Raw genomic sequence first — 144,179 nt, 5'->3', positions numbered from 1 at the left:
TACACAGCTAAACAAAATGAAACTGGAATTAAACTCTATTCTACAGAAGAAGGGCGAGTATGCACTGTTTCAGTGTAGACAGAAGTACTACAGTAGGAGCAAGGTGAAGCAGCAGGGAGGTTTCTGGCACAGAGAGTTAAACAACAATAATCACACTTTAATAACCTCTATGGGGATTGAAAAAGGGACCTTAGTGACAGAGAGAGGGTAGATTAATGAAACATTTACCAAATATTGTATTCATCACAAGGCACAATTGATCAGGAGGATATAGACAAATTCTTGTCACAGGTGAATCTACTGACCCTGTCTGAGGAAAAACAAAAAGAAATAGGGGGAGATGTAACAGTTAGTGATAGTGCAATTGAAAGGGCACAATGCCAGACAGCATGTAATCAGGCACACCCAGTGGCGGACTGGGACAGAAAATAGGCCCTGGCATTTTTGACAGAGAGAGGCTGTCAGGGACCAAACAGCAAAGACCAGAGAACTCAAGGTGTAAATGTCCAAAAAGATGTTAATTTATTAACAAACTCAATTCAAAAGAACATCAAAAGTATAATAATGAAAATACAAAAATAATCACTCTAAATGAGGGCCCTAATAACTTAAACTGAGGTCAACTTAAACAAACAGCAACTTAACTCAACATAACTGACCTAACAAATGACACACTAGGTAGGGCTTATATAGACAATGGCTAGCCGACAGACAATAGGTGGGGGGGGACAAACAACCGATCACACTCATAATACCATTAAACATTATATAAACAAAGACTACTAAGAAATAACCTAAACATACTAAATATAAACACTCAAAGAGAACATTTAGAGTTCTTAAGTATATGTTATAATTTAACTCAAATCTCAACGAAAAGACAGCCTCCCCGCTGGCACCTCCAAGTTGGCCTCTTCCAATCACTGCCCCCGCTTCCATAAGAGGCCACCTTGGATGGCGCCGCCTCCTTTCAGGTCTGGGGAGCTGCAACAGGACACACACACATGGTGAGGTGAGCGAACTCAAACAAAGAGACTGTAAATCAACAGAATGTCAATCAAAATGCGTGCACTCAAATTAATCAACACCTGCCAATAAACGTGATTGTGAAAATAACTAAATGTGTGTCATTATTTCAAAGAAAAGGCAAAACAAACTCAACTTAAAGGTGGTCACCATGTGTGGCCACCACACACTCCCCCTCCTCTGGATTCTCACTGAGGCAACGGGACAGGTAGTCTGCTGTAGCATTCATCTTGCCGGGGATGTGATGGACCTCAAACTGGTAGGGCTGCATGGCTAGGTACCAGCGTGTTATGCGGCTGTTGGCATCCTTCATCTTCTGAAGCCACTTCAGGGCCTTGTGGTCCGTCTCCAGGACAAACTCCCTCCCAAGCAGATAATATTTAAGGGAATCCAGGGCCCACTTAACTGCCAGGCATTCCTTCTCCACTGTCGAATAACGCCTTTCTATACAGGATACAGCTTCCTGCTGATGAACGCCACAGGGCGACGATCGTCTGGAAGGCCCTGAAGCAGCACTGCACCCAGCCCTCTGTCTGAAGCATCAGTCTGCAGAATAAACTGCTTTTCAAAGTCAGGGCAGTGCAGCAATGTCTCACCACCCAGTGCTTGCTGAATATCCATGAAGGCGTTCTTCGCTTCCTCAGTCCAACGCAGCTGATTTGGATGTCGTGGGCTGACCATATCTGTAAGCACAGCAGCTCGAGCAGAGTAATTAGGTATAAACCTATGGTACCAACCTGCCATGCCAATGAATGACCTCAGCTGGGTTCTGGTCTGGGGCAAGGGGCAGGATCGAATAGCCTCCACCTTCTGCACTTGGGGCTTGATGACACCACTCCCAATGACATAGCCGAGGTACTCCACCTCTGCTCTGGCCAGCATACATTTTCCTGGGTTTATGGTTAATCCTGCTTTGCTCAGACACTCAAAAACAGATTTGAGATGTTTCACATGTTCCTCCCAAGAATGACTGTAAACAACAACATCGTCCAAATAAGCAGAAGCAAAATGTGACAGGCCAAACAGTACCTTATCCATGAGCCTTTGGAAGGTCGCTGGAGCCCCATGCAATCCGAAAGGCATAACTGTGAAATGGAAGAGTCCCCATGGAGTCCGGAAAGCGGTCAGCTCACGACACTGCTGTGACAAAGGGACCTGCCAGTAGCCTTTAGAGAGGTCAATGGTGGTTAGGTATTTGGCCTTGCCCAACCTCTCTATGAGGTCATCAATGCGAGGAGTTGGATACGAGTCAAATTTAGAGATGGTGTTTAAATACCTAAAGTCCATACAAAATCTCATGGTGCCATCCTTTTTGGGTACCAGAACAATAGGGTTACACCACTCACTCTGGGAGACCTCAATAATCCCCATGGACAGCATCAGATCAATCTCTTTCTTAAGTGGATCAAGCAGGCATTCTGGGATTCGATAGCTCATACGTCTGATTGACGCACCCTCTTTAAGTGTAATATGATGCTGAATGACATCTGTGCGGCCTGGGTCGGCTTGAAAGACATCAGGTGCACACAGAGCTCTCACCTGTGATTGCTGCACTTCAGATAAATGTCCAAGGTCAGCTGACGAGGGACCCGACACTGGCAGATACTGCTCCTCCTCCTCCTCCTCATCCAATACCTCTCTGATGAGGAGCACAGTAGACGCCTCCCCCGGCCGAGGGACCCACTCCTTTAGCAGGTTGACATGCAGGGTCCGAGTAGGGCGACTGTGACCTGGGGTAGAGATTTTATAGGTGGTAGAGCCAAGTTTTTTAATTACCTCGAAGGGTCCTTGCCACTTGGCCAATAGCTTGCTCTCCTTAGTGGGTAACATCACCAACACTTTCTGGCCAGGGTCAAAACCCCTCTCTCGAGCCGTTCGGTCATACCAGGTCCTCTGTTGATGCTGTGCAGCGGCCATGTTTTCCCGGGCCAGAGCAGTCATTTTGTCCAGCTTCTCCCTCATCTGGAGAACATATGATACAACATTAACAGGTTCTTTGCTCCCTTTATCCCCCTCCCATATTTCTTTTAGCAGGGTTAAAGGGCCCCTGACCTCATGACCAAAAAGGAGTTCAAATGGTGAGAAGCCAGTCGAGGCTTGTGGCACTTCTCTATATGCAAACATGAGATAAGGGAGCCACTGGTCCCAGTCTGAGCCTGTGTCGTTCACGAACTTACGGAGCATCTGCTTCAATGTTTGATTAAACCGTTCTGTGAGTCCGTCTGTCTGTGGGTGATAGGGTGTCGTCCTCAAACCTCTGATACCCAGAAGCTGGTACACATCCTTCAGCAATCTGGACATGAAGTTGGAGCCCCGGTCGGTCAGTATCTCCTGGGGAAAACCAACCCTTGAAAAAAACTGCACCAAGCACAATGCAATTGGTTTAGCTTTGACAGTCTTTAGTGGATTAGTGGTTTATTTCTCCATAACAACCGACCAACTGTACATTATCCCGCTTATTACACGGTTTACGAGTGAAATAATTAATTTGAAACATAATGTTGATCAAAATACGACTTTCATCGATTTAAAATTGCATTTAGCGAATCTGCAAGACCGGTCACTTCCGCTGTTTTGCCGAGCCTCCTCCCGTTCGTGCATTTGAAGCCTTTGATAATCAATCAGTGGATCGATAGATTACCATACACGTGTTAAGATGTGTATTGTGTGTAGTCGTATCTGTCATAAACAAGAGATTAACTTTACTGTTTACGGGGTGCGTTTGTGTCGCGGAGTCGCGGTGCCAGCTGCACCGAGACGAGAGGAGAGCTGTGACACCGGGTCAGAGGCTCTGATGCAGGTCTGGTTTCCAGCAGCGGTGTGGAAGGAGCCTCCACTCTACTTGTAACAAGTTACCAGTCATTTATCTAACATCGCTATTAGTCCGAAGCTGTTTAATGACGGTAAAAATGAAACACAAGGTAAATATCCTGCATAGTTTCTCTTTTCTGTGCTGCGCTGATCAGAGCGGCTTCCCTAGCAACGGTCTGTTATACATGACGACGGTCCGTTATACAGAAATAACAGACCGCAGAACGCAGCGCTGGACCAATCAGAGAGCAGCATTCAATAGAGCCGTGTAATAAATATATATATATATATATATATATATATATATATATATATATATATATATATATATATATATATATATATATATATTGCTTGAAATAACAGCAATATGAATGGAAAGCATAAGGAACATCCAGATCTAGACGTTTCTTATGCTTTCCATTCATGGTATTACAAAATCAGCTGACAGAGGGAGAGCAGCCTCGTTTGGTGATAAGAAGAACAGGTTCTTTAGTGTAGGAACATGAGGAGAAAAAACATGCAGGTTTTCTGTAACATTATAACTAAGACTGCGCCACCCCCCCCCCCCCCCCCCTCCCCCTCTCATCTCCCTCCCCAGGCTGAATGAACGGGCGATTGGGGGAAAAAACTAACAAAAAAAAACAATTGCTAGTCGAAGCGTAAAAGCGTTAAAAGCATTTCGCGTTAACGCTTTAACTTTAACAGAGTGATCATAATGATGGGGAAAGAAAATGCATTTTCCAAACTCAGACGGTCATGGAGGGATTCGATCCCACACAGGAGCAAGATTTTTGATCTCAAGGTTAGGTGCTTTACCAGTTGAGCTACACTTCACACTCACTCCTCACTGTCAACGGCTGAGTGACAAGTGAGCTTGCGCATCTATGTGCCTGCAGGCGTGTTGTTGCCACCTGTTGGTCTGGACATGGAACAACAGTAGATGATAAGCAAGAGAAAAAAAAACTGTGACGGCTGCGCAGCGGCCGGCGGCGGCCGTCCTGCCGTACCGGCCGTTCTGGTATTCTCCAGAACGTACAGATGGCCAGTCCGCCCCTGGGCACACCTGCCAGTCTTATTCACCCAGAACAAGTTGGTTTTATTTGAGGAAGGTCATCAGCGGACCCCAAGAAGTTTGCTCTTGGTTATGAAAGATTTTCATACTAATATTGATGAATCTACATTATCCACACTTGTTAAATTGTAGAGGGAGACACATGGAAAAACAAGCAAATTTCTTAGTACAATTTAGAAAGGTTCTCTATTTTGCTCATAACAACATTGCCCTTCACAGGTTATTGTGGGTTCCATAACCCCAACAAACACTAAAGAATCAATACATTTCTTTCAGGCAGGGCTAGACAATCTTAACTGAGAAGGAATTTTACTTGAAAACCTTTTAATTTTAAATACATAAAAAAAGTAAAATGTTAACTCACTATGAAATTAAATTTTCATGATTTCCACCTATTGTATCACTGTGTTTAGGGCTTACAGCACACAAATTAAATGAACTATCAACATAACTTTTGTTGATACATATGCAATAGATAGCTGACTACTCACAAACAAAATCAAAGTATGATTAGAGTGACCATTCTTAACTTATAGGCTATTATAACACCCATCGCTCACTCGGAATTACCTAATTTGACTGTTTTTAGAGAAGAGGTTTGTCAAAAGAAATCTTATTTACAATAAAACTGTACTAGATATCTCCATACAACCATTGGGTATTGTTCAACAACATCCTAGGGAATACAGTAATAGTGTATTTGAAAGGAATTGAGGATTTTCTGTTAAATAAGAGAAAAGTGAAGGGTCCCCCTTTCCCATTATCACAAAAATGCAATTTCCGCCTAAATTACAACTATGTTTTCAAGTTAATTTTTCATGATTTTTTGAAAGTGAATTAATTTCTGACTGGCTGGTGATGTAGGACAGATACCTGGTTCATAGCTCAGCAAATATGAATGGGAAAAGAGTGAGCATTCTCAAGTGATGGGCTTTTTTGTCATCTTTCCATTAGGCGGACTGGCCTAATTTGTCTGTTTTGCAGTGATTGGGGTAGTTCTAAATAATACCCCCAAAAACAAATTTTGCCCCAAAATAAAAGTTCACAACATTCCATTTCATGAATAGGAGACCCTAAAGATAAAAAAAAAACACAGTTGTGTTTTGTTTGTAATGGTAAATTTCAATATTCCTTTGGTTTAACCACTTGTGACGTCCCTACCCCCTGCTTTCCTCCCAAGGTATCAGAACTCCTTTGTTTGTTACCCATTTGTGTATTCTAATGTCTAGACCTCTAAACATGTAACCCTGCAGGATGCCCAAGGTGTGAAAATACACCCTCGGGGGTCGGTGCCAATACCTGCAACAGACAAAGAGCATTGAAAACACACTGTCTGAGTATTGGACCAGCCCCTGCAGCAGACAAAGGGGTGTGGCATACATGAGGGGGTGTTTCCTCAGGTATAAGTGTTTCGGTCGCCCCATTGTCTTTGTCTTCATCACCAACTTCGGTCGAATTGACCTTTCCTTGCAAGGAAATAAAATCATGTCCGCCGGCAAGTCTCTACTTCATTCTTCACCAGCAACAGAGAATTTCCACGACATGTTCTACCTCGGGTAGGGTACCTCAAAATCTGAGGGTCCTTCCTGCTAGTCTAATGGTGATTGACGGTCCCCCTAGTGAGTGATGGTCCCCCTCGTGAGTGACAGTCCCCCTAGTTCCACAGTAAAGGAGCTCGGTAACTGAAGGCTCTACCTCCCACTCTGTTTTTAGAGATACTGGGAGTCACTAACAGACCTGCATTCTGGGAGCGCTCTGGTAGGACAGTAAGGAATGATGAGGTCTTTCAGATAGGATGGTGCTTTATCATTAAGAGCTTTATAAGTCAGCAGAAGGATTTGAAGTCTATTCTAAATCCTACAGGATGCCAGTGGAGAGAAGCTAAAGTGGGAGAGATGTGCTCTCTCTTCCTAACTCCTGTCAAAACCCTCGCTGCGGCATTCTGGACTAGCTGGAGACTCTTTAGAGTTTTTCGGACATCCTGGCAGGAAAGAGTTGCAGTAGTCTAGCCTAGAAGTGATAAATGCATGCACCAGTTTCTCAGCATCACTCTGGGAAAGGACATTCCTAATCTTAGTGATACTGCGCAGGTGGAAGAAGACAGTCCGAGTCACCTAGCCTGTATTTTTCTATATTATTTTTTCTTTAATGAGCATATACTGAAATGAAAACTTTACTCTGCAATTACGGTCACTTCAAAATAAATGCCCCAGTTGCCCCCTCTCCTCTGTGATCAGTGTCAGACCATGATCTGCTGACACCTGATGGCCAGGTGATGTCATTGCACCTGTAACATCACCACTGTCATTCCACTGAGTCTCTATTGATCCAATGACTGTAGAGGATCAGTTGATGCTAAGTGAACGGCTTCAGGGTCAGAACTGGATCTGGTCTGTGGAGCGAGCAGACTCAGGGCTCTGACCTCTGTAGGGTCGTGTTCTTCAAGCATCAATAATCAGCATCAGTGTTTTTAATGTGAAGGTAAATCATTGATTAATGAATAATTAAACAATGTGCAGTTGTGCAGTGGGTGTTAATATACAAAATATTAATATTAATTATAATTGATATTTTAATTAATGATTACATAGAGAAATTGGATTTAGAAGAATAATCAGGTTTTATTTGAATATTTCTGTTTCTTTGTTGTGCATTTATGTACTTACATTTTGTATGCTTTTTTTGATTTCTCACACAACAACCTCAATGAATGAATGAATGAATGAATTTTTATTTTCGTGTCATGCCACCACTGTGGTCCATCCCATATGGGATCACAAGACAAATTTAATGACAAATACAAGAAAAAAAGACTAGATAGTGCTTCCTGTTGGTGTTCCATGCCACACAAGTGTGACACATAATATTACTTTCAGTACTCATCTCTATATCGCTCTTCATCTCATTACCCAAGCCTTTTCAGGAAATAAAGAAAATGCAAATATTTAACTGAAAAAGATGTTTTAGCTTCTCAGCATCGTCCAACCACACAAACTTGTTATTTGGATTTACCTTACTAAACAGTTTTGTCTTACAGAGTCATAGAAAGGACAGTAGAACCCAAATGAATTTCATTCTCCACTTCTTGGATGTCACGTAAATTACAAATTCTATCGTCTTCTGCCCGCCTCAATATGAAGACTAAGAATACCAGCTCTCAATTGAGCACACAGCATTCTTTTCTTTTTAGACAAATTATACAAAACATAATTTTCTGGACCAAATACCTGTTTTATTTTACAGTAGGTACACAGCTTTGGTTTATCCCAAATATCTAATGCCCAGCTATCTTTACTTTGTTGGAAAATAATTTCTTTTAATAAGTTAATCTCCACTTTCTCTTTGTTATAATAACGGTCTTCATATCCAGCTCTCATATATTTCCCTATCCCATGCCCCATTAGTCAGAGTGTCCCACTCAAAGATTTTTCTTGCAATCCTGTTAAAGGCCCCATGGCATGAAAAATGTGATTTTGGTTATTTTTTCGTGCTTGGGGAGGTCTCTGGGTCACGTATATACTGCCCCATGCATCAAATTGGTCATAAACGGAGAGACACACACCGCCCATTTGTAGGAACATTCTCTTTGAGACGAGCGGATAGCACGTCCTCCTTTCTGTGATGTCATACACAAGGTAACTCCGCCCACCGTGACCAGTTGTTTTTTTTCCAATTTGTATGAATGCAGCTTAGGTTTCAGTTACTTGCCTGTGATTGGCCCGACCACATGCCACTCTAAAACAGTCAGCCAATCAGAGGAGAGGTTCTCATTCTCTCTTCTGATTGGCTAAATGACCTGTGCCTGTTAGAACTCCAGAAAGAGGCAACAGAAAGGGGCAATATAAACGATATTAAGCAGATCACACGTACTCAAAACCAATGATACATTTTGTTAGGGATATCAGCAGGTAAATAAACCCAGAGAAAAGTGCACAGCATGGGGCCTTTAAGATTTAATCCTAGTATCCTATTCCATAAACGCACCATGTGTACACTCCACCCTACCTCATTGGGTTCCCAGCCCATATCTCCCATCACAGCTGGAGTCGGTGTGAATTTATGTACGCCAAGAAAATACCACATGGCTCTATTTTGCACAGCCTCACATTTAGGGTATTGTTTGAATCCCCATACTCCTTCATAATAATGTGTTATAAACCATTTAAGCTGTTTCCACTGATCTAATCAAATTGACTAAAGTAACAAGTGATTAAAAAGCAGTTATCACACAGTTTGTGTGATGATGATCTGATGAAGGTTAACTCAGTAGAAAACAACATTTTTTGATGATTTATATTGTTCAGTATTGACATTAAATATTTACATTTGTTCCCTGAATTAAAAATTAACCAAGTCCTACAAAGAACTAGATGTTTTGATCAGAACACTTTGATTGACAGGACAGATGATCAGAGGGGCAGAGTTTTTACCTCCATTATTAAGAGCAGGACTGAAGTATGGGTGTAGTTTGTCAGTGAAGCAGCAGCCAGTGAAGGAGTAGATGAGAGCTGCAGCATCTACGTCATAAAAGGAGACCAGACCCTCCTCATAATCTACAAACACCCCCACCTTCTCAAGACCAGACCTCAGATTGAGAGGGACTGGAGGGCTAGCAGCAGCTTTGTACTGATTTACATTTCTCAAACATATCGTCCAGTAACCATTCTGAGGACTCGCTCTGATTGTTCCCTTCCTGTCAATCGACTCTCTGGCCACTCCCACATCCCAGTCAGTTTTCCCTTCAACCTGAACCTCAAAGTAAAATCTGTTTGAAGGGAAACTCTGTTTTCCTAAGACACTGAGACTAGGATTAAATCTCTCTGGGTTGTTTGGGAGTTTCTTCCTCACATCACCATGATGAACTTGTTTTCCATCATCAAACAGGATGAGATGAGGATGTGCTGTATCAGGATCCAGAGTCACATCCACTGCAAACTGCTGGACCCTCTTCACCTCAGCCTTCATCTTCACCTCCTCCATCTGTCCACGGAGCGTCTCCTCCAGCTGAGACACAGCTCTCACCACAGTCCCCTCATATGATGGTGAATGGACTCTGACCTGTGTCCAGTCCTTGGTGGGTGGAGCAGCTTTCAGAGATGGGAAGCTTTGGAGGAGGTGGAGGTGGTCTTCAGAGAGTGAGAGCTGCTCCACCTCAGTGCTTCTCTTCTCCAGCTCAGAGATTTCCTGTTCCAACTCTGTGATGAAGTCTTCAGCCTGTTTCTCTGAGCTTTTCTGTTTTTCTTCGATCTCCTTGATGAGCTGCTTCAGGCCTCTGTCAACAGAATCCTTCAGAGCAGTGAAGACCTCAACACCTTCTGCTTTCTCTCTGTCTGCAGCATCTTTACTGGTCTTCACTGACTGTTTCATCTCCTCAATCTTCAGTCGTCTCTTCTGGATCATCTGCTGAGTTTCAGCCTCTGTCTTCTGCAGCTCTGCCTTCTTTCCTTCATATTCTTCTCTCAGAGGAACAAACTCATGAGTCTTGTGGTCTAAAACAGAGCAGAGCATGCAGACACATATCTGGTCGGTCTGACAGAACAGCTCCAGAGGTTTATCGTGCTTCCTACACATCCTCTCCTCCAGGTTCTCCACAGGCTCCATCAGCTGATGTCTCCTCAGACGTGACAGTGTCAGATGAGGCTCCAGGTGAGTCTCACAGTAGGAGGTCAGACACACCAGGCAGGACTTCAGGGCCTTCAGTTTGGTTCCAGTGCAGACGTCACAGGGAACTTCTCCTGGTTTGGAAACTTGTTGCTCTGAGCTGCTGCTGCTGGTTTTCTGTTGAGCTTCACGTCTGAACTGAGCAAACATCTCAGAGAACAGAGTGTTGATCTTCAACTGAGGTCTTGAGTAGAAAACCTCTTTACACATTGGACACTGACACCTGTCACTAACGTCCCAGTGCTGAGTGATGCAGCTCTGACAGTAGTTGTGTCCACATGGTGTACTGACTGGATCAGTGAAGACATCCAGACAGATGGAGCACAGGAACTGATCTTCAGACCTCAGGTTGCTGGCAGCAGACATGTCTACACACTGAGGGAGAGAAAACAAACATTCATTTAAAATAATGTTCTGTGTCTTTAAGACTGTGGTTCTCTACCTGGGGGGCGGGGCTGTCCTGTTGACCTGTTTCCCTAAAGTTCAACATGGATCCTTCTTCATCAATTCTTCTGGTCTCATTGTTAATAACTGATAGAAATATTGGCTGAAGGGCTGTGAAGCTTTTCCATCTTTAGGAGGTTTAAAGTTAGCGTAAATTTAACCCATGGTCTAACCAAGGGGGCAGTTGTCGGTCTGAGAAGTGAAGCTCACTTCCGCGTTCAAAAAACTGCAATCCCCTCGGCTTCCTCTGGGGGCTGGTGTCAGAAAGCAGCATTCTCCATAGGCCCCCATGTTAAAATCGTCGATTTTACATCCTCAATAAACATGATCAAAGCCTGGTGTCAGAACGTTTTTTGGTCTCAATCGATAGTTTCTACCCCCGCACACACTCTGAGGGGGGTGAATTTTTTTTAACTCTACCGTTTTACTATTATTAGGTTTAAAATTCTTGCCAATTAGGGCGCGGAAACGTTGAGTGACAGGTCCGAGCAGCTCCGGAGACCGCTGCTTCGAGGCCAGTGGGCGGGTTCTCGGCCGGCCAATCCAACATGGCGCTGTTCAGGCCGCCATATTTGAGTCACAAAAACGACTCCCCAAAACCAATGGGTGACGTCACGGATGCTACGTCCATATTTTTTACAGTCTATGGGTCTAACGCACCATGACACCGAGTTAGACCCCCCCTCGCGAGATGAAGTCTGCTAACCGCTAGCTTCTCTAGTTGTAGCAACTTTAGCAATGACCGCACCATAACAAACAGCGCAGTCTATTCATCCACGCGCTAACCACGTTCAAAAAGCCACTTATAGCCACAAATAATGCTCAGAACAGCACCAAACTGCCTCAACAGTACAAACAGGGTCCCAGCACATAATACAAGGCATCAAACATCTGTTAGCTTAGCCTGGTTTCTATTGAAAAGAGACAAAAACAACTCACCACTCTCCTCCAGTTATACGTTATGGGGCAACTTTCTCCCTCTTTCACTTTTCTCCTCTATTTCCTTCAGCTCGTCTTCAGTAAACTCGGTCTCAAACTGATAGTGGCGCCCATCGAAATGGAACCAGTCTTTGTTGTTCTCAAACTGCATAAACTCAGCCATGTTGTCCCTTCTGTTATGTCTGCTTCACTATGTCACAGACAGTCTCTTCCGGCAACGAACGTCGTCCTGATCTCGCGCGTGGCATCGCGTCTAATCTCGCGTCAGTGCCTGGACGCGGAAAGTTGCTGCATAACGTATAACTGGAGGAGAGTGGGTGAGTTGTTTTTGTCTCTTTTCAATAGAAACCAGGCAAAGCTAACAGATGTTTGATGCCTCGTATTATGGGATGGGACCCTGTTTGTACTGTTGAGGCAGTTTGGTGCTGTTCTGAGCATTATTTGTGGCTATGAGTGGCTTTTTGATCGCAGTTTGCGTGTGGAGAAATAGACTGCGCTGTTTGTTTGTCTTTGCTAAAGTTGCTACAACTAGAGAAGCTAGCAGTCAGCAGACTTCATCTCTCAAGGGGGAGTCTAACTCGGTGTCACGGTGCGTTGGACCATGGGTTAAACTTACGCTGGAATATCCCTTTAAACACTTCAAAACTGTAGGAGGAACTCCGTAGAGAAAAAAAAGCTACCAAAACAGTAAAAAAGCAACAGATTTTTATAGTTCCCTTTTAAGCAAATATGACGACTGTTCTACAATGATATTAGTTACAGTCACTTTTAATCATATGTTTAATGTTTTCATGACGTCACTGAAAGAGAAAACCTCTGACAGAGCTGAGCTGAGTGACAAGGACACTGTGATTGCTCTGGCTGCTTCACAATAAAAGTGTGAGGCTTTTATTGTGAAAGAGCTGCAGGAAGTGTAAAGTAAGGCAGCAGTAGGAAGTGATACCTTGACAGCATGAAAGCAGGAAATGAGGTGAAGCAACATTTATGTTTGAACTGTACACTGTCCCTTTTAAATAAATTAAATTGAAAATTGAAAGTAGAGAGTGAAGCTCAGAGACTGAGTGAGGAGTTGTAAAAGTCCTGAGCAGAGACACAGAGACAGTTTAAAGTGGACTATAGTGTCTCTGTGGACAAACAGCCTCAGGTCTGTTGTGAGCCAGTTCACTAGAGTCAGTGTGACATGAAGAGAGTGAGTAGAGATGCAGCTCAGTGTTAAAGCTGCTGCTCACACAGTGAATATGATGAGCTGTACTCACCAGTGTTTGGTAGAGACTCTGCTGTGTTGCTGACAAACACCTGATGGACTCACTTTGACTTTATGTCTCGTCTCTGCTGCAGCTCAGTCGTCCTCCTCTCACTCTTTACTTTCACTTCTGGACTCTGATGCTCAACGTTCCTCTGGTTCCAGTGTTTCCAGTTTTCTGCTCCTCCCACTGCAGCTAGGTGTGTCTGTGATTTGATTGTGTTATAACAGAGTTTACCTGGTGAATATGGAGCAAAGGTGGAGGTGCACCTGACAGATGGGAGGAGTCAAGTTCCTGTCACTGTTTAATACCTGAGGTTCTGTGTTGCTTGGTTTGTTGTTTTTCTTCTAGAACTTTATTGCAACTTGTGAATGTGTGGTATCACAGCTAATTTCTTGTCGCTTTTTACATATTTACAGTTGTCGTACTTTGATTTGCTTTTGAATGTAAAGTGCATTATCAATCATTATTACAACAACAACTTTGGTTAAAAACATTGTGTTTATATTTATTTTGTTATTGATATTATTTGACTTTGTGATGAAGAGAGTGTTGAAATGTATAATGTCATTTTCATCAAGAAAAGAAAAATCTTTAAGCTAGCTTAGCTTTTAGTTAGCTAAAACATAGAATGATTATGAAAAATACATTAATTTATGAGTGTTTTTCTACAGTCAGTATAACACACATTAAATTTATAGGACTAAATAAATTAAGAACCATATTCAGGGATAGGGTAGCCTCGTAAACCAGCCTCTCGCGGAAGTGCATTTCATTTCATTTCTGAGGGAGAGTCTGGCCTCATCCCCATTCTAAGCGTTTGGACTGAAACCCTCAGAAGGCCGAGCCAATCAGCGTCGCCCGCTGTGATTGACACAGCACGTTGGCCAATCAGGGACCGACTGGTGCAATGCCCCGTCACTACACCAACTTGCTGATTGGCTGAATGGGGTTGTCTGTCAACGCTACTACCAAAGATATTAAACCGTCTTTGCTACTACTCCCGCCCAGCTCCCGCCCACCCCAAACGCTTAGAGGGGGGATGAGGCCAGACTCTCTGAGAAATGAAATGAAATGCATTTCCGCGAGAGGCTGGTTTACGAGGCTAGGGATAAGGTGGGACGTTTAAAAAATGTTTCACTGACCTTTAATAAACTGATTTTACCTGATTTGTTATAGGGAACATCAGTGATATGTTCTTTTTATTTTTTTTATGACCAGTGAAAGTTGAATCCATGTTGGACTCACACACTGCTCAGTTCATGAGTGTTGGACACATGGATGTATTAAAGGCTTATGAATAGATCAATGGTTGGACGTTGCTTTTCCCAATGCATTGTGGGATATTGTGAGAGACACTAAAGGGTGAAATAATTCTCATTTAGAAGAAAAACTCCCTGTGCTTTGAACATATATTGTTTGGCTTCGCTGACAATCCATCTGCAAAGGAAAAACAATTTTATATCATGAATCTTTTTTATTATACATTTAGCCAAATGGCATATCCATAAATGTCGTTACACAAATCAAAAAACAATCTTTCTCATCTTCGAAAATAAAGTCAAACAATATATTGAGACTATTAAAAAATCCATCAATATGAAAGCTATCAATGTAGCCTACTCTTTACAACGTTTTTGTATAACATAGTGTAATATCCTGAAAGATTGTTTTTGTTGCCCCACTGGCAGTGGTTGTTGTTGTATTGAATTATAATTGCACTCTATACCCAGGGGGCAAAATCCCAGTTTTTTGAAAAACGGACACGGAGCGTTGTAAAAGTTTGACACCAGAAATGATATCTAGGAACTTCAAGGATTAAAACCTGGGTGGACAACCCGGTCAACTAGCTGCTGGAAAGCTACAGGGGGCCGAAACCCCTTTCTGGGGTCATTTTGCAGGCAAAATGATGTAAATGCAAATATTTAGGTACTACAATGGCATAAATAGTCATACAACTATAAAATTTGGCAGAGAGTATCTTGACACATAGGGGGAGGCATGAAAAAAACATTCTGGGGTTTGTTGCAACTCAATTTTAAGATATCACCCTCAACATCCCAAAAAAGACCAAAAAAAGTACTGTTCGCCTGACAAATTCTCATGAAAATTATTATTTTTCAGCACTTTATGGAGAATATCTATGCTTAACATGTATATAGAAAAATTCCTTAATTCATAAGCTTCCATTTGAGTCCAAGATAGCCTTTCTACTAGCTACTGGAAAGCTACAGGCTGTCTCCAAACAATGCAACACCTATTCTGAAAAACTATGTTAACTGGCCTGATCAGAAACCATTCTATTTCTGGTCTCCCCAAAGTGAACAGATAGATAGAGAAGACCGTTGGCCACAGCAAGTGGAGCTTTTGAGATAGAAAGGCTATCTTGGACTCAAATGGAAGCTTATGAATTAAGGAATTTTTCTATATACATGTTAAACATAGATATTCTCGGAGGGGTCACGTGATGACGCCGAGTAAGATGGCTGCTTAGGCTGAGAGCTGCGGCACCACCCTTTGACATTTTGTGTGAATATATCGGCTTTTGCATTTTTTTCCACATTTTTCTCTCACAAATTGCCGATTGTAACTTTTTCTCACCACCGATATGCCGAATAACCGGAAAAATGATGCAAGTGCATCTCAACAACAACAGAGCACCAGGGCTAACGTTAGCTTTAAAGCTAACCCGGCCTCTCCTGTTGCGCCTGCCCGGCAGCCCGTGGATGAGTCAACTTCCATTGCTAAAATACATGAGCTTCTTCAGAAACTATCAGAGTCTCAAACGAAAATCCTCAACGACCAAACCAAACACTTTGCAGACATCCGCAAAGACGTGTCAGAAACGAGAAGAGCTGTCGAGGCGGTCGAAGCTAAATTAGCTGACGTGCTAACCAGGATGACTAGCGCCGAGGCTCGTTTGGACATGCTAGAAGAAGCAGAGAGGCAGCGGTGCGACTCGCCCCCGGCTGCGGCTTCTGAAGTTGAAAGGCTGAACGCCAAGCTAACTGAGTATGAGGACCGGGAAAGGCGAGTTAATCTACGCATTTATGGATTCCCAGAACGGGTTGAAGATAAAGATGCTATATCGTTTTTGAGAGATACCCTCCCTGAAATCCTCCGAGATGACTTCCAAGGGGGTCTGGATTTGGAGCGTGCCCATCGATCGCTATTGCCAGCTAAGCCCGGAGCCCCCCCAAGGCCTTTCATCGTGCGCTTCCTGAGGTTTCAACAGAAGGAGCGGGTGAGACAACTGGCGAGAGAAATCGGAGACGTCCGTTGGCAGAATCACAAAATAAGCTTCTATCAAGATTTCTCCAAGGCCACGCAGGAGCGACGACACTCCTTTCTGGAGTGTAAACGTCTGCTTCACTCAGCTAAAATCCCGTTTGGCATCGGGTATCCAGCTGTGCTTTCATTCACAACAGCAAGCGGGGTAAAGCATCGTTTTGATGACCCCAAGAAGGCTCTGAGATGCATCAAAAACCTGTAAGTGACACTGACTTCAAATGCCCCCCCCCACCCCCCCCCCGTCAGAGTGACCTGGGTAAGACAACGTGATTTATGTTTATCTTCATATCTTCAGCCCCCTCTCTGACGGACATTTAGATGAACATTTTTCGTTTCATTATATTGAAGATGGGAATGTTTTGTTTTGTTCCTTCATCCCGGCGTCATCACTATTGTTTTTATTGGCATACACTGTATTATAATCTATAGGCCATACGTGCACCATCAGTAGGTGTGCATTCATACTGTATCTGTGCCTAGGCTGCAAGTGATGTGGATCCACGGGGTGTGTATGTGGGATGGGGAGCTTGTCCAAAGATGTCACAGACTGCTAAAGATGCCACATAATTGTTACAAACCAGATGTTTTATTGCTAGAAGAGGGGAGAAAAAAAAAAAAAAAAAAAAAGTTCACACTGCTGCTCTTTTTGATATTTGATAATTGGTGGTGTTGCTGCCTTACTTGGGTGGCCAGAAACTCATAGTTCTTTGAGTTAGTTGTCCGGTTGTGGATTTATCAGGAAGGTTTGAAAGTACTTTTCTTCTTCACCTTCCTTTGTTCTTTTTGGTGTTTTTGATGTTTTTTGTCCTTTCTTGTTTTGGGGTGTTTTTTTGTTTTTTTTTGGATCCAGACTTCTCTCTTACTACTATGGAGGCAACTTCATTTATTTTTTACAACTTCTTTTAGCGTATGACTGCTCTTAATCTCATTTCAGTCAATGCCAGGGGTCTTAACATTCCACATAAAAGAACTACTGTACTAGATTTTCTCCGTAAGAAAAATATAGATTTTGCTATGATTCAGGAATCACATCTATTATCCAAAGATGCGGGTCGCTTAGCTAATAAGTTTTATCACCCCATTGCAACTTCTTCTGCATCTACTAAATGTAGAGGAGTAATGGTACTGTGTAAACGAAAACTGAAATTTGATATGATTGACTCTTGGGCAGACGATGCGGGTCGGATGGCCATTGCCAAAATCCGTATGGATGGGAAAAACATTGCACTTATTTCTGCTTATGCCCCTAACGCATTTGATGCCGCTTTTTATGGACTATTAACTAAAGCTTTGCTTGATCTCACAGGATTTCATTTAGTTCTAGGGGCAGATTTCAATGCGGTGTGGGACAGCAGTATGGACAAAACGGGCGGCATTGAGACCAGAGACCAACGTCTTGCATCCGAGGCGCTGCGCCAGTGGGCAGCTGATACAGGCATGGTTGATATTTGGCGTATGTTAAACCCTTCTCTAAAAGACTTCTCATTTTACTCAGGGAGACATAAATCCTTTTCGAGGTTAGATTTTATCTTCGCCTCCCAAGATTTATTTCAAAATATTCAAAATGCGCATTATATTCCAGTTACCTGGTCTGACCACAAACCAATACATTGTTCGGTTACTGTTCGTCCATCTTCTACTAAAGCCCCTAGGTGGCGCTTTAACTCATCCTTACTTCGAGATGAAAAATTTAAAACTCAGTTTGAAAGCAATTTTAGCGAATTTCTGGAGTTTAATGTCGGCTCTGTTTCTGATCCTAGAATACTTTGGGAGGCAGTGAAGGGCTTTATAAGAAGCAACACCACCTTATATGCCTCAACACGAAATAAGGAGCGCTCGGCCAAATTGGAGGCTTTAGAATTAAAATATGCAACTCTTGATGCCACCTTGCAACATAATTTTAATGACCACGCAGCCCTACAGAAAGAAATGATTAAAAAAGAGATTAACTCTCTTCTGAAACGCCGTTCAGAATTCCTCATGCACAAAACGAGGCAAACTTACTATTTTAACTCCTCTAAACCCAGTCATCTCCTAGCAATGAAGCTTCGAAAGGATGAGCACTTTGCTGATATTTTTTGCATTAAAGATAAAGATGGCATTATACAATCTGACCCAAAAAAAGTAAATGCTTCTCTTGCCTCCTTTTATCAGGAGCTGTATAGTTCGGAAAATCATTTTGATAAACATGCCTGCAATAATTTCTTAAATGACATTAAATTATCTCGCCTTAGCGAAGATGACTCTGTAAAACTAGATGCCTCTGTTACTTTACAGGAGTGTGAAGCAGCCATCAGAGACATGCGTAAAGGTAGATCACCAGGGCCGGACGGAATCCCACCCGAATTTTATCTTACTTTATGGCCTTTGATTGGTCCACTGCTAGTGGACATGATCCAATATTCAATAGAAGTGGGTTCATTTTCGAGAGATGTTAATTCGGCTTTAATCTCACTCCTTCTTAAAAAGGGAAAGGATCCGGTCGAGTGCTCCAGTTACAGGCCTCTTTCACTTTTAAATGCAGATTTAAAGGTTTTTGCCAAATTACTGGCCCGGCGGCTTCAAGGCCATATGACAGAGTTGGTTCACAGTGACCAAACAGGGTTTATAAAGTCTAGATTGGCAACGGATAACGTTAGACGATTATTGCATGTTATAGATGGTGTTCAAACCTTGAGTTCCCCTGCTGCTGTTCTTTCACTAGATGCGATGAAGGCCTTCGACCGCCTCGAGTGGCCCTTTCTATGGTCAGTGCTTGAGTTTATGGGATTTGGCATGCCGTTCATTAATATGATTAAGGTGCTGTATAAAAACCCAACAGCCGTGGTGCTTTCAGGCAAAACTAGCTCTCCTCCCTTTGCTATATCGAGAGGATCGAGGCAGGGCTGTCCTCTCAGCCCTCTGTTATTCGCCCTTTCTCTTGAACCACTGGCACAGGCCATCCGTATATCTCCCACAATTTCTCCAATTACCATTAGAGGAACACACCATCACATTTCGCTTTATGCTGATGATGTTTTATTGTATTTAAACAACCCAGTGCAATGTATCCCACATGTTTTGTCAACCTTTGAAGATTATGGCAAGCTTTCCGGTTTTAAAATAAATTGGCAGAAATCAGCCTTGCTCCCTTTGAATCAGGCCATGTGTAATGTTCCTATCCCTGCATCCATTCCAGTTTCTAAAAACTTTATTTATCTGGGGATTGATATCTACTCTTCTGTACAGACAATAGCTAAAAACAATTTTGGTAATACACTTAATAAAATCATTGCAGATCTGGACAGGTGGTCTAACCTGCCAAATTCACTCCGTGGCAGGGTAGCTATAATTAAAATGAATATTCTGCCCAGAGTTAATTTTGTGAGCTCAATGCTCCCCCTTCCTCCGCCCCCTCAATATTGGTGCAAATTACAATCAGCTATAACAAAATTTATTTGGCGTGGTAAACGACCCCGCATTAATCTCACCACAATGCAGCGAGAAAGACAAGCTGGCGGTTTGTCTCTCCCAAACTTTAAAATTTATAAGTGGGCCTTTACACTTCGACCTTTATTAACTTGGTTTCAACCTAATGCTCATGTGGCAAGGTGAAGAGGGCCCGGGCGGGGATTGAACCCACACCTCCCGGGTAAGAGTCACGCACGCTTGCCAGTCACCCAAAGGGACATCCCCTTGGCCAAGTAGCCAGGGCACATGATCAATTGGAGGCATAGTGACAGGACCACCACTGTCACATCTCTCCCCCTCTTTTCACAAGCACGTCCTCGTGCTTCCGCGCAGGCTGCCACACATTAGGAATCCATGGACCCACCCCTAGTGCTACATGGATCCTGCCGACAACGCCAGAATGTGGCAAGGTGAAGAGGGCCCGGGCGGGGATTGAACCCACACCTCCCGGGGAAGAGTCATGCGCGCTTGCCAGTCACCCAAAGGGACATCCCTTTGGCCAAGTAGCCAGGGCACATGATCAATTGGAGGCATAGTGACAGGAACCTCAACTGTCACACTCAGGTATCATGGCGTGCCCTAGAGGAGCAGATACTAGCCCCATATTCGTTTGCTAGCTTTTTGCATTCTAACATCTCAGTCCACCAATGTCGTTTAAGATTTGGTTCCATGATTTCATATTTATTACTTGTATGGAGGAGGGTGGAGAAGTTAGTTGGTTGTTCTTCTGGATGGGGCCCACATTCTCCAATATTTAACAATGATAGATTGTTGATCGGAGGTCAACACATTCGTTTTCCTGACTGGGAAAGAAAAAACATTTGTACACTTAACGATATCTTTGGGGAAAAGGGGTTACTTACCTTTCAGGACATTTGTATTAAATATGGTATAACGCGTACCTCCTTTTTCTTTTATTTGCAACTGAGATCTACCTTAAAAAACAATGGTATTTCATTACAGAGCCCTCTTGTAACACACCCAATCCGCAAATTGTTTGACTCTGCTAGAAATACAAGTGGTTTTGTTTCAAGACTTTATTGGTTCGTGTTGCGATACTCTTACAGACCTCTGGCATTAGATAAAACATGGAGGAAAGATATCCCAAATTTGAAAGCTACATTTAATTGGGATAGAGTATGGGTTGATGTAAGTTTAGCATCCAGAAATCCTGACCATCAACAAATACACTATAATTATATACATAGAGTATACTTTACTCCTAGGAAGCTTCATTTGATGAAAGTTATAAATGATCCTACATGTACGTTATGTTCTTCCAAAGTGATCGGCAGTTATTTTCACATGTTCTGGGAGTGCACACCAGTGGCGGAATTTTGGAAAATGGTTGCCTTGAATCTGTCCCAGTTGTTCAAGATCAGGCTGCCTTGTTTGCCTGCCACACTAATTTTAAATGACTTGTCAGGGCTGGGTCTGACACTGGACGAGAGGAGAGCTTTGCTGGCGGGAATCACAGCTGCAAAAAAACTAATTGCCACACGCTGGAAACCTCCTCACTCACTTTCCTTCCGAGTATGGATTTTAACGTACCTGGACATTGTCTATTTAGAGTTGTCAACAGCTCGAGTACACGGAGCCAAAGAATCCGCAATAGAGGCTTGGAACTCGCTCCTAACTGTCCTCCGTGCGCTTCAACTGTAGTGTGTGATTAAGGCTATTGGAATCTGGATCCAGGGGGTGGGTGGTTTGTGTTTGGGGTAGTCATTTTATTTATGTATTTTGTCGTTTTTTCTTTTACCTTATTACATGCACATGTAATTTATTATTATTTTATTTTATTTTTATTATTATTTTAGTTTTATTGTTCACTTTCATGTATCTACAGTACGTTTATAAGTATGGGTATATATGAATACATGGCTTATGATTTATTGTTGTATTATTGACTTGTAGGTACCTGTAAGTTTTTCAGTATAAAAAAGAAAATAAAAAGTTGATCACAAAAAAAAAAAAAAGATATTCTCCATAAAGTGCTGAAAAATAATAATTTTCATGAGAATTTGTCAGGCGAACAGTACTTTTTTTGGTCTTTTTTGGGATGTTGAGGGTGATATCTTAAAATTGAGTTGCAACAAACCCCAGAATGTTTTTTTCATGCCTCCCCCTATGTGTCAAGATCTCTGCCAAATTTTATAGTTGTATGACTATTTATGCCATTGTAGTACCTAAATATTTGCATTTACATCATTTTGCCAGCAAAATGACCCAAGAAAGGGGTTTTGGCCCCTGTAGCTTTCCAGCAGCTAGTTGACCGGGTTGTCCACCCAGGTTTTAATCCTTGAAGTTCCTAGATAGTCACCATAGCTACACCGAAGATAAAACCGTCTTTGGCTACACTTCACTTTACACAGTGAGTTTCCTTCCTCGGCTGCGTCTTCTCTGCGCAGCGTTGTTGCTCCTGAACCACAGTCTGTCTATGGTCCTCAACGCACCACCGAAAGGGATTCTGGGAAGGAGAAAAACATGGCGGGACTTTCGAAGTTCTCCGCTGCTCGAGCGAAGAAACGACAATAACAATAGTAACAACGAGTAAATATCATAAAGTCAGCGGTGTCTGGTCTCCAGCGGACACCGCGGGGACCATGAGCCGAGGCCGCGGGCAGCAGCTGGAGCCTCTGGCCGCTCTCAGCGCCTCTTCCCCGGCGGCCAGAGCGAAACACAACCGGCTGAGCAGGAGGAGCCAGACGCCGCGGAGCCCCAGGCCCGGTGAGTCGGTGGTCCTTCTCCCGGGGATGGTAGCGGTTCCCCGGGGAGAGAGCGGTCCTTCCTCCGGGGATGGTAACGGTTCCCCGGGGAGAGAGTGGTGGTTCTCCCCGGGGAGTGACGGTCCTTCTCCCGGGGAGAGAGAGAGTCTGTTCGGTTTACAGAGAAGCCACGGCTAAATAGAACTAGATTAAACTGATTAAAGTCTATTTTGAGACAAGTTTAGGTAATCCTGAGCAACAAGAGACAGAACATGAAGACATCAGCTGTCATGGCAGATTTTAAAAAGCTGTCAAAATGTCAAAAATTCAGTTGTCAAGACAAAAATCTGATTGGCATATTACGGTGGCCCTGAGATGCAAATCAGATAACACAACAACAGAAGAGAAAACACAACGTCAAATTACTAAACTTTTTTTTTCTTTTTTGTTGTTGTGTTTAGTAATTTGTCGTAGTGTTTTCTCTTTTTGTGTTGTGATTTGCACCTCAGGGCCACCATAGATAATATTCTATAAAATGCACATTGACAGCATGGAGGAGATGTTGGGGATTTGTTTTTAACAATCTCCTGACTTTTGCCCTTAAAATTTCACCAGTAAATTTGCCCTTTTTGAGTTGTTCCATGTTTCACCAGTGTTGAAAAGAGTTTGGACTCTGATTAAAGGCATTTTTAGACAAATACAACGTTATGTAACGTTAATCCTGAGCAACAAGAGACAGAACAACGACATCAGCTGTCAAGGCAGATTTTAAAAAGCTGTCAAACTGTAAAAACAACAAGAAAAACTCTGTTATCAAGACAAAAATCTGATAATATTATACTGTAATACTGTTTAATTATTTTATATTTGTTAATTATTGGATACTTGTTTCTGAAACCATGAAGAGCTCTAATGGATTTAATGGAATAATGAATTAAAGGTTAGCCAGGGCATTTATAAGCTAGAAAGCTTCAGCCTAAACCTTTACGATCTATTTATGAACTAGTTGAACGAATGATGGTTTTATGGAGGTTGACTGACTGTGATTGATGCTCAACTGTAACAATTTTGTGTAAAAGAAAGAATAAACTACTACTACTACCTATACTATAATAAATCTTGACAGCAAGAAGATGTTGGGGATTTGTTTTTAACAATCAGGACTCCAGACTTTTGCCCTTAAAACTTGAGACGGTGCAAGTAAATCTTCAGTCACCAGTAAATTTGCCCTTTTTGAGTTGTTCCATGTTTCACCAGTGTTGAAAAAAGTCTGGACTCTGTCAGTAGCCTACAGGTGTCAGCAGGTCAGAGTGTGTGTGTGAGCATCATGAATGAAAAGGAAATGCGAATATATTAGTTTGGGGTTCACTGTGCTCCTCCTAGTAAAAGATGTTAGTCTGGAGACCTGGTGATAAGTGTTTTTGCTTCATAAGTTAAAATCTAATGTTTAAAACGCCGCTCTTACATTGACTCCAGTTGTTCACATGAGAGCAGAATTCAAAGTGTTTTTTTTAGAGTGCATTTTCATGCACTGTAGGCTCAATTTGTGACTGAATGAATGAATGAATGAATGTATTTTGTACAAACGTGTCTAAAATGAATGGGAAATGAATATAATATAAAACAAAACAAAAAAATAATATTATAAGCATCATGACATAACTGGAGTGGGAAGAAGTATTTTTCAAATATCAAATAGCCGAGTGATATTTTTGTTTAGGACGGTCTGAAGATGCAGTCGCAGCAGATTTGGTGTCAATTGAGCAAAAAATGTATATTTATTAATATATATTATATATATTTATGTAGAGTTTTAAAAAAAATAATTAAAAAACAGAGTGATGGATTCATAATTTGTACTGAGTTTAATCGCACTAAAGTATCGTTTTGGTAAAAGCTGCAAAACCGTAGCAGGTATTGTTGGTTTGTTGGGATTTCTTGAAGGGGAATATGAGGAAAAAAGAAAAAAGAGGAATATTGAGGAATATTGATCCTCTGACCGAGTCGTTGTGCGTTTCCTCCTCAGACCTGATGAGTCCGACTCCGACCAGGACCAGGACCCGGGTCGGAGGTTTCAGCGGAGAGTCTCCACACAACGACTCGGACTATCAGCAGGACATCGTGTGGGACGCCACGTCGCCCTCGCCCTGCAGACTGGGTACCGATCAATCACCACACATACACACTGTATCGATCATTGATTATTGATTAGTTTCATTCATCTACATAGTAATAAACCGTTAGAGTGCTGCTGCAGTTTAGGAGAATAAAACACTGTGTACCTTCAGAATAAAAGACTCTCTGTACCAGTTTCAGTTCAGTTTCAGTTCAGTTTTACTTTATTAGTACCTGTAGGTAGATTTGTTGTGCAGTAGGAGAGAGGGCATCTCACAGACAGTCATGACAGGACAACGCAGAAGACACAGACATGAGTAGGCTACAGGATTAAAAGCAGATAGGATAAGATATGACAGAGTGGTGGTACAAGGGACCATAAAGAGGTTTAAAAAACATTTTCAATAAAATAGAAATAAATAGATAAATAACAAACAAGTCACAGATTATGCCTCAAAGTGCATTAGGACTTATTTAAAAGGGAGACAGCAGCAGGGACAAAGCTGTTCCTATAGCGTGTGGTCCTAGATCTCGGGACTGTAACTGGATAGAACTAATTCACTACAGAGCAGGTTGTTGGTTCCTGGTCCAGAACCAGAACCAGAATCAGAACCAGAACCAGAACCAGAACCAGAACCAGGACGTCTCAGTTTTGTGTTGTGTTGATCTCCAGGTAAACGAGGCAGGAGGCAGCCGGCGCCGCCCAACATCTCTGAGATCGTGAGCAGGATCGCCCCCAAGGTGAGTGAGTCCAGTAGCCGCTAACAATCGGCATTTGGCCCCTTTCGCATTGACCAAAGTGAGTCGGGTCTGACCCCCCGCTGGCGAGCTGCGTGGTCTGGTGACGTCTTCACGCTGGGATCGCGTTGATTAGCAAGCTTCTGTCTACGTTTGGTTTTTAATTCACCTCGATTGCTGAATGCACTGAATTGGCGCTGATGTATCAGTCCAGGAGCTTTTTTAGAATTATTTTTATCCGAGTTTGGGCCGACTTCTCTGCTTCACTGTCCAGTTTCAGTCAGATTAAGGCGAATATAAATATATGCAAAAGAAAATCGATCTCCAATCACGTTATCTGGGTGTTTTAGTCGGATTTGGAGAAGTTGGACTTAGTCGACTAATGTGTTTACATGAACTTCAGTTCTACAGTTATAGACGGATTAAGGCCGTAATTTGCTTTTTTCAACTGTCAAGTAAACATACTGACGGATCTTTTTTTTGTTTTCAGAAACTTTATTGAGTCAATATGCAATATAAATCAATACAACAACAAAACGCTGCCAGGGCGCAAGTTTTCATACAAAAACATTGTAAAGTGTACTAAATTCAAAGTTTTTATAGCTTTCATGTTGATGGATTTTTTAAATAGATTTAATATGTTGTTTGACTTCATGTTCAAAGATAAGAAAGAGTGGTTTTTGAATAGTGTAACGACATTTATGGATATGCCATTTGGCCAACTGTATAATAATATACAATATAATACTTCCTGTCTTCTACTTCCTGTCCCCGTGCAGCATGGCCGACCTCACGTCCCTGAGCCGACCTTACTGCAGTGGATCGGGGACAGCGCCACCATCCCCTGCACCCCGGACCTGCAGAACCAGAGGCCCAGGAGGAAGTCGCCCAGGTGGGTTCACAGAGCTCCGATTCATCGACGTGAACCTGAATGCAACCTGGACCTGGGTTCAGCAACAGCAAACACTAAACTCCGCCCACCTCTGGTTTCAAAGGGGGTTTAAAGGACAATTCTGGGCAAATTCAACTCGGGGCTGTATTTTTCTAACATTTCAGGTCTAAAAGAAGGAATCTGAAGGTTTCCAGTTTAATGTCTCCTGTTTTGCGGTAGTTGTGTCTGTCCCCGTGTCGCCACGGCAGCGATGAATGGGAGCGGATTGAAGTTCTGCTGCTTAGGCTGTTTCCATCCCTCAAAGCCACAGACAGCGTCAGGTGGCGACTCAAACATGCACCCAGAAGTTTATTTACTTGAAGCAAGTCAAGAGTTGATATTCCTGACTTTAAGACACAAACGGGAGCTTCCGACTGCACCTGAACACACCGAGTGTCAACTTGGGTCTCGCGCGAGACTTTGAATTAGATCTAGTTTTACCAACATGTCGGCTTGCTTCAAGTAAATAAACTTCTGGGTGCATGTTTGAGTCGCCACCTGACGCTGTCTGTGGCTTTGAGGGATGGAAACAGCCTAAACAGCAGAACTTCAATCTGCTCCCATTCATCGCTGCCGTGGCGATGCGGGGACAGACACAACTAGCGCAACACAGGAGACATTAAACTGAAAACCTCCAGATTCCTTCTTTTAGACCTAAAATGTTAGAAAAATACAGAATTGTCCTTTAACTGGAGCATGTCATGTGATAAGAATCGACCAATCAGCTCCTTGGACCTGCGGCTCCTTCAGCGACGTGCTACCTGGCTCTCAGTGTTCGTCGGTTCCTCTCCGACTGTTTCCCACGGAGCTCCGCTGACTTCATCATCAGGACGAGTGTTGTTGTTGGCGTCCTGTTTTAATTTCAGTTTTAGTCTTTGTGTCAAACTGTCTTCTTTATTAGTTTTGATTGATTGAAAATGTTTTTATTTCGAACATGCATAAGAACAAAAAACTAAGAACTTAAACAAAATTTCCATGATTAGAGAGAAAAATAAAACAAAAAGAAATGTAAAGAAATGAAACGTTTTATAAAGTATATAATGAAAAGTATATATTAAATAGAACAACATCTACAAAAAACAAAAACAAAACTAACACAATAAAATGCTAACAAGCCAAGGGACATGTTCGAAGGTTTCAGTCACGTTCATTCTCTTTTTTGTCTCAGTTTCAGTCGACTAAAACTCTGAGCATTTTATTTTAGTCAGAATAACCCATCTAACTAATCTTTCTGGTGATGTAATTGTATTTAACCCAGTCAGTATAATTACCTATTATAGTATAAACTAAACCAAATGTTTCTTTTAGTCAAACATGGTTATCTAGACTATTACTATATTATTGTTACCATGAAAACATTTATTCCAGACATGGAAGATGCTGCTCAACATGTTTATTTTCAGTTCCCTCACACAGATATTTTGGATAAACCCACTTTACACTCTGTCTCTCACAAACACACACACTCGTCACTAGGGCTGGGACGATATGCTTTTCTCCTGATTTGATTCTTCTACGATTTTTTGGATGGCGATTCGATTTAAATTGCGATTCTACGATATTGCCAATTCTCTCGATTTTTAGTCTGCATTTTTAACATTTATGTGCACACAAATACTGTAGGAGCCTATAAATTAACATACTCCATTATAAAGTGAACTTAAACCCTTTTCAAAGCCTGTAGCTATTTGTTAGCCTCTTTATGTAAAAGAGGCTAACAAATACACATTGCACAATACTTAAAAAATTTCAAAAAAAAAAATGTTTTTTTCAAAAAAAAAAAAACGATTTTTGGAAAAAAAAAATCAATTTAAAAATCGTCAAAAAAGATATCGCGATATCTATGTGAATCAATTTTTTTCTCCCACCCCTACTCGTCACACGCGTTTGTCTCAGTGTTTTGACGATCTCCGGCCATCGGCCTCTTTCTTTGTGTCAGTGGTGAATGTGCAGCTCACAACTTGTCCACCAGAGCGTTGTGGAGTTGTTGGATTGTGTATTTGATGAGTTTGATGAGGGAAACCAAGAAATCCCATAATGAGCCTCCGTAGCGTAGCTCTGAGCAGCTCACGGCTCTGCTCCGCCGTTCTAAAAATAGCTTGCACCGACAATTAAAGGTAACGAACCTACTGCTATGACTATAGGGATTATGGCAATGGGCCAATGTGACGAAATGTTGAACTATCCCTTTAACTTTGTTTCTTAACCCGTGGTTGTTGTGTGTAACATTGTTTTCGTTGTGCTGATCTGCCGACATCATCTTTTCTGGAAAGTGGCGTTTTTTAGGAACGTTTACGCTTGAATAATTGTGGCGTTTAATTAAACCGCGATTAATTGTGAAAACTGATCCATGTCTTGTTTTTGTCCGTCCACAGAGCGAGCGCAGTGGACGACCTGCTGAGACTGGCCAAACAGTTTGACCTCAACATGTTTCACCAGGAGGAGGAGGAGGAGGAAGAGGAGCAGCAGCAGGAGGAGCAGCACCTCCTCCTGCAGCAGCATCGGAGCGCTGAGTTCCAGACTAACGTGGTGTCAGTGAACGCAGCAGCAGCAGCAGCAGGAACCGACCTGGACCAGGACATGATGGAGGACGACCTGGACTTCCTGTTCGACGGACCGACGCAGCGTATCAGCGGCGCCCTGAGCCAGGTGTCACAGCCCAGACCCGCCGCCGCCACCGCAAAGCATGCTGGGAAAACAACAACCACAACCACAACGACCACCAAGAACAAAAACAACAACGATGTGTTCGAGGACGACTGGGAAAACGACGACTTGTTGTTGAACGACTCTCTGGTTCTGGAGATGACGCAGAACCCTCTGAAGTTCCTGGCCCCGCCCCTCTGCTCCACTCAGGCCCCGCCCCTCTGCTCCACTCAGGCCCCGCCCCTCTGCTCCACTCAGGCCCCGCCCCTTTGCTCCACTCAGGCCCCGCCCCTCTGCTCCACTCTGGCCCCGCCCCTTTGTTCCACTCAGGCCCCGCCCCTTTTCTCCACTCTGGCCCCGCCCCTTTGTTCCACTCAGGCCCCGCCCACCTGGGCCGGCGGCGGCCAATCAGCTGCTGCGAAAGTGGAGCGAGCGAGAGCGACGTTCAGACTGGACTCGAACCTGACAGGTAGACCGGGTCAGAACCAACAACCGGGTCAGAACCAACAACCGGGTAAAAACCAACAACCGGGTAAAAAACAACAACCGGGTAAAAACCAACAACCGGGTAAAAACCAACAACCGGGTAAAAACCAACAACCGGGTAAAAACCAACAGCCGGGTCAGAACCAACAACCGGGTCAGAGACTACAACCAGGTCAGAACCCACGGCCATTGGGTCAGAACCAACAACCGGGTCAGAACCAACAATTGGACCCGAGGACACGCGTTTCTGTACCAACTCCCATGGACTTTCTGGACGAGGACTTGGACGCGTTCTTCTGCGACCCGGGTCAGAACCCACAACCGGGTCAGAACCAACATTTTCCTGGTCAGAACCAACAACTGGGTAAGAACCAACAACCGGGTCAGAACTCACAACCGGGTCAAAGACTAAAACCGGGTCAGAACCCCCAGTCGGGTCCGAGGCCGGCTGGTTCTGGACCGGCCCAGCTGGACGTCCTGGACGAGGACTTGGACGCGTTCTTCTGCGACCCGGTCTGGGACGACCCGGCCGACGACGCGCTGCTGTGTGGGATGTGTGACGACCTGGAGAACCAGGACCAGAACCAGGAGCAGAACCAGAACCTGGACCAGGTGTCACTCAAACAGGCTCCGCCCACCGGCCAGAGAGCCGCCCTGCAGCCGACCAATCAGAACCAGCCGTCCCCTCTCCCCATTGGCTCAGGAGGAGCTGCCGGCTGCTCATTGGTCGATCCTAGTGCAGGTGGCCAACAGGTGACAGGAAGTAGCTGCTCCTCTCGGGGCGTGGCGGCGGCGACCAGAGACCGGTTCACCTTCAAGAGGCCGGGCAACGCCGTCTCCACGGCAACCGGCAAAGACCAGTTCACTTTCAAAAAGCCGGAAAACCCGGTTTCCACGGCGACCAACAAAGGTAAGAGGACGAGTGGGAGGAGCTTCAGTCACATGACTCAAGACACCTGTCTCACCTGTCTCTATCTCACCTGTCTGTCTCTAATGCCCAATTCCAATTCTAGTTTTCACCCCTACCCCGAGCCCCTTAACCTTTGAAACGGAGCTACAAGGGGTAGGGGGGTTGAAAGTCAACCCCTACGAATTGGGACACTAATGCGACTCCCACAATTGTTACATTTCATCAATGAGACCAGCATTTATCTCCTAAAAAGAATGTAACTACGCGGCGGTAAACCTCTAAAAACCTGTGGGGAAGTTAATTAGGAATCGTCTTTTCTACCGGGATGACGACGGAGGTTGGCCGGCTGACGAGCTCTCCGGACGGGGTGGTGTCTCTGTGACGAGACGTTGATCTGCTCCACAGGTGGAGCTTCACTTCTCCGAAAAACATCGGAGCAAACGTCTAAACAGCCGTCACATTGGGGATCTAAACAGCTACTTTCTCGCATGAAAAAATATTAAAACTTAAAGGTACATTGTGTAAGTTCTCCTGTTATCTATTCACGAAAATCGATTATTTGGTTCTTCAGTCTGTTTTTCATTAACCAGTAATCCCCCCCATCAACAAAGTGAAGTGTTCCTTTCAGCTCTGAATGAGCCGTTCATATCATTCATATCTCCATGGAGCGGGTAAGCTCGGTGCTGCTGCCATGTGGTGTCGCCATGTTGTTACGTTCAGTGGCAGCGTGACGGTAGGAAACCACGGAAACTCAGCGGAGACACCGGAGCTGTCGGCTCAGGTGGAGGTGGCGTCTGTGAAAAGTCACCGCGGTAACGCAGTGAGGAGGAATGGAGCGTTACACTGATGCTGCATTCACCTGCAGTCGGGCAGACGGCCGTCGGTAACAAACCAGATGTCATTTTAGTCACAGAAGTCCAGAGAAAGACGGTAAAACGTGGGTCAGTCAACATATTGTCACGTGTATTGTTTTGCCTCGTGCTGACGGACCACTTGTTTACATAGAGGCTTGTTTATGCCGTTACGTGCAGCAGCTGTCGCAGGGTTTCCGCGGGTCATTAAAAAGCATTAAAAGTCATTAAATACATTTTGCTAAAATGAAGGCCTTAAATGGCATTAAAAGGCATTAAATCCGATTCTCAAAGGCATTAAAAAATTGATTGATTCATACAGTGAGATTTTGGAATCATTACATCCCTATAGAGCACAAAGAGCAGACAAATAGGGGGATTATACAGTTAATCTACAGTAAAATTAAACGTGGGTGAAAAAATTGAGAATTTTCTAAATTAATATTTTTAGGTGGTGGCAGGATACTGTTGACTTTTTTTTTTTTAAATTGCTATCAGCAAAAATCGGAATCAGCAGGTCAGGCTTTTTAAAAATCGGTGATTGGCCAGAAAATTGTAGTCGGTGCACCTCTATTGGTGTGATAAACATGCAGGTGTGTATATGTGTATATAGGTATAAGTGTATGTATGCACACGTATAGTATTTGCAGTCACGGGCATTAAAAATGTTTGAAATGGCATTAAAAAGGGCATTAAAATGCATTAAATTAGATTTGCTGGTACCTGCAGAAACCCTGTGTCGTCCGTCTGCCGTCTGCCCAATTTCACGTGAATGCAGCATGAAAAATACGATTGAGTTGCTTGAGATATACAACCGCAACGCTAGATGGGAGGAATTCTTACACAATGTACCTTTAACAAAATGACGTGATAACAGCGCTCAGTGAGAAATAAAACAGCTGCCAGTTGCCGCAAGATGCATTCTGGGAAACTTTGTAGTGTGCCCCTGAAAAATCTCTGTTTCAAGGGCGAGATAGCACGACCACTTAACGTGAACGCGCAAAACGAAGGGTTAGGGCCAAGGGGGGGACTGGAATTCACCCTAACTCACCTGTCTCTATCTCACCTGTCTCTCTCTCTGTCTCACCTGTCTGTCTGCAGCTCAGGCTCGTTGCTCGGCAGCAGAGATCGAGCTGAAGAAGCAGCAGGCCGTCCAGAGGAGACGACAGCGTCTTCAGGCTCAGAACGTCCGAGCGCCGACGTGACGGAGACGCCGTCGCCACGGTGACGCTCAGGTGGCTCCGCCCCCCCCCTCTCACCTGCTTCACCTGTAGAGATTTAATTAAATGTCTGAATCGATTTGTACAAATGTTTTCTACTTAAATTAAAGTGATTGTTTTGTTTCTTGTTTTTCTGTTTTTGTCAGATTGTTTTTTTTATTTTTAAACAAATAGAACTGAGCCGGTCTCTTCTGGTTCTGACTCTGAGCGAGGTGAAGGTTCGATTCCCACCTCAACACCTGTGTTACCATAGCAACAGATCTTACCTGTAGTGTTGATTATTGTCCAAGGTGCTGAGAGCTGTAACGGTTCCTCATAATGAAATAATTATAACATAAATATAGTATATGTAATGTATATATAATATAAGATAATACACGTCTTATTGCTGTAAAATATAAATGTTAATGTACATTAAACTGTAAAATAAGAGCTGCAACAGGAAGAACAAGTTGTTTTCAGCCTCGTCAATATATTTTAAATCTGAATCATAAAATAAAGACGTCGCCTCAGACTGAGAGGAACTTTGATTATTGATCATTTTTCACCATTTTCTAAAAGCCTTTAATGTTGATTTAGAGCAGAGATTCATAAAACTGTGTTGGTTTGGCAGCACTGTGGTGTTTTATATTACTGTTAAATAACTAATTACTTCAAATGGGATTTTCAGTGTAAATAGCAAAATGCAAGAAAACCATTTGTAAACCTGAATTAAAAATGTTTCAATAAAAAACAAAATTAAAGAAAAATGTACCCAAAGTGCAGCTGATAAATAGACCATGCCTTTAAAAAAAAAAAAAAAAACCCTTAACGCCAAGTGTATCATATTTTACACATACAGTTTTTGAGACCTCTATATCATCAGTGTCATACCTTTTCTTTTATAAAATCTAATGTATAAAACAAAAAAAATATCACAAATTGTGAGCAACACATTTAAGAAAAAATGCTGGATATATTAGGTTTGATTTAAATGAAATTTTAAAATATGCAAATTGCTTTTTTTTAAATAAAAATTTTCCACATTATTGTCAGAAGGTCCTATAAAGACTTTATTCATTCCCACCAAAGGGAAATAGTGGAAACCAATTAAACTCTGTTATTTATTAACGACACATATTCAACAGAAACATTCAAACTCTTTATTATTTGTTGATTGACTGTTGAAAACAGTTTATAGAGATTATAAAAACCACTGCTGGGATTAAACATTAACATTATCCCAACAAAACTGATTCATAAACTCTTATTAAAATATTCCTGTTGAGGAATGAATATGAACATGTTTTCTTTGCATTATTATTGTTCAAGGTCTGAAATGACTTTGATATTTTTTGTTATTTTCTGCCAATAAATGTTCTAAATGACAACATTTTTATTTTAAATTTGGGAAAAAGGTTGTCAGTAGTTTAGAGAATAAATCAAACATATTAATTTTACTCAAACACACACCTATAAATAGTAAAAACCAATGAATATGAACATGTTTTCTTTGCATTATTATTATTATAGGAGGTCTGAAAACACTGCATCTTTTTTTTGTTATTTTGACCAGTTTCTTTCTGCCAATAAAAGCTCTAAATGACAACATTTTTATTTCAGTTTTGGCAGAAATGTTGATCAGTGGTTAATAGAATAAAACAAAAATGCTAATTTAACTCAAACACACACCTATAAATAGTGAAAGCAGAGAAACAGATCATTTTGAAGTGGTCTCTCTCTTCATTTGTTTCCATTATTGTATAAATGTTAATGTGCATTAAAATATCAAATAAGAACTCACAACAGGGAGAACAAGTTGTTTTTTGTCAAATTAATTATCTTTTTCTTCCTAGTAAAGTATCATAAAATGAAAAAGTCACCTCAGACTCAGAGTAACTTTGATTATTCATCATTTTTCATCGTTTAATTAATAATTTATTAATTTATTCCTGAACCTGTTGCAGACAGACGGCGCCTCCTGCTGGCGGAGGCCGAGCGCTGCAGTAGAAACAAAGTTAGAAACAAACTAAACTCTCTCTTGTTATTATTTAATGACGACACAGACTCGACAGAAACATTCAAACTCTTTTATTATTCGTTGATTTATTATTTTTTTCCACGTGTGAAGTTTCAGAGTTGAAAACAGTAAAAAGTCTCTGAGCTGAAGATTTGACACCGACTGATCGTAACAAACACCGACGTAATAAAAAAACAGAAAAAAAAAAAAAAAAAAAACACAACTGAAGAGAAGTGAAGAAACAAAAACAAAAAAACAAAAAAAAAACAGACCTGTGATTGGCAACAACAACAACCAGCGTTTCTATGGAGACGAGCCGACGACGACGACGCTGCTGCTGCTTCTTCTTCTCTCCGAAGTACAAAACTAAACGAGCAACATCAAACACCTGCTCAGACGGCGTCGCTGTGATGTCACATGGCGTGCACTGAAGACAACGACATCATCATCATCATCTTTAACATTATTATTATTATTATTATTAGTAGTAGTAGTAGTATTAATATTAACATTAACATAATCAATAGGAGTCTTTGATTGATCCTGATTGGTCGACATGCAGGAGGAAGGAGAGAAGACGACGTCGTCATCGTCCGGTCTGTCGCTGCTGGAGGAGGAGGAGGAGGAGGAGAGGGGGCGGAGCTTCTGGTCTGCTGTAACCGGGGACGATGATGGCGTCCAGTGACCCGACAGTCTTGATTCTTCTCACAGGTGACAGGTGACAGGTGAGGAGCGCTTGGCCCCGCCCACTTCTCCCCCTGGAGGATTGTGGGTAAAACAGCAGCAGCAGCAGCAGCTCTGGTGGGTTTGACTGACTGATTATCTGATTGATTGATTGATCGGTTGATTGATTGATTATAAATAAACGTTCAGGTCGGTCGACGACGACACGGGAGTGAGTCGCTGTTACGTCCAGTTTGTAGATAAACAACTAAATTAACAACAGCAACAACAGTAACACAACAACACAGTAACACAATAACAACAGCAACGACAACCTGCAGCGCTGAGGTCGACGCTCAGTTCGCTTCTTTCTCTCTCTCATGGCACCGGGTCACTCGTCAGATGAAAAACAGACGAGACGGAAATAAATAAAACACACACACACACACACACACATACATGCATGCACACGCACACTCTCTCGCCCTCTCACACACACACACACACACACACACTCTTGTGTTTGAAAGACGTTTGTCGGCTGTTTACGTGCAACGCTGAAGAAAGAAAGCTCCGCCCACAATCACATGGTAAACATTTGGCTTCAGGGGGAGGGAGGGTGTGTGTAGGTGTGTGTGTGTGTGTGTGTGTGTGTGTAGGTGTGTGTGTGTGTGTGTGTGTGTGTGTGTGGTTCTTCACAGACAGTGATACTTCCTTTGAGAACAGGAAACAGGTTTTTGCTCGACGACGTCTTCAGACAGATTCAGTAAACATCAGGAAACATCGGAGGCGTCAGACGTCGACGACCATCTTCTTATGGATGTCCAGACCGCCCACCACCTGCACGCACACACACACACACACACACACATTTGAAATATTTATTTATGCCCACAGAACAAAGAAGTATTAGGGTTTTTGCACAAAGGGACATAAACACTGCCAGTGCAGTTGACAATGGAAGACGGTCAGACACAAAGCGCCTGGGCAGCTAAACACAGATTGAGTGGCTACTAGGGGTGGGCCAAAATATCGATATGGCAATATATCGCGATACTTTATACCGCGATACGATATCGATATTCAATATTTAAATATCGATTTTTTTTTCCAAAAAAAAAAAAAAAAAAATTTTTTTTCAATTAATAAATCATGTTTCAGACCTAAATCCAATTGAAATATGTTGTTGTAACTTGCACTTGTATAAAATGGCATGGATAATTTGAATTACATTGTTTTGACTCAGTTTGTCCCATGAATTATCACTATCGTCTGATGTACATACAACTCAGATTTTAAGTGACACAGATATCGTGATGTATCGTGGATGAAATTTCTTGCAATATATCGACAATCGCAGAATCGCTGTACCGTGATATTATCGTTATCGTGGGTAAAATATCGTGATAGTATCGTATCGTGGGGTACCTAGTGATACCCAGCCCTAGTGGCTACCAATAATAACTGAGACTGAGCAGTACCTGGCCAACTGTTTAGCTCTTCTTTTAGGGAGGCCGGACATCTGAAGGCCCCTCACAACCACCTTATGCACATGCCGCAGACTACCAAATATAAAGACTAGAAGTTTACATCTGTAGCCCAGCTGAGAGATGGTCTGCTTCAGCTGCTGCTATTTCAGCACTTTGGTCAGAAAGGCCTCTAGGCTGTAGTCAAAGGTACAGCCGACCTCCAGAATGTATGTTATGTTATGTTATGGGATGTGTGCAATATGTGTTATGTTATGGAATATATGCTATGTTATGGGATATGTGCAATGCTGTTGGATTAATATGGCTGAGGTGTATTGTTCTTTTGTTGTTTGTTTTTGTCATTGTGGCCGTTAAGGCATTTATGGCGCAGCTACAGTGTCCAAGACAAATTTCCCTGAACGGGACAATAAAGTTTATCGTATCGTATTTATCGTATCGTATCAACACCTCTCTTAGGGTTGTGCCGATCGTTCCAATCGTCTATCGGCGATTGGAAGGACGATCGGCGATGTTTTGTTTTCTTGCCGATTTTACACACACACATACTCGCTACTTTTTTTATTGATCCAATGCGCAATCTATTTGTTTTGTTTTAATAAAGCCGCTTCTCTGGCTGCTTCCAACAGACACTCTGTCAAATGACAGTGTTTCACCAATCAAATGCAGCCACTGGCGACGTCCAATCAGACGGAGCCAGGTAGTCATATGACCGCACACAAAGTCTCTGTGGTAAACAGGGAGGCCACTCCGCCTCAAATTTGAGGAAACACGTTTAGCTGGTGTGGTGGCTGTGACTGGCTGCCGACGCCGGCTCTGTTACTGTATGTTACACTGTTCACTAATGCCACAAATAAATTATGTCCGCCAGAATAGATTTTTCGGCTTTCGGCAACGCAATATCGTTCTGTTCATTGATCATAAAGCTCTTTCTCCGTTATTAGCCCTCACAGAGAGAGAGAGGGAAGCGCGCATGCATGACAGCAGGGCACGGTAAAAGCGAAACTCATACGCCCCCCCCCCCCCACCGAACGAACACGTGGAACGGCCGCCGTGAGAACACCTGAGGCCCAGTGTTGGGTAGTAACGCGTTATTAGTAACGCCGTTACGTAACGCCGTTACTTTTTTCAGTAACTAATAACGTAACGCGTTGTTTTTTTAAAATCAGTAACTCCGTTCCCGTTACCAAACGCTGCGTTACTCCGTTCCTTTCCGTTCCTTTGGGTGAGGTTTTACAGCGGCACACACAATTCCTATAACATTTCAGCAAGTTTCATTGAATTGAAAGAAAGACAGAGCACAGACACTAAGCACTAGTTGGTGGCCGCCCTCTAGCGTCCCACACGTAATCAAACACACTACATGAAGAGGACTGGGTGGGCAGGTCAGAGCGATTCTCTGAGCAGGGCATGACGGCGAGCTAAGGTAACTTTGCTAACGCAGCATCCGAGACCGAAGCTGTGTGTCAGTTCAGGCTGCAGCCCCTGAACTGGGACACAGCTTGAGTCACAGCGCGCACACACCAGCACCCACTCCACCCGAGCAGCAGCGGTTAGAGTCCGACAGACGGACTCGAATTATGACGCCTGAAACGCTAAACACAGCTGATCGCTCTGGGTAAACACAGCTGATCGATCGATAAAAAAAATACCGCTGGAGTGAATTTACTTCCGTCACTGAAAACAGTCTTAAACGTAACTGCTGACATCATGCAGCAATGCAGCATTGATGATGATGGTAAAATTTTACAGATAAAACCCATAGACTGTAAAAAGAAGATAAAAACACGTGTTTCTTCATCAGCATCAGTAGGCTACAGAACTGAAATGAGGCTAGAGGGGAATTCAATCAACCTTTATTTAATGGGAGCATTGGGAAAAAAAAAACCTTTTAAAGTAACGAAAAAGTTACTTTCTCAGTAACGCATTACTTTTTGGTTTAAGTAACTGAGTTACTAACTGAGTTACTTTTTTATGAAGTAACTAGTAACTGTAACTAGTTACTATTTTTCAGTAACTAGCACAACACTGCTGAGGCCTACCTTAAAACACCTGAAGTCTACCTTAAAACATCCAAGGTCTACCTTAAAACACCTAGGAACACCTGAGGTCTACCTTAAAACACCTGAGAACACATGAGGTCCACCTTAAAACACCTGAGGTCTACCTTAAAGCAGAAGTAAGTGATATATTTGTGTTAATATAAGTCTTAAATAGTTCTATCTTCCGACAGCAATCACTTACATAGAGTGTTTGGTCTGAAACACGGGTCTGTCAGTCCCTCTGCTCTGCTCTGAGCCGAGGAGAAAACTTTTATCGTATCCTACAGTTTTTATCCAATGAGGAGAGAGAACGGCATGCAGGGCTGTGTGTGCAGCCAAGGGACGCCGTGAATGTGGGGACGTAGGGACGAGGACTGTTATGGTGCGTTCAAGGAAACTCGTAACTCGTGTTTTTCCGACCTGTGAAGTCGTACCAGTTCAATCTGGTACGAGTTCACGGGTCAGAAGTTACGAGTGGCCGTTATAGTTAGTTAGTTAGTTAGTTAGTTTTATTTGTCCACGATGTGGAAATTTGTTTTTCGTCTCATAAAAAACAACAGGCAGGACAATAACAACAACAACAAGCAGGACAACAACAAAAACACTTACACACAGACATCTTCATGGCAAAAAGCAGGACAGCAGTGGCAGTTACATTACAACACATCATCACATCAACGCATCAACGGGGCATGGTGTTCAGTGCCCCAATTGCATTAGGAATAAAGGAATTTTTAAAAATATTACGATTTGCCCTTGGTACTTTATAACGTCTACCAGAGGGAAGAAGTTCAAACTCCCTATTGAGTGGATGAGAGGGATCATTTGCTATTTTGACAGCTTTTCTCCTAAGCACTTCCTCGTACATACAACTTAATTGTTTCTGTCTTGTCCCTATGATTTTTGAGGCAAGGTTTACTATTCTCTGCAGCTTGCTTCTTCACCGGTAAAACAGGTCGGAAAAACACGAGTGGGTTGCCTGGAACGCTACAAAGTCGTAAGTTGTGACTTGAAGCTGTAATTTACGGTTTCAAAAGCCTGCCTGGAACGCAGCATTAGCCAAAATGACCGGATCGCTCACTTCTGCTTTAAAACACCTGAGAACACCTGAGGTCTACCTTAAAACACCTGAGGTCCACCTTAAAACACCTGAAGTCTACCTTAAAACACCTGATAACACCTGAGGTCCACCTTAAAACACCTGATAACACCTGAAGTCTACCTTAAAATGCCTGAGAACACCTGAGGTCCACCTTAAAACACCTGAGGTCCACCTTAAAACACCTGATAACACCTGAGGTCCACCTTAAAACCCCTGATAACACCTGAGTTCTACCTTAAAACACCTAGGAACACCTGAGGTCTACCTTAAAACACCTGATAACACCTGAGGTCTACCTTAAAACACCCCAAAACACCTGAGGTCCACCTTAAAACACCTGAGGTCCAGCTTAAAACCCCTGAGCCGTCATCCTCAGCTCTCTGCCCAGTGGCAGCAGCAGCAGGGTGCAGCAAGGTGCTGGTGGGGATCGAACAGGGAACGTACCGCGCAGAACTCCTCGAAGGATATCCTGCCGTCCCCGTCCTTGTCTGCGTTGATGATGGTCTTGTCGACGATCTGCTGCAGCTGCGTGTCCTTCAGGTTGTTGCCCACCATCATCTTCAGCACCTGGAACAGCTCGCCGTTGGAGATGAAGCCGTCTTTGTCCATGTCGTAGATCCTGAAGGCGACTGAGGGACAACAGAGGAGGATCTACCTTTATTCTGAAGGAGTTGTAATAAAAACATCTACCTTTATACTGTATGGAGCTTTAATCCAAACATCTACCTTTATTTTGAAGGAGCTTTAATCCAAACATCCACCTTTATTTTGAAGGAGCTTTAATACAAACGTTTACCTTTATTCTGAAGGAGCTTTAATAGGAACATCTACCTTTATTTTGAAGGAGCTTTAATCCAAACATCTACCTTTATTCTGAAGGAGCTTTAATACAAACGTTTACCTTTATTTTGAAGGAGCTTTAACACAAACATCTACCTTTATTCTGAAGGAGCTTTAACACAAACATCTAGCTTTATTTTGAAGGAGCTTTAACACAAACATCTACCTTTATTCTGAAGGAGCTATAACACAAACAGATGTGTGACGGTCACTTACAGCGCAGCTTCTGCTCTTTATCTCCTTTGACACTGAACTGAGAAACTCCTTCGATGAACTCTACAGAAAAATAAAAAATAAAAACATGAGTTAAAATAAAACATTTAAACTGCTTTGTGTGTGTTTTCAATAACATGAATGGGCATCCAACAGGTTAAAAATAACATAAAAATCCTGATTGCGCTTTTAATTTGAAAACATGTTTCTCTGTTTGAAGCAGCAGTTTACATCAATAACAATCAGGTCATTGAAAAGCGATCATATATCAATAATTAAGAGATTTACTGAACTGTTAACTAGTGTTAATATCATTATTGTGTTAATATCAGTATTTATCTGATGTTAAAGGGATACACCAACATTTTTTTTTCCGTGTCTTGCCTCACTCCCGAGTCCATGACCAGCAGATAGACACCATCCTTTCGACTGTGCGTGCAGTAACAAGGGAGATAGAGCCGTATCGCCCGTAATTAGCTTAGCTCAATCACTGGAAGTGTATGGGTAGTGTTAGCCTGCCTTCTACCCGAGCTGAAACCAGCAGTCAGAAGCTGATTTCATTTTAGCTCTAAACTCTGTAAATATATCACTTTATCAACATTTCAAACATGTTTAGGTGAGAAAGTAGCCGTTTAGATCAGCAGTGTGTCGTTAATTTGTCTATTAAATTTGTCTTGTTTACAATTTTGTTGGGATGAATTCGGCGCTACTCAAGCTAGCCGTTGTGACCAACGCACTTCCGTTTACTTTCATAAAATAAAACACCCGTTGCCCTTTACATAGAGAAAACCATGACGATAGAATTTGTGCTTTTACTTTGAAACAGGAAGCTAACCTACCCTCGATGTAGCTAGCTTGAACCAAAATAAAGCGTCTTAGCTTGAACCGTCCGTTTTGACCGATCTCGTCCCGTTAGCGGCATTTGACCGCTCAAGATGCCTTACCGGAGAGTTTTGTCAGCTCTGAGACGAAGATCGGCCCGCCGGTTTCCGTTTAGAGTTGCTGAAGAGTTTCTCTGATGACTTTAGGTGGAGGCAGGCTAACACTACCCATACACTTCCAGTGTTTGAGCTAAGCTAATTAGTGACTTTAGGTGGAGGCAGGCTAACACTACCCATACACTTCCAGTGTTAGAGCTAAGCTAATTACGGGCGATACGGCTCTATCTCCCTTGTCACTGCACGCACAGTCGAAAGGATGGTGTCTATCTGCTGGTCATGGACTCGGGAGTGAGGCAAGACACGAAAAAAAAGAAGTTGGCGTAACCCTTTAACATCACTATTGTGTCATGTTAAAGGGATAGTTCACCCAAAATTGAAATTTCCGTGGCTTCTCTGAGTTACAGGGGGTCTTGGCGTAGCAGTGCATGTCCATATAACGGTTGCAAATGGATACCAACTGTCTTCGTAACAAAAAGACACACCAAAAAACATCCAAATACCTCCATGCTGCTCGTATGTAATGTCCGTCTTGTATTGAAGCCCCAAAATGCGAAATTGTTATGAAAAAAATTAAATAAGTCTATATTTCAAACTTGTTTGTAGCGGAAGCTCCTCTTCCTGGTCCGTCCAAATTGGACCATACGAGCAGCATGGAGGTATTTGGATGTTTTTTGGTGTGTCTTTTTGTTATGAAGACAGTTGGTATCCATTTGCAACCGTTATATGGACATGCACTGCTACGCCGAGACCACCTGTAACTCAGAGAAGCCACGGAGGACTCTGAAACTTCTCCCAGCCCTTAGTCCACATGAGGGCGAGTAGATAATGAGTGAAATTTCAATTTTGGGTGAACTATCCCTTTTAAGTCATAAAAACAGTTTATTTATGTTTCTGAACTCGTCCTAACTGATGTTTCAGCCTGTTATGTGTCTACTACTGTCACATGACCAGAGAGGCTGTGATGTCACCACCAGGCAGCCAATGAGATGCAGTGTGGCGTTTTTTTTCACCCTGGAAGTCGACCTCGCCGTTGCCGTCGGTGTCGAAGATGTCGATGACCCGTTGGACGAGCGGGTTCTGCTGCAGCTCAGGTAACGACATGAACTCCTCCACGCTCAGCGAGCCGGAGTTATCCAGGTCGAGCTTCTTAAAGCGCTTCCCCAGCCGCTTAATCTCATCCGCATCAACTGAGACAGGACAGGAGAGGGGGAGGAGGGAGGGGGGGGGGGGGAGGGGGAGGGAGGGAGGGGAGGGAGGGGGGGAGGGGAGGGGAGGGAGAGGGGAGAGGAGGGGGGAGGGGAGGACAGGAGGGGAGGGAGAGGGGGGGGGAGGGGAGGGAGAGGAGGGGGGGGAGGGGAGGGAGGGGGGGGGGGGGGAGGAGGGGAGGAGGGAGAGGGAGGGGGAGGATAAAAGAGGGAGAAAAAGAAGAAGAAAAGGGGAGAGAGGAGAAAAGAGAGAGAGAAGAGAGGGAGAGGGAGAAAGGGAGAGGAGGAAAGAGAGGGATAGAGAGGAGAAAAAGAGAGAAGAGAGGAGAAAAGAGAGAGAGAAGAGAGGGATAGAGAGGAGAAAAGAGGGAGAGAGTAGAAAAGAGAGGGATAGAGAGGAGAAAAGAGGGAGAGAAGAGAGGGAGAGGGAGAAAGGGAGAGGAGGAAAGAGAGGGATAGAGAGGAGAAAAAGAGAGAAGAGAGGGAGAGGAGAAAAGAGAGAGAGAAGAGAGGGATAGAGAGGAGAAAAGAGGGAGAGAGGAGAAAAGAGAGGGATAGATAGGAGAAAAGAGGGAGAGAGTAGAAAAGAGAGGGAGAAAGAGAAGAAGAAAAGGGAGAGAGGAGAAAAAGAAGAGGTAGAAAGGGAGGGAGAGGAGAAAAGAGAAAGAGAAGAAGAGAGGGAGAAAGGGAGGGAGACAAAAGGAGAGGGAGAAAGAGAAGAAGAAAAAGGGAGAGAGGAGAAAAGAGGGAGAGGGAGAAAAGAGGAGAAAAAGGGAGAGAGTTAGTCGGTGAGTGACACCTGTCCAGCTGCTCCCTGATTGGCCGGCTGCTCCTCCAGCCGTCTGTGTGTAGTTTCCTCTTCTCTTCTCCACTCACCTGGTTTCCTGTACCTGGCGGCCATGACGACCAGAGCTGCTGGTCCGGTCTGAACCGGTCGGTCTGAACCGGTCTGAACCAGTCGGTCTGAACCAGTCGGTCTGAACCGGTCTGAACCGGTCGGTCTGAACCGGTCTGAACCGGTCTGAACCAGTCGGTCTGAACCGGTCTGAACCGGTCTGACTGAGCTGCTGGTCCGGTCTGAACCGGTCGGTCTGAACCGGTCTGAACCGGTCGGTCTGACTGAGCTGTGGACCTGCGGGCGCCACCGGCACCGCGGCGCTCTAAGCTCTAACACCGGGTCATGTGACACTAATCACTCTGATGATGATGATGATGAAGATGAATCAGGGGGCGGAGCCACAGCCGGCCGCTTAAAGGATCATTACGTATTTAATCCTATTAATATTATTAATATTAATATTAATGAACTAATAACTGTGGATTTGATTTGATTCAGATTCAATATTGATTCATTTAGAGATTTTTCCGTTTTAATAACAATTTTCTTGGTAATAAAAGAGATTTTCACAAAACTAATGTTGAAAATTGTATAAAAATGAAACTCGGTTATTAAAAATATTCATGTTTACATTAAGCTGAGACACTACAGGTGAATAGGGTAAATATTTAAACTAACACATATCACCATTAAACTTCCCAGGTTTATCACTCACATTAAGACAAATATTTTTTGTATTACAAGTTTTGTCAAATGTTATGTTTAAATATGTAAATGAGGCAGATCTAGTGAAATATGCGCTCATTTGCATATATTTCCAGAACAGAAATCTGAACAATGGATAAAGCTTCTTTGTTTTATTTTGTTGACATATTAGAGTCAGAAGTTTTTACAGAGGGGAGTTTGGATATCTCTTTTCATCACTCTGTAAATGAGAAAATACTGTCACCAGCCCTTTAAAAAAAATCATATTACTCCATGTTTTTGTAATAAAATGTTGCATAAATGAGGCTGTGAATGATATATCAACAATCCCCTCTGTAAAAACCTTCAGAATATAGAAAGGGATCAAAGTGGAAGGTTTGGTGTCTGTAGGTGCTGCTGAAGTGGAGATTTCTAGCTCAAGAGTCTGAGGAGAAAACGGCCTTTAAAGACTTGGACTGTAAAATTCCACTAACTACTGAACCACTGACAACATTTCTCCCAAAATTGAAATAAAAATATCGTAATTTAGAACATTTTTAGCAGAAAATTACAAAAACTGGTCAAAAAAACAGAAAATATCAAGTCATTTCAGACCGTGAATAATAATAATGCAAAGAAAACACGTTCATATTTATTCCTGAACAACACAACAGGAATATTTTAGCTTAATAAGAGTTTATAAATCAGTTTTTGTGGGATAATGTCAGTGTTTAATCCCAGCAGTGGTTTTTATTTTATAATCTTCCTCTAAAACCAGATGTGGTTCAGGTGACGACCTCATCAGTGTCTCATTAAGTAGAACGAGTTGTGTTTAAATAAAACACTGTCGTACATGTAGAGAGGCTTTTTAGGAACATTTTGTGAACGTGGTCTCTTCATATTTTCCGTGGCTGTGTGTTTATTCACAGCAGAGGAAACCTGACGTGTTCATTTACGACAATAATATTATTAATATCTTGTAGACAACATAACAACTACTTAAAATACTCTAAACTAAACTTGAAAACTACTTCACCACCATGAGAGAACAGCTGCTGCAGCTCATCCGCCCCCTGCTGGACAGGTCCACGCATTACACCACCATTACAACCAGATCAATAACACTGATCAGTTATCACCTCACCAGACTGGGATTTAATTATTAATATTCATATTTATAATAATTCATGACATTTGTCCCTTCTCTTCATAATAATAATGATAATAATATTAATAATCCTGTTTAACGTAGGTTTAGATCAACGTCTCTGTTGCTCAATGAGCTGCTCTTACATCCTGATATAAACCAAATTAACTACAGTTTAATTACAACAGTTATTAAGGTTAAGATGTAGTTTTATTATGTGGCATAAATCAAATATGAGGAGCTCACGTGACGCTCGGCTCAAACGCCACAAAGGCCTGAATTTATTTCTACACACCAGTGATTCTGATTTTGTTTTTCCACGTGTTTATAATGGAAGTTAACTGTAAATTAACATATAAATGTAATTTACATTTAGTCCAAAGTGTAAAATACACTGCATGGAAACATTACTGATGCTGAGTGTTAAATAAAAATTAATTTAAATTTAACTTTCTCTCCTAAATGATTAGATCTCTGTCCGGGTCAGATCAGGTTTTTAAAGCGGTAGAAATGAAACCAGAGAATCTCCTTTTTCTTCAACGTCGTGAGGTTAAATCGTATAAATCGGAGGTGTGTGAGGTCAGTGGTGATGAGCGGTGATACTCACAGTGCGAGCACATCTCCAGAGGGTAGCTGGCCTCGTTTCCCTGGAAAAGACAAGAGAGTGACGATGAGAAAGGAGAAGAGGAAGAGGAGAAGAGTCCACGTGATAAAAAAGAAAAAGAAGAGGAGGAGGAGGAGGAAGAGTCTGTGGTTTATTCCAGGTGGGACCGTCCTCACCTGGACGACCCAGAGTGGGCGTCAGTCTGAAGCTCGACAGGAGAAAACGCTCATGAACTAACGTACGTTAATACTGGGCAGAGAGGGCTTTTATTGTGAAAGTAGTACACCTGCACACTTCAACACTAGTAGTGTCAGTAGACTAGTTATTGTCTTCTTTTTTTTCTCCTTTTTAACACCATCTCAGATCATTGACTTCATCTGACAGAGATTCAGCTCACTGCAAAATTACACAACACTACACTTCCGGTCCGCATTTTCAAAATAAAACTCCTCCCCAGAGGACGTGTCGGTTTGATCTAATATTAGACTGCAGCAGCGTCTCTGCAGCTGGTATCACTTTGTTCAGACATGTTGGTGAAGATACTGATACAGCTTCATTTCGTTATTCTCATTTATAATAAAAACACACTGAGTCACAGTAGGATTATAAATGACATTACGTGTTTTTGATGTCGAGTAATGTCATAATGTACTAACATAGCATTAGATATAAGCAGAACAAACTGATCATAATGTGAAATGATAAAACATCACAGTTAATATTTAAGTAAAAGCTGTTTTTTTCACCTTTTGAAAGTATATAATTTGATGGTTTTTGTCGTTTTGTGTAACTGTAAATTAAATATGATTCAAATTAAGACATATAAGCACTTTACAATAATTTATCCAGCAACTGTTATATCATTATACAAATAAATAAAATTAAAAGACAAGCCAAACTGAAAAGCCTTTGCTGTTGTTTTTAAAGGAAGCTTTTATTTATTTTTTAATTTTTAAAGGTTTAAATGTGTTGTTTTTTCGCTTTTTTCTTACTTAGACTTTATTTGTTGCACATCATTTAAATATCATAAATGCTTAGATGGCATTAGAAAGGTAAAATAGTAGAGATAAACGAATAAAAATAATCATAATAATAAAGGAAGCTTTTATTTATTTTTTTATTTTTTAAGGTTTAAATGTGTTGTTTTTTTCGTTTTTTTCTTATTTACACTTTATTTGTTGCACATCATTTAAATATCATAAATGCTTCGATGACATTTAGAAAGGTAAAATAGTAGAGATAAACGAATAAAAAAGAATCATAATAAAGGAAGCTTTTATTTTGGTGGCCCACATGCTAAACTTCCGTCATAACGGCTACGCACTTAACGCTGCTGCAGCTAGCAGTTAGCAGCTAGCCTAGCCTGCTGCTGCTAACGAACCAGTGTTTCTCTATGGCTGCTGCAGTTAGCACAGGTAGCATCGAGGCTAGCTAGCTGTGTTCTAACAAACCGACAACAACCGTCCGTGGTGTCTGTCTGTGTGTGTGCGTGTGTATATGTGTGTGTGTATGTGTGTGTGTGTGTGTGACGGTGTGTGTCCGTTGAAATATAAACACAAACTACACAACTACACGACAACTGACCCACATTCAGCACCGTCCACAACCGTTAATATTACGCTTCTTTCTCTGAGCTAACGGAGGCTAACGTTAGCCACTAGACTAAATCCCATTAAACACTACGGTTTAAAAAAAAAATGGAGGACAGGTTCATTCTCACCATTTTGCCGCCAGAGGAAGATGAAGAAGCAGAAGAGGAGAAGAGCAGGAGTGTTTTAGAGCCGATAGAGATGACGTTAGAGCACCGAGCACCGGCCACCGGCTGACTGACTGACGGACTGACGGACCGACTGACAGCGGAGGACGGAGGCACCGCAGCGGAGAGAGAGAGGGAGGGAGAGGGGGAGAGAAGAGAAGAACCGCAGCGGGGGAGAGAGAGCACAGAGAGCCGTGTGCTGAGGAGAGAGAGAGAGAGAGAAGAGGAGGAGGAGGAGGCGGGAATCAAAGCTCGTCTCTGTGACTGCGAGAGGGAGGAGAGGGATCACTCTGTTTCATAATATAACCACCGACTCTTCATATAGAAACACTCAGCTTCTGCTTTTTTTTATGTGAACAATAAACGAATTTTTATATAAATAATTGATTTTTATTTATTAGATAGATAGATAGATAGATAGATAGATAGATAGATAGATAGATAGATAGATAGATAGATAGATAGATAGATAGATAGATAGATAGATAGATAGATTGATAGATAGACCAAGCTGGGAAATTACAGTAAGTCAGGGTTAAAGGATGGATGGATGGATGGATGGATGGATGGATGGATAGATAGAACGACATTTACACCTCTGTACTTTACCTTATAGATAGATAGATATCTATCTATCATTCTATCGAAGATTGGGAGAAAGACAGAAAGAGAGAAGATGGATAGATAGATAGATAGATAGATAGATAGATAGATAGATAGATAGATAGATAGATAGATAGATAGATAGATAGACCGCAGGTTCAGCTCTTCATATAGAAACACTCAGCTTTTGATGTGAAGAATAAACTCATATTTATATACATAATAGATTTTTTCTTTTTTATTATAATAGATAGATAGATAGATAGATAGATAGATAGATAGATAGATAGATAGATAGATAGATAGAACGATAGATAGATAGATAGATAGATAGATAGATAGATAGATAGATAGATAGATAGATAGATAGATAGATAGATAGATAGATAGATAGATAGAGGAGGAGGTGGGAATCAAAGCTCGTCTGTGACTGGGAGAGGGAGAGGGATCACTCTGTTTCATAACCACCGACTCTTCATATAGAAACATGGATGGATGGATGGATGGATGGATGGATGGATGGATGGATGGATGGATGGATGGATGGATGGATGGATGGATAGATAGATAGATAGATAGATAGATAGATAGATAGATAGATAGATAGATAGATAGATAGATAGATAGATAGATAGATTTCAATATATAATTTTAATGATTTCAATCATTCTATTTGCTATTATGTCTGTATTATTAGGCTTTGTCTTTTACTGCCTTATCTTTCTTTCTTTTTCTTTCTTTTGAATGTATTTTTCTGTTGTTGATTGTAATGTGTTTCTATGCCTCTGTAAAGCACGTTGAATCGCCTGCTGTATGAATTGTGCTATATAAATAAATCTGCCTTGCCTTGCCTTACTGTACCTACTGTAAGTTAGTCTCTTGTTTCTCCTCCTCACTCCACCTCCACAGTTCACAGACACAAAGTGGTTTTTACTCTATTACATTTATTAGTCAGCAGGGCGATTCTCTGAATTCCCTGCACTTTGCGTTCCTCAGGTTTACCTCAGAGATTTACAAATAAAGTGGTTGCTTTTTTGGGTTATAAAACACAAAAAAACAATAAAAATCTTATATATGGGTTGTTATGGAGTAGACGACAGCCAAATTTGTATATGTCCCCGTTGACCATCACTTTTTCATTGAATGTAAAACAAAAAAATTGCAATTAACCTAATTATTTACTATTAACCTTATACCCCGTTAACAATATAACAATTCCCCCATTTAATAAATAATGGTTCAGTCACTGCAGAACAAAGTGTAAAGAGAAGAAAGTCTTAGCACCTTTAATCCATATATTTCATTGTTATTATAGTGAGATCGCCACATTGTCAAGCTCAACATTTCATAAATAAATGATAGTTAACAACTGTTTAGGAAAAAAACCTAACAATCATGTTGAAAAATATCTATCTCTGATGCTACAAGCCTTGGAAAATTAAGGATTTGGGGGGTTTTTTTAAGCCAAAATCTTCAACCCTGAAACAAAAAAACACTGTGATTTGATTGAGTCGTTGTTACAGGGTTGAAAGGTTTGTTCAAAAATAAAATAAAATAAAAACAGACGACCTAAAGTTCAGAGTTCAGAGAATCACCCTGCTGTTATTTCTATTTCTAACATGACGGTCTTATAAATCAAACTGTCAAGCTCTGTATAAAATAACCACAGATCAGCTATGACAGTAAAATGTTAATGCATTAATACATAATAATGATCATCCGGTAGACACAACTGTAGGTTATAGGTTTACAATGACAACAGCACAGGTTGAGCGTTGGTTCTGTCTACAGGTTTATTCACAAAGACACTTTATTCCCCTTCAGTCCAACACGTAACAAAACATCAAGGTTTCAGCACTGAGAGAAAACAACAAAACAAACTGAGCGTGTTGTTTGGCAAAGTGAATCCAGACGTCGAGCACGAAAACAAAGAGGAAGCGTCGTCTCAACACTTCTCTCATGGTTCATACCGGGCGGCTACTGTGCACATGAAAAGATTCAAACTGACCCTGAACGCCACCTGATGTGGTTTGATCCTCTAAAGCTGTAGCTACTTCCTGCTTTTTTGTTTGATTAATATTTCAGAGTGTTAGGCTAGGCTGCTAGATGTGGAGCTACAGGATGCACAGTCGGTTTGAATCCAAACATATGGCTTCGTTCTGGATAAACGCAGAATAAGAGCAGCTTTATCATTTAAAGGAAAAACCCAGTTTGAGCTCAAAAACAATACTTCACTAATTAGCTAATTGAGTTCAACCGGATTTTTCCATTAAATGATAAAAAAAAAAAGTCAAAAATATCACATTTAAATGTTCACACTTTCATCATCCTCACACACACACACACACACACACACACACACACACACACACACACACACACACACACACACACACACACACACACACACAGACACACAGTCAATAAATAAGGTAAAATCCGTCCTCTGTCCACAGGTGTCTTCCATCCTGGTCTTCTGTTAGCATCATGCTAACGGGGGCGCTGTGGTTTAGGTCGTTATTTAGTTATCGAAGGAAGTCGCTCAGACTCGTTAAAGGAACATCTGGATCTGGGTCTAAGGGGCAACAACTGGTCTCATTTCTTAATATTATAATATAAAGATCTACACAGATTTCAAGTTCAGGCACAGACGCGCCTAGCTAGCTGTTTGGTGGTTAGCCTAGCATAGCACAACGACTGTTAGCCTAGCTTCATCACAAACATACACAACACAACAGTTCCACTCTGCAGCTGAAATACCGATTAAAAGTGACTGTGTAGCTTTAGCAGCAGTTAGCATTGAAGCTACCTCTGCTAGCTTTGTCTTAATTACTCTGTTAGATGGTAGCTAACCCATGCTAACAGTTAGCCTCAGCAGCGAGACCGTCTCTAAAACTCGCTTTGTTTTCATGTGATTTGACGATTTTGTGTTTTACTGGTTTGTCGTTCCATTGTGACTCAACAACTCTCTGTTCTTAGAGTTGTTTTATCCATAAAGTTAATTTAAACATGGACGTTTTAGTGTTTGATCCTCTCACTCTGCTGAGACTTTGGGTAAAAAAAATTAGAGGATTAGTTTTGATGGTTTTCATCATGTTGAACTTCCTCTTCTCTTTGTTTCCAGTCGTTGAGCTAAGCTAAGCTAAGCTAAACTCATCGCCTCACTGTCTCTGGTGCTTCTCATGTATTTTTATTCTTCAGCTTTGAGTCACAGTTTTGATTTGATCCTTTATGGAGGTAGCCTACATTTGTGTCTTTATTATTCAATCAAATTTAAATTGAAACTGCTGTTTGATGCGTAGGTTATTATGATTAATGCAACTGTTATGTGACTTTTTGACTTGATGTCATTGGAAACGGGGGTTTACCCTCCAAGGCCCCCGAGATCTAAATAAAGGTTAAAGAGACAAAAAAAGATATTTTCAATCAAATTAATTTCAATCAAAAAACCTTTTCAATCAAAGAAAAAAAGGGTTAAAACGCAATTTTTTGGGTTTCAATTTTTTTTTTGCATTCAAACACTTACTTTTTTTTTGATTGAAAATACCTTTTTTTTCTAAATCAACAGTTTTTTTTTGATTGAATAATAAAGACACAAATGTACCTCCATAGACTAATTCTTCATCAGCTTTTATTCTCTTAACCGTGGTTTTATTTACTTCCTGTTTCGTGTTGACTTTATTTTTCCTTTCGTTGTTAAAGTTTAACCTGATTCTGTTTATTGACAGGACGTCTGGACATATTGTAGGCTAGATGATTTAAAGGACACCTGGACTAGACATGAGTAGCTATGCATCGTTAAGGGAGGACGTCTGTAACGAGTGTCCCGTGGCCCCGCCCACCCCGGCTTTAAAGCTACGCTCTCCATCGGAGCTGCTCTCGGCTCTCGCACCAGTAAAACCATGAAACACCCGTTAACGCTGAGATACACGTCGACCGCTGGACGGGTCGGAGGTGACCGACTGAGACTCATTTGTCTTTTCTGTCCCGTTGAACCAGCTGTGAACGCACCGTGTGCAGTTCACTGACCTGTCTTTCTTGTGTAGGATTTCTGAACACGACCTACGTATATGTGTGTTGACCGTTTCCCTCTGAGAAAGCAGCGTTGCAGAGTGCAGCTTTAAAGGGATAGTCACCCAAAATTGAAATTTCACTCATTATCTACTCACCCTCATGTGGACTAAGGGCTGGGAGAAGTTTTAGAGTCCTCCGTGGTTGCAAATGGATACCAACTGTCTTCGTAACAAAAAGACACACCAAAAAACATCCAAATACCTCCATGCTGCTCGTATGTAATGTCCGTCTTGTATTGAAGCCCCGAAATGCGAAATTGTCCCGAAAAAAAAAAAAAAGTCTATATTTCAAGCTTGTTTTGTAGCAGAAGCTTCTCGAAGCTCATCCTCCCGGTTCGTCCAAATTTGGACAAACCGGGAGGATGAGCTTCCGCTACAAACAAGCTTGAAATATAGACTTATTTCATTTTTTTCGGGACAATTTCGCATTTCGGGGCTTCAATACAAGACGGACATTACATACGAGCAGCATGGAGGTATTTGGATGTTTTTTGGTGTGTCTTTTTGTTACGAAGACAGTTTTGCTACCGTCATATGGACATGCACTGCTACGCCGAGACCCCCTGTAACTCAGAGAAGCCACGGAGGACTCTGAAACTTCTCCCAGCCCTTAGTCCACATGAGGGGGAGGAGATAATGAGTGAAATTTGAATTTTGGGTGATCTAGCCTATCCCTTTAAAGCGACGCCCCTGTAAAGACCAGCATAGCTGACATCTGTCCCCCCCCCCCGTCTTGTCCCTGTGATGCTGATGGTCAAAGTCCTGGTGCCACTGGCGTCCTCTGCCGGGGGGCCGGATCAGTTGAAGGCCTCCTTGTTGATCCACATCAGGGTCCGGGTCTCGTTGGGTTTGCACTCGTACTCGATGCTGCTGAACTTGTTGCCGAACTGGCAGTGCTCCCTCTTGTAGTAGTTGTAGTACTTGGCCTGCCACACCGTCTCAAACGTCCCCGCCTTGTTGAACTGGACAGGAAAAAGGAAACAGGAAGTGAGTCAGTCTGCCATGTGACCAGTTAGTTACACACTGTTTACAGCAGTGGTTCTCAAGCTTTTTTACATCAAGGACCCCTAAATCGACACAAATTGGACCATGGACCCCCATTGGACAAAACATTGAAGCAAACACCAGAAATACACAAATATTTGTTCCGAGACTGAATAAAGTTTTGTAAATTCAAATTAGGGCCAATGGTGTGAATTTTTGGAAATATTATACATTTCTGGAAAAAAAAAGTGGTACAATTTCTCCCAAAACATTTCTAGAAAGAAGTGGTAAAATTCTCAAAAAAAGTAAAAAAAAAAATAAAAAAATAAGTTAAACATTTTCTAGAAAAAAAAGTGGTAAAATCTTCTCGAAAAAAAAAGTTTAAAAACAAAATCTAGAAAAAGTGGTAAAACTTCAAAAAATAAAAAAAGAATTCTCAAAAAAAAAAAAAAAAGTTGAACAATTCTAGAAAAAAATGTAAAATTTCAAGAAAAAGTTGGGGACCCCCTTGAACCCTCTCAAGGACCCCTGGAGGTCCCCGGACCCCACGTTGAGAACCACTGGTTAACAGTATATGTCTTCATCTTGCTTTACTGGCAGCATTAATGCCTATAACCTTTGCATTTTCCGCTGTGAGGGTCAAAATTAAAAGGATAGTTCAACATTTTGTCAAATTGGCCCATTGCCATAATCCCTATAGTCATAGCAGTAGGTTCGTTACCTTTAATTGTCGGTGCAAGCTATTTTTAGAACGGCGGAGCAGAGCCGTGAGCTGCTCAGAGCTACGCTACGGAGGCTCATTATGGGATTTCTCGGTTTCCCTCATCAAACTCATCAAATACACAATCCAACAACTCCACAACGCTCTGGTGGACAAGTTGTGACCTGCACATTCACCACGCTATGAGATAATAACACAACGTTACCAGACAGAGTTGTTTTAGAGGGAAATACAGAGACTGTTGATGAAAAACTGTCCCTGAAGGCAACGCGCATCAGCGGTTTTGCATGAATTTCCCTCTAAAACAACTCTGTCTGGTAATGTTGTGTTATTATCTCATAGCGTGGTGAATGTGCAGGTCACAACTTGTCCACCAGAGCGTTGTGGAGTTGTTGGATTGTGTATTTGATGAGTTTGATGAGGGAAACCAAGAAATCCCATGATCCCAGAGTTGTTTTAGAGGTAAATTCATGCAAAACTGCTGATTTGCGTTGCCTTCAGGGGCAGTTTTTCATCAAGCAGTCTCTGCATGTGCCTCACCTGTTAAAGTGTAGTACGTTATATACCCCTGCTGAGTATAGGCCGCGCCCACTCACCTCCATGCTGACCTGCACCGGCTGCCGGTCTCCGCTCTTGGTGTGCGGGACGCCCTCGGTGTCGTACTGGCCGTGGTAGACCACCGAGTCCTGGTCTCTGGACTGCTGCTCCAGGGGGAAGACGATGCCGCCGATGTTCATGGTGCTATGGCAACAGGGACAGGACAGTGTTTGTTACAGGGTTGAATGTGAAGATTAACAATCCATAATTATCCAAGACGTGTCGTGTAGCATCACATGACTTTACGAATTATAATATTTTTCCACAGTATTGTTAGTTTTTTTTCCCGAACAGGTGTTTGCTATCATTTAGTTTTATAAAGGAGTTACGAGGTTGAGTTTGACGATGTGACGATCTCACTATAAAACTATGAAATGTAAAAAAAGATGTTTAACACTTTCTTTATGTTGGACTGACCCATTATTTTTCTAAGACGGGGGAATTGGTATGTTGTTATGAGGTTGGACACAACTGAGGGACATGATAAAATATTGCTATTTGGTCAAAAATTTATGTATTTTTTTCAGATTTTTGTATTGTTTTGGTTAAAGTAGTCAGGAAAAGAAATAGGTTAATTGCAATTTTTATAAATTTAATGATAAAGAGATTCTGGTCAACGGAGATACAAAACCTATTAAAAAAATGTTTAAAAAAACATTTATATTCTTTTTTGTGTTTTATAATCCAAAGACACATGTTAACATCTGTATTAACATAACATCTGTGTATCTGCATTATACAAGTGTATTAACATCTGTATTAATATCTGTATTAACAACTGTATTAACATCTGTATTAACATCATTGTAAATAAGAACTTGTTCTTAGTTGATTCTGCCTGGTTAAATAAAGGTTAAATAAAAAACAAAACATCTGCATTAACATCTGTATTAATATCCACGTTAACAACTGTATTAACATCTGTATTAATATCTGCATTAACATCTGTATTAACATCTGTATTAATATCTGCATTACATCTGTATTAATATCTGTATTAACATCTGTATTAATATCTGTATTACATCTGTATTAATATCTGTATTAACATCTGTATTAACATCTGTATTAATATCTGTATTAATATCTGCGTTACATCTGTATTAACATCTGTATTAATATCTGCATTACATCTGTATTAATATCTGTATTACATCTGTATTAATATCTGTATTAACATCTGTATTAATATCTGTATTAACATCTGTATTAATATCTGTATTAACATCTGTATTAATATCTGCATTACATCTGTATTAATATCTGTATTAACATCTGTATTAATATCTGTATTAACATCTGTATTAATATCTGTATTAACATCTGTATTAATATCTGCATTACATCTGTATTAACATCTGTATTAATATCTGTATTAACATCTGTATTAATATCTGTATTAACATCTGTATTGATATCTTCACTAACATGTGTATCAACATGTGTATTAACATCTGTAACATAACATCTGTATCAATATCTGCATTAACAACTATATTAAAGCAGAAGTGAGTGATATATTTGTGTTAATATAAGTCTTAAATAGTTATATCTTCCGACAGCAATCACTTACATAGAGTGTTTGGACTGAAACACGGGTCTGTCAGTCCCTCTGCTCTGCTCTGAGCCGAAGAGAAAACATTTATCGTATCCTACAGTTTTTATCCAATGAGGAGAGAGAACGGCATGCAGGGCTGTGTGTGCAGCCAAGGAACGCCGTGAATGTGGTGACGTAGGGACGAGGACTGTTATGGTGCGTTCAAGGAAACTCGTATTTTTCCGACCGTGAAGTGGTACCAGTTCGATCTGGTACGAGTTCACCGGTCGGAAGTTACGAGTGGCCGTTATAGTGACTTTCACCGGTAAAACAGGTCGGAAAAACACGAGTGGGTTGCCTGAAACGCTACAAAGTCGTAAGTTGTGACTTGAAGCTGTAATTTACGATTTCAAAAGCCTGCCTGGAACGCAGCATTAGCGAAAACGACCGGACCACTTACTTCTGCTTTAACATAACATCTGTATTAACATCTGTATTAACATCTGCATTGACAACTGTATTATCATCTGTATTAATACAGATGATAATACAGTTATTAATAGCAGTATTAACATCTGTATCGATATCTACACTAACATGTGTATTAACAAAACATCTGTATTAATATCTACATTAACATCTGCATTAACATCTGAACACTGGACCACACCTGGTCTGATACACCTGACGGGCACGTGGCCCAGCTCCCTCCTCCCTCCTCCCTCCTCTGACGCGTCAAAGTCATCATTAGGCCTATACAGACTTTATCGATCATTTATTTATTTATTTGGACCTGATCAGCTGATCGATCGGACCCGGTGACGTCATTGAAACCGATCCAGAGAGAGAGAGATAGAAACCTCCTCGTGTTTAATTAATCAGGCGGTGTCAGGTGAAAGAGGAGGAGCAGGAGGAGGAGAAGGCCTGGCTGCTCCTCTGCTGCTGCTGCTGCTTCTAGATCCATCCGAACCCCCTAAACCCCTCTCCCCCTCCCTAACCGACCCCAGACCCTGACCCCGCCTCCCCCCATCCCCATCCCCATCCCCCTCCCCCCCTCCGGTCCTTACGTGGCCTCCACGGTCCCGGGCTTCATCACCACCTCGATCTTGTACTTGGAGCCGGTGAGCAGCTTGATGGTGCGGGTTTGGCCGAAGCGGCTTCCGTCCACCTTGAAGAAGACCGGGCCCTCGTTGGGCTGGATGCGCAGCGCGATGGCGATGCTGATGAGAGGGGGGACGTCGTCCATGTTGTTGTTGGCTCAGCGCTCTGGTCCGGAGAGGAGGCAGGAGGAGGAAGGATGGATGCGGTGATGCTGCGGAGTCAAGCTGCACACATACACACACTTCCGGTTATAGCCTTCAAAATAAAAGCGGAACCAACCAACCATCCAAATTTTTTCACGAGTGATCGATCTGTGTTAATGACACTTCAACATTTTACAGCTTCAGGTTTAATTCTTTCTCAGAGTTCTGTTTCCTTATGTTTTATTGATTAAATAATTGATTACTGAACCCGCGTGACCTAATGGAGGATAAGCATAATGAAAGAAAGAATAATAAATTCATGATTATTGACAGTAGAAAGTAGAGGAGGAAGAAGAAGGAAGAGGAGGAGGAGGGAAAAGGAGAAAAGGGTAAAGGAGGAGGAGGAAGAAGAAGGAAAAGGAGGAAGAGAGGAGGAGGGAAAAGGAGAAAGAGGTAGAGAGGAGGAGGAGGAGGAGGAAGGAGGAGGAGAGGAAGGGAAAAGGAGGAAAAGGTAGAGGAGGAGGAGGGAAAAGGAGGAAGAGAGGAAGGGAAAAGGAGGAAGGATGCGGTGATGCTGCGGAGTCAAGCTACACACACACACACACTTCCGGTTACAGCCTTCAAAATAAAAGCGGAACCAACCAACCATCCACATTTTTTCATGAGTGCATCGATCGATATTGAGTGTATGTAAAGTGATGAGCCCTGTCAAAGACAAATTTCTATCTATCTATCTATCTATCTATCTATCTATCTATCTATCTATCTATTATCTATTATTATTAATCTTTATTGCAGACACAAGCGGTCCATATCAACAACAACAGACATGTTAAAACAGATTTAAGAAGGAGAGAGAGAAAAAGACTTTCACACAGACAGAGAATCAATTCTCCACATAATTCATAAGCAGGCTATCCCACCAGTGTTTTCTAAGCCTGGAGGAATACCTAGGCTATAGCAGCTCCTATCAGGGCTGGTCAACGCCCCAATAATGCTGTTCCCCGAGTCATCCAGGCGGCACATAAACCGATACATTAAATTTCTTAGAAGTGCTTCACAATTGGGTACATTTAAATTAACAAAGAGTTGGCTCGCACTGTGCCACCTGGGCACCTGAAGCAACAACCTCAGTCCATCATTGTAGGCCACTATGAGCCGCCGCATACTGCTTTTCTTATATCTACACCAGAGGTGAGCTGTATACATTGGTGTACAGAAAGATCTAAACAGGGAACATTTAACATCAACTGAGCACATACTAAACCTACGAAGGAGCATATTAGCTTGAGCATATTGCTTAGAACACTGCCTATAAATATCTCTATCATCGTGCCAATCATCAGTAAGAACATGCCCAAGATACTTTGTCTCCTGACATGTCATGAGCGGTTTATCATCTAGGAAGAACTGAGGAAACACTAATTTCTTGTCCTCTTTGCTCCTGACTATCATGACATTACTTTTTTTTTTAAATTTAATGTCATAAGCATTTCCGTACTGTGAACATACCTATCTATCTCTCTCTCTCTCTCTCTCTATCTATCTATCTATCTATCTATCTATCTATCTATCTATCTATCTATCTATCTGTGTTCATGACACTTCAACATTTTACAGCTTCAGGTTTTTTCTCTCACAGAATTCTGTTTCCTTATGTTTTATTGATTAAATAGCCTAATTGATTATTGACGGTAGGAAAGTAGAGGAGGAGGAAGAAGAAGGAGGAAGAGAGGAAGGGAAAAGGAGGAAAAGGTAGAGGAGGAGGAGGAAAAGGAAAAGGAGGAAGGATGCGGTGATGCTGCGGAGTCAAGCCATACACTTCCGGTTACAGCCTTCAAAATAAAAGCAGAACCAACCAACCAACCATGATCCAAATTTTTTCAGGAGTGATCGATCCGTGTTCATGACAGTTCAACATTTTACAGCTTCAGGTTTCTTGACGGTAGATAGAGGAGGAGGAAGAAGAAGGAAAATGAGGAGGGGGAGGGAAAAGGAGGAAAAGGGAGAGGAGAAGGAGGGAAAAGATAAAGGAAGAAGGAGGAATAGGTAGTGGAGGAAAAGGAAAAGGAGGAAGAGGAGGAGGGAAAAGGAGGAAGGATGCGGTGATGCTGCGGAGTCAAGTTACACACATACACACACTTCCGGTTACAGCCTTCAAAATAAAAGCGGGACCCACCAATCATCCAAATGTTTTCATGAGTGATCTATCCGTGTTCATGACATTTTACAGCTCCAGGTTCTGTTTCCTTATGTTTTATTGATTCAATAATTGATTCATTGACGGTAGAAAGTAGAGGAGGAGGAAAAGGAGGAAGAGGAGGAGCTCCATGTTGTCTCTGTGTGGCGTTCAGGGACAGTCAGGACAGTCTGAGGACAGACAGCTCTGAGGTTGAAGTTTATATTAATGCACCGTGACACTGTGGCAGCTCTCTGTGCGTCTTCACCACAGATCACAGATCAGCTGGAGGAGCAGAAAACTCAGTTAAACACAGTTGTGTGTGTGTGTGTGTGTGTGTGTGTGTGTGTGTGTGCAGGCTGAAGGACACACTGTGACTGTGTGTTGAAACAAGTGGTTTATTCTCTTATCTCCAGTCTTATTTACACCAAACACTTCACAACGGCCCCGTTTCATCTCGCCATGATCGTTTGTTCTTAAAAAAAGTATAAAACAACATATGTACAAGTCTTTAACACGTGTGTGACATCAGTCATTAGTCATCAGTCCACCATCGCTCCGTCATTGCTCCGTCATCGCTGCGCCATCGCTCCGTCATCGGTCCAGCTCGGCCTGCAGGATCTCCCCCCAGGTCTCTGCGTCCAGCGGCGTCATCCTGCGGCCGCTCAGCTCCTCCGCCGACCTCACGTGGCTGTAGCGCCCCCTCAGCCAATCACGCTTCACGCAGCTGCGGGTGTAGTTCCTCACCAGCGTCACCTGCACAGGTCAGAGGTCAGAGAAACAGAGGTCAGAGGAATCAATCCAACACGTAAAACACACAAACACATCCATCATGGCTTCTCTCAGATGTAGATGAGCAGCACGACAGCAGGTTGCATTCACTTGAAGAAAAAAAAAAAAAGGCTCTGTTTTTCATTGTAAATTTTTTAAAGGGATACGCCAACATTTTTTTTTCTCGTGTCTTGCCTCACTCCCGAGTCCATGACCAGCAGATAGACACCATCCTTTCGACTGTGCGTGCAGTAACAAGGGAGATAGAGCCGTATCGCCTGTAATTAGCTTAGCTCAAACGCTGGAAGTGTATAGGTCTGATTTCATTTTAGCTCTAAACTCATTTCATTTTCATTTTTTTGTTTCATCTTCAACATTTCAAACATGTTTAGGTGAGAAAGTAGCCGTTTAGATCAGCAGTGTGTCGTTAATTTGTCTAAATACCAGCTGTTTACAATTTTGTTCGGACGAATTTGGCGCTACCGTTTAGAGTTGCTGAAGAGTTTCTCTGATGACTTTAGGTGGAGGCAGGCTAACACTACCTATACACTTCCAGTGTTTGAGCTAAGCTATTTCCAGCAGAAACATTGAAATGTATTTATTCATGGCTATTTCATTTGCAGATAACCTGTCAAATTAATTATTTAACTTTGTTAAAGGGACAACGAGGAGTTTTGTTAAAGCGAAGTGTTTCCACATTTATGAGCCTCCGCACCGTGAAATTCTTTGACCGGCGCAAGACAGACTCATGTTTTCATTCATCAAGAATTAAAGTCAGAGGTTGGAAGACGATCACATACCGTCGTAGTTCCCACCATAAACGGAGATTCGGCGGCGTTATTCTCATGACTCGCCACGAAACCGAAAGTAAAGGAACGCTGGTCGGCTCGCCCAGCATTTCCACCACCACTAATAATAACAAAATAACCATAGAGACAAAACCATAGATTTATCTAAAATGGAGCCATTAACAAGTGGTAACGTAGATTCATCCACATTAACGTGAGACTTTTTTTATTGTCGCGCAATTTTTTCGTTCTGCCGATGGAGAAACTCCTGGTTGTCCCTTTAAATCTTGTGGTTTGGGAAACACTGATTGACATACGCACACAAATATGTGTATATGTTGTGCTGGAACAGTAATAAACACTACGGCCGTATTCACTCCTGGTTCATTTGGAGCAGTTGTTCCTAAACAGGGAGAGTTTTACGTCAGAAGTCGGCTTGGAATGCAGAACAAAACAGGCGTACCGAGATTGTTCAGAAGAGTTGTTCTCAGCTCGTTTCCATTCCAGCCTGGAGCGGTTCGTTTGCAGTGACAACGTAACCGACACAAACACACTACACACTGCTGGTCTTCAGTAGGGCTGTCAATGAATGGCAGAAATGAGGTTTGAATATTGCCTCTTAAAAAACACAGATATCCGAATAAAAATCGAATTTCTATTTTTTCATATTTTCTACAGAAATCAATACAAAGAGATGGACTTTATAGCGGTGGCGCCTGTATTTATTATCAGCGCATGTCAAACACATTTTGAACAGCTTACATTACACAACACAAACGGCTACACGATGCAAATCAGCAACGACATTATATGCATAATATTAATACGTGAAAAAATATTATTTATAGGTATTTATTTGAGTAAAATTAAATAAAAATTTTTTTGTTTCATCCAATCAACTACCGACAACATTTCTCCCAAAATTGAAATAAAAATATTGTCATTTAGAGCTTTTATTGGCTGAAAATGACTAAACTAGTCAAAATAACAAAAAATATCAAGTCTTTTCAGACCTAACATGTTCATATTCATTCCAACATTTTAATTTAAGAAGAGTTTATAAATCAGTTTTTGTGGGATAATGTCAATGTTTAATCCAGCAGTGGTTTTTATTTATAATCTTCCTCTAAAACCAGATGTGGTTCAGGTGATGACCTCATCAGTGTCTCATTAAGTAGAACGAGTGGTGTTTGTGTTGGTGTTTAAAAAAGAAAAGAAAAAAATGACTGACATACATGTAGAGACGCTTTTAAAGGTGTACAGAAAAGAAAATTGAATTTGAGCCCACTCTGGATCATAAAATTAGTGTAATAACTCATCTATCAGACGATGTAGCCAAACTTTGTGCAAAATTCTATTTTTGAGTAAATCCGGGATGAAAGTGTGTATTTTTTTTTTCTCATTGGATAACGCAGGCGCACGGATTATACGTCAGCCTGTACACGATTCACCAGCCACTGATATTGGATCCGTAATCCGTCATTCATACGTCTGAGACACGCACACGGAGCTCGGTCTCGCCCCAAGCTTTGAATGTCCCGCCCGCTCGATAACAACCAATCAAATTCGTTTTCCTTACTCGGGTAAACTCGTGTTGCAGCTCGTGACAACGCGGCGCGACAAACAGGACAAACGGCCATTTCTGTACACCTTTAAAGGGACAACGAGGAGTTTCTATTAAAAAAGTCTCACGTTAATGTGGATGAATCTACGTTACCACTTGTTAATGGGCCCATTTTCGATAAATATATTGTTTATTCTCTATCATTATTTTGTTATTTTAATTAATGGTGGAAATGCTGGGCGAGCCGACCAGCGTTTCCTTACTTTCAGTTTCATGGCGAGTCATGAGAATAACGCCGCCGAATCTCCGTTTATGGTGGGAACTACGACGGTATGTGATCGTCTTCCAACCTCTGACTTTAATTCTTGATGAATGAAAACATGAGTCTGTCTTGCGCCGGTCAAAGAATTTCACGGTGCGGAGGCTCATAAATGTAGTGAGGAAACACTTCGCTTTTCCAAAACTCCTCGTTGTCTCTTTAATACAGTAAACATTTATGAAAGTGGTCTCTTATTTTTTTTCCAGAGCTGTATATATTTTTACCCACCCCTAGTGTGTGTGTGTGTGTGTGTGTGTGTGTGTGTGTGTGTGTGTGAGCTCTGACCTTCCAGGAGAGCCCGTCCCTGCGGTCCCGCTCCACCTCCCGGTGGCTGACGGCCCTCAGCAGCAGACACTGGCTCCTCCACAGCTGCTCGCTGTGCTCGATGATGTCGTACCAGCGGCGGCAGGTGAGGGCGGCGCTCACCAGGCTGCGAGCGTCCAGCTCCCTGAAGATCCTCACGCTCATCTCCGCCGGCAACGCCTCCGCAAAGTCCACCGAGGGCCGGGGGGCGTCCACGTCCACGTCCACGGGCGCCGGGGGCGACGGGCCGCGACCACAGAGGAAGAGCACGGGGGACGACCTGGTGATGTCATGCTGCATCGTCACTGAGGAGACAGAGTGATAATAATAAATAATAATAAACTTTATTTATATAGCACCTTTCAAAAACAAGTTACAAGGTGCTGTACAATAACAACAGAAATAAAACAGGTCAAATACAATTTCCTGGCAACAACATAATAAAACCACCTGAGAAATAAAATTGGACTTAAAGCAGAAGTAAGTGATATATTTGTGTTAATATAAGTCTTAAATAGTTATATCTTCCGACAGCAATCACTTACATAGAGTGTTTGGACTGAAACACGGGTCTCTCAGTCACTCTGCTCTGCTCTGAGCCGAGGAGAAAACATTTATCGTATCCTACAGTTTTTATCCAATGAGGAGAGAGAACGGCATGCAGGGCTGTGTGTGCAGCCAAGGAACGCCGTGAATGTGGCGACGTAGCGACGAGGACTGTTATGGTGCGTTCAAGGAAACTCGTATTTTTCCGACCTGTGAAGTGGTACCAGTTCGATCTGGTACGAGTTCACCGGTCAGAAGTTACGAGTGGCCGTTATAGTGACTTTCACCGGTAAAACAGGTCGGAAAAACACGAGTGGGTTGCCTGGAACGCTACAAAGTCGTAAGTTGTGACTTGAAGCTGTAATTTACGATTTCAAAAGCCTGCCTGGAACGCAGCATTAGCGAAAACGACCGGACAACTTACTTCTGCTTTAAAATTATAAAATCACCCACCCACAACAAAGTAATCATACAATAATGGTAAAACAAAATTAAAACAAATGTCACAGATGTCACGGTGATGTCACAGGAGTTAGTCTGAGCCGTGTCATGTCAGGTGTCGTTGTAAAGCTCTCTCTCCTGAACAATGATGTCATTTCCTTTTGTATCATCAACAAATCATAAAAGAACGATTGACAATAACAATCTATGTAATTTTACAGTCCAAGTCTTTAAAGGCCGTTTTCTCAGAAAGAGTTTTTCAAAGCTAGAAATCTCCACTTCAGCAGCACTTACAGACACCAAACCTTCCAGTGTGATCCCTGTCTATATTCTGAAGGTTTTTACAGAGGGGATTGTTGATTTATCATTCACAGCCTCATTTATACAACATTTTATTACTGAAAACATGGAGACATTAGATGTTTTAAAGGGCTGGTGACAGTATTTTCTCATTTACAAAGTGATAAAAATAGATATATCCCAAATCCTCCTCTGTAAAAACTTCTGACTCTAATATGTCAACTAAATAAAACAAAGTAGCTTCATCCATTGTTCATGTTTCTGTTCTGGAAATTTCATGGTGAAATGTTAGTTTAGTATTTTAGTTTTAGTTTAGTGAAATGTTAGTTTGGTAGTTTAGTATTTTTACCCTGTTTCCTCGATCTCTTGTCGGTTGCTGCTTTTGTTTTGTTTTATCACTTTTTTAAATATAATTCTTTGTATTATGGCTGCATTTTTAACTGTACTGCACTTTGGTCAGCGTGGGTTGTTTTTAAATGTGCTTTAGAAATAAACTTGATTGATTGATTCTCCTGTAGTGTCAAAATCCTGTAACGTAGCTCTTTAAACCAGTGAAAACACGTTTCTCTCTAACATATGGACACATTTTGAAAGTAGCTTTATCCATTGTTCAGATTTCTTTTCTGGAAATGTCATGGTGAAATGTTAGTTTAGTATTTTAGTTTTAGTTTAGTGAAATGTTAGTTTATTGTTTTAGTATTTTTACCCTGTTCTCCTGTAGTGTCTGAATCCTGTAGAGTAAGTTAACGTAGCTCTTTAAACTCAGACCAGTGAAAACACGTTTCTCTCTAACATATGGACACGTGACAAGAACCAGCTGGGACCACCCCGACACACACACACACACACACACACACACACACACACACACACACACCGTCAACACTACTGTGTGTGTGTCTCACGTGTATCTGTATCTCAACATAAACAGCTCACAGCAGCGTGTGTGTGTCTCTCCGTGTGTGTGTGTGTGTCCTCCGCCCCGCAGCTAACGGCAGCTCGTTAGCCTGTTAGCTTCTCATTAGCTAACAGCTCCTTGTCGTCGTCGCAGACAGAAAACGGACCGGTCGGTTCTGTCCGGTTCTGTCCGGCTACAGTGGCTCAGAGCTGCGGTACCGACCGGCGGTGTTCCTACCTGCGGTCCAGTCCGGTCCAGTCCGGCTCGGCTTGGTCCGGCTCGGCTCGGCTCGGTGTCTCGGTGTTTCCGTCGTGTCTCTGACAGCTCGTTACGTTTAAATGTCTCAACGGCTGTTTACATACGCAGACCTGACGTCATCGCGCAGTCCGTCTGCGCACTGCGCATGCGCAGGAGATCACAACAAAAACAAACCAAACTGAAGCGTTTTTCATTTATTATTTTTTTCAGAATAAAAGTCATAAAACTGTTTTTCCACGTCATGACGTGTTGTTATTATTATTATTAGCCAATTATTATCATTATCAGTTATTATTACGTTATTATTACGTCCTGCGCCTCACGCTGCGTTCAAAACACACCAGTTTATATCTGTATCATCGTTATTAAACATATTTATCAGATATTAAAATATGAATCTGTATTGTCTCTCTATCATCGGCAGCGTGTCTTTCATTCGGCCTGTGGATCAATAACAACAAACTGATTTATCTTTATTTTTAATTCAAATAACTAAAAATATATTTCTATTTCTTTTTTTTTTCTTTCTTTTTTTTTTTTACTGTAAAGCAACCTTGGGTTCCTTGAAAGGTGCTAGGCTATATAAATTTAAGTTATCAATGAAACATTACAACATAGAGACTGCAGCAGCCAGCAGATCAATACCTTCATAATTTTACAATGTGAATTATTGTACAGACCTGACCGCTGTTTTCCCCATTAACCATAAACTGTATTTTTTTTAATGTTTATTTATGGACAGAAACCTGAAACATGACGTCGATAAATCAGAATATTTAAAAATCAACGGGGTGTGTCGTCACGTGGCTGCTCTACTGCGCATGCGCAGCAGCTTCCCGGAAGTTTTGAAAGGTGTCGCTCGCTGCATGGAAGTTGTTGTTGTTGTTGAGGTTAAATTTGTCTCTTTGATTTTTTTTGACCTAGTAAATATTAAATATCAGTCCGGTTTCCCGCCAAGACAGCTGTGAGGTCACCGCAGCGTCGTGACGTAGAGATCCGGTCTTTAAATCACTCTCCCGCCAACTCGGTGTGTTTCCTCCAGCCCGAGGTCCGTGGACCGGGCCAAGCTGCCTCCTGAACCCGCGGCACCGAGCTCCATGTCCGGCCGCGGCTTCAGCCTGGTCCCGGTGCAGAGCGGCGGAGCTCCGGTGCTGCTGCCGCCGGGGGAGACGGTGCTGGGCCGGGGTCCGCTGCTGGGGGTGAGTCGGTCTATAATAATATACTATATACTGTGTGTGTGTGTGTGTGTGTGTGTGTGTGTGTATTCATCTGCTAAAATAAAAGTTTTAGAAGAAGAAGAGGAGGGGGGAAATGTAGAGGAGAAGGAGGAGGAGGTGGAAGAAGGGAAAAGGATGAACAGGTTGATGATGAGGAGGAAGAGGTGGAAGAAGAAGGAAAAGCTAGTGGAGGAGGAGAAGGAGGGAAAAGGAAGAGGAGGAGGAAAAGAGGAAGGGAAAGGGTAGAGGGGGAGGAAGGAAGAGGAGGAGAAGGGAAAAGGAGGAAAAGGTAGAGTAGGAGGAAGAGGTGGAAGAAGGAGGAAAAGGTAGAGAAGGAGGAGGAAGAGAGGAAGGGAAAGCAATGGGAAGGATGAAGAGGAGAGGAAGAATTGGTGGAGGAGAAGAGGAGGAGGAGGTAGAGAAAGGAAGAGAAGAGGAGGGAGGAGAAGATTAAGAGGGAGAGGAAGAAGAGAAAGAAGAGGAGGAGGAGACTACCTCTTTATACCACCAATACCTCTCATTTATTGTTATTAATAATAGACCTTATAATAACTACACATTGTTAAGCATTAGTGAAGTGTGTGTGTGTGTGTGTGTGTGTGTGTGTGTGTGTGCCACTAGAGGGCGCCGTCTCCCTGACAACACGCTGCAGAGTTCAGTTCAGCTCAGTGAAACGTCTGATCATCAGTTCATGATCAATAAGATGTTATAAGACCTCTGACCCCGTGTGTCTGCTCCCTGGTCTCAGATCAGCGATAAGCGAGTGTCCCGACACCACGGGCTGCTGGAGAACCTGGACGGAAAGCTGCGCCTCAAACCGGTGAGTCTGTCCCCGTCCCCGTCGTCATGGAGACACGAACGTCCTCGCTGCTGCTGGACGCTGAGATTATTAAACATCTGATTCATAACTTCCTGTTTACTCTTTATTTAGCTGAGTTCATGTTAAAGGGATAGTTCCACATTTTGTCAAATTGGCCCATTGCCATAATCCCTATAGTCATAGCAGTAGGTTTGTTACCTTTAATTGTCGGTGCAAGCTGTTTTTAGAACGGCGGAGCAGAGCCGTGAGCTGCTCAGAGCTACGCTACGGAGGCTCATGGGATTTCTTGGTTTCCCTCATCAAACTCATCAAATACACAATCCAACAACTCCACAACGCTCTGGTGGACAAGTTGTGACCTGCACATTCACCACGCTATGAGATAATAACACAACGTTACCAGACAGAGTTGTTTTAGAGGGAAATTCATGCAAAACCACTGATGAGCGTTGCCTTCAGGGACAGTTTTTCATCAACAGTCTCTGTATTTCCCTCTAAAACAACTCTGTCTGGTAACGTTGTGTTATTATCTCATAGCGTGGTGAATGTGCAGGTCACAACTTGTCCACCAGAGCGTTGTGGAGTTGTTGGATTGTGTATTTGATGAGTTTGATGAGGGAAACCAAGAAATCCCATAATGAGCCTCCGTAGCATAGCTCTGAGCAGCTCACGGCTCTGCTCCGCCGTTCTAAAAAATAGCTTGCACCGACAATTAAAGGTAACGAACCTACTGCTATGACTATAGGGATTATGGCAATGGGCCAGTTTGACAAAATGTTGAACTATCCCTTTAAGGATAGGATCTTTTTGCTTTGTTTTTTTTTTATTTTTTTTATGTAGCACATGTTTAAACTCAATTTAGATTTCAAAAGCAAACAAATAAACACTGAAAAGAAGAATGAAACAATAGAAAACAGAGTAATCAGTGATAAGTAGAGACAAAGGGAATAAAGTACAATAAATATAGGGGTTGTAATCGTCGATGTTGGGTCACAGTCTGAGACTTTAAAACCCGTCCATCACCAGCAGCAACCTGCTCCCGATCAGAGTCATTGATCCCTGATTGGCCGGCAGTGAATCCATCAGAGCCCCAGATCTTTATAATTAGTCCTGAGGGCCGGGGTCGGACCGGGGTCACAGCCCATAATAACACTCCTCCGTTTATCATCGTTGACTCTAACGACTCCGCCTCTCGTTCCAGAGAGTCGATCACCGCTTCACACACAGCGTCGTTTATTTTAACGTCGTGAATCCGTCGATATCGTACACCAAATAAACGAATAAACGAATTAATTAATAAATAAAAACCTGCACTACGAACACAGGAAGTCGCACAGAACCAATCAGCAGTGACCTCTGCCCTCTACATTGATTTAGCCTTTTTGCAGTTTGAGAAGTCGTCAGTTAAATGTCTTGGGGGGTCGGCGGGGGGGGGGGGGTCTGGTCCAGGACGCATGAATCCAGCTGTGAAGGGAGTTGTTTTTTATAAAGTAGAGGCACAAGTCTGCAAAAGCCGACAAACAAAACCAGTAGGGTACAAGGAAAAGAAGTAAATAAAAGCGTTCTTTCATTGTTTCATAGTTATTCTGCCCTTTAAAGGGATAGTAGCATTTTTTTAAAGTGGGGTTGTATGATCTACAAATAGCCCCTAAGTACTTTAATTGCAGTAGAAGACTCTCTGCACTCCTCCCGTTAGCAACGCCAGCCCATAATAGCCCTGCCCAGAGATTTACAACATACAGTGTTGTGAACACTGTATGTGAACACAGCAGTTGGTTAGGTCCAAATAAAAACTGCGTATTATATTATAGTGAACAATGGAACTGTGTATTTTTTTTCAGGTAAAACCTCTTTTAGGCCGTGAAAATAGGCTGTTTCTTTGGGTCTGTTCACAACACTGTATGTTGTAAATCTCTGGGCAGGGCTATTATGGGCTGGCGTTGCTAACGGGAGGAGTGCAGAGAGTCTTCTACTGCAATTAAAGTACTTAGGGGCTATTTGGAGATAATACAACCCCACTTTAAAAAAAAAATGCTACTATCCCTTTAACGGATTGTAACTACTTCTATATTATTCTACTTTTACACTTCAGATATTGTTTCATCTATATTAGTAATGGTTCAAAAATGTTTTCAAACTGTTTTAAATAAATCTGAGTGCACTTTAACCTTTTAATTTCTTCATACTGATCTTCAACAATTCTAGTAATTTCCAACCATTTCATACTCTTCATATCGTTTTATCTCTTCAAGATTTCTTCAGCAGTTTCTTCACTTAACTCAGCGTTGTTTCAACCATTTATTCAGCTAATTCAGCTTCCAGCTTTCAGCATTCACCCGTATTTCCTTGAGGAAATGCATTCTCTAGTTGTTCTTATTCCTCTTACAGATGTATATATTGTTATGGCGCTGCTGTGACTCTATAGATTCGGTCTGAAGATGTATTCTGCCCAGATGTTGTGTCCCTGACCCACGGTGACCTCATCACTTAGCGTCTACATCACGTTTCAGCCGACTGAGCAGCAACCAGCTCCTTCAATAATCGTTATCCAGGTCAAAGCTTGAGACAATGGTCTTGTAGAAGCAGGGTCGGTGGTTCTGAGCCGACCAGCCCAGAGGAGAGACTCCTACCTGGTCTAGAGGTCTTCACGGGCCCAATTTGACGGACCCGAACGGAAATAGACTCGTGGAAATTGTACTGGGAGCCGACTGACCCAGAGCTATTATTGTAAATATGAGTTTCGTACCCGAGCAGCACCGAGATGTGTCGGAAAGCGAGCGGACTTGCACAATTCCCTACTGTCTTTCTGTGTAAATATCTCATGTTACAACATGAAAACCTGCGGCTTATATTCAAGTGCGGCCTATATATGTGTGACAGTGGTGGTCCTGTCACTATGCCTCCAATTGATCATGTGCCCTGGCTACTTGGCCAAGGGGATGTCCCTTTGGGTGACTGGCAAGCGCGCATGACTCTTACCCGGGTGTGGGTTCAATCCCCGCCCGGGCCCTCTTCACCTTGCCACATATGTATTTTCTTTTAAACTTTAGCTGGTGAAGCTTATACTCAGGTGGCTCTATAGTCCGGAAAGTACGCTAAATTCTGTTTTATTTGGCCAATGGGCTCTATGCACAGCTCCACTACTTCCTGAACTTAAACAAGCAAGCTCCTTTATTTCCTGTCTTACATTATTGGACAAACTGATTAATCCCACATCTCTTCACTCAGTTTGGTGCCAATCTATTAAAGGTAAAGAACCTACTGCTGCTATGACTATAGGGATTATGGCAATGGCCCAATTTGCCAAAATGTTGAATTATCCCTTTAAGTAAATAAATTAAAAGTACCTCTTTATTAAAATAAATAGTGCAGTTAAACATGCTGCCTTTTAAATTCTGAGGAAATGGAGGCCGACAGCAGATTTGTTTCATTATTTTATTTTTTTTAATTTTGGGACATTTTATATTGATTCTGAATCGTATTAAAGCAGTACTAAAGAACTTTCAGTTTTGGTTGAGTTTGGCGGCGCCTGTGGACCAAAGCGGTAGTGTTTTGCCTGAAGGAAGACTCCATTTCCCATGAACACTAGCGTGAAGCCCTGTAAATATCCTGCATTAAAATTAACAAAAGACATCAAAACTAAGTTTCTGTTTCCAGTGGATCATTTCAAAGTGAAAACACAAACATAATCCATTGCTAAAGTGCTGTTTTGCCTGTTCCCTCCTTGTTGTGACTCGCAAAAGTGAAAGTGAAGGAAGACTCCATTTCCCATGAACACTAGCGTGAGAGCAGGGTTCCTACCATGCTCCTCAAAGCTGCTTAGTGCCAGAGAAAGAGATACAGACCCCGTCAGACCATGACAGAGGTGTCATTCAACTTGTTGTAAGTCGATGTATCATCACAAAAGTTATGAAAATATTTTATGAAGGTTGAAAAGTTCCTTAGTGTTGGTTTAAATGAGAATTGCGATTCTTATGTGAATTGATTTTTTTGGCACAGCCCTAGAAATAACCCACGTAGTTAGTTAGGTCCGTGAGTGGAGACGATGTTTGCTGACTGAACCGGTGTGTTTCCTCTGGACCTTCAGACTCACCTGAACCCGTGTTTCCTCCTGTCGGCCCCTGACGATGAAAACCCCCGACCGCTGCAGAAGGACTCGTGGTTCCCGCTCCACCACGGGGACTTGTTCTCCCTGCTGCCGGGACAGCTGCTCTACCGGGTGGCGGCCGAGGGCGGAGAGGAGCGCACGCCCAGGTAGGGACGTCACCATTATTAGGAGTGGGCAAAAATATCGATATGGCAATATATCGCGATACTTTATATCGCGATACGATACGATATCGATATTCAATATTTAAATATCGATTTTTTTTTTTTCAAAATTTTTCTTCAAATAATAAATCATGTTTCAGACGTAAATCCAGTACGACTTCCGCACCTCTGCTCCGTGAGGTGTCACTGTACTGCTACCTCAAACAGTGTGTTGTACAGTATGTTGTTGTAACTTGCACTTGTATAAAATGGCATGGATCATTTGAATTACATTGTTTTGTCCCATAAATTATCACTATCATCTGATGTACATACAATTCGGATTTTAAGATGCATAATGCCGTTTACATTTTTCAGTGAACTATGTAGAATATCATAGAATATCGCAATATATCGCAAAATTTGGATATCGCAATATCGTATCGTATCGTGACTCAAGTATCGTGATGCGTATCGTATCGTGAGCTCCTTGGCAATACCCACCCCTAACCATTATAGGTTGATGTTCTTGGTATGATTATAGTCAGAGAAATAATCACGGTGTTACGATTATCACAATTATTATGCATTAGGATCGCAAAATTCCAGGAAGTTGGAAACTTTCCATGGGAATTAACGGGAATATATGGGAATGTTGTGGCAGAAAGTGGTGAAACAACAGAGGAATCAGATGGTCGAGACACATGAGGCATCAGATGGGGATCTCTTTATTTCAACACGGCACCGTAACCAGCGTTGTAGGGTTGAGACAAATCCCAACATTACAAAGAATGACATGACTTTTTATACCAAACCCAGGCTATCTGTTCCCTCCCTCCTTCTATCTTTCCTTCCTTCTTTCCACAATCCTTTTTCCCTCTCTGCTTTCCTTCCTTCCTTCCTTCCTTCGTCCTTCCTTCCTTTTTGACCCAATGGGCTTTATGCACAGCTCCAATACTTCCTGAAATAAGCCAGCTCATTTATTTCCTGTCTTACATTATTGGACCAACTGGATTAATCCAGTTGGTCCAATAATGTAAGACAGGAAATAAATGAGCTGGCTTAAAGTGCACGAAGCCCATTGACCCAATCTGTTCCCTCCCTCCTTCTATCTTTCCTTCCCTCTTTCCTTCCTTCCTTCTTTCCACAGTCCTTCCTTCCTTCCTTCCTTCCTTCCTTCCTTCCTTCCTTCCTTCCTTCCTTCCTTCCTTCCTTCCTTCCTTCCTTCCTGTTTTGATTCAACTGACCTGATCTGTTCCCTATCCCTCCATCTTTCTTTACTTCCCCTTTCCCTTCCTTCTTTTCTCCCTTCTTTCCCTACTTCCTTCCTTATTCTTCCTTCCTTGAACAAATGTATTCCCTCCCTCCTCTCTCTCTTTCCTTCCTTTTCCCTTCCTTCTTTCCACAATCTTTTTCCCTCTCTGCCTTCCTTCCTTCCTTCCTTCCTTCCTTCCTTCCTTCCTTCCTTCCTTCCTTCCTTCCTTCCTTCCTTCCTTCCTTCGTCCTTCCTTCCTTCCTTCCTTTTTGACCCAATTGACTCAATCTGTTCCCTCCCTCCTTCTATCTTTCCTTCCTTTTTCCCTTCCTTTTTCCCTTCCTTTTTCCCTTCCTTCTTTCCTCCCATCTTTCCCTTTGTCCTTCCTTCCTTCCTTCCTTCCTTCCTTCCTTCCTTCCTTCCTTCCTTCCTTCCTTCCTTCCTTCCTTCCTTCCTTCCTTCCTTCCTTCCTTCCTTCCTTCCTTCCTTCCTTCTTTTAATCCAACTGACCTGATCTGTTCCCTATCCCTCCATCTTTCTTTCCTCCCCTTTTCCCTTCCTTCTTTTCTCCCTTCTTTCCCTACTTCCATCCTTCTTCTTCCTCTATTATTCCCTCCCTCCTCTTTCCTTCCTTCTTTCCACAATCCTTTTTCCCTCTCTGCCTTCCTTCCTTCCGTCCCTTTGTCCTTCCTTCCTTCCTTTTTGACCCAATTGACCCAATCTGTTCCCTCCCTCCTTCCTTCTTTCCTCCCATCTTTCCCTTTGTCCTTCCTTCCTTCCTCCCTTCCTTCCTTCCTTCCTTCCTTCCTTGACCCAGGAGGACAGGAGGGTTTTAATACAGCGATTAATTGTGAAAACAAGTCATCGCGACATCCCTAACCCTGGTAAACACACATCTCCTCCATCTCGACAACTTGTCGTCACGTCAGCGGATCAGAAGCCGGAGTAAGGAGTAGGAGTCTGAGTCTGAGTCTGAGTCTGATTAACGCTGCTGCAGGTCTGTGGATAATGAAGCTGCTCTCCACTCGTTAATGAAGCTCAGTCTTTTATCCGTGTGTCTCAGTCAGGACGGAGTGGGAGCTGCTGCTGCTGTTAGGTGACCGGGTGTAACGCCAACATCAGGCCCAGATGTCGGTTTATTATCGGAGCATCTTTTATCTCTGAGTCACCGACCGTCTCCTCCATTGTCCCGAGCCGCCGCCGTTTGAAGTGCAGATCACAGCGACACTCAGCAAACCGTCCCACTGCTCATGTAACATTCATACTATGGGCTGTCAGTCTCTTCCTCCAAATTAGACTCAGATTTCTAACGCACAGGGTTTCTGTGGGGTCTGTAAAAGCCTAAAAAGGTCTAAAATCTGAAAACCAAACTTCTTAGCCTTAAATTTGTTTAAGTATTGTGTTCAAGTCTTAAATAATTTAAAGGGATAGTTCACCCTAGAATGATATTTCGCTCATTATCTACTCACCCTCATGTTGACTAAGGGCTGGAAGAATTATCAGAGTCCACCGTCCCTTCTCTGAGTTACAGGGGGTCTCGGCGTAGCAGTGCATTTCAATGCAACGGTTGCAAAGGGACACCAGAGCTCTTCGTAAAAAAACACACACAAAAAAACATCCAAATACCTCCATGATGCTCGTATGTAATGTCCGTCTTGTGCTGAAGCCCCAAATTGCGTAATTGTCCCGAAAAAAATTAAATAAGTCTATATTTTAAGCTTGTTTGTAGCGGAAGCTTCTCGAAGCTCCTCTTCCTGGTCCGCCCAAATCTCGCGTGATTTGCGCCAGCGTCAGTGCGGTTACTGCGAATCACGACGGACGTGAAAATTCTTCCAGCCCTTAGTCAACATAAGGGTGAGTAGATAATGAGCGAAATATCATTCTAGGGTGAACTATCCCTTTAAGACAGAAGTTTCTTACCTCAAATGCTCAATAAAATGCTCTTGTGACACTTCATTGTGCTTTATTGAATGTATTTTCAACTACAAACTTATATATTGCAGCCAATTTACTTTGCAAGTAAGTTTGTGACTCTGCATTTCTTTTGTATGTTTTTTATTTGTCATGATAGGTCTTAAATTTCATCCATAATGGTCTTAAAAAGCCTTAAATTTGAGTTGGTGAAACCTGCAGAAACCCCAAATACATCAAATGTTAAATCTTCAAATTACTGTATATTCAAATTCTTAATGAGTTTTAGTTTTTTTTAGCTCATTATATTTATATTCACCTATACCAGCTTATTATTATGTCCCACGTCCACGTTGCATTGCGGAGATTCCAACCAAATAATAATAAAAATAATAATACATTTTATTTGTAATGCACTTTATATTTAACAAAAAATCTCAAAGTGCTACAACAGCAACCAATTACAGATTAAAAGAATCTGTTATGTTACATTTACAACACACTTAAGTTCTACCAACTCAGCAGTATTTGCCGCAAAGACGCGGGCGGCAAAGAAAAATACTCGGTTTCCAATTTTTTAAATAATTTGTTTCTGTTTGAATAGTGAAGTTCGTCCTGACGGATCTAGTTCAAACTGGTTCTTCTTCCTCCTCCAGCTCGTCTCTGATTGGCTGCTGCAGGAACTCCGCACATCCCTCTGAACCTGGACTTTAAATGTTTAAATTCTGGTTTTAATGTTTCTCCTTTTGTCAAATGTCACTTATTCCTGCAGAAACAGTCAGCCACTAGGAGAAGAAGAAGAAAAAGAAGAAGAAGCAGAAGAAGAAGAAAAGCAGGAACTTCCTGCTTCTCCGGAGTCACATGTGGAACCGGCCAATCCGGTGAGAGAAGACCCCAGAGAGGCTGTGACATCATCGGCTCCGTCCAATAAGGAGGAGGAGCAGGACAGAAGAGAAACTCAGGTCTGAGTGAATGAAGCAGGTTTAATATGTTAATGAGTCGTTGACCTGAGCAGCCAATCAGAAAGCTTTGTTCTCTGTTGTCAGGGCAACGACGCTTCGCCCGTCACCAAGAAGAGAGTTTTACCAGCGTGGATGACGACGGCGACGGCAGCGGCCTCCAGCCCCAAAGGTACCGACCCCCGTGATCCGGTCCTGAACCTGGTTCCTGTTCTGGTTCTGGTTCTGAAATCTCGCGCTAGAGCTCCTGATGCAGCGGGACGACGATTTTGTCACAAGTATTTTCTATTGGTTCAGAATCCAAACCAATCTAATTATCCAGGGACGTAAACAAACTTCTGCCGCTATTCTGAGATTCCTGACATTCCCTGGGTGCTGTTTTGTTTTTTTAATTTCATTCCTCTCATATTCTCCTCTCTCTGATAACTAGCTTGTCAACAGGAAGCAGCGTGAACTTATCAACCAATAAGAAGCGTTTAGGGGCGGGACACGGCCGCGAAATGTTGTCCAGATAGAGACAGAGCGAGCGAGTTTTTTCAGGGTTTCAGGGTTGTCCTGACGCCGTGAGCGACATCCCTGGACGGAGCGATGTCCTCGCGGCGTCAGGACAGGCTGATTGAAGAGTAAACGCACTCTAATCACTTTTCCTCGCATCGCTGTCTGTCAGGACTCACTCTGTCACTCTGTCACTCTGTCACTCTGTCACTCTGTCACTCTGTCACTCTCACTTCCAGCTCATTCACTGATCTGACCATGGAACAACCTTCACACAGTCACAGACTGAACCTGAATGCACCTCTGAGTCAGTGAGTCCATGATAGAGCTTAGATTGGGCCCAAAAAATCAAGCCCGACCCGATACCGAGCCCGTGCATGTTGTGTCCGAGCCTGGCCCGACACATTAACTGTAATTATGAGCCCGAGCCTGATTTAAACCCAACATGTTTTTTTTTAAATTCGTGGGCTGTTTAAATTCGGCGGCTGCGCTGTCCATGGTCCTCAGTCGTGCAGCTCATCTCTGCCAGCAGCTGCTGCTCCATCCACACCTCCCACTTTCCATCAAAGCTGCTCAAACTTAAAGCAGAAGTAAGCGATCCAGTGGTTTTGTCTAACTTCTTGTCAGCCGATGGAGTTAGCAGTCCCCGCCCTCGTCCCTACGTCACCACATTCACGCGCATCCCTTGGCTGCACACACAGAGAGGACTGCCCCTTTATGCCGTTCTCTCTCCTCATTGGATAAAGGTTGTAGGATACAAGGGAAGTTTTCTCCTCGGCTTACAGCAGAGCAGAGTGACTGACAGACCCGTGTTTCAGTCCAAACACTCTATGTAAGTGATTGCTGTCAGAAGATACAACTATTTAAGACTTATATTAACACAAACATATCACTTACTTCTACTTTAATTCTCCTGACTTTATTTTTTTCTTTATATTCTCGAACTCCATGCTGCTCAGCTGCTGCTGCACGAGGTGATGCATGCAGTCAGTGTGTGAGACGTGATGCTAGGGGTGGGCGATATGGCAAAAATATCATATCATGATTTTTTTTAAATGAAGTCACGATTTCGATTTTATCACGATCTTAAATTGAAAAAAGAAAAACAGACAATTTAGGCCAAAGAACCTTTCTGAACAGATTTTAATCTAAATAGTTGCAGTTTTGCCAACATGTGCAAACAACGTAAACATAGTAAAAGGTAAACAACAACACTCTGATAAAGTGGACTCTTGGAACATAAAAGGCTTTCAATAAACATGAAAGTAAAATATCAATGAAGACATTACTGTTTGTTTTATTCAACACAGTCATTTTAACAGGATTTTAAGTATCAAAACACTAAATAGCTGATTGAAAAGGGTCAAATAAAAATACAAACTAAAGTAACTGTTGTCATCTCTTTTAGCAAACTTTGTAAATGTCCTTTGTTTGCGCTTTGCAGCATAGAACTGCAATTTATAGAATGTGACCCAGACGATCCTACGATCTCTGCACTTTGGCAGATCGTCTACACACTCTAATCCTTCACGATCTAATATCGCCATATCGCCCACCCCTACGTGATGCTTTATTTTATTTTTGTTTAACTTTGTGCAACATGGCACACTTTCATTACATGAAGGTTTACTTTTTGAAAAATAAATGGTTAAATGAAATATTGCTGATTATGGCATAGCTTTCTGTCCACCTGATTGGGCTAATAAAGTCATGAAAAAAATCAACACACAAATGCTTGATCAAAGGCCGGGCCTAAACTCTAGTCCATGAGGGGTCGGACTACAACTGGGCCGTTGAGTCTGAGGTGGAACAGAGGCTGCAGTCAGTGAACCTGAACCTCACCTCTGTGTCACACACACACTCTAAACCCAGCTGACCTCCGACCTCTGGAGTGAATTTTACTGCTTCACACTCACACGTCTGTTGACACGTGTATGAACATGTGACATGTGAACACACACCGTTTAACACACACACACACACACACACACACTCTGCGATATGTGTGTGTCTCTGGACCTGGAGCTTCTGCAGCAGCAGTAGTGTGTTTAGTCAAGTCTGTTTCCTGTGTCGCTGCCAGACTCACACACAGACACACACACACACACACACACACACACACTGAGCCAGATGTTTAGCTGAGGGTCGTTGAGCAGCTCCAGATGTTGCAGTGTGAAGATGAGGGACTGAAGATGAGCTTTAATCTCATCAGTTCACGGTTTATAATCGATAACTGATCGTCGGTCATCGTTCAGAAACTAAATCATGATGTGTTTCTCTCAGAGAAAGAACCTGCAAAACGTTTCCCTGACGACAGTGACTCACTAGATCCATCAATACTGATTTAAATCAATCATTAATCATCATCATAACTCATTAATTAAGAGAGTTATTGATTTGAGACGGCCGGAAAAAAGAGAGAATAAGTCAGTAAAAGACGAGAGCAGCAGTAGGCCTGGTAAAAAAAAGAAAGTGTGATAAATACGCGATCGCGGGATTACGTGACGATTGAGACGACAATCCCATCTTCTTTTTATTTAGAAAGCGTCTATGCTGTCAGAAAAAAAACACAACAACAAGAGCAGTAAAAAAAAAAACACTGCACAATGACCTCGTGATAATCAAAACTGTTGCACGTGGCCATAAGAGCCCGGTGGGTCCTGTCTGCAGTGGAGACACGGCCACCGAGAGAGAGGACTGTTCCTGTAGAAGTTCCTACCTCCTCTAATCCTTTTACCAGGAACTCCTGCAGTGGAAACTAGAGATGCACCGATCCAGTTTTTCCGATCCAATCCGATACCGATACCTGGGCTGAGCGTATCGGCCGATCCCCGATACCGATCCGATACTAGGGGTTGCACGACTTCAGATTTTTAAAAGTCGACTCTAATGTTATGAAAGTCGAGTCGACGTCGACTAGTCGCTGATGACGTCATTCATATTTTTCCCATCATAAATTACAGGAGGAGGGAAATGCTTTGCAACAATCTGTAGATTATTCACTGACAGACGCTCATGCACAGAAATTAGTCCACAGAACAGCAGCTTTAGCCTATAAACAACAAGCTGTAAATCAGTTTGTTTTTCTGTAACATGCACTCCTATACAAGTGCAAAAGAAAATACTGTAGCTACTGTCCGTTAGGGAGGAAAACGACACACAGGCCTCGTCACCGTCACAGTCCTGCTCACTCACAGTTTCACTCACATTTTTTTTCTGGTTGGTTGTTGCTGTTGTTGGTTGTCGTTGTGCACGACGTAAAGCTTTCGATATGAGCGGAGTTTTTTTTTTTTTTAATTGCCGACAGCCCGACACACTGGCCGCGGCAGCGCAGCCTCACAGGCGCTTGGCTGGTGTCAGGCAGCAGCTTCTCCTGCTCTCTCTCTCCGCGCCGGTCAAACATCGACCCGTCTGTAGGCTACAGGTCTGTCTCTAGCGCTGTGTGTATGGATGTGTGTCTTGTGTGCAGACGCAACTGACAAATATCTAGGCGGACAAGCAAACTTAATCATAATTTATTTTATTTTGAAAATCGACCGGATTCTCTCGCCTTTTCTGTGCCCGACTTCCTGTCTGGTAGACGCGCTCGTTCCATCCAGCTTGACGGCACTCGTATTTGTATCATTCAGCGCACTCAGCTGTTGTTTCAAGCCGCTACTCTTGTAGCCTGTTACATGATCAGCGACTAGTCGACGTCATGCTCAAAACGTCATTGTGGAGCAGTAAAGTCGACTAGTCTGTGCAACCCCTATCCGATACTACTGTTGAATGAATGAACCGTAGGCTATACGTTGCCATGTGAGTGAAGGCATCAGGCTTGACATAAACATTTAGCCTTGTTAAAAAAAAGGTAACAAATTAACACAGATATAAATGTACCTAATATTATTTATAAACAAATAACAAAGTGCACATTAGCAGCAAAAAGAAATAAATAACACTAGATCACTGTAGCTGTATTGCTGTGTATGATATTAATAAAAAAGAAATGACTGGATCGGCCTCATTCATCCGATATCCGATCCGGATCGGTGCATCTCTAGTGGAAACACGGCTAAAAATTCCCGTGTTCAAACTCATGTGAGTGAAGTGAGGTGAACATTCACTTCACATCCGGTCGGTGTGAACGCACCGACTCCTCACCAGCAGCGAGGATTCAACAAACAACATAAACTATAATTTACCACCTGCAAGAAATGAGTTTATGAGGTAAAACAGGAAGCAGGAGGTCTGACCCATTGAGAACTCTAGGACATGAGGAGGAGGAGGTTTTTTGTAAATTTTGTAATATTTAATTTGTAATTTATCTTACGTTGTTGTATTTTTTTTATTGTATTATTCTGCTATAATATTCTTCACCCTTGTACACTGGAGCGCTGTGACGAAAGAATTTCCCACAAGGGATTAATAAAGTATATTCTGTTCTATTCTAAACGAAGCCAAACATCTGTTCCAGCTGTGAAGAAGACTAAAACACCTGCAGCGGCTGCAGCGGCCACGCCCACCGCAGCGGAGGGGGCGGGGCTTAGCCAGGAGAAGAGGCCGAGGAAGAGGAGGAGGAGGAGAAGTGACGAAGAAGACGAGGAAGAGGAGGAGGAGAAAGAGGAGGAGGCTGCACCTAAAACAGCTGAGTGACCCGTGTTTGTTTGTTTGTTTGTTTGTTTTCTGTGACCAATCAGCAGCTGAGTTGACGATGACGTCACAGCTGAGTTCTAACGCTGCGTCCTCGTCCTCGTCCCTTCAGGCTCGTAGAGGTCGACTGCAGCCGCCGGCGCCGGTGAGGTCAGAGGTCAGCGAGGAGTCGGACAACGTCACCATGGAGATGGAGGAGGAGGAGGAGGAGGTCAGGGTCAAAGGTCAGACGTCGGACGCCGGCGCTGCGTCCAAACCCCGAGGGAGGCCGCCGTGTCCGTATGGGAAGGACTGCTACAGGTGAGGTCACCTGGTTTTAATAATTTTAATATACTGTTTGACTTCATTCTTAAAGGGATAGTTCACCCAAAATTCTAATTTCACTCATTATCTCCTCCCCCTCATGTTGACTAAGGGCTGGGAGAAGTTTCAGAGTCCTCCGTGGCTTCTCTGAGTTACAGGGGGTCTCGGCGTAGCAGTGCATGTCCATATGACGGTTGCAAATGGATACCAACTGTCTTCGTAATAAAAAGACACACCAAAAAACATCCAAATACCTCCATGCTGCTCGTATGTAATGTCCGTCTTGTATTGAAGCCCCGACATGCGAAATTGTCCCGAAAAAAATTAAATCAGTCAATATTTTATGCCTGTTTGCAGCTAATAGGAATAAGGATATTATATTTTAAAGTAAATTCTTGATATGTAAGTAGTGAATCATTGGAGTTAAATAACTGATGGACCAGAAGTATATTGTGAATAAACCAGAAGGATTTGTTTCTGTGTATGATGTCTTTATTATTCCATATGTAATATCTATGCGGGGAAAAGTTGTGTTTCGACCCTTCAGAATAAAACCAGTCGCCACTTCCTGTTTGTGTTTCAGGAAGAACCCGCTCCACTTCCAGGAGTGCAGTCACCCTGGAGACGGCGACTACCAGGAAGAAGAGGAGGGGGGCGAGGAGGGAGAGGAGGGCGAGGAGCTTCCTGAGTGTCCCTACGGCACCGACTGCTACAGGTCAGGCAGCTATGACATCATGACATGATGGGAAAAGTCACCGCGGTAACGCAGTGAGGAGGAATGGAGCGTTACACTGATGCTGCATTCACCTGCAGTCGGGCAGACGGCCGTCGGTAACAAACCAGATGTCATTTTAGTCACAGAAGTCCAGAGAAAGCCGGTAAAACGTGGGTCAGGTAAACAACACCACATCGTCATGACAACATATTTTCATGTGTATCCACCACTTTCAGGAGAACGATGCTGGGTGTCGCCATGACACTCCATTCATTACATTTTAGATTAGCTGGGCTAACTGTTAGCCGTTAGCAGTGTCTTAACTCATTGAGTGCCGCGCTCCTTTCCAAAGTTTTAGTCAAGTGTACCGGCAATTTAGACCATTTTTGACTTTTTATGTAGAGCCATAGTGTATTCTATATTATTGCCACCAACACATACTGTAGCTCAATTGAAAGGTTCAACTTTATGCTTCAAATGGCCACAAACCGTTTGTTTCTACGTGCCTCTGTTCCTGAGAAAAGTCAAGCTAAACATGGCTGGGTTTCACCAAAATCCCTCCTTTTTTTCTAGAAAAGGAGATAGAGCGTCTTTTATGAAAGGTGCTCTGTTTGTGTCTGTCGCTCTTCTCACACTCGCATTTCTGGATCAAAGGGCTCATATAAGATAAATATATACAACAGTTGTTGTTCTATTCACAAAACCACCATCGGGGGCGGGGGGGGCGCCACTAAACAACAATAACACAGACGCACCGTGCCGTGTCACAGCTTCTCCCCGCGGAGCGTGATGGTCTGTCGGCCACCGCGGCTCGGGAAGACCGGTCCCGCCGGTGGTCGCGGTCCTTCTGTGGTACGGGTCGGTGATGCCGGTCTGCTTTGGTCCAGAGACCATCAGATTTTACCGCGGGAGGACTTTGGGGAGGACACGGTGTTGCTCCAGATGAAGACCGGGCGGACTGTCGGCTGAGAGCTTCCTGGTTCAGCTCCGAGCAGCTGGAGCAGCTGGAGCAGCAGCGCGGGTGAGAGCAGAGCAGCTGCTGCATCCACATGCAGAACTCGTTTGCAAAAGCCGAGTTATGATGAAAACTTCCAGATCATGAGCTGTCATGTGACTTTGATCGTCATCTATTTCAGTTCTCCTCGTCGTAGAGACCCCAAATTTACATATAATGTGTATTAAAGTGTCTATTTTCATAATTTAAAAAAAAAGCAAAAAACGAAAAATCTCGTTTTTGGCACTCAACGCATGGGAACGAAAAACGAGAAATTACGTGGTTGGCACTCAATGAGTTAAATAACTCAATAAACGGCCCATGACAAAAATATTTTTTCCATATATATATATGGATAGGATATATCCTAGTTAGCTACAACATGACTGAGCTGAGTAGTTTCATGTCGTGTCCGACAACGGGAGGGTTTTGACAGCTGACGTCCTGCTGTTAGTTTGCTGCTGCTGTTAGCTGTCAGCAGCAGCAAAGCTAATACGATAACCATGACTAATTACAAAAACGTGCACACATAAATAGTAATGTTTGTTCAATAATTCGTTTTATAGACTTAAAGCAGAAGTAAGTGATATATTTGTGTTAATATAAGTCTTAAATAGTTCTATCTTCCGACAGCAATCACTTACATAGAGTGTTTGGACTGAAACACGGGTCTGTCAGTCACTCTGCTCTGCTCTGAGCCGAGGAGAAAACATTTATCGTATCCTACAGTTTATATCCAATGAGGAGAGAGAACGGCATGCAGGGCTGTGTGTGCAGCCAAGGAACGCCGTGAATGTGGTGACGTAGCGACGAGGACTGTTATGGTGCGTTCAAGGAAACTCGTATTTTTCCGACCTGTGAAGTCGTACCAGTTCGATCTGGTACGAGTTCACGGGTCAGAAGTTACGAGTGGCCGTTATAGTGACTTTCACAGGTAAAACAGGTCGGAAAAACACGAGTGGGTTGCCTGAAACGCTACAAAGTCGTAAGTTGTGACTTGAAGCTGTAATTTACGATTTCAAAAGCCTGCCTGGAACGCAGCATTAGCGAAAACGACCGGACCACTTACTTCTGCTTTAACATAAATCATATCAGTCAAAACGGTTTTGGCAGCCCGGAGCCCCCACATTTGGTACCTACACGGGTGGCTAACGCTACCAGTTAGCCGCTTGCTAAAATGCTACTATGGAGTGAAACAGAAGTTGAAAACCGACTTCTGTTGTGGTGTGATGCAATGGATCATGGAAAAATAAAGTGGTGGATTGTTTTGCCTCGTGCTGACGGACCACTTGTTTACATGTTTATGCCGTTACGCGCAGCGGCTGTCGTCCGTCGGCCGTCTGCCCAATTTCACGTGAATGCAGCATGAAAAATACGATTAAGTTGCTTGAGTTTGTTGTTATGTGTAGGGACTACAGATGGAAATTAGCTGGGAGCTAAATCTGGTGCAACCATCTTTCCATTTTTTCCTTTAAATGATTAATGTAATTGCACATTGTCCCTTATTAAACTAATAAACTAAACTAAACTAAACTAGATATACAACCACAATGCTAGATGGGAATAATTCCTATACAATGTCCCTTTTAAAATGAATGTGTGTAACAGTTCAGAAAAAGTGTTTAATGTGTTGGCCAACGGGTCAGCGATTTGAAAAAAGAACCTGTAAATAAAGATCTGTAGCTGCCATCGTCTCTGAGTTGCCTTGTCAATAAAGTTTAATGTCCTTTCACAGGAAGAACCCTCTGCACAGGAAGGAGTTCAAACACACCAAGAGACCAGGTACGACCTCTGACCTCTGCACTGCAAAAACTCAGATATCTTACCAAGAATATTTGTCTTATTTCTAGTAAAAATTTAATTTCTAGTCAAAACAAATCTCATTCTACTTAAAATAAGAAACATCACATAAAAAGTAGCTTGTTTTTAGACACTTTTTACTTCTTTCAAGCAGATTTTCACTTGAAATAAGTAGAAAAATCTGATAGTGGAGCAAATTTGTCTTTCTTATTACAAGCACAAAAAACTTGCTTTCACTGGCAGATTTTTCTACTTTTTTCAAGTGAATATTTGTTTAAAACAAGTGAAAATTATCTAAAACAAGTTCATTTTTAGGTGATGAGTCTTATTTTAAGTGGAAAGAGATAAATTTTGACTAGAAATGAGACATTTTAACAAGAAAAAGGACAAATATTCTTGTAAAGATTTTGACCTCTGTGTCTCAGTTTCCAGGGGTGGACTGGGACAAAAATTTGGCCCTGGACTTTTTGGTCCAGACCGGCCCACTATCTGCGCGCGGATATTGTGCAAACTAGCACCGTTGATGTACACACAAGCTCTCAATAACACCACTATACTAAACAATATACAATATCCAACAAAGTAGAGGAATAGTGTGGAATAGGTTAAGTTTGAACAAGATTACATGCACATGAGTCTGCATGCAATCAGAACTTTGGCTAGTTGGCTAAAGTATGGAAAACAATAGTACAATGATCTGAAAAATTGACAAACACTAATTTTATTTTAGGATGTACAGTACAGTACAGCTCAACATAATGTAGCTATAGACAATGAAGCATGACAGGAAATACTTGTAATTTGTGTACTGCATCATGAGTAATATGTATGCATTTGTTTTACTGTAACAGTAGTTAATCTGCGTTTTATTAATTTTAACTGTATAATGTTAAACTGTTGAAAGGACAATAAACCATAAACACTGACTGAAAAAAATATGTAGGCTAAAGCATACATATTTGTTAAGTTGTTAGCTCAATGTCCTTCATGACCAAATTGGAGTGGGCACAAAGAAAGGTGCATGTTAGCACTTTAATAAAAGCAACTAATCAATTAATCAGGATAGTATATGAATATGGTTATTGTTTTCCAATACTTTAGATAACTAGATTTAGCTGTAAATCACCACACCATCCAGAGTTTGCTATTTATTATGTCAAGTTAAGTTCATAGGTCTTAAGCAACCGTTCTGGACCATTTACAGTATTTTAATGAATGTTTATCCACACCATTCTGGAAAGCACATACCTGCTTAACACGGTATCACTACCTCCTTCACATGGTGGAGAGTCTTCTCAACACTTATTTTTTCAGCCTCCTCCTGCACCGTAAGGGCAGTGGTAACGGGAGCCTCACTCCCTTCAGACTCAGTGAAGGACCTGCTGCTGAAGCTGCAGCATCGGTGCTTCTAGCCCTGGCCAGGCCAGGCGGCCCCTGCAGCAAACATCTGCATAATTGTTGTACTTTTAGCAGTCTGTGCTGCTAGAGCTTTTCTTTTAATTTTCCTTTCCCTCAATTTTTCCGCACCACCTTTGCGTTTTTTTTACTTTTCTTTTCCGTTTTTGTGCGCTAGTGTGTTGTTGTTGTTTTCTCTCTCTCGCTCTCTCTCTCATTGTGACTCCTCATCATTAAAAGTGATTGGACGAGGGGGGGGTCTAGAACATGCGTGGGTGGGACTCCTGGGCCTCTGTAGCCTCTCATAGGGCCACTGGGCCAGGGAGACAAGCCACTGGGCCAATCGTCACCTCTCTGTTGTGTCTGCAGCTGAGCACTGTGGGCCGAGCTGATGCATGTCTCTCTCCCCGGGCCGGGAGAGTTACAATAGGCAAGGCGAGTCATGGCAAAAAAAAAAAAAAAAAAAAGTTAAATAAATAAAAAATAAAATAAAAAACGGCCGTCTATCGGCCCATTAGTGACCGGCCCACCGGGAAAACTCCCGGTACTCCCTATGGCCAATCCACCCCTGTCAGTTTCTAACTTCTAACTTTGTTGCAGCTCGCTCCACTCGAGCCGTCGCCAAGAGGAGTCGCGACGACGATGAGGACGATGACGATGACGAAGACGGCGACAGCTTCATCGACGACGACAGCGAGGACGGGGACAACGACGAGGACAAGGACTACGCGCCCCCGGACTCGGACGACAGCGGGACGGAGGACGTGAAGAGGCTGCAGAGGGAAGCGCAGGACTTCCTGAGGAGGAGGAAGTAGAGATGACTCTCCGGACTCTAAACGTCTCACTGAGTTTCAGTTCAGTTAAATCTGCACTCGTTTTAATTCTGTGTAACTTCACTGTTTACTGCACCTGTCGTGGTGCGTTCAGGGCTTCATCGTTAGTCTGAAACAACAAAACTCTAATGTTTTGTCTCATGTAAGTTTCAATAAACTTAATTTTTCACTTTCCACTGTTGTTCTTCAGTAGAAGCTCCTACTACTACTGATCTGGTCCAGGACAGATCTGAGGACGAAGAGTTTAATTTCACACAAGCTGAGATTTAAACTCTTTATTCTCTGTGTAAAAAGTGTTGAAGTTAAAAACACAACAATTATAAACATGAAGAAGTGAAACAAACAGGAGAATTCCGGTCATTTTCTAAGTAATGCTCTCTACGGCTCTAGGTCCCCATAGGAAAAAAATCCAAGAAAAATATGTGCAGACGAGCTTGGGACTGTTTCCATATCAACAAAGATAAAAACATGAGGAAAACATGGATTTAGGAGGAAAAACATGATTTTTCCCCATCCAAAATCATTTTTTCCCCCCTAAATCCATGTTTTCCTCGTGTTTTTGACTTGACAGTCGACTAGTAAGGTCTACCCTGGAAGCTAAAGTACGTGATAAAATAACACTGCTCTGTCATATTAGAGTTTATTCACACTCAGTGTTGTGTGGTAAGGAACTGGTGGATGTTGCAAAGCATGTGTAGTGATATTTTGAGCATCATATAGAGGCCAAAGTCACGGTTTTAAAGTTCTGCCTCCATTACTTCACTGCAGTGTAGCGTAGCTAGCAGGACAAGAGCTAGGTCCGGGCTGCACATATTGTTCTCTGATTTTTTTTTTCTTATTGCACTCGGGGACCTAGAGCTGTAGAGCGTTAAAAATGACCGGAATTCTCCTTTAACACCGAGTAAGAAGAAGCTGTGGTCTGAACTCAGGCTTCGTGTCCTTCAAGGTTTTTCTTCCACAGACCTGATAAATGAACCTGTGAGGAAACAGCAGAGCAGTGCACCCTGGGAGTTGTAGTCCTGGAGCTGTGAGTTAAAACAGTCACAGTTTCCTCCTCGTACCTGAAGGAGGCGGAGGAGCTGCAGGTCCAGATGTTCTCCAGAGGTTCTGGCTCCTCAGGTGGAATTGATCCATTAGTTTATTGGAGAGCTTGTTGCCTCTTCTTCCTTTTCTGCTCTCATACCCCCGTTTCCACCTGGTGCTAGTTCTGTGTTTAACTGGTTCCAGTCTGGTTCCTCCAAAGATCCAGAGATCAATCCAGAGGTGGGAAACACAAATATTTCTGGCTACTCCGTCGTTATCGAGTTGCTCCAGAATCCGTCTGGGAAGCCCCCTTCTGACTTGTTTTGTATTTTGTATGAAGACCACAGTGTCAGGAAGCACTGATCTTCTCCTTAGTCCACTGCCGCTTGTTCTTAGGATCCATTTCTATCATTTTTAGTCGATGCAACTGATTCACTCGTTGTCGTTTTAAAGGTCCAGTGTGTAATAATCCTCAAGGTTTATTGTTAAAATCTGAATCTACGACCCATGAATATATTTGTATCAGTGTATAATTGCTATAAAATAAAACCTGTTTGGTTTCCGTAGCCTTATAATTCTTCTTTTATATCTACATATAACAAGGCCACCGCCATTCCGACATCCCACCAGTCCGACATAGGCCTCTAATTGTCTAAATGGCAACACTTCATTTTCTATCAAACGTCCCATGATATTGAGAATTTTTGCCTCCTATGGTCGGAATGACGGTATTTTTTTCTCTTTTTAAACATCCTGCCTTTCCGACAATTCTTTTAATAGCTTATTTCTTTCCCCAAAATATTTTGCACTGGTTGGGCTTAGGCAATGAAGAGAGGAGTTGGTTAAGTTTAGTAAAAAGACCAGATAGAGGCTAGACAGGCAGCTAGTCCCTGTCTGCACTCTGCTGCGTAATTACATACAACCATGTGGGTATTCCTCTATCAGCATGTCACCTGTTGAGTAACGCACATTTCCTTATATTAAAGCCTTGTTGGAATGGTGGGACGTTTACATGTCGGAATCACGGTATGTCGGAATGGTGGTATGTCTAAATGGTGGGATGGTGGGATGTTGGAGTGTTGGGATGTCTAAATGGTGGGATGTTGGAGTGTTGGGATGTCTAAATGGTGGGATGTTGGAGTGTTGGGATGTCTAAATGGTGGGATGTTGGAGTGGTGGGATGTCTAAATGGTGGGATGTTGGAGTGTTGGGATGTCTAAATGGTGGGATGTCGGAATGGTGGGATGTCTAAATGGTGGGATGTCGGAATGGTGGCACGTCTAAATGGTGTCATGTCTAAATGGTAGGATGTTGGAGTGTTGGGATGTCTAAATGGTGGGATGTTGGAGTGGTGGGATGTCTGAATGGTGGCATGTCTAAATGGTGGGATGTCTAAATGGTGGTATGTCTAAATGGTGGGATGTCGGAATGGTGGGATGTCGGAATGGTGGGATGTTGGAGTGGTGGGATGTCTAAATGGTGGGATGTCGGAGTGGTGGGATGTCTAAATGGTGGGATGTTGGAGTGGTGGGATGTCTAAATGGTGGGATGTTGGAGTGGTGGGATGTCTAAATGGTGGGGGATGTCGGAGTGGTGGGATGTCAGAATGGTGGGATGTTGGAATGGTGGGACGTCTAAATGGTGGGATGTCGGAGTGGTGGGATGTCTAAATGGTGGGATGTTGGAGTGGTGGGATGTCTAAATGGTGGGATGTCGGAATGGTGGGATGTCTAAATGGTGGGATGTCGGAGTGGTGGGATGTCTAAATGGTGGGATGTTGGAGTGGTTGGATGTCGGAATAGTGGTACGTCTAAATGGTGGGATGTCTAAATGGTGGAATGGTGGGATGTCGGTGTGGTGGGATGTCGGAATGGTGGGAGGTTGGAGTGGTGGGATGTCTAAATGGTGGGATGTCGGACTGGTGGGATTTCGGAGTGGTGGTACGTCTAAATGGTGGGATGTCGGAATGACAGCATGTAACCGGGAATGTGAGCGAGCAAGCGCTGCAAACTAGAATCTGAACGCTGGATGTCACGGTTTTACCTACATTTTACACACTGGACCTTTAAACATGGAGGTTCATTGTTTTCGCTGTTACTGTTTGCTCGGGTAACTCCGCCTCCAGCTCCTCGCGTCATCGGTTCTCAGCTCTGCACCAGTTTGGAGTTGGTGCTCGCTTGGAACTGGTTTTTATAAACCAAGAACCGGTGCTGCGACTCTGAACCAGCTCTGGACTATGAACCAACTCTGGAACCAGTTTGGTGGAAATCGGACTTTGTGTTTCTACCGGAGCCGAGTGCCGTCTGCGTCCTCCGTCACCCGGAGCGACGACGTCCGAGCCTCCGCGTCGTCCACCGACTTGGTGGCGACGAAGGTCACCAGCCTGAGCGGGAACTTGCCGGCCTTCTTCAGGCGCTTGGTGTTGTTCTGGACGCTGACGAAGCAGAGCGTGTTGATGACGCCGTTGCTCATGGCGATGCACTCGATGATGTAGAAGGCCACCAGGGAGTTCCTGTCCCTGGAGACAAGGGACAAGGCCGTAACCATGGAGTCAACATTGGGGGGACCAAATCTCTCTCTTTCTATATATATATATATATATATATATATATATACTGTATATATACCGTACTTTCCGGACTATAAACCACTACTTTTTTCCCCACCCCGGTGTCCCAGCTCTCGTCTCTGCACACCGCCACACAAACGCGCTCCATAACCCGTAATCTTTTGTTTATGACGGTTAAGACTACACAAACACACACGTCGTAACATCGTATATGTTATGTAACGTTATCCACCGCTCCATTTATTGATTTTTCGCTGGCTTTGTTGTAAACAAATGCACATGGAGGAGAGGAGCGTAACCAAAACAGAGGAAAAGCGAGCGGACTTGCACAGTTCCCTACTGTCTTTAAATGTCTCAGCTGGTGCGGTTTATACTCAGGTGGCTCTATAGTCCGGAAAGTACGGTAAATTCACTAACACATGGGATACTTTTTTATTCTTTATTTTTTAACCCTCCTGTTGTCCTTCTGGATCAAATTGACCGAATCTGTTCACTTCCTCCATCCTTCCTTCTTTCCACAATCCTTTTTGCCTCCCTCCCTTCCTTCCTTCCCTTCGTCCTTACTTCTTCCTTCTTTTTTGACCCAATCTGTTCCCTCCCTCCATCTATCTTTCCTTCCCTTTTCCCTTCCTTCTTTCCTCCCATCGTTCCCTTTGTCCTTACTTCCTTCTTTCCCTTCATCCTTCCTGCCTTCCCTCTATCCCTTTATCCTTCCTTCCTTCTTTCCTTCCTTCCTTCCTTCCTTCCTTCCTTCCTTCCTTCCTTCCTTCCTTCCTTCCTTCCTTCCTTCCTAACTTCCTTCCTTCCTTTCTTCCATCTTTCCCTTCGTCCTTCCTTCTTTCTTTCCCTTCGTCCTTCCTTCCTTCCTTCCTTCCTTCCTAACTTCCTTCCTTCCATCCCTTCGTACTTACCTCTTCCTTCCTTCTTTCTTTCCCTTCGTCCTTCCTTCCCTCCTTCTACCCCTTTATCCGTCCTTCCTTCCTTCTTTCCCTTTGTCCTTCCTTCCTAACTCCCTCCCTTCCTTCCCTTCGTCCTTACTTCTTCCTTCTTTTTGGACCCAATCTGTTCCCTCCCTCCCTCCATCTATCTTTCCTTCCTTTTTCCCTTCCTTCTTTACTCCCATCGTTCCCTTTGTCCTTCCTTCCTTCCTTCCTTCCCTTCGTACTTACTTCTTCCTTCCTTCTTTCCCTTCGTCCTTCCTTCCCTCCTTCTATCCCTTTATCCTTCCTTCCTTCCTTCCTTCCTTCCTTCCTTCCTTCCTTCCTTCCTAACTTCCTTCCTTCCTTCCTTCCCAGGAGGGTTAATCAGCTAGCTATATATTGGGTGGGGGGGGCATTTTGAGCATATTTGAATATTATTATGTACATATATTATGGTAACTGCGGCCTTGCCTGGAGATGAGCGTGGGGTAGAAGTCCCGCAGCAGCGCGAAGCCGTAGTACGGCGCCCAGCACAGCACGTAGGCCACCAGCACCAGGATCAGCACCACCACCGTCCGGCGCCGCCGCTGCAGCCGCTTCTTGATCTGGTCCGTCTGGAAGCCCGGGACGTCCTTGAACCACAGCTCCCGGGAGATGCGTGCGTAGCAGACGGCCATGGCGGCCACGGGGCCGAGGAACTCCAGGGCGAAGACGAGCAGGAAGTAGGAGCGGTAGAAGGCCTGCTGGTCCACGGGCCAGATCTGAGCGCAGAACGTCTTGTGGGAGCGGCCGTCGACGTGCGGGTACGTGGTCTCGGACGCCATGTAGGCCGACGGGATGGAGATGAAGACCGGGACGATCCAGACGGCGAGGACCACGCAGCACGCCGTCTGCTGCTTCATGCGCGGCTTCAGAGGGTGGAGGATGGCCATGTACCTGCAGACAGAGGAGATCAATGATCAATCATCAGCAGGTGGATGTCGGAGTCTTTGTTTCATCTGCAGATTTGAGGCTGTTACACGGAAACGATCTGAGCACGATCTGAGCAGGAAACACAAAGGTGGCGTTGCGTTCTCACTTTTTATTCTACATTTAAACGAGCATGTCTCAAAAGTTTGCAGAATTCGATGTTGTCCTTCTGGGTCAAATTGACCCAATCTGTTCCTTTCCTCCATCCTTCCTTCTTTCCTTCCTTTCTCCCTTCCTTCTTTGCTTCCTTTGTTCCCTTCGTCCTTACTTCTTCTTCCTTCCTCTTTTTGATCCAATTGACCCGGTCTGTTCCCTCCCTCCATCTTTCTTTCCTTCCTTTTCCCTTCCTTCTTTCCCTTCTTCCTTCTTTGAACGAATCTGTTCTCTCCCTCCATCTTTCTTTCCTTCCCTTTTCCCTTCCTTCCTTCCTTCCTTCTTTTTTGACCCAATCTGTTCCCTCCCTCCATCTGTTTCCTTATTTTTTCCCCTTCCTTCTTTCCTCCCATCTTTCCCTTTGTCCTTCCTTCCTTCTTTCCTTCCTTCTATCCCTTTGTCCTTCCTTCCCTCCTTCCTTCTTTCCCTTCATCCGTCCTTCCTTCCTTCCTTCCTTCCTTCCTTCCTTCCTTCCTTCCTTCCTTCCTTCCTTCCTTCCTTCCTTCCTTCCTTCCTTCCTTCCTTCCTTCTATCCCTTCGACCTTCCTTCCTTGACCCAGGAGGACAACAGGAGGGTTAAGCCCCAAAAATGCCATCACTATCTAAACGGAAGGCACATCCCATAAAATATTTTGTTGCTTTCACCAGCTAAAACAGGGTTGAGACAGGGTTAAGTCATTTATAGTGTTTTACGATCGTTATGATCCGTTTTTCAACACTTTTACCACTTTTCCAAAACTCCTCACACAGTTACCACATCATCAGCCTGTGAACAATTAACACATTTCTTGTTCCTTTCACACAAAATACACACATTTAACACATCTAAAATTAGTTTTAACTTCTTTTACACACAAGCTCAACTAAGACCAAAACAATTAACTGCTAAATTTGTGAAAGCAATTGAACTGAAGAACAGTTCACTTTGTAAAAACTAATTTATATCCAGTTTTTTGTTTCATTGCTTTTGAAAAACAACATTTCTGACATTCGGAAAAAGGTGAATAGATGATCTATAGATGGTAGATAGTATAACATGTAGGAAACACACTCTGGTGTTGCGGCTCTTTCAGTCACATGAAAAAAAAAGAGACAGAAAAACGAAGGAGAGGAAACAGAAGACCAGGCAGATCAGTAGTGACTTTGTATTTTTTCATTTTTACTGTATTTCTTCTGTTTGTGAATTGCATTGATATAGCCTACGATGCTGATTTTTCTTTCTCTGCAGTAACTTTCAGCTGCTTTACTGTCGACATTTAGTCAATATTTCTCAAGCGTTCATTCTGCAAAGCTGCACAGACTTCATTTTTTGTACTTTTTATGAGTGTTTGCAAAAAAAAACCAAAATTCCTGCATTTAGGCCTACTGAAACCAACAAAAGCAAAATGTGGAGACGTTAAAAGGAAACTACAGCACAAAAGTCAATTAATGATCAATACCATAATCAGTGTTGATTGTAAACCAACAGATCTGACACATGTAAAATAATTTAGTTTTTGTTTTTCCATCAGTTGTCAGTGTTTCTGTTTAAGACAACATAAATAATGAATAAAAATTGACAAATGGGTCGTAGTGATCGTAAAAAACTGTAACATTTTCCTGCAGTTTGATGTTTGGACACGATCAACGAGAACGAGTCGCCGGTTCTTCAGTCGAGGTCGTTGTTTGATGTGATTTATTAAGAGGAGAAGAAGAAGTCGACCGCTGCTTCGTGTGATTTATGAGTCGGTGTCACGGCGACGAGCATGAAGAGCTGCAGAGTCACCAGAGTCTCTCTGAGTGCTCGTCCTTCCTGCAGCTGTTTATACCGGGACGGAGGGAAAGTGACGGATGTGATGGATGAGAGAGGGAGGGGGAGAGGGAGGGGGGAGGGAAAAGTGAGAGGGAAAGAGAGAGAGAGATAGTAAAAAGAGAGAAAGAAAGAGGGAGAAAGAAATAAAGAGATGAAGAAGGAGAGCGACGGAAAGAAAGAGAAGGAGGGAAGCAGAACAAAGAGGGAGAGAGAGAAAGAAAGAAAAAAAGAGAGAGAAAGAAAGAGAGATGGAGAGAAAGAAAGAGAAGGAGAGATAAAAGAGGGAGGGAGATGGAGATAGAGAGAGAGAAGAAGGGAGAAAGATGTATTTGTTTTAACTCTGCTGTCCCAATGCTTTGGCAATATTGTATATCACAGTCATTCCAATAAAGCAAATTGAAATTGAATTGAAAGAAAAAAGAGAGATGGCAAGAAAGAGAGGGAGAGAGAGAAAGAAAGAAAGAAAGAAAGAAAGAAAGAAAGAAAGAAAGAAAGAAAGAAAGAAAGAAAAAGATGGAGATTGAAGAGAGGGAGAGAGATAGGGAAAGAGAGAGAAAGAAAGAGGGAGAGAGGAAATTGAGAGAGAGACAGAAAAAAGAGGGAGGAAGACAGGAAAAAGAGAGGGAGCGAGAAAGAAAGAAAGAAAGAGAAGGAAAGAGAAAAGATTGAGGGAGCTGGAGAGAGAGAAGGAAGGACACAGAAAGAAAGAGAGATGGAGAGAGAGAGAGAGAGAGAGAGAGAGCTAAATAGCTTTAAAGCTATATTTAAATTTAAATTGAGAGAGAAAAGAGGGATGGAGATGGAGAGAGAGAAGGAAGGACACAGAAAGAAAGAAAGAAAGAAAGAAAGAAAGAAAGAAAGAAAGAAAGAAAGAAAGAGGGATGGAGAGAGAGAAAAAGGAAGGACACAGAGAAAGAGAGAGAGAGTGAAAGAAGGAAAGAGAAAAGAGGGATGAGATGGAGAGAGAGAAGGAAGGAGAGAGGGAGGTTTAGTCTGAGCTGGGGATGTGATTCTGTCTCAGTCGTCTGATTTACAGCAGACACACGAACACAACACGACGGAGGACGTCTGGTCTCCGTGACGATGGTGATGGTGGTGATGAAGGTGTCAACATTTATCACTCAGAGGAACATTTAGACCTGCTGCCGTTCTCTGGTGGAGGACGGACGGACGGTGGCCTGCAGGGGTCAAAACGTCTTCCTGAAGCTTCTCCTACTGTGACGTCAGCGATCGATAGCCTACCTGGTGGGAGGTTTGAGCCCACTATGGGTCTTAAAGGGATACGCTAACTTTTTTTTTTTTTTCGTGTCTTGCCTCACTCCCGAGTCCATGACCAGCAGATAGACACCATCCTTTCGACTGTGCGTGCAGTAACCATGGAGATAGAGCCGTATCGCCCGTAATTAGCTTAGCTCAAACACTGGAAGTGTATGGGTAGTGTTAGCCTGCCTCCACCTAAAGTCACCAGAGAAACTCTTCAGCAACTCTAAACGGACCGATCTTCGTCTCAGAGCTGACAAAACTCTCCGGTAAGGCATCTTGAGCGGTCAAATGCCGCTAACGGGACGAGATCGGTCAAAACGGAGGGTTCAAGCAAAGATGGTTTATTTTGGTTCAAGCTAGCTACATCGAGGGTAGGTTAGCTTCCTATTTCAAAGTAAAAGCACAAATTCTATCGTCATGGTTTTCTGTATGTAAAGGGCAACGGGTGTTTCATTTTGTGAAATAAAACCGCAGCTATCCATGGTGACACTCTGCATTGTGGCTTGTCTGTGAAACGCGTTCTTGGCAAATGTTTCCGCTGTCGTCCGTCTTGCGGCAGTCCAAGAATTTCACCTGTTGTGTGTTGTTGTGTCTGATCATACCTCTTTTCCACCAAACTGGTTCCAGTGCTAGTTCGGTGCTTAACTGGTTCAACTCTGGTGCCTCCAAAGAACCACTTTGCTTTTCCACTGATCAGGAGTCAAGTCAGAGCCACACTCTCCACCCAGGAGCTGTTCCTGTCTTTGCTGCCTGCTACAGTTATTTTTTAAAATTTATTTATTTATTTAGCCTGCTACAGTTATAAACGGACCTGAAAATTAAAACCTGGTCCGACCTGCGGGTGTTGAACACCGGGCCCGTCGTGGAAGCACAGACTAGGCTTTTAATTAATGATAACACTAAACCCGGCTGAAAAAAAAGAAGGAAAAAGCAGCCGTCTTCGCCGCGACCGGCAACTACGTTTTGACGGCGATATGTTTTGATATGAGCGAGCGTTAGCTGCTGTTAGCCACTGCTTGTAGCTCAGCTAGTTAGCTTCAACTGTGTTTACATCGATAAACAAACTTAAAGCAGTACTAAAGAACTTTCAGTTTTGGTTGAGTTTGGCGGCGCCTGTGGACCAAAGCGGTAGTGTTTTGCCTGAAGGAAGACTCAATTTCCCATGAACACTAGCGTGAAGCCCTGTAAATATCCTGCATTAAAATTAACAAAAGACATCAAAACTAAGTTTCTGTTTCCAGTGGATCATTTCAAAGTGAAAACACAAACATAATCCATTGCTAAAGTGCCGTTTTGCCTGTTCCCTCCTTGTTGTGACTCGCAAAAGTGAAAGTGAAGGAAGACTCCATTTCCCATGAACACTAGCGTGAGAGCAGGGTTCCTACCATGCTCCTCAAAGCTGCTTAGAGCCAGAGAAAGAGATACAGACCCCCTCAGGCCACGACAGAGGTGTCATTCAACTTGTTGTAAGTCGATGTATCATCACAAAAGTTATGAAAATATTTTATGAAGGTTGAAAAGTTCCTTAGTGCTGCTTTAATACGTAGCGATAACGTGTCTGTATCCACCTTTTTCCGAACGTCAAAAATGTAGCCTGTTTTGCCGGTTTTGCTCTTCCGGTGGAATTTTATTCTTTTTATTATTTTATTTGTTTCCATGGTTTCGGTAGTCGCGGTAAATGCATGGATTTTTTATTTTATTTTTTCCAATGAAAATCTGTAAAACGCATGGATCATCACACCAGCTTTTAACAGTGGATATCACACAAACTGACATCCGTGTTAAAAGCCAGTGTTAATACATCCATGCGTTTACAGCAACTATGACAACGACTGAAAACCATGGAAACGTAACTGTACAATTCCACCAAACCGGCAAAACCGGCTTCCGGGTTTGACCATATATGACGTTCGGAAACTTGTGGATATCTTAGCGCTGGTCTTGTTGCTAAGGTAACCCTGCTGCCAGCCCCTGGAAGAACCGGTTCTCAGCTCTGATCCAGCAAGGAGTTGGTGCACTGTAAAAACTCAAAATCTTTCCAAGAATATTTGTCTTAATGTCTCATTTCTAGTCAAAAATTTTGTGAAAAACACATTTTCACTTGAAATAAGTAGAAAAATCTGCCAGTGAAAGCAAGTTTTTTGTGCTTGTAATAAGAAAGAAAAACTTGCTCCACTATCAGATTTTTCTACTTATTTCAAGTGAAAATCTGCTTGAAAGAAGTTAAAAAATAAAAAAAAGTGACTAAAAAACTACCGTCTCCATGGTAACCGTGGTGGGAGCTGACTCACCTGTCGACGGCGATGGCCAGCAGGGCGTTGGTGGACACGTAGAGCGAGACGGTGCGCAGGTAGTTGGTGGAGGCGCAGAGCAGCAGGCCGTGGTCCCAGGACAGCTGCTTCACCACGTAGTAGTCCAGCAGGAAGGGGCAGCACACGGCCGCCACCAGCACGTCCGACACCGCCAGGTTGGCGATCAGCAGGTTGGTCAGGTTCCTCAGCTGCTTGTAGCGGGCCAGGCTGCCGATCAACCAGGGTTAGTACAGTTTATACTAAAACTAAAACCAGCAGTGAAAGAATTATTTAGTAAAATGAAATAAAAAAAAAAACGAGAACTAAATAAAAACTATAATGAACAAAACAAAACTAACTGAAACTAAAGTGAATGTCAGATACCTGACAACCCGAAAGCTAGACTAAATAAAAACTCAACTAAATAAAAACTAGTCAATTCCACAAAAATAGAAACTAAACGAAGACTAAAACTAAATAAAAACTAAACTAAGACTAAAACTAAATAAAAACTAAACTAAGACTAAATCTAAATCAAAAGTAGTAAATTCCTCAAAAATAAAAACTAGACTAAGTAAAAACTGGTCAATTCCTCAAAAATAGAAACTAAACGAAGACTAAAACTAAATAAAAACTAAACGAAGACTAAAACTAAATAGAAACTAAACTAAGACTAAAACTAAATAGAAACTAAACTAAGACTAAAACTAAATAAAAACTAAACTAAGACTAAAACTAAATAAAAACTAAACTAAGACTAAAACTAAATAAAAACTAAACTAGACTAAATAAACTGGTCAATTCCTCAAAATAAAAACTAAGACTAAAACTAAATAAAAACTTGTCATTTCCTCCAAAAAATTAAAAAACTAAACTAAAACTGCTTCATCACTTGTTGAACTAACTAAAACTAAACTGAAATAAGAAAACAAACTGAAAACCTAAATCAAACTAAAAACTAATGAACATGTAAAGCTAGCCGTAGCCGTACCAACCTTGCGATGAAGAGACAGTTGCCGACGCCGCACACCAGCATGATGCCCACCAGCACCACGGCGATGACGATGTGGGCCACGAAGAAGGCGCGGCCCCGCGTGGTGTCCGGGACCTCGTCCGGAGGAACCTCGTAGTCCGGGACCTCGTCGCCCGACAGGAAGTAGTCCGTCAGCGCCAGGCTGCCGTTGGTCCGGTTGCCCATGGCGATCAGGTGAGCATGCTCAGGTCTGTGGCGTCAGAGAGACACGAGGAGGTGAAGCGTGAAGAACAGACGCTGTTGAGAATTTATTTGTTGAGAAGACATTATTTCAGAAGAATAAATAAATGATAAATAAGTTAATGAGTTAAAATATAAATTAACATTAAAACAGATAAAAACAGTTCATATGTTGAATATGTGGTTAAAGCAGAAGTAAGTGATATATTTGTGTTAATATAAGTCTTAAATAGTTATATCTTCCGACAGCAATCACTTACATAGAGTGTTTGGACTGAAACACGGGTCTGTCAGTCACTCTGCTCTGCTCTGAGCCCAGGAGAAAACTTTTCTCGTATCCTACAAGTTTTATCCAATGAGGAGAGAGAACGGCATAAAGGGGCAGTCCTCTCTGTGTGTGCAGCCAAGGGATGCGCCTGAATGTGGTGACGTAGGGACGAGGACCAATAGATCCATGACGAGGGCGGGGGCTGCTAACTCCGTCGGCTGACAAGACGTTATGGTGCGTTCAAGGCAACTCGTGTTTTTCCGAACTGTGAAGTGGTACCAGTTCGATCTGGTACGAGTTCACGGGTCAGAAGTTACGAGTGGCCGTTATAGTGACTTTCACAGGTAAAACAGGTCGGAGAAACACGAGTGGGTTGCCTGGAACACTACAAAGTCGTAAGTCGTGACTTGAAGCTGTAATTTACGGTTTCAAAAGCCTGCCTGGAACGCAGCATTAGCGAAAACGACCGGATCGCTTACTTCTGCTTTAACATTAAAACAGTTCATATGTTGAATATGTGGTTAAAAGGGAGACTGCATTTCATTTGATATGGAGTTACATTAAAATGGACTTCGTTTCCCATGATGCTCTAGGAGCAAGAAGGTAACGTAACGTGATTACGTCAGTGTTGTTGTTGTATTAGTCAGCCATGTTGAACCTTGCAAACTCGCACACACTGTATGTTTTTCTCTTTTCTTTTTTTTTACTATTATCAACTAAAGTACCTTTGCATGGAAGAAAACGTCTCGCTTCCTCATTTTTTAGTTTGAAGTTAAATCTACAACAGACGCCTGCAGATCTCATCTGTATTGTAGCGACAGAATGAACTATAGAGCTGCAACTAACCATTATTTTCATTATTGATTCATCTGTCGATTATTTAAACGATTAATCGATTTGTTGTTTGGTCAATAAAATGTTAATAAATGTTAAAAACATCAATTGTCCACAAACCAAAGAGATGAGATAAGAAACAAAGCCTGAACTTTGCCCGTCTTCTAGGCCTACCTATTTTAAATTATAACCAATTTTTATTTTATTATTTAATGTTACATTTAAATGCCTGATAAAAATGTATCTTCCATAACTTTATCCCATCTGCTACTATTTGGTGTTGTTTTGCTTAATGTGGAAATCCTAAAGAGTTAAGGTGGAAGTGGAAATCCTGCAGAGTTAAGGTGGAAATACTACAAGAGTTAAGGTGGAAATATTGCAGAGTTTAAGTGGAAATACTACAGAGTTAAGATGGAAATACTAATGAGTTAAGGTGGAAATCCTGCAGAGTTCCTCTTTAATAGGAGACAAAATTAATAAACGGCCTCTCAGTGCAGGACGAGATATTAAACGTCTGAAATGTTTTGAGAGGAAGAGAAAAGACTTCAATGAATGAATAATGGTTTGTGTAAAGCGCTTTGGGTATCATGGAAGTTGCTTTATAAAAACCAATTAATTATTTCTATTATTATTATTATTATTATTATTATTATTATCATAAATGATCAGATCAGAAGTTTTAAACATGGGATTCATGGAGAATGAACTCAGATATAGATTTTAAAAAGCTGGAAAATGATGTTTAACAGCAAAACAACAGATCATAAGGCGGCACACACACACACACGCACACAGAGTTGTGTTTCCAGTTTCCAGGTTACGGTGTCAGCTCCCTGTGAGATTCGGCCTCAGGTTGGGGAATGTGACACTGACCTCAGGTCTGTTCTGATCTCTGACTGTAAACAGCTGCTCACACATCTGTAAATCACCTGATAGACTCTTATAGACCTCAACTCTTCTCTGCTGTGACGTAATATAGGTGAAAAAGTTCACAAAGACATACTGTAAAGAAGATCAATAAGAATATAGAACGAGAGATGATAAAAACAATATATGATAATGAAATAGCCTATAAGTTAGTTTTACACATAGTTCATCAGGTTGTTTAATAACTCATGTGTATAATTCATTATTATTGATAGAAGCAAACTGAAAACTAATAGACTAATAATAATCATAATGACGCAGCTCTTTGTCTCCATCTGCTGGTTACAAACCGCCACTGTCACAGTTTTTATTGACAGTTTATTTGTTTGATTTTATTCTATTTCTATATCTGTGATGATACTTTGAAATCATATTCTATCAGTTAATTGATTAGTTCATTAAAAGAAAACGAATTGATCCCTTTTTTAAATGGTTGAGCATTGTTTTTACAACAGTTTCTCCGTCACAGTGAAACTCGTTTTGTTTTTTCAGTTCTTCAGATTCAACAGAAGACGCAGTTTGGTCTAATAATCGCATATCGACATGATAAATAATGTAATTTGATTATTGAATATAGCCTAGTTTTTAATGAAGACATGTGTTTTCTGAGCCCGTGAACGCACCGCGGGACCGTGGACTGAGAACCAGAGGAAGGATGAAAGGATAATAATAATATTTATGATGATAATACAGTAGTAATTATATTAGCCTAATATAATAATATAACAACCCGCCACACGCACACGGGGACACACGTGCAGAGCCACTTATTCCTCACTCAGTGTTTCCATTCAATCACCTCAAACAGAAAATAAATTTAGGTTCAACATGGAAAAATAAAATAATAAAACGTGTGAAACCAGAGAATAAAACATAGGCTATATATATAGCCTACTGATCAATAGTCACACTGATATAAAGGAGGAGTTGATCTGATACGGACCTGAAGCTGCTGCTCCACGCGCTCTGCTCCACTCAAGTGACGAGAACGCGGACAGGCGCGTTCACGACGTACAGACATTTAAAAAAAAAAAAAAAAGGAAAAAAAAAAAGAAATTGGCTTGAAAATGTGAAACATTAAACAAGAAATGATCAAGAAATAGAGTGAAATAGACTGTGACAGGTGAAAACTCGGCTGTTGGGACATGAAACACACTTGGTAGTTCATCATCACTAACATTAAAATCACCAAATAGAGATAGATACATAATTATCATGAGAATACCAATAGGTTAGATTTCACATCTTACAACACAAAACAATTATAACGTTTAAAATATGAAATAGCCTAATGATATTCGTCGTATCATTATAAAATAATAAAATATTATTATAAGCTTTTAATTTGAAGGGCTGACCAATGAAACTCAACATGGGCGGAGGTAAACTGTGACTGCAGGCTGGTGAAGAGAGGGACGCTCATTTTGTCACTTGACCGTCATTGTACCAGATTTACAGACAGCTGCTAGAGAATAAATAAAACTGAATTAATAAAAAAAAGAAGAAAAAGAAAAGAAAAGGAAAAAGCAGCCGGTGGAGCAGAGAGGCGGGGACAGACAGGAGGAGCCGCGGTAACAACCACAGACAGGTAGGCTAACGACCGCTGTGTCTCAGGTGGGTGTTTGATTGACAGCTGTGGTTTTGTTATGCTAACGTTGGAGCCGCTGTAGCCATCGTGATGAGCTATAAACTATCTAAGACCACCCCAGTGTGTGTTTTTATTGAAATATAGGCTGCCTCTCGGCCATAGACTGTTTGCTCCCGGCCTAGAAAGCGAAGTGTTGCTAAGGTAACATAGAGCAATTGCTATCTCGCAAGCAGAGCGCAGCTCTCATTGGCCGATTACATGCTGCTATTTCAACATTCACCATATCGTCCTGCTTTAGGCTACATTGTTTTAACATCTAGGTAAAAGAAAAAAAAAAGATTTTCTGGGATAAACGGGCAGATTACATACGATTCTTCTTCTTTCTGCTCCCTTTTGTTGAGATTTGGGAGGTTTTTGTTTTTATTGTAGCTTATTCAAATGCAAGATCATTTTTCTGACTGATTTATTGCCCGATGCCATGTATCTCGCTTTCTTTCCCCCGCCCTCCGCCTGTTGTCTTTGTTGTCACTTTGTAGCTACTCCACAGAGCGCACATGGCTAATTAATATGCACGTGCTGACCATATATGGTTGTGTCTAGGCATTCCAGGGGTGGAGTATGCTGTGTGTTCAAGTGCGCACCATTCTTGGATCCAGTTTGATTTATCAATGATAAATTGCGGAGAGTTGTGCACGCACAGTTTGATAGATCTGAAAAAGGTGTAAATATTTTGGGTGTCTTTTCGCCGTAGGCCTAAGCAAAACATTTAGTAGCAGCAGTTTTACACTGCTTACTTACAGTTTTGATAAATGAGGCCCCAGGCCCTAAGCCCAGAGCTCAGACGCTCACAGCTGCAGCTTCTCATCCGCAGCGCTGTCCGTGGTGCTGAAGGTGACAGGTTAACTTGACAAACAAACTGCAGCATAGTTCTGTTTGTTTATCATGCGTGTCAGTTTTGTTTGCGACTTGATAGTTTAGTTGTTGAGATTAAGAACATCACTCAAACCGGTGATAGGCATGCTGAAAAGAAAAAAAGAGAGAGAGGCGCAGTTGGGTATCGCAGCTGTGTAAAAAAAAAAAAGATCACGTGTCGGAATAGCGGCATGTCTAGATAGAGGGATGTCGTAATAGCGGGATGTCTGAATAGAGACATGTCGGAATAGCGGGATGTCTGAATAGCGGGCGGACCCCCATTGGCCAACCCACAGCATGTGACCCCGTCTCCCACGCTCTCATTGGTCCGGCTACTTTTCAGTTGGAAAGCCCGCGAAAAGTACTGGATCGAGCTAGAGAGGAGCAGAGGAAAACAAAAAGGAGGTATGTTCTCGGTTTTATTATATTCACCTACGGTTTTTCCTATTGTTGATAGACATTGGCCGTGATGACTTTATTTATAATCATCACGTAATTTTAATGAGAACAATACGGACGAGGTTTTAGCTCCTACATTTTCACTTAAGCAATATCACACTCGAGGTCGTGCTGTTGTACTGTATATCCGGGCTGATATACAGTACAACAGCACGACCTCGAGTGTGATATTGCTTTTATACAACAGTGCTACGAGCGCATTTTAGAACGGTAATAAACTACAAGAGATTATGATTTGTTTGTTTATTTAATCATTTATTTAGCTCCGCCAACAGAAATAGTTCCGCAACTGGAAGGGAGACAAGGCTGTTGCCAGGCAACACATAAACATTAAACTAGCTAGCTACTAGCTACAAGCTTTTCCACCGAGGCAAGGCAAGGCAATTTTATTTATATAGCCCGTTTTTACAACCAGTTTGTCTCAAAGGGCTTTACATGGCATCGTAACAACATCCTCTGTCCTTAGACCCTCACATCGACTGAGGAAAAACTCCATGGAAAACCCTTTTAACAGGGAGAAATTGGAGAAACCTCAGGGTGAGCAACAGAGGAGGGATCCCTCACCCAGGACGGACAGACGTGCAATAGATGTTGTCACAGACCAGAAAACAGTTTACAGTTTATGTCACAGAATGGTGACATAAACTGGGTTGTTGGGCCCCCTGGACGGTCTGATGGGGGGCGGATAGCAATTTGAACACATTAGCACGATTTAGCGCATATGTTTATTTACCGTCACAACGCGACCTGTCCATGTGCGTGTGTGTGTGTGTGTAAGTGCATGTGTGTGCGCGAGCTCGCGCAAGAGAGAGTTGCGGCCGCCACAGACTCATTTATTTGTTTATTAATGGTAAACGGCGGTTGATAAGTTTAGTTTTACGCATTTTTACAAGGGGTGCACGATAACTATTTTTTGAAACCGATAACTTTCTGCTTCCAAAGACCGATACAGATAACCACCTGGAGATAAGAAAGACTAGTGAGGACCTAACATATATCAATCAATCAATCAATCAATCAATCAATCAATCAATCAATCAATCAATCAATCAATTTGTTTATTTCAGGCATGTCAATTTAAATCATCATCATCACACTTCATCTTAGTTCAAATAATACAATACACATGGCTAAAAGGGAAAGCGGGAGAAGCAAAAGCTGATCTAGTCCCGCCCCCATTACACACAGAATAACAAATATTTATCATAATCTTTGCTTGCGTGCATTCCATAGGTAAAAAAAAGAAAAAGGTGAAAGGATTTTTACTAGGCCTGTTCCATACGAATGAATAACCTTTTACTAAAGTAAATAAGGTTCAGTTGTTGTTGTTTTTTATCTCAAGGAAGAGAGAGAGAGAAAGACAGACAGACAGAATTTGTGTGTCTGAGTTAGAGAGTGGGAGAGGGAGTGTGTGTGTTTGTGTCCCGGTGGCTTCTTACTGTTAGCTTTATGTTGCTAGCGTCTTTAGCAGCGTCCTCGTAGCTTTAAAAACTCTGTCGGAGCGATGGTCATGTTTCAGGTGACTGATAAGGTTTGAAGTATTAAAGTTCGCGCTATTTTTCCCACCTCGTGGAACTTGCTTGGAACATTATTACAAATATCTAGCGACCTGTCTTCTTTATTACTGTCCCACATTACCGCCGTCATGTTCTGTGTTTACAAATGTACGCATGTTGTGCTGCATTCACGTGTTGACGTTCCCAGTTCCCGGTATGTGAGCCGTTTTTCCCTTAGACATACATGTCCATGGTTCTTCCGATCTTTTCATGTTCATATTTCTATGGTTTATGTGTAACATAGGTTAAATACTGTGGATAAGATGTTGATATCAAGTCAAGTCAGCAACTACCAAATTTATGGCCGAGTTGACCAGTTGTTTTCCGACATGAGGGAGTATTCTGATGATTTTTTTCAGTCAGAAATTTGTTTTTCCGATGATACCTAGGCCACTTGAATGCAGCATTCACTGCAGGCCGTTCACTCCGGTGAATCGCTCTACTCCAGTGGTGGCAGTAGTAACATTTTCTTTATTGTTAATCTCGCAGGTCTATTGTCATTCTCATCCAATAGTCTGTGTATGAGTCTCGTGCAGCAGGAAGCTTTGCGCCGTTTGTGTAGTGACAAAAGTCAGAGTGCAAAAAAAAAAATAAAACAGTTTCGTCCCGACTGCGTCCCGGGGGATATGGATTCCCTGGTGAAAAATTAATGTACTAAGTGTACTAAAATTTAGCATACTTTTGTGTACTTCAAGCCGCACTAATCATCATTATATTTCAAGTGTGTTTAAGATTAGTTAACTTGAAGAGTGCTAAATTGGAACAACTAATTTTGTGTTAAGTATATTTAAGTTGTAATTAAGTTGTAGAAAAGCTCAACTTAAAGTGTATTTAGTGTACTTTTGCGTACTAAAGTGGAACAACTTAAAGTATATTTAGTGCACTTTAAGTACATGACATTTCATGTACTAATATATGCCTAATTAGTTAAATTAAAGTGTACTTTGTTTGTATTACAAGCACATTAAAAATTAGATGTTGGTGTCTTACAAATACATAAGCTTTATATTTGCAATATATTCTTAATGTGTTAATAATAAGCTCAATTATACTTTTGGCTTATTTCAATTACTAAAAAGCATACTTTGCAGTTAATAGTCAATATACTTTATCATTACTTTGCTATATTACTTTCTACTTTGCAGACTTAAAGACTTGTGGGACCACTTCCAAGTGAAAAAAAATATATTTTTAATATATTCAAAGATCAGTACAATACAATAATGCTGTACTTTAAGAATATGTGTAACATTTGTGGCATTACACCAACATTCCATCAACAAAAACAGGTAACAGTATGGCATGGCAAGTAAGGAATCATGAACAATCAAAAACAACACTCCTTACATTTCCTAACACACTCACACTCACTCACACACACACACACACACACACACACACACACACACACACACACACACACACACACACACACACACACACACACACACACACACACACACACACACACACACACACTCACTCACTCACTCCCTTTTTTCTGGCTGTAATGCTCATTGTTGCACTTTCTTCTGATGGCCGCACGCACATCAGACACAGATGCATTTGGAAACTCCTCAAGAACAGCATCTGTTGACCAAATAGACAGGAGATACTGTAAAGTCATGCAGCATACTTAGTAATTTTGCAACAGTACATCAGAGGCCTATTCCAGAAAGGAGGTTCAGCAAACTCTGAGCGTTACCCGGTTAGGTTAGGTAAGTCGACTCTGTGGCAGCTGCACTGACAAAACTCTGAGCAATCCATGCTTTTTGCTCCCAAAGCAAAAACCAATCAGATGCCTTCATGTCTACTTCACCTATGTTTGCGGAATGGAGAGCAGTCTGAGGAAAGGGGCTGGGACATCTGACTTGTGTATTTTGACTTGTGTATTTTCAAAATGTGACCTGATATAACTGTATTTCCAGATCTCCAACCAATCTTTAACCTGCAAACTGATGAAAATAAAAAGGATGTTCTGGGAGCAGCACAGCAGCACGTCAGCTGTGACGTGTAGCTTGATATTCGATGTGGAGCTGGTTTGAGAATATTGTTCAGACTGATGAGAAGCGGTTCCATTCAGCTCAGGGAACGAGAGCTCATCTAAACAAATCTAAATAATCTCCCTGTTGTAAAACTATGAGAATTATTTATTTTTACTTGATGCTGTTGAGAAGGAAAGCACAGCCCCTGTCAGACTCAAGGTTTCATCATGTAAACCTGCCTGCCAGCAGGTTAAGTTCACAGAGTCAGTTACCATGGTGACAGTCACAGTTTATTCAGGAATGGAAAACCCAGAGTTTTCATCATCTCAGGATTTTCACATAACCTACTTTCTGGAATACCCCTCTGGAAACTCTGAGAAATTGTTATCAGTATAATATATCAATATTGCTACCAGTACATAATCCAACATGTATTGAATAATTACTGGTGATCTGTTTCTTTGTGGTCTAGCTGCTACAGAAATCACAGAACCTTTTAAATAGACTACATGTGAAACAATTACATACCAGTAATGGCCTGCACTTTTGTAATGTCAAGTTGTGTTTTGGGCGCCCCCCCCTTCCCAGATTTCCCCGTCAGGGTTGATTCTGCAAGGCCTTCCTTTGTAAATACGAGGACAGCCAGCTCCTGGGCAAAAATGGTCATCCGAGACCTATTCACCCGCTGGAAGGCCCTCTTTGTCACCATCACAGTGCTGCCTGCCAAGGAGTGCTGCATATGGGAGAGAAAGACAGGGCAAAATTGACAAATTATCTCTAAGTACTTGTTGTGTCAAAACCTGCATCACTGTGGAGAGAGCCACAATCCCTGATCCCTGACACTCCAAACCTGCAGGGGGCAAACACATCAGTGTTGAAACCCCAGGTAAGAGGAAGGAAGTGCCTGAGGGAGCACATTCACCTGTGTACCCATACAGGAAGCATGGTCTGAAATGTTTGGAACTGGCTCAGTCAGCTCACTTGCCTACTCCTGGAGACACCTCACAGCTCCTGATCGATAATTAAAGACACCACTGGTATAGTAGAAGCTTAATTTTGGAGAGCATGCTTCCCAAATGTTTTGATTGTGTATGTTTGGTGATGCAATGGTTGAATATTTGTTATATTATTTTATAGAAGTACTTTGGTACTTGTGCTTTTGTCACTGATACTTTAATGATAACCTTTGGTGTAGCTTTGTTACTTTAATTATTAACCTTTTTGAAGTGATTTGAGTTAAATTAATCTGAATAAGTTTTCATTTATCAAGTGAAATTAACATTTTTATTATCATTTGAGGAATGAACAGACATCCAAAGAGTGCTATGACTATGGCCAGTGGTGTTGAGGTTCGCACTGACAACAAGATAATTCATATGACTGACTTGTGAAAAATACAACCTACAGTATTAAATCTCATAACTTTATTCCTGTCCCAATTACCAACAAGATGATGCTGCCAAAGACAAAAGGTCCCTAGTGAAAATATAGAATTCTTTATGAATGACCTGTCAAGTAATGAATACGTTCATCCCTCAATTATAACATACCATTTCAATGTCCCTGTCCACAGGAGATGACGACGCCGCAGATGAAGGGGTCCCCCCGAACAAGGACTTCAATGCCCGGACACACTCCACACACTCCCTCATTAATTTAATCATTTCCGGCAGGTCTAGGTGAATGAAATAATAAGTGGGAAAACATTTGGTTTGTCAGTTAGTCAACATTATGGTACTTAAGTTCAGTACAGGAAAATAATGTCGAAACACCCTGAATCACATGTGACATGTGTGAAATTATTAACTTTATACCAATTATCCAAAAAATATACTTTATTTAAAGTGACAAGTGCATCTTTTTAATAGCAGATACATGACGCACATGTAAACACATGTTTCCCCCACCATTAAATTTTTTTATAATTTCTTTTATAAAAGATAAAATATAGGCTGCTATATATAATGAGCTCCTGACGCTCAGCTCAACGGGTGAGGAGGCGCAGACAACTCTCAGCGGAGACGCTCAGAGAAGTAAACAGCAGCGGATCAGTGTGACCTCTCCCTCCGTACACACGCTCTGTTCTGATCCAGATCCACTGGACTTTCAAAGTAAAGCTGACGCAGCTGAAAATTAGTTAAATAGTGAAAGCGGGCCACCCCGCCAATAGAACGGTAGGGGAAACACTGCACACTACCGTGTGGCACAAAACATTAATGAAAGGTCTTTGAAAATGATTATATTGTTGAATATATTAAATAAAAATGCTTAGTTGACATGTTCATGAGAGCTAAAAGGACTTTATGTGTAAATCTGATATGAAACTATTATGAGATTAAGTTTTACATGCAGTTGGGTGTAAGATCTCTGACCTTTGCCTGACCTATTCATTCCATACGATTTACTTTTATCACAATCATATAATATTTAGTATAAAGTACTTGCCGTTCTCTGGGCTGGGGAGAAAACCAGCTCTTCATCTGAGGCATGGTCCTGAAAATTGAAAAGAGGAAATAGCTGTGAAAGCAATACAACAGAGAAAGAATTTGTGTCTGAGTACACAAAAGCTAGGATGACTTACAATGTCATGCCGTTGTGGACTCCCTATGTATGTGGCATCATCGGAACTGGGACTGGATGGCAGTGGTAAAAGCACACGTCTTGCTGCCTTGTTAATCTTTGCTCGCTTTCCCTGAAGGAAAATGTTTATATGATAGAAGTAGGAAAATTATTAGTTATATCATGAAATTTGACAAGTGTCAGAAGGACACCGCAGATTTTGCTGTTGTAAACAATCTAGACACCTGCTCAAGAAAAAAGTACGCCTCACCCCATGAACACGTTGTGGAGATTCATCCTCAGAACTGCAGTGTTGATCTTGTGTGTCAAGGGCCCTCTTCTGAGACAGGGAAGTCTTTAGGTTTAACACCTGGTCCCTGGCTGCCTCTTTAATCCTGGTTTGCTTTGCCTGTTTATGACATTAAAACAAAGACAAGACTGTCATCACAAAGTAAAGTTCTCATTAGCATACTAAGCCTATTCATCATCATGCCTTCTATCAAATGGTGGTGCCCCACCTTTTTTTAAAAATGTAAATACACCACTGCATGTTGATATCTTTACATCATGTTTAGCTAATATGTGACTTTATATGGTCTCCTTTTAGTGCATACATTGTGCTATGTACATTTCCATTGCACACCTCCTATTTCCTAACTGCACTTCCTCTTTTAATAGGCCAGCGGATCAGACACTAGGCCGTACATTTCTTAATTTAGTTTTGTTATTGTTATTACTATCGTTGGTTTTAAAAATCATTAGGCTACTCCTAAAGCAAGCAAACACTTATTTCATATAGGCCTAACAAACCTCTGCATTCTTAGAGTAATTATATTGATTATACGAGTCCATTACCTGCTGTCATAAGAGGCCAGTTCATGTGATCTCAGGACACCACAGCTTTTGCTGTTGTAAAAAATCTAGACACCTGCTCAAGAAAAAAAGTACGCCTCACCCCATGAACACGTTGTGGAGATTCATCCTCAGAACTGCAGTGTTGATCTTGTGTGTCAAGGGCCCTCTTCTGAGACAGGGAAGTCTTTAGGTTTTGTAACACCTGGTCCCTGGCTGCCTCTTTAATCCTGGTTTGCTTTGCCTGTTTATGACATTAAAACAAAGACAAGACTGTCATCACAAAGTAAAGTTCTCACTAGCATACTAAGCCTCATTTAATGCAGGATAAATTTACACTACAGAAAACAGAAATAATATAATCAGCATACTGACAGACAATGGAAGCAGAGGTGGGGCATGAGTGGCAAATGACAAAGCCTCGATAATCATTAATCATGATTATAGATAATTGATTATATAGAGAGCACACAAAGGAAAAATTTCTCATATTGCGTATCTTGCAAAATTCTTGCTTCTTGACTATCTTTGATCATTGATTAAATACACCTAAACTGTTTTAAAATTCAAGGTTTAGTGATGCCTTTTTGCTTCTTTTTATATAGTTTTACATCGTTAATTTCTGCCCAGTGTTGCTTCACTACATCCTACTGACAGGTGTAAAAAAGCTCAAAGATTTTGGAAAAAAAAATTGATTTGGCACACTGTTATTGATTGAACTAGTGGTTTCAAAGTTTGGGGGATTTTGCCATCCTACCGAAAGCTTTGTGCAATCAGGTTCACCTTTTAGATTTTCCCTTCAGATTTAGCCTATTTGTTGTCTCTGTATGTGAAAATGCATACAGTAGGCTAGTTGAATCTAGACATACCTCTAGCAGTGCAGCGGGGTCATTCCTATGTTCCCACATTCTAAGAACCACTGCCTTGTTATCCACTGTCTTGTTTTGCACCTGCTGTCTATACACTCTGTCCCACCGACTCAAATTCCTAAATATGTTTACATGTAATAACAATAAAAGAATTCTGACTTCATATTTCATTTATTTTGCGCACCACACATATTACTTGGTGACAATAACAATATATAGATCGTACTGGATACTTAAGAGGTAGGCTATAAGTTACACCGTGGATAGATTAGATTTGGGATTTTATCGTCCTTTGCAAGGATAATTGTTTCCACCTACATACATTTACCATTTTGTACACATAACATCACACCCATAGACATCTTTCCACACGTATTCACACTGAGGTGTCATTGCATCTGAAATGTGGGAACATAGGGCTGTGGGAACATAGACATGGAGCCCTGGCAGCTACAACAACAAAAATGCTGCAACATCATGATGTTTCAGTATTACTCATCTAATGTTGTCAAATGTGACAATATCAGTCAGATGGAACAAATCAGTAAAAATGTACTCTGTATGTAGTTTAGCAACTACTGTAAGGAGATCCTTCACCTGCTACCAGGCCATTGTCCAAATAATAATTTATTCTTAGCAATTTTGCCTGGTTAAATGAGGGTTAATGAATGAATTAATAATGAAATAAATATACATAACATGAGTGGGATTTTTTATGCATGATTTGTAGTGTTTTTGCTTTGCTTCACTGCTTTTTACTTAGGAAAACTATTTTAATTTAACCTCTACCATAAAAAGAGAGCACCTGAATGTGTAGCTAGTAAAAGTAGTACAAGTTGCACTCACCTGCATTGCCTTTTTAGGCCTCACTACCTCGGTCTCACACATTTTCTTTTTCATGCGGACTCCCCTGCTTTCCTCCTCGGCCCATATATCCTTACCGAGAATGAACAAATTCTTCTTCGACACGAGGTCTCTGTAGGAATCTGACGTAACGAGAAGAATAAATAAAATTTCTGCCAAGACATTCACAAAAAATAAACAGTTAGCTGCTAGCTAGCTGAAAAGGTTGGCAAAATAATAGGTATACTTGCCTCCAAATAACAGGACCTTAGCAGCCACCGTCCTCGATGGTTCTTTTCTCGTGGGCCATTTTATTTCAATCCAGTTCGCGTCGTCATCAAGGTCCGGCTGGGCGGCCACTTGGGTGAACTGGTCGCTATCAACAATGAGCGACGTACTTTCCACTTTAAGTGTTTTATCAAATAAGTAGTAGATGGCGAATTTGAATGACATTATTTTTCACCCTCTATAACCTGTCCTGCAAAACTGTAACCTGCTTTCAAGCGAAGCCAGTGACCTCGCGCTCGACCTCGCGCTCAGATGCAACGGATGACAATGCCCGCAGCTCTGATTGGCTGAAATTGAAAAACGAAACCAAAATAGATGCGCTTGATTGTTCACGTCAGAGACTCGGCGCCTCTTTTTTTTCTCTTCTTGTGTTTACACCAATTTTAGCTGGGAATTTGTGGGAAATAAATCATCATGCCAGCAAAACGAAACTTAAAGAGACATTTGAATTCTGACGAGACTCAACCAAATACGCCAAGAACAACTAAATATAGAAGACTTCAAACGAACCAGGTAAAATGCTGTGGGCTACAACATACAAAAAAAAGTAACAGTGCACAATGCACATACTGTAGCTTACTGTAGGAGCCAACTCGCAACAATGTAGCCTGGTTAAAAGCCGTGGTTGGGGGGGGGGGGGGGGGGGGGGGGGGGGGCAGTTGCATGCATGGTCACAGACATACACACACACATACTGTCCATGCTCCAACTGTGTTATATTTAAGTAAAAAAATAATGAAAACAATACTGTTATGTGGTCTGTATTAAATGAATGCATTGTAGGCCTATGTCCTTGTGTGCTTGTATGTTTTTCACCATAAATAATTTATATGAGATGTCCAGAACAACATACTAAAAGCCCTAAGGAAATATGCTTACTGTATAAAGTCTATGGTGCCGATAAGCCCTGACAACAATACACCCCAATGGGGCTATTTTTTCACTTTACTCGTATCACAATGAAACTTTACACAATGAAAGTATCCATGAAATGTAACATTTTTTGTATAACAAGTTTCTTTGAAAATGACTTTGAATATGCAAATGAGCCTTACACTGCCCAAAATACACCCGAATAGGCTTTTTCCCCCCCCTTTACTGCTATCACAATGAAAGTATACATAAAAATTAAAAAAAAATTGTATTTCAGGTTTCTTTGAAAATGAATTTGAATATGCAAATGAGCAAAACACTAATGGTATACGCCCAAAATACACGCAAATAGGCTTTTTTCCCCCTTCACACCTAACACAATCACACTTCACACAATAAAATGTACATGAAAAGTAACATATGTATTTCAAGTTTCTTGGAAAATTAATTTAAAATATGTAAATGAGCAAAACACTACTTGACTTATGGCCATGAAGCCACAAGCAGCAAAAACAGGGGCCAAATAACTAACACATTCATGTCCATTCAGTAAGTTAACCTACACAATCTGAGTGAAGTCAATTGCCACACTTGACCTATGCATACACACAATTTGATGTCACTTGCCACACTTACCGGGGTCACTGGTTGCCACAAAATACTTATATTGATGGACATATTATGCAAAACTCACTTTTTCATTGCTTTAGTATGTGTATTTGCATATCCAGAGTGCCTTCTCACCCCTTAAACGTAAGTTTAAGGGTTGAGTCAATGTCAACATTTTGTAAACTGCCATAGTCAGAAAATGTGTCTCTTACAAGCCGTTTTAATTTCACCCTGCTTATTACATTATTACTTATACTATATAATATACTATACTATAATACTTATTACAAGCCGGGTGATGTGAATATTCAAGCCCACGCTGACCAAAGCATGTTACTAACATTACTTTTAGACATCAAGGTACCATGTCAAGAAGCAGAAATGAGCAGAATATGTCTCGTCTCCAGTTGCTTTCTAAACTCCTTATTTTCTTTTAGAGAACAAGCCTTACCTAACGACTTTCCCCCCAGTTTGCAGAGAACATCAGAAGAAAGTCAGAATACATTAAAGTCGTTTCAACGACTGTGTGTGATCTTATGTTAAATATGCTGTTATGTTCAACAACATATGAGCGGGACTAAGTAGTAAGTTATTTGGCCCCTGTTTTTGCTGTTTGCTGCTTTATTGCTTCTTGGCCATAAGTCAATTAGTGTTGAGCTCATTAACATATTTAACATTAATTTTCCAATAAACTTGAAATAAAGAAATGTTACTTTTCATGTATACTTTTATTGTGTGAAGTGTGATTGTGGTAAGTGTAAAGGAAAAAAATAAGCATGGGTATATTTTGGGCGTATTACATTAGTGTTTTGCTCATTTGCATATTAAAATTCATTTTCTAAGAAACTTGTAATACAAAAAATGTTACTTTTCATGTCTACTTTAATTGTGTAAAGTTTCATTGTGATTGTGAGTTAAGGAAAAAAAATAGCCCCATCGGGGTGTATTGTTGTCTGGGCTTATTGGCACCATAGACTTTATACAGTAAATAATGATGAGAATTAAACATATTTCCCCAACTAGGATTTTTTAGGACTTTTAGTTTGTTGTTCTGGACAACTCATATAAATTATTTATGGTGAAAAACCTTCTGTTAAAATTAGTTCTATTTTTGGGTCCAAAATGAGCTAAATTGACTGGACTACTTGTTTTTACATGAAAATCATTTTGTTATTGACTATACGCCAAAGACTGACAGACCCCAAACACTCATTATAGACTTGTATAAATTGTAAAAAAAAAAAAAAATAAATACATACTATATCTTCTGACTTTTACTGTGACTTTCAGTGGGAAAATAGGATATTAATTGCTTGCTACAAAACCACAATATATCTTTGGTATTCTATATTATAATATCCCAGCTATAAGATCAGCCTATCTGATGGTTAACACATTTCTAAAAGACAATATTACTTCCAGTATTATATCTTCATCCTAAAATGTTTGCCCAAGTCCTCAAGGGTAATCATACATCAACATTAGTAATAGCTAGTGCATAAAGCGGCTGTGTTCTGTTTGCTTATTATCTTTGTTTTTACTGTATCCACAGAAACAGAGAAAATTAGTCTACAAGAAATTTCTCGGTACATCTTCAGTTCCAAGAACATCCCTTTACAGAAGAAAAGTAACTAAAAAGGTAAGTTCAGGAGAAAGAAATGTTATCTATAATAGCAAATGTATCCCATTTTTATGTCCCAATGTTCAACCATTAGTTTTAGATCACTGCAACTGCACTTAATTGCTCTACAATTTGTCTCAGATTTGTCTTACAGATCATAGTAATGCAGATACTTACAAAGAAGTGGATAGAGAGAGACACGAGGACAGAGAGGAAGATGATGGGAGTGGACGTGACGACAGAGAGGAAGATGATGGGAGTGGACGTGACGACAGAGAGGAAGATGATTGGAGTGGACGTGACGACAGAGAGGAAGATGATGGGAGTGGACAGGAGGACAGAGAGGAAGATGATTGGAGTGGACAGGAGGACAGAGAGGAAGATGATGGGAGTGGACAGGAGGACAGAGAGGAAGATGATGGGAGTGGACAGGAGGACAGAGAGGAAGATGATGGGAGTGGACAGGAGGACAGAGAGGAAGATGATGGGAGTGGACAGGAGGACAGAGAGGAAGATGATGGGAGTGGACATGACGACAGAGAGGAAGATGATGGGAGTGGACAGGAGGACAGAGAGGAAGATGATGGGAGTGGACATGACGACAGAGAGGAAGATGATGGGAGTGGACATGACGACAGAGAGGAAGATGATGGGAGTGGACAGGAGGACAGAGAGGAAGATGATGGGAGTGGACATGACGACAGAGAGGAAGATGATGGGAGTGGACATGACGACAGAGAGGAAGATGGCGGAAGTGGACATGATGACAGAGAGGAAAATGATGAAAGTGGACAAGAACACAGAGCAGATGAGAGGAGCCAAGCCGGAAATGAAGAATCAAACCAATTCAAGGTACTACCATTTAATTACATAATCTGTAGCCTATATTGTTATTTTATATTACATGATGAGACGTCTCTCTTATTAGGTCAACACTGTTATTATAATTTTGGCTTATGTTTCCTGATATGTTTTAGATATGAATGTAAGCAATCTTGTCTTGTATTACAGAAACATCAGGATGATGATCCTGTATACCCTGGTGCTCCCCTCACAAAAGGACAGAGCCTGCTCTTACTCATGTCATATGTACTGAGACACAATTTGACAGGAGTAGCTCTTCAGGATCTTCTTACATTGTTTAACGAACATTTCCCTGGCTTGGTGCCAGCAACCTCATATCTTTTTCACAAAGCGTATGGACAGTTTGGCCAGTATGTGCCCCATTTTTATTGTATGAACTGTGAAACATATATGGGACCCAGTGAGACAGCTCCAAAAAATTGTTCTTCTTGTAATAGTGAGTTGGATATTGAGAGAAACTTAAAGGCTGGGTCTTACTTTCTTGTCCACAGTCTATCAAGACAAATAGTGGACGTCTTGGAAAAACCAGGGATACATTTAAATGAAAGAGCATCAATTCCAGGCAGTGTTTCAGACATCCAGTGTGGGGCTGAATATGAAGAACTCAAGCAGAGTGGACAAATGGGGGCTGATGACATATCAGTTATGTGGAATTGTGATGGCGTTCCAGTTTTTAACAGCAATAATTTTCAGATATGGCCAATTCAATGCCAAATCATAGAGCTGTCACCAAAAGATCGTCAAGCCAACATATGTATGCCCTGCTTATGGTTTGGTAAAAGCAAGCCGAACATGATCACGTTTTTAACTGCTTTTGTGGCAGAGCTCAAGGAACTGGAACAGACTGGAATTAAATGGAGGGATTCTGAAAAAGTAGAACATACAAGCAAAGTTCATTTACTCCTGTGCTCCTCAGATTCAGTTGCCCGCCCCCTCCTGAGAAACACAAAACAGTTCAATGGCAAATATGGGTGTGACTTCTGCCTTCATCCTGGTGGTGGTCCATATGTCTGGGAAACTCCAGAACCACCTTTAAGGACAGAGACGGATCATTTTCAGCATGCTATGCTGGCAACACCTGCAAATCCAGTAATGGGTGTGAAAGGCCCATCTCCTTTGATGGAACTTAAGAGCTTCAAAATGATCACTGGATTCATTCCCGAGTACCAACACAGTGTCTGCCTGGGTGTCACGAAACAGATGACATCTCTGTGGCTGGACAGTAAGCACCACAATGAAGACTGGTACTTGGGCGGCAAGGTCAATGAAATAGACCAAGAACTGATGGCCATCAAACCACCCGTGGAGGTCACAAGGGCACCAAGATCACTGAAAGAGAGAAAATTTTGGAAGGCGTCAGAATGGAGGTCATTTTTGCTGTTTTATTCACTGCCTCTTTTGAATGGCATCCTGAAGAAGAAGTATTGGAATCATCTTTTTTTATTCATTTTTGCAATGCACACTCTTCTTCAGGATACCATTCAAAAGAGGCATGTGGATGTGGCAGAACAAGCTCTGCGAAAGTTTGTGCGGAACTTTGGAAAACTTTATGGGGCAGCCAACTGTTCTTTTAATGTGCATTTATTAATGCACTTAGCAGCAGGCGTGCGCAACTGGGGACCACTGTGGGGCACATCCACCTTCCCATTTGAATCCTTTAATGGGACGTTACTTAAATTTTTCAGTGGGACAACAGATGTGCCAAAACAAATCGTCAAAAGATTTCTTCGGTGGAGGGGCCTCTCCAAAAAAGCAGCCACAACAATGGAAAATGCTAATGAAAGCATAGTAACCCACTGAGCATTAGACGTCTATTAGACGTCTAGTCTAAGTTTAGACCGACATTCGCCCGTCTATAATCGGTCTATATTTTAGCCCAAATCTAGACGATAGAATTTAATCCATTAATCATTAAATATTAAATTAAAAAACAACTGTAAATTGTATAAATGATGGCCAAATGTTGGATTAATACATTTTTAACAGTCATTTATCAATGTACAGTGTAGTTTAGATTGAGACTCGATTTAGACGTCTAAATCAAGACCTCATATCAACGTCTATTTTTGGACCAAATCTAGACGATTGAATTGTATAATGAATACTGACCAAAGAAAACTACTGTAAATTGTATAAATGATGGCCAAATGCTGGATTAAAACATTTGTAACAGTCATTGATCAATGTACAGTGTAGTTTAGATTTAGACTCGATTTAGACGTCTAAATCAAGACCTCATATCAACGTCTATTTTAAGACCAAATCTAGACGATTGCACTAAATGATGAATACTGTCCAAAAAGTAACTGTAAATTGTATAAATGGTGGCCAAATGTTGGATTAAAACATTTATAACAGTCATTGATCAAAGTGCAGTGTAGTTTAGATTTAGACTCGATTTAGACGTCTAAATCAAGACCTCATATCAACGTCTATTTTTAGACCAAATCTAGACGGTTGAATTAAATACATTAAATAATGAATACTGCCCAAATAAATAACTGTAAGTTGCACAATGGTGTCCAAATATTGTACTAAAATCATCTGAATGACCATTGATCAATATACAGTGAAGTTTAGATTTAGCCTTGATTTAGATGTTTAATCAGCATCTAGATTTAGACCAGGTTTAAACTATTAAGTTATCTTTATCTTTTTTATGTTGTTTATGTTATGTTTACATCTTATGCTTTCTTTTTTAAGCATAAGATTATGCCAACCATGTTTAGAAATATTTAGATATCACTATTAACCTATATAGATATAGGCAGTTTGCAATTAAGTTTATTGAGCATTAATGCAAATAATTCCTTTGAAAAAATAATTATTGGTGAACAGTAAAATAAAATGGCAATTTGCACTATAGGCGATCGGGGACAGTAGCCAGCAGATCCCTCTATGATCCCTCCCCTCCCCACTAGGAGGCAGCAACACGCTGGAAGTTGTCTTGTGGACCGGAAATCAGTTTCGGGAAGTTGAAAAACGACTTCTGGCCGTCTATGCTTCTAGCACTACACCACATCCATGCACGACACCAGTCGAGAGCGGAGAAGAGTGTGCGAAAAGAAGAAGAGCTTCCTATAGGTGAGTGGTCAAGGTTACGTTATTGAAATGCTGCTTTTTCCTGCAATGTTTGTTCATTTAATTGTCATCAATCCGTTTGCAAAATGCCGACGATATGCTTGATATGCTAGCTATGGCTGGCCTGCCCTGCTAGCTCGCTAGCTATGGCTTGCCTGCTAGTACAAGCATCATTGCAAAAACGATTTGTTTGTTTGTGAAATATGGCATGCTCAGCCAAAAGTAAGGTTTAAATGAGACTTAACACAGTAGCACATACAATAGCAGATTTTCTTGAGTCATATGATGCATAATACTTACTACCTGAAAATATAAGCCCAAAATTGATTAAAATATAGCTAGCAGCACTATTTCCAGTGTCTATTTGATTTCATAAACTCCCAGTTACAGACTTGTAAGGGTCACATTTTCCTTACCTAAAGGAACAGTCCCTGAATTCAACTTTGAAAAGCGTTTCCTTAAGTAATTCCATGTTTTTCACAATGTTGATAATTTGTAATATCATACAGATTGCAAAGCTGTCTCATATTGGAGGAAAGGATTTGAAGACCTGCACGAACAAAATCATGGACAGGTATGATTACACATAGAAGTTTAATATCTGTAGAACAGACAACATAATAGTGGGTGGTTACAATGTGGTAGTGTCATACAAGTTATATAAGTTTACTGTTAACAATTGTCTTCATTTTTTATCTGTTGCAGACTCTTCATGAACAGCATCATGACACAATTTAATATGTTGGAGGTGGGAAGCAAAAGAAGAGGGCCTTCACACAGACTGCCTTCTACTCTGTGGTCACAGGTAAATAGAAAACTGTCTGCTAGTTATTTGGAAATTGCTTCATGTTAAACATGTGTGACTGACATGACATTAACAAACAACAATTTGTCTGGACTGTACTAGGTAATCTCTGTAATACTGACAATTATGAAACTTAATTGGTGTTGTTTCATGAAAGGGAACCATAATACAGTTATAGTCAGGCTTTATTTATTCATTTATTAATCTTTACAGACTTACTGCGCAGTGCAAGTTTTGTCCAGTGCAGTGCAGCACGCGCTTGGTTTGCAGTTTGGTAGACAGAGGTGTGCAGAGATGGGTGTGGCGGCGCAGCAGGGGGAGGAGTCACATTCAGCTTGGCGCAGTGACAGTTTCGTGCCAAAGAGCAGCGCCGACGGTGCGCTGAATGCTTGCCAACTAAAACCAGGTCTACTCTCGGCGCAAGGCAGTGCAGTGGTAGTTTGGCTGACAGGCGCAGAGTGCACACGTCACCAAGACCTCACAGGCAGGTTTCCACAGATTCAGGCACATTTTAATGCAATTGCAATTGTCACTATTCAATGCAATCATCTTAATCAGCACATACATCTATATCTATATAGATTGTCCCGTCACATCTGATGTCAGATCAAAGGCGGTTGGCATGTGTAATGGAACTCAACCTGCCTGATTTAACACAGATTAAAACGTGATGCAAAATAACAAGTTAACATCTCTCTCAGCCAACCACAAACAGCATCAGAGAGTGAATATATATTCGGCATTGCTCATCTCCGGAAAAAAAGAGAGAGAGACGCTCTGCGATGCGTCCTTTAAGCACAGCTGCTTCTGGTTTCATCCCCATTACTATTTTTTTTATGTTGATGTGATCTGTGCACAGTGGTTACAGGGGTTTAAAGGAGCATTATCGCAAATACAGCAGTAATAGCATAAAATAAGCTGAAATATGCAAAAGATAGGTCGGGGGAGCCATAAATAAATTTACAAAGAAAATAGCAAACAGTGTAGTGTCCGTGGGGCAAATGCAGAATTTGTCTATGTTATGATCCAAGCCGGCCCGCCGCTTGCTGCGTTTAATTGCACTCGGAACGCGGAAAACCAAACTCCGAATCGGAAAAATGCAATAGAAAATTGTAATGTAGCAGTGTTAGACTGTTTATAGTCACTGAATCGCTCGGTAGAACACTTCTCTCCACGCCCCTGTGTCTTTCTTCAGCTGTCCTCTCAGCGTTATTAAAGTGTTGACACAAAAATGATTTTAACGGCACATTAACGCGGGCCACTCTGTAGTTTTGGAAAACAGAGAGGCTGCTCCTCTCCAGACATGTGTATGCGTCTGTGTGTGTGAGTTACTACAGTTACGGCGACGCTCCCGTCCCCCGGATATTTCTGCAGTTGGATTTACATGATCTGGTCTGAGACATGAAACTCATGGACTGAGGAGTCGTCCACTGCGGTCTGCACGTACTCCGTCGTGCATTTGTAGGAGGAAGTTGTAGCTGTTGTTGTGGTTGTGCGCGACGTAGAGCTGCCGTGTCGACTAGGGAGTTTTTTTTTTCCTTTCCCCAATCGCACGGTGAGGGAGGGGGAGGGGTGGGTGCATATTTTTTCTCCTCATATCCTACACTAGAGAACTTGTTCTTCTTATCACCAAACGAGGCTGCTCTCTCTCTGACAACTGATTGCACTTGTTTATATCTGATATGCTCCGCCACTGGCTCCATCTAGTGGCCGCGGATTTGCGTTAATGCTCCTTTAAATATAGGATACTAGCGTCTTTATTAGTGGGAAAAGGGTGTGTTTTTTGTTGGTTTGTTTTTTCACACATGGTCAACGCAGGGCAAATCTGATTAACAATAACCTCCTCCCAGACTACTTCTGCTCAGTCCGTGGAGGTCTGTACGTGTTGCCATGTATTTGACCACTGTGAGCCTGGACCTCCCGGACCAAAACATCAGTTTCCTCCTGTAAAAAGTTTGGCTGTCTGGCATCACTGTCTCCCTCGTCCATGTCGAAATGACAAAATTGCAGTGCGCATCACTCGTGGGTCATTTAAAGGTGAGGAGAGGAGCTCATTTGATTGGTGAAGAACGGACTCGCACCCTCTCCTTTGCCATTTGCGCCGGTAGGAGTAGAGGGACGGGAGGAGTGCCTGTGCCGAGCTGCGCCGTGCACCAAACTTGTAAAGTGCTCCTAGACACACCCCGTTGGCGCGACTGCGCCTGGTTTATGAAACTAGAGCCCCAAGTCTCAAATGGGTGGTGACCAATGCCCATTGAGTCAAGTCCTTTGAAACCATCTACCTTTTGTTATTGGATAGTATCTCTGTGACATCACGTAAAACAATAGGCAACCACACTTGCAATTTCTCTTCATTTATTTTATTGCTTTGTTTGCAGAAGCTGTACGAAAGTCCTTTAAGGATGCCACAGATGACCTCATTGCCTCAGCAACGGAGCTACATTTTGAGCAGGCCCCAGCTCGCAGCGGTGGAGGGAGCTACAAGAGGCCATTGGTGTAGTTGTCGTTTTTGTTTGCCTTTTTGTTAACAGTTTCAGGGTGTTCTTTTCAAATTTCTAATGTTTTTAACCCTCCTGTTCTGTTCTGACTCAAATTGACCCAATCTGTTCACTTCCTCCATCCTTGGTTCTTTCCTTCCTTCCCTTCATCCTTCCTTCTTCTTCCTTCTTCTTGATCCACTTGTTCCCTCCCTCCATGTTTTGTATTTTCTGTTTTGTAAACGAATTAAAAATATTTATATTGCACTTTCATATGTTTGTGATGGTTGGAATTTGTTTTAAAAATGTAGGTTGATTGAGATTACAGTAGGATAGTTTGGTTAATGTTCCCATCAAGAGATATATTTATATCCAGTGGTAAAATAAGCATGACATTAGTGTTACTGAAACCTATTTAAAAGACCAAAAAAACACATAATGTGAATAGATTGTCATAACATACTGCAACTACATCAAGGTAAGGATCACAGGTTAAATTTGGTCATGATGCATTTTGACAACTTTAATGTCCTTTTTAATATAGGGTTCTTGTTAATCATTTGATAGATTGTAATTACATGACTTAAATATCTAGATTTATTAGAATATCCATATAATAGTATGTTTAATTGATGTCTAGATTTTGTAATGGACTTTAAATATGGTATAAAAGTAAACGTCTAAAATTAGTCGTCTATAAATAGACGTTCATTAGCAGTTATTTAAACGTCTAAGATTAGACGAGGCGTATACATTTGGTATAAAAATAGACGTCTGGCAAACGTCTAAATTTAGCGGTTATTTAAACGTCTATGATTAGACCAGATGTCTAGACGTAGTCGTCTTTTAGACGTCTATTAGACGGCTAGTATAAACTTAGACGTCTAAAAAACTTTCACTTTTATACCAGGGGTAGACCGATTTTAGCCTAGACGTCTAGGGACCATTTAGACGTCTATTAGACGTCTTTTAGACCGGAAAATGCTCGGTGGGTATTGATATATAAAAAAAAATAAAGGCCTCTAGAACTGATGCAAATACTTTGCATCAGGATTTAAAATAAATACAAATTGGGAAAAGTGCATTCCATAGGTAAAAAAAAGAAAAAGGTGAAAGGATTTTTACTAGGCATGTTCCATACGAATGAATAACCTTTTACTAAAGTAAATAAGGTTCAGTTGTTGTTGTTTTTTATCTCAAGGAAGAGAGAGAGAGAAAGACAGACAGACAGAATTTGTGTGTCTGAGTTAGAGAGTGGGAGAGGGAGTGTGTGTGTTTGTGTCCCGGTGGCTTCTTACTGTTAGCTTTATGTTGCTAGCGTCTTTAGCAGCGTCCTCGTAGCTTTAAAAACTCTGTCGGAGCGATGGTCATGTTTCAGGTGACTGATAAGGTTTGAAGTATTAAAGCTCGCGCTATTTTTCCCACCTCGTGGAACTTGCTTGGAACATTATTACAAATATCTAGCGACCTGTCTTCTTTATTACTGTCCCACATTACCGCCGTCATGTTCTGTGTTTACAAATGTACGCATGTTGTGCTGCATTCACGTGTTGACGTTCCCAGTTCCCGGTTTGCGAGCCGTTTTTCCCTTAGACATATATACATGTCCATGGTTCTTCCGATCTTTTCATGTTCATATTTCTATGGTTTATGTGTAACATAGGTTAAATACTGTGGATAAGATGTTGATATCAAGTCAAGTCAGCAACTACCAAATTTATGGCCGAGTTGACCAGTTGTTTTCCGACATGAGGGAGTATTCTGATGATTTTTTTCAGTCAGAAATTTGTTTTTCCGATGATACCTAGGCCACTTGAATGCAGCATTCACTGCAGGCCGTTCACTCCGGTGAATCGCTCTACTCCAGTGGTGGCAGTAGTAACATTTTCTTTATTGTTAATCTCGCGGGTCTATTGTCATTCTCATCCAATAGTCTGTGTATGAGTCTCGTGCAGCAGGAAGCTTTGCGCCGTTTGTGTAGTGACAAAAGTAAGAGTGCAAAAAAAAACAAAAAACAGTTTCGTCCCGACTGCGTCCCGGGGGATATTGATTATCGACCCAAATACATATTTTTACGTCCCCGGTACGACGGGACGGTGTTGTTCTGGAGTCCTGTTTTACATAAATCTATTAACATGATTATAGAAGAATTATATGAAGGATTACCACCCCCCCCCCCCCCCCCCCCCCCATCCTGTGATCAGATGATCAGAGGGGCAGAGTTTTTACCTCCATCATTAACACAGGGACTGAAGTATGGGTGTAGTTTGTCAGTGAAACTGCAGCCAGTGAAGGAGTAGATGAGAGTTGCAGCATCTACGTCATAAAAAGATACCAGACCCTCCTCATAATCCACAAACACCCCCATCTTCTCAAGACCAGACCTCAGACTGAGATCGACTGGGGGGTCCTCAAGAGCTTCGTGCTCATCTCCATTTCTCAAACATATCGTCCAGTAACCCTCCTCAGGACTCTCGCTAATGTATCCCTTCCTGTCAATCGACTCTCTAACCACTCCCACATACCACCAAGTTTTTCCTTTAACCTGAACCTCAAAGTAAAATCTGCCTGAAGAGAAACTCTGTTTTCCTAAGACATTAACACATTCATCAAATCTCTCCCAGTTGTCTGGGAGTTTCTTCTTCACATCACCATGATGAACTTGTTTTCCATCATCAGACAGGATGAGTTCAGGATGTGCTGTATCAGGATCCAGAGTCACATCCACTGCAAACTGCTGGACCCTCTTCACCTCAGCCTCCATCTTCATCTCCTCCATCTGTCCAGGGACTGTCTTCATCTCAGCCTCCTTCATCTGTCCACGGAGTGTCTCCTCCAGCTGAGACACAGCTCTCACCACAGTCCCCTCATATGATGGTGGACGGACTCTGACCTGTGTCCAGTCCTTGGTGGGTGGACCAGCTATTAGGGATGGGAAGCTTTGGAGGAGGTGGAGGTGGTCTTCAGAGAGTGAGAGCTGCTCCACCTCAGTGCTTCTCTTCTCCAGCTCAGAGATTTCCTGTTCCAGCTCTGTGATGAAGTCTTCAGCCTGTTTCTCTGAGCTTTTCTGTTTCTCTTCTATCTCCTTGATGAGCTGCTTTAGGCCTCTGTCAACAGACTCCTTCAGAGCAGTGAAGACCTCAACACCTTCTGCTTCCTCTCTGTCTGCAGCAGCTTTACTGGTCTCCACTGACTGTTTCATCTCCTCAATCTTCAGTCGTCTCTTCTGGATCATCTGCTGAGTTTCAGCCTCTGTCTTCTGCAGCTCTGCCTTCTTTCCTTCATATTCTTCTCTCAGAGGAACAAACTCATGAGTCTTGTGGTCTAAAACAGAGCAGAGCACACAGACACATATCTGGTCGGTCTGACAGAACAGCTCCAGAGGTTTATCGTGCTTCCTGCACATCCTGTCCTCCAGGTTCTCCACAGGCTCCATCAGCTGATGTCTCCTCAGACCTGACAGTGTCAGATGAGGCTCCAGGTGAGTCTCACAGTAGGAGGTCAGACACACCAGGCAGGACCTCAGGGCCTTCAGTTTGGTTCCAGTGCAGACGTCACAGGGAACTTCTCCTGGTTTGGAAACTTGTTGCTCTGAGCTGCTGCTGCTGGTTTTCTGTTGAGCTTCACATCTGAACTGAGCAACAACCTCAGAGATGAACGTGTTGATCTTCAGCTCAGGTCTCACATTGAAAACCTCTTTACACATTGGACACTGACACCTGTCATTAACGTCCCAGTGCTGAGTGATGCAGCTCTGACAGAAGTTGTGTCCACATGGTGTAGTGACTGGATCAGTGAAGACATCCAGACAGATGGAGCACAGGAACTGATCTTCAGACCTCAGGTTGCTGGCAGCAGACATGTCTACACACTGAGGGAGAGAAAACAAACATTCATTTAAAAATAATGTTCTGTCTATTTAAAGACCCCCTCCAATCATCATTTTTAGCTAGTTTAAAGCCTCCTCAGTAGTCTTTAAATTGGGATTCTGAAAATTTAGTCAAAATCACAAAACCTGTGCCATTTCCCAGAGCTCTCCTTCTGCAGAGTAGCTCATTAGCAATGCCCCTTAGAGTCGTAGGTGGAGACAGCGCTGCTCTACACCCTCCATGACATGACAACCCCAGTCTACCTGAAACTGCCAGTTTGCGTCTGCCATTGGTTCAGCAATTTGAAGGCAGAGATACTCAGAAATGCAATTTTGCACTTACTTTTCTGCTGATATGTCCTATAGCATCAGAAAAATACCACATGAACATGTGAACAACATGAAAAACAGGAGGGGGGGAGGGGGTCTTTAAGACTGAGACATGTTGACCTGTATGGAACTATATTTTAGCTAGAGTTTTGTACTCTCTCTACATTTAAGTCCAGGCTGAAGACCTTCCTCTATAGCCATTTTCCCACTAAAATTAGCGGATCGACGCGGGTTTTTTAAACATGGGTCGACCCGCTAACAATCGGCATTTGGCCCCTTTCCCATTGACCAAAATGAGCTGAGTCTGACCCCCCCCCCAGACAGAGCATAAACCAGTCGCCCCGCTCTCATCCGCGGTGCAAGAGACACACACAGTCATGCCACAGCCGCCCGCCGCGGAGTGTCCGTCCGCCGAGGCAGACTCTCTGGCTGGCTGACCTGGAGCACCAGGACCGCGGAGGACAGAGAGTCTGCTGCGGCCGGATGACGGACGTCCGCGGCACAACGCGTCAGTTAAACAGACTGTCACTTCTTTTCTTTTCTTTTTTTCTATAGTTTTTGGTCAGTGTTCTCTGATGTTTTGATCCCAGTCTCGGATGAGAGCAGAGCGGAGCAGAGCTTTGTTTTGGTACGTGATATGAGACGCGACCGGCGCGATGACGTAGCGTCACGTAACGTTCAGTGTCATCACGTAAATTAGCGGGTTGACGCGGGTCTGGCGTTCCCACTGCAAGCCGAGCAGAGCCGAGCCGATTAAAGGCGATTTTAACCCGCGTCGCTTGCCGAGTCGTTTGACCCGCGTCGACGCGGGTCGACACGGCTCAGTGCGCCTTTCCCACTGCCACCAAAAGCCGATTGTTAGCGGGTTTAAACGGGTATTTTGGCCAGTGGGAAAGGGGTATGTGACATAGCTTTTAGTTAGGGCTGGTGCAGGTAGCTCTTAACCATTTTATAGCTACACTGCTATAGGCTTAAACTGTGTCCGAAATCACTCACTACTTCACTACTCCCTACTCACTATACACTTTCAGCCCAAAAATAATCATACCCCTGTCAAATACAAGGAATTTCTTAATTTTTTCAGTTACAGATTAGTATTTCAACTCAGATATGACATAAATAGGACATTGAGGAAAGTCTGGAGTGACAACCAATTTATTTAAAGCAGAAGTGAGTGGTCCGGTCGTTTTTGCTAATGCTGCGTTCCAGGCAGGCTTTTGAAATCGTAAATTACAGCTTCAAGTCACAACTTACGACTTTGTAGCGTTCCAGGCAACCCACTCGTGTTTTTCCGACCTGTTTTACCGGTGAAAGTCACTATAACGGCCACTCGTAACTTCTGACCCGTGAACTCGTACCAGATCGAACTGGTACGACTTCACGGTCGGAAAAATACGAGTTTCCTTGAACGCACCATAACAGTCCTCGTCCCTACGTCGCCACATTCACGGCGTTCCTTGGCTGCACACACAGCTCTGCATGCCGTTCTCTCTCCTCATTGGATAAAAACTGTAGGATACGATAAATGTTTTCTCCTCGGCTCAGAGCAGAGCAGAGTGACTGACAGACCCGTGTTTCAGTTCAAACACTCTATAGAAGTGATTGCTGTCGGAAGATATAACTATTTAAGACTTATATTAACACAAATATATCACTTACTTCTGCTTTAAGTAAAGTTACATTGTTAAAGATGTTTAATTAGGCCTAAACTTTGAAAATCACCATGTCCTAAATTGTTCATACCTCAGTGAAACCAAAACAAATAGCCATAGGATGTTTGAACAAACCATTCCCTTTAACTATTTCGACCTCACAAATTGCTCATCACATCTCCCTCCGGACCGCATGTTTTTGGCTATTTGTTTACCTTTTTTCTCACGTCAAAGTGAACTCTGTACATCACCTAGAAACGAACGGTTTTCTACAGCTAAATAAGTATTTTTGTAGGCAAATCTGGGGTGTGCGGCGGCGTGGAGTGCAGCGGTACGGAGACAGCTCTGTGACTGTATGAGTGACCGCCGGTGAGTGTTTTGGGACGGGGGCGGCCGGCTCACAACGCCCGCTGCACGTTGAAAACAGCAGTGATAACGTGCTTTCAGGTCCGAATCTCCAAAGCAGAAACGTTTGTAACAGCACCGGGAAAAGTCACTAGATTTGTCGCTAGTCGCTTTTGACAAAAAAAGTCGCCAATAGGGTTTGAAAAGTCGCCAGATTTAGCGAGAAAGTCGCCAAGTTGGCAGCACGGTGTACACAGGGTACCTGAGAGTGTTTATTAACATAATCTGTAAAAAAAAACAAAAAAAAAAACAGTTTTGACGAGCTAACTCGTCAACGGTCGCAAAAGAGTTAATAGTCTAAAGTGTTTCCAATTATTTTCAATGTTTCTGGGGGGTTTTTGACCAGTTTTCTTAATATAAAAGTTGACTTGCTTGTGACATTTCAGTCATTTTCATGTCAACGCAAGACTTGCCACGGCAAAGACCATGAGTTAGGACTGACTACACATTGTAAATGCCAAAAAGGAAGGAAAAGGATACAAAAAGGTGCCAGTGTCAACAGTGCAAAGTATCATCAAAGTATGAGGACCAAAAATTGCGGTCCAAAGTCAGTAGTGTCAACTCGGCTAGTCAGAAAGATCAAGCGAAATGTTGAAATCAATCCAAGGACTACTACCAAGGCTGAAGGAACTAAATGCAAGTGGTGTGACCAAGGGAGTCAGGTTATTTTGAAAAGTGGTGGAGACAATAACCATATGCACTCCAGCACCACGGTCTGTTGTAGTCGACATACATTTTTCATAGTATTAAAGATAATGACTATTATTATTTTTATAATAATTTATTGGTAGATGGGCTGCAGGCGGGTTAGTGACTTGACTGATGAGTTCTGGCCCAGGGGCCGCCAATTCAATAACACTGATGTAGGGTATATGAATTCTCACTATACATTCAGCACTACGAAAACGTCTGTCCGTCCTGGGTGAGGGATCCCTCCTCCACCACCACCCTGAGGTTTCTCCAATTTTTCCCTGTTAAAAGGGTTTCTGTGAGTTTTTCCTCAGTTGACGTGAGGGTCTAAGGCAAGGCAATTTTATTTGTATAGCCCGTTTTTACAAACAGTTTGTCTCAAAGGGCTTTACATGGCATTGTAACAACATCCTCTGTCCTTAGACCCTCACATCGACTGAGGAAAAACTCCATGGAAACCCTGTTAACAGGGAAAAATCTGAGAAACCTCAGGGTGAGCAACAGAGGAGGGATCCCTCGCCCAGGACGGACAGACGTGCAATAGATGTTGTTACAGACAAGAAAACAGTTTACAGTTTGTCACAGAATCTGCGAAATATGGAAATGTTAGCAGGAGTTGATGAAGGCAGTCTCTGGTGAGGGGAGGGGGCGAGAGGGGGCGGGGGGGGGGGGGGGGGGGGGGGGTGCAGGGAGAGCCGGTCAGCTCGATGGGAGGACTGGGTGGCAGACTGGTCCATGGGAAGGAAGGGGAGGCCGGTCTAACAGCAGGGGAAGGGGTGGGAGGGGGGCGATGCAGGCGGCGGCTGGTGCAGAGAGATGGAGCTCCGGGCAGAGGATGTTGTTATGATGCCATGTAAAGCCCTTTGAGACAAACTGTTGGTAAAAACAGGCTATACAAATAAAATTGCCTTGCCTTACAAAATGAAAAACAACTCTCTCCTCTCCTCTCCTTGTCTCGTCTCCTATCCTCCTTGTTTATGAACCAGCCTGCCCTCCCCATTTAGTCAGCCTGCTCTCCCTCCCTTCCCTGTATGTGACCCACCCTGCCCATCAGAAGCTTCCTCCATTAGCGCTCCTTTAACTGAACAATCGCATATTCCATCTTAAACTGTTTTCTTGTCTGTAAACAACATCTATGTCACATCTGTCCGTCCTGGGTGAGGGATCTCTCCTCTAAGCCGGTGCATATTCTCATTTTCCCAGGTCATAGTATTTCAAAGGAGGTTAAATCGAAAGCAAATCTCCTGGGAAGGGATGAAAGGGCAGCATTGTAAATTGGAGATAGGTGGTGTCTGAGGCCACCTCAGGAGAGCTAACTCCTCAGGCCTGGACTCTGCTGTCCATTTACATCTCAAGGAGAAAGCCCACTCCTTTGAGGACAGCAATGTCCAAATCCTAGACAGAGAGGATAGATGGTTTGAAAGAGGAGTTAAAGAGGCCATCTACGTAAAAGTAGAGAAACCATCCCTCAACAGGGGAGGTGGCCTCAGACACCACCTATCTCCAATTTACAATGCTGCCCTTTCATCCCTTCCCAGGAGATTCAACAATCTAGCCTCAAAGAACAACTACTGTTCACAAGTGGCAAGTGACTCCAACGACTGTCGTTATAACACAATAGGGCACCAACGAAGTCGAAACCAACTTTCCATCAAAGACAGTCATTTAAACGACTGTCGTTGGCACTTGGAGCACAAAAGGGAACCAGTGACATCATCACCCTTGTGAACGCCCACACAAGAGGTTAAATAGTGAGTCTCCACACCAGATAGTTGGACCAGTCCCAGCCTGGTCAGATGCTACATGAACTGATGAAGCCTCTTGGATGAGAGGTGAAACGTCTTCCTAGACAAATAACTAAGTCCAGTTGCTTTCGATTTAACCTCCTTTGAAAAAAAAGATCCCTCCTCTGTGTCTCTCCTTGAGGTTTTTTTCTACAAGTTTTTCCTCAGTTGATCTGAGTGTCTAGAGGATGTTGTTGATGATGATGTCATGTAAAGCCCTTTGAGACAAACTGTTTGTAAAAATGGCCTTTCCACATAAACCTGCCTTGCCTTGAAAACATAGTGAATATGATGATGAGCTTTACTCACCAGTGTTTGTAGAAACTCACCTGATGGACTCACTTTGTCTTTCTGTCTTGTCTCTACGGCAGCTCAGTTGTCCTCCTCTCACACTTTACTTTCTCCTCTGGACTATGACACTGAGCCTCTCCCTGTTTTCTGTGTCGCTCCTCCTCTCACTGCAGCTATAGGCGTGTTTGCTGTGAAACAGTTTCACTTTCAACCATCACATTAAAAATCTATATTTACATTATATAGATAAAAGTAACTAGTAACTACAGTGTTAAATATGTGTCCAGTAAATACAGACTAGAGTGGTCACAGCAGAGAAATTAAACAACACTGAGAAAATGAATAAAATAAATACAAGAGAACAATAGAATAAACTAAATGAAAGTGCAGTGATGTGAGTATATCAATAACCAGAGTTGTGTCAGATCAACAATTAAAAACAAACAACACAATCATGTTTGTGATTACAACATAATAAACTGGATTAGAAAAATATACAAATAATAACTATAATCTGAAAAAGGTGACAAACAGACAAACATTAAAGCAGCACTAAAGAACTTTCAGTTTTGGTTGAGTTTGGCGGCGCCAGTGGCCCAAAGCGGTAGTGTTTTGCCTGCAGGAAGACTCCCTTTCCCATGAGCACTAGCGCGTAGCGCCGTAAACATCCTGATCTCCCGGTGCATGGAAATTAACAGAAGTCGGCGGCTCTGTGTCTCTGTTGTCCGCAGCAACTTTGTGAGGGAGGGAGGGGCGGGGGAAGAGGAGAAGTGGCGCTCAGTCAATCTGTGAGGGAGGGGCGGGGGAGTGAGCTCAGCAGACTGCAGAGAGAGGGCCGAGAGAAACGAAACTCCAAAGCTAAATACATATTGGCGGTTTAACATTTTGACACCCCCGTAACTTTGACACCCCTGACGTAAGGGATAATGAATAGTTCGGAGGTTGTTATGGAGAAATAAACCCCGACAGGAAGTATGGAACTCCATTATTATTTCTCCATTAACAACCGACCAACTATACATTATCCCGAACACGGCCAACTAAATCATTCAATAATGTAATAATTTTATTCATGTAAAATTAGACCGTTGCTAGGGATGCCGCTCTGATCAGCGCAGCACAGAAAAGAGAAACTATGCAGGATATTTACCTATTTCCACATCGTGGCTGAAAAGCAAACTTGCATCAAAGCCTCTGACCCGTGTCACAGCTCCTCTCCTCTCGGTGGCACCGCGACTCCACGACACAAACGCACCCCGCACCCCGTAATCTCTTGTTTATGACAGATACGACTACACAAAATACATCGTAACGTGTATGGTAATCCATCGATCCACTGATTGATTATCAAAGGCTTCAAATGCACGAACGGGAGGAGGCTCAGCAAAACAGCGGCCATGACCGGACATGCAGAATCGGCTGTTGCTATGGAGTCCCTAGCAACGGTACGTTCAGCGGTGGTCTATCGAGAAATAAACACCACAGAATATTGGTGATTGACCAATCAGAATCGAGTATTCAAGAGAGCCGTGTTCTAAATGGAATCAAACATGACTGACTGACAGGGTAGTGAGTGACCAATGCCATTCTAAGCCTGGGCTCATACCAATTAGTCTTAGACATTAATTTGATTTTTTATATTCAAAACCCATGGATGTGGGTCCAAAATATAATACATTTTCACGGCCATTGAATCATTTCAGGATGCTATGAGTGACAGGTAAACAGCCAATCATTTAACAGCTGTGTAGTTGGGTTGCAGCGTCATGTGTGTTTAGCCTACAACAGAACAGCTGTAGTAGTAGAACATGAGGCTGAAGGAGAGGAGATTTTAAACTAAAAAGTTAGCTAAGTTAGCTCATCGGTATGGTAACAGGTGTCTGTTGGCTACCAGGGGCGTCTCTAGGATTTTGACACATACGGGGCTTAGCCCGGAAGAGTGACACATGCAATATATGCGCGCGCAGAGCGCGCGCCGAAATTTTTAGGCATAGAGACATTCTCCATCATTGGTGAAAAAGGTGAAAACGATGCAATCCACATCATCAAATGAATGACCCATTTTGAATTTAGTTCTATGTACTGACATTAGCTAGCTACGTAACAACACATTGTGTTTCCATTTAACACATTAGCAGCTACAGTAAAAGAGGCAGGCTGTGCGGGATCCCTGTCTGCTAACTAGCTGCTATCATGCATGAAAAAGAAAATAAACAAGATGGTTCGATGTTATAGCACATTAACTTCAGCAACTTTCCCCTCTAGAAGAAGCCCAAACTTAGTTATTTCTAGGTACACAATTCTCACACCCTACAATTGCATTTACAGATGCCAATAATTACAGATTGCTTTTTTTCTCATGTAATATCAACCAGAGCAATATCAACTAGCTGCTAGCTAGCTAACGTTAGCTACTACCCTCTTGTAGTTCCAGCTGCAACACTCTTTTCGAAATTATACATTTTTACATAATTTCTATTCCCATTACCTTTTTGATTGCTGACCACCTTTGGGGGAAAACATGGAAATCTTTTTTGTGGCATCTTGATACACTTTAGCTGCTACTAGCTACCAAAAGACAGCTGCAGCTTGCTGTTGTCAAACCTGCCTGCTGTCAGGTATTTGTTGTCAAGTTAAATGCGCCGCTGTTTTGGGTGAATGACGTCAAGTGCGACCTGGAGGTGTTAACCACTTGTGTGCCAAAGCCAAAGTAGTGGCTTTTTAAAAATATAATTAATTGTTACTCAAACCTGTCCAAAAACACTGTTTTATCGAAGCATCAACATAAGATAACCGTAGTTTGAGGATGTGATCTTTAAAAAAAAAAAAAAAAATTTTTTTTTTTTTTTTTTTTGAAAATTAATATTCGGGGCTAATTAAAAAACATCCGGGGCTTAAAGTGGAGGTGAAGCAGCCAGCCAAATACACATATTTCAATAAACTGTTTTCCACTGTACTTAAAAATGGTCAAACTAACACATGAAACGTAACCATTAAGGAAAAATTTTAAGTTTAGTTTGACGTTTTGCATTAGTTCTTTAGCTAGTGCGCCGCCATCTTGTCGTTCGACTGTCCGTGACGTCACGGTGTTGGTTGCCTCTGCTGGCTGACAGCCACAGACAGTGAAAGTGAAGGACATAGCTACAGACAGATACGGTAAAACATGAAACTGTGGAGGCACTGGATTAGAAGAGACACAGAGGAGACCTCTACTGTGTTGCTCCTTCTGTGAACTAGTTTTACAGTGTTAAAAACTAGAAAAAAAAAACTATTTTTTTCATTAACTGCCGCTAAGGAGCCGCCGCAGCAGACCGGCCCACGTTCACACCGTGATAAGCATCAGTCACACACACACACACACACACACACACACACACACACACACACACACACACACACACACACACAGCAGCGATCTGATGACATCGGTATTAACTGTAATAGCGCGCATCAATAAATAAGAAGGGAAGATCTCTGATCTCATCCTCCACACACCCAGCCCTCAGCAGAAGACTATTCAAACAATAAATATGTCTTACCTTTACAACAGGTGTCCAAAACAGTCAGCAGCAGCAGTCATCCAGCTCCAACAGTTTAATAATCCACCGATATTCCCGTTTACATGGCGTTCCTCGCAGCCATAGACTGTAAAAGCTCGCAGCCAGCGCGGTGTTTCATTCATTTGCATTGTGTGAAAAAAAAAAAAAAATTAGCGGCAGCAGCAGCAGTGTTTCTGATCAACCGGATCCGTTGCCCCGAATGTTTTAGCCTAGGGACGCCACTGTTGGCTACTGTTGGCTTTTTCCTTTACTTAACCAGGTTCGGGCGGCTTCTCTGCTCCACTTTGTGCCGTCTCTACTGTTGTGGAGCATGTGCACGTGCATTGTCCAGTTTCAGTCTGATTAAGGCGAATACATGCTAAAGAAAACTGATTTCCAATCGTATTATCTGGGAATCTTAATCGGAGTTGGAGAACTCCGATATTAGTCGGACAATAAAGTTTCTATTCTATTCTAACCCGTTAATATGCACTTTCAGTTGTCCAGTTATAGGCAATAATTTCGTTTCGTGTCTGTTCGAGTGGGAGTTTTTTTTTTAAATGCAATATATATAAGATATATATAAGGTAGGCTATACTTGAGGCTGACATCTGTTTAGCTAGAAAAGTTTTAAAACTAGGAATTTAGAAAATAATTTATAAATCAAATATTAATAAATTATTAAAATAGAAAGAGAAACTCAATGACTAAAGAAATTGATTAGCTAGTAGGAAGAGGGCACAGAGTTTGAACAATAAATCCTCTCTTTTACTCTCATTTTAATGCTGAGGCGAGAAGTGACGAGGCTATGAACAAGAATAGAAGTGGTACGGGGGGTGAGGGAGGGGCGGAGGCGGTTGATGTTGCGTAGGTGAAAATAAGCAGACCGGGTAATGTTATTGATATGAGAATGAAAAGATAGAGTACTGTCGAGGATGACACCCAGACTCTTAACCTGTGGGGAGGGGGAAACAGTGGAGTTGTCAATGGCTATTGAGAAAACTGTCAGTTTTTTATGTTGTTTGTTAATAGTTACTTTACAACTAACTGTTACGATTCCTAATTTTGCAGTATATTAAAATAGGCAATTCAGGAAGTGCTTTATAACCGGTGACTCTCAGAGGAAGAGAGGCAGGTCATTAGACATTTCTGTTGTTTTTGTATTTTATCTCTTGATTTAAACCAAGGTCAGTGCACCATTGTAGGACGGTCAAAAACCAAACTGCTTGGTCCAGTGTGAGTGTGTCCGTGTTAAACTGGTCCCAGATCAGATTTGAGAAGTGAACGCAGATGATCCTGGAGGTTCTTCAGAGCTGCTCGTTTTATTCTGTGCCTTTTGTAGTGAAATATGGAGGTGAAGCGTCTCCAACTACTCGCTGCTTTAATTCTCCCTCTCAGCGCCGTTGTGACACGTTTACTGACATCACAACACAAACAGGAATCGTAGATCAAAAGAAATATTTCAGCTCATAAACACAAAACGTGTGTGTGTGAATGACTCAGACCACAGAGACAGAGTCAAGAAGAGATTCAAACAAAGCTTTATTTATTATTGTTTAAATCACAATCAGCAGAGAGAGACAAGTAAACAATCAGAACAAATCAAAACAAACATCGTATTTAGTTTTTATTGTCCCCTCTGTACAGTCGCTGGGTATAAAGATGGGCGATGTCATTGGCTGCAGTTCATAAACTCCGCCCCCTCCATGTTAGTAGATGGGACATGAGCCAAACTAAAGAAACTCACAGATGTTTGGTTTTAATTAAAGATTTGATCCTATATAAATGAACAAGTGTGGCAGGTTTGGGCATGCATGTGGGCGTGACCTTGATGCTGAGGCTCCTCCCCCCGAACAGACTCTGGAAATGACATCACTGATGCAAAATGGCAGAAATTGTTTCTGAGATATTTTGGCTTTGGTGGCGTCCATCTTTATAAACAACTAAAGACAAGAACATGACTTGGGTATCTATCAAACAGTAAAGATAATCAATAATGAACATGATCACGATGACAGCATTGATGACTCAATGAATTGAATGAATCTAATGAATAAAGATCAATCAGTTAATTAAACCACACGTCAAAATCAAGTCATGTAATTGGTTTACTCAGTTTGATTGACAGGACAGATGATCAGAGGGGCAGAGTTTTTACCTCCATCATTATCACAGGGACAGAAGTATGGGTGTAGTTTGTCAGTGAAGCAGCAGCCAGTGAAGGAGTAGATGAGAGCTGCAGCATCTACGTCATAAAAGGAGACCAGACCCTCCTCATAATCCACAAACACCCCCACCTTCTCAAGACCAGACCTCAGACTGAGACGGACTGAGGAGTGATCACCAGCTATGTACTCGTTTCCATTTCTCAAACATATCGTCCAGTAACCATCCTGAGGTCTCAGTGTGATGATTCCCTTCCTGTTGATCGACTCTCTGGCCACTCCCACATCCCACTTAGTTTTTCCTTTAACCTGAACCTCAAAGTAAAATCTGCCTGAAGAGAAACTCTCTTTTCCTAAGACACAGGGACATTTATCAAATCTCTCTGGGTTGTCTGGGAGTTTCTTCCTCACATCACCACAGTGAACTTGTTTTCCATCATCAGACAGGATGAGTCCAGGATGTGCTGTATCAGGATCCAGAGTCACATCCACTGCAAACTGCTGGACCCTCTTCATCTCAGCCTCCATCACCTCCTTCATCTGTCCACGGACCGTCTCCTCCAGCTGAGACACAGCTCTCACCACAGTCCCCTCATATGATGGTGGACGGACTCTGACCTGTGTCCAGTCCTTGGTGGGTGGAGCAGCTTTCAGGGATGGGAAGCTTTGGAGGAGGTGGAGGTGGTCTTCAGAGAGTGAGAGCTGCTTCACCTCAGTGCTTCTCTTCTCCAGCTCAGAGATTTCCTGTTCCAGCTCTGTGATGAAGTCTTCAGCCTGTTTCTCTGAGCTTTTCTGTTTCTCTTCTATCTCCTTGATGAGCTGCTTCAGGCCTCTGTCAACAGACTCCTTCAGAGCAGTGAAGACCTCAACACCTTCTGCTTTCTCTCTGTCTGCAGCAGCTTTACTGATCTTCACTGACTGTTTCATCTCCTCAATCTTCAGTCGTCTCTTCTGGATCATCTGCTGAGTTTCAGCCTCTGTCTTCTGCAGCTCTGCCTTCTTTCCTTCATATTCTTCTCTCAGAGGAACAAACTCATGAGTCTTGTGGTCTAAAACAGAGCAGAGCATGCAGACACATGTCTGGTCGGTCTGACAGAACAGCTCCAGAGGTTTATCGTGCTTCCTACACACCCAGTCCTCCAGGTTCTCCACAGGCTCCATCAGCTGATGTCTCCTCAGACCTGAAAGTGTCAAATGAGGCTCCAGGTGAGTCTCACAGTAGGAGGTCAGACACACCAGGCAGGACTTCAGGGCCTTCAGTTTGGTTCCAGTGCAGACGTCACAGGGAACTTCTCCTGGTTTGGAAACTTGTTGCTCTGAGCTGCTGCTGCTGGTTTTCTGTTGAGCTTCACATCTGAACTGAGCAACAACCTCAGAGATGAACGTGTTGATCTTCAGCTGAGGTCTTGTGTAGAAAACCTCTTTACACATTGGGCACTGACACCTGTCATTAACGTCCCAGTGCTGAGTGATGCAGCTCTGACAGAAGTTGTGTCCACATGGTGTAGTGACTGGATCAGTGAAGACATCCAGACAGATGGAGCACAGGAACTGATCTTCAGACCTCAGGTTGCTGGCAGCAGACATGTCGACACACTGAGGGAGAGAAGACAAACATTAATTTACAAGAACGTTCTGTCTCCCCTCTCCTTCTCTCCTCCTTTCCTCTCCTCTCATCTCTCCTCCCCTCTCCTTCTCCTTCTCCTCTCCTTCTCCTTCTCCTCTCCTTCTCCTCTCCTCTCCTTCTCCTCTCCTCTCCTCTCCTCTCCTTGTCTCCTCCCCTCCTTTCCTCTCCTTCTCTTCTCTCCTCTCCCCATTTAGTCAGCCTGCTCTCCCTCCCTTCCCTGTATGTGACCCACCCTGCCCATCAGAAGCTTCCTCCATCAGCTCTCCTTTAACTGAACAATCCCATATTTCATCTTATAAACTGTTTTCTTGTCTGTAAACAACATCTATGTCACATCTGTCGGTCCTGGGTGAGAGATCCCTCCTCTGTCTCTCTCCTTGAGGTTTTTTTCTACAAGTTTTTTCCTCAGTTGATGTGAGTGTCTAGAGGATGTTGTTGATGATGATGTCATGTAAAAAAATGGCCTTTCCACATAAACCTGCCTTGCCTTGAAAACACAGTGAATATGATGAGCTGTACTCACCAGTGTTTGTAGAAACTCACCTGATGGACTCACTTTGACTTTCTGTCTTGTCTCTGCTGCAGCTCAGCCGTCCTCCTCTCACACTTTCACTTCTGGACAATAACACTCAGCCTCTCCCTGTTTTCTGTGTTGCTCCTCCTCTCACTGCAGCTATAGGCGTGTCTGCTGTGAAACAGTTTCACTTTCAACCATCACATTAAAAATCAATATCTACATTGTATAGATGAAAGTAACTAGTAACTATACAGTGTTAAATATGTGTCCAGTAAATACAGACTAGAGTGGTCACAGCAGAGAAATTAAACAACACTGAGAAAATGAATAAAATAAATACAAGAGAACAATAGAATAAACTAGAAAATTTCCTCTCGGGAAATTTGGAATGGGCCACGGCTACTGCCGGTGTTGCCATCTCTGTCAACATGGGAATCAAACCCACGATCTTGAGGTCAAGACAGAGCTGATCAGACAGACACATGATCATCTTTCTATAAGCACTGATATGGAGGAGCTGTAACCATATTAGGTTAACTGTGTGTGTGTGTGTGTGTGTGTGTGTGTGTGTGTGTGTGTGTGTGTGTGTGTGTGTGTGTGTGTGTGTGTGTGCGTGCGTGCGTGCGTGCGTGCGTGCGTGCGTGCGTGCGTGCGTGTGTTTATCTTGTGTAATAGGGCCAGGACTCAATTAAAACAATTAATCTAATTAATTAGAGGCTTTGTAATTAATCGCAATTAATTGCATTTTAATCGCATATAAATATTTGACCTGAGAACAGTGAGAAGCATTTTTTTCACATGGATTTTAGTATACCATTGAATGACTGAATAGCTTACAGTTTTTCTCAATTGCTAAAACACTAAACCCTGTTGTCTGAACCAAATTCTCAGTTGCCTGAACCCACTGATTGAATCAGTCACTCTTTTGGCAAAACTATAAGCACTTTTCACCTGTTTAGACACATCTTACCAACACATTTTCATTGTGATGCACCTGTGTTGCATAATGCTGAGCACAGGTGGCAAAAGTCAAACACAAGTAAAGCACAAGTTTCACCAGTTGAACACAACAACTCAAAATTGATAACACTTGTGTCCAATGATGTGAGGGCACATTTACTGTATCCAGTTCAGGATTAAGTCCTGTGGCCTGAGCCAGTACAGAGAAATGATGCTGTGGCTGAGTTGTGCACTTCTCATTCCTATATTTTTGTACTTTATTTTTACATAGGCTTACTGTATACAAGTGCTAAATGCACAAGATTTCTGTTTGTCTTTGTACTGTACAAGTGCTACGTGTAAAATGCACAGGATTTCTGGTTTTTGTACTTCTTTTTTTTTTACTATGTACAAGTGCTAAATGCACAGGTTTTATGTTTTGCAAGAGGAGAAGATGAGAGACGACAGGGTGAAGGAAGAAAGGATGAGGGAGGGATGACCTGGGAAGAAAAAAGAAGAAGGAAGGAAAAGGGGATGAAATGGACGTGGGGAGGGAGGGAGGAGGGTGAAAGAAAGGGAAGGAGAGAAGTGCTAAATGCACAGGTTTTTTGTTTTGCAACATGCATTTAGCTACAGTGAACAATAAACATTTATTTCTAAAGCTTCATGTCCTGAGCATTGTGTTTTCTATTTTTCTATGTAGTGTTTAGTGACTGCTCAGTAGTGTTTTTAATATTGATTGACTCGGGGCACGATTTGACAACATAGTTCAGTTTTGAGAACAGATTGAACTGTTTTGAGGTGAAAGTTTGGTTTTGCAAGAAGAGTCTGAGGTTTTGTGAATGTAGCTTGAAAATTGGGGTTTGTGTTCACAGTTTAGAGAAAATGGGAGAAGCTTTAGAGAAATGTGTCTTAGCAATCGAGAAAAACTGTAAGCAACAAAACATTGTTGTTTTTTTCAAGGTGGTACTTAACCAAGACCAACATGCAAATTATCGATTAATTCATTAATCGATATTTGATACAGATTTAAATGGTCTTTCCTGCCAATACACTATGATGATTACTGTAGTATTTAACTAGGCTACATAAATCTCAGTAGCATAAACTGATTTGTTGAACGGACCAGGTGATGGGCTGATTGGTCCTGTCTAACTTCTGTGTACTGGGTGCCATTGTGCAGGGTGTTAAGGCAGCCTTCCTCCACTGCAGTCCCTATGGTCCTGGACCCTCTGGCTGGTGGGGTGGGCTGCTTTCAGCTGGGGGGGACTCTATCAGCTGCTCCCACGAGAGGCATTTGACGCATTTGACACCAACAAGGTTTAACTTTAAAACCAGATTAAATCATGGTTTAAGTTTAAATTCTGTTGTACGTTAACTGTGTTTTAATCACATGAAGGTGTGTGTGTGTTTGTGTGTGTGTGTGTGTGTGTGACTGTAATCACATGAAGCTGGCTCTAGAGTCTGTGTGTGTGTGTGTGACTGACTTGACACATAGTTAGTTAGTAGCTGCATCCTGTGTCAGTCTGATTTAGCTGTGTCTGTGTTTATAAACATTTAAACGAGCGCCAGGTGGATTGTTTATGAAGTTAACGAGCTCTGGCCTGAGGATCAAAGAGGTTACCACGGCGATAGGGGCCCCCGCAGGCTGAGACAGACAGAAACGTGGAGAAAAAGAGCCATTTTCTGCCTCTGTACCGGTCTCACATTTACGCTTAGCATGACAAAACGGTAACTCCTATCAGAACAAAACACAGATCAACGTTGCTCTAAGGCAGGGGTCCCCAAACTTTTTGCAAAGAGGGCCAGATTTGGTGAAGTAAAAATGTGTGGGGGCCGAGTCGGCCGACCATTCAGCCTGACATCCTTTGAACCATTAACATTAAATGAAAATTAACTATTTAATACTTTTTTTTTCATTGCAAATGGAATTCTTTTCATTTCTTCACATAGATAAATAAATCTAAACAAGTTTTTTACCAAAATCACTCTGCCTTTCATATTTGAAGACCACATAAAATTACATAAATGTCTGGAAAAAAAAGGAAGCTTAAACATATCTAGGTTAATTAGAAACATTATTACATTTTATATTATATTATATTTTTAAAAAATCAAAAATTGTACTTGAATAAAAAT

The 144,179-nt window shown here is 42.1% G+C and overlaps 7 protein-coding genes across 7 annotated transcripts; 1 reads left to right on the top strand and 6 right to left on the bottom strand.

Moving 5' to 3' along the window:
* Positions 1 to 9,268: 9,268 nt before the first annotated feature.
* LOC310991406 (E3 ubiquitin-protein ligase TRIM21-like) lies at positions 9,269 to 10,939 on the bottom strand (the record flags this gene model as incomplete). The annotated part of the gene is made up of 1 exon (XM_083979094.1): positions 9,269 to 10,939. The coding sequence occupies one exon, from the start codon at positions 10,937 to 10,939 to the stop codon at positions 9,269 to 9,271; it is 1,671 nt and encodes a 556-aa protein (XP_083835220.1).
* A 23,678-nt stretch (positions 10,940 to 34,617) lies between these two features.
* On the bottom strand, positions 34,618 to 48,253 carry LOC310985655 (calcineurin subunit B type 1-like). Its single transcript, XM_083971274.1, has 6 exons — positions 48,029 to 48,253; positions 46,312 to 46,351; positions 42,841 to 43,017; positions 40,893 to 40,952; positions 40,281 to 40,465; positions 34,618 to 36,045 (listed from the first exon to the last, which is right to left on the bottom strand). Exons 1-6 carry the CDS (start codon positions 48,029 to 48,031, stop codon positions 35,998 to 36,000), a joined length of 513 nt encoding a protein of 170 aa, XP_083827400.1. The 5' UTR covers positions 48,032 to 48,253; the 3' UTR covers positions 34,618 to 35,997.
* Positions 48,254 to 53,537: 5,284 nt separating this feature from the next.
* On the bottom strand, positions 53,538 to 57,825 carry cnrip1a (cannabinoid receptor interacting protein 1a; the record flags this gene model as incomplete). The annotated part of the gene is made up of 3 exons (XM_083971285.1): positions 53,538 to 53,702; positions 55,042 to 55,186; positions 57,647 to 57,825. 3 exons carry the CDS (start codon positions 57,823 to 57,825, stop codon positions 53,538 to 53,540), a joined length of 489 nt encoding a protein of 162 aa, XP_083827411.1.
* A 2,559-nt stretch (positions 57,826 to 60,384) lies between these two features.
* Positions 60,385 to 66,248, bottom strand: fbxo48 (F-box protein 48). Its single transcript, XM_083971295.1, has 3 exons — positions 66,170 to 66,248; positions 63,730 to 64,052; positions 60,385 to 60,758 (listed from the first exon to the last, which is right to left on the bottom strand). The coding sequence occupies exons 2-3, from the start codon at positions 64,045 to 64,047 to the stop codon at positions 60,597 to 60,599; spliced, it is 480 nt and encodes a 159-aa protein (XP_083827421.1). The 5' UTR covers positions 64,048 to 64,052; positions 66,170 to 66,248; the 3' UTR covers positions 60,385 to 60,596.
* A 1,036-nt stretch (positions 66,249 to 67,284) lies between these two features.
* aplf (aprataxin and PNKP like factor) lies at positions 67,285 to 87,861 on the top strand. Its single transcript, XM_083978977.1, has 10 exons — positions 67,285 to 67,389; positions 68,156 to 68,227; positions 72,315 to 72,481; positions 76,417 to 76,606; positions 76,691 to 76,775; positions 81,555 to 81,639; positions 81,809 to 82,030; positions 82,617 to 82,748; positions 85,478 to 85,524; positions 87,538 to 87,861. Exons 1-10 carry the CDS (start codon positions 67,288 to 67,290, stop codon positions 87,750 to 87,752), a joined length of 1,317 nt encoding a protein of 438 aa, XP_083835103.1. The 5' UTR covers positions 67,285 to 67,287; the 3' UTR covers positions 87,753 to 87,861.
* Positions 87,862 to 91,076: 3,215 nt separating this feature from the next.
* prokr1a (prokineticin receptor 1a) lies at positions 91,077 to 114,068 on the bottom strand (the record flags this gene model as incomplete). The annotated part of the gene is made up of 7 exons (XM_083978859.1): positions 91,077 to 91,311; positions 92,754 to 93,218; positions 98,751 to 98,978; positions 99,746 to 99,973; positions 109,167 to 109,225; positions 113,619 to 113,758; positions 113,867 to 114,068. 7 exons carry the CDS (start codon positions 114,066 to 114,068, stop codon positions 91,077 to 91,079), a joined length of 1,557 nt encoding a protein of 518 aa, XP_083834985.1.
* Positions 114,069 to 126,433: 12,365 nt separating this feature from the next.
* LOC310991139 (uncharacterized protein) lies at positions 126,434 to 140,544 on the bottom strand (the record flags this gene model as incomplete). The annotated part of the gene is made up of 3 exons (XM_083978739.1): positions 126,434 to 128,095; positions 137,720 to 137,747; positions 138,905 to 140,544. 3 exons carry the CDS (start codon positions 140,542 to 140,544, stop codon positions 126,434 to 126,436), a joined length of 3,330 nt encoding a protein of 1,109 aa, XP_083834865.1.
* Positions 140,545 to 144,179: the final 3,635 nt, after the last annotated feature.

The sequence above is a fragment of the Trachurus trachurus genome, assembly GCF_905171665.1.
Source record: "Trachurus trachurus genome assembly, chromosome: 1".
NCBI classification, from domain to species: domain Eukaryota; kingdom Metazoa; phylum Chordata; class Actinopteri; order Carangiformes; family Carangidae; genus Trachurus; species Trachurus trachurus.
The sequence above is the reverse complement of the archived record's forward strand: the minus strand, read 5'-3'. Positions and strand labels throughout refer to the sequence as shown.

Coding starts and splice junctions, on each gene's coding strand:
- LOC310985655 (XM_083971274.1), bottom strand. Junction 40,953..42,840: donor CGGCGAGGTCGACTTCCAGG/GTGAAAAAAAAC, acceptor ATTTTTCTGTAG/AGTTCATCGAAGGAGTTTCT. Junction 36,046..40,280: donor CCTTCGAGGAGTTCTGCGCG/GTACGTTCCCTG, acceptor GTGTGCGTGCAG/GTGGTGGGCGGTCTGGACAT.
- fbxo48 (XM_083971295.1), bottom strand. CDS start 64,047: ATGCAGCATGACATCACCAGGTCGTCCCCCGTGCTCTTCCTCTGTGGT. Junction 60,759..63,729: donor GGGACGGGCTCTCCTGGAAG/GTCAGAGCTCAC, acceptor TGACCTGTGCAG/GTGACGCTGGTGAGGAACTA.
- aplf (XM_083978977.1), top strand. CDS start 67,288: ATGTCCGGCCGCGGCTTCAGCCTGGTCCCGGTGCAGAGCGGCGGAGCT. Junction 67,390..68,155: donor GCCGGGGTCCGCTGCTGGGG/GTGAGTCGGTCT, acceptor CCCTGGTCTCAG/ATCAGCGATAAGCGAGTGTC. Junction 85,525..87,537: donor CAAACACACCAAGAGACCAG/GTACGACCTCTG, acceptor ACTTTGTTGCAG/CTCGCTCCACTCGAGCCGTC.